Source organism: Ranitomeya variabilis, chromosome 7, assembly GCF_051348905.1.
Source record: "Ranitomeya variabilis isolate aRanVar5 chromosome 7, aRanVar5.hap1, whole genome shotgun sequence".
NCBI classification, from domain to species: domain Eukaryota; kingdom Metazoa; phylum Chordata; class Amphibia; order Anura; family Dendrobatidae; genus Ranitomeya; species Ranitomeya variabilis.
In genome coordinates, this window is record NC_135238.1 from 12,159,283 (window position 1) to 12,285,324 (window position 126,042).

Below are 126,042 nucleotides of genomic sequence, written 5' to 3' on the forward strand. Positions count from 1 at the left end.
AAAATCACAACAGTCCTCTTTACTCTGTACCAGTCTGTCATTGTTTGATTACTGTAAACTACACTCACCGGCCACTTTATTAGGTACACCTGTCCAACTTCTTGTTAACACTTAATTTCTAATCAGCCAATCACATGGCGGCAACTCAGTGCATTTAGGCATGTAGACATGGTCAAGACAATCTCCTGCAGTTCAAACCGAGCATCAGTATGGGGAAGAAAGGTGATTTGAGTGCCTTTGAACGTGGCATGGTTGTTGGTGCCAGAAGGGCTGGTCTGAGTATTTCAGAAACTGCTGATCTACTGGGATTTTCACGCACAACCATCTCTAGGGTTTACAGAGAATGGTCCGAAAAAGAAAAAAAATCCAGTGAGCGGCAGTTCTGTGGGCGGAAATGCCTTGTTGATGCCAGAGGTCAGAGGAGAATGGGCAGACTGGTTCGAGCTGATAGAAAGGCAACAGTGACTCAAATCGCCACCCGTTACAACCAAGGTAGGCCTAAGAGCATCTCTGAACGCACAGTGCGTCGAACTTTGAGGCAGATGGGCTACAGCAGCAGAAGACCACACCGGGTACCACTCCTTTCAGCTAAGAACAGGAAACTGAGGCTACAATTTGTACAAGCTCATCGAAATTGGACAGTAGAAGATTGGAAAAACGTTGCTTGGTCTGATGAGTCTCGATTTCTGCTGCGACATTCGGATGGTAGGGTCAGAATTTGGCGTAAACAACATGAAAGCATGGATCCATCCTGCCTTGTATGAAGCATCTTTGGGATGTGCAGCCGACAAATCTGCGGCAACTGTGTGATGCCATCATGTCAATATGGACCAAAATCTCTGAGGAATGCTTCCAGCACCTTGTTGAATCTATGCCACGAAGAATTGAGGCAGTTCTGAAGGCAAAAGGGGGTCCAACCCGTTACTAGCATGGTGTACCTAATAAAGTGGCCGGTGAGTGTATATCTGTATTTTGTATGTAACCCCTTCTCATGTACAGCACCATGGAATCAATGGTGCTATATAAATAATAAATAATTTAATAACAACCTGAGTGACAATCGCCCCCAGAAGTCACATAATTAGTACATTGCGTCCACCTGGGTGTGATTTCTTCTCAGTATAACTACAGCTGTTCTGTGAAGGCCTCAGAGGTTTGTGTGACAACATTAGGGATTAAACAGCATCATGAACACGAAGGAGCCCACCAGACAGGTCAGGGATAAAGTGAAGAAGAGTAAAGCAGGGTTATGTGATAAAAAAAAGCAGTCCAAGCTCTGAACATCTCACCGAGCACTGGTTAATCCATCATCCAAAAATGACAGGAGTATGGAGTGATGGGAAGATAGATGGAGCTAAATCCAGAGGGCAATCCTGGAGGAAAACCTGTTAGAGGCGGCAGAAGACTTGAGACTGGGGCGTAGGTTCACCTTCCAGCAGGACAATGACTCTAAACGTCATCACAGAAAATCCCAATAAAATACATTTAGTTTGTGGGTATAACGTGAAACAATGTGGATAAGTTCACAGGGTATGAAGACTATTTCAAAGCACTGTACATCCACCCATCGAAGGAGAGAAGGAGCTCGTTCTAAAAAATGCTTAGAGCAAAGTTTATTCATGCTCAGACACATTTCTCTTGTACACCGGAAGACTGTTTACATTATATCTGAAGTTCAGAGGCGGTTTGGCAGGAAACCAGTGATCACGTAACAGCTCGATAACCGTCCAGTAGAAAACGTCCTGCTCTGACGTGTGTCCGCAAATGTGAACTCTGTACTGTATCTGTGGAAGTTATAGGACTACTCTTCACCCTGAAGCTTCCACATCCTGCAAGAACTTTTGAAGGTGGGTGATCTGGGACACATTTGGACTTCTGTGCAGCTGGGGCTCAGCTTGTATCCCACCCTAAGCCTTATATACAGCTTGTATCCCACCCTCCGGCATATATACAGCGATGACGCAGCTTGTATCCCACCCTATGCCTTATATACAGCTTGTATCCCACACTGAGCCATATATACAGGTAGAATGCAGCTCCGCTGTGTTGTAATGGAGCTGAAAGTTAGAAATATGCAACGCAGGGAGGAGAGGAACAGATCAGGAAACCGGACTAACCAGGAATTCTGGGAACACAAGATAACACATGGAAGATAATATCTACTGGTCTGCCTTGTAACATATATATTATAGTTGTTATATTCTTGCACATAGGGGCAGTATTGTAGTAATATTCTTGTGCATAGGGGCAGTACTATAGTAGTTATATTCTTGTACATAGGAGCAGTATTATAGTAGTTATATTCTTGTACATAGGAGCAGTATTATAGTAGTTATATTCTTGTATATAGGAGCAGTATTATAGTAGTTATATTCTTGTACATAGGGAGCAGTATTATAGTAGTTATATTCTTGTACATAGGAGCAGTATTATAGTAGTTATATTCTTGTACATAGGAGCAGTATTATAGTAGTTATATTCTTGTACATAGGAGCAGTATTATAGTAGTTATATTCTTGTACATGGGAGCAGTATTATAGTAGTTATATTCTTGTACATAGGAGCAGTATTATAGTAGTTATATTCTTGCACATAGGAGGCAATATTATAGTAGTTATATTCTTGTACACGGCCAGTATTATAGTAGTTATATTCTTGTACATAGGAGCAGTATTATAGTAGTTATATTCTTGTATATGGGAGCAGTATTATAGTAGTTATATTCTTGTACATAGGGGGCAGTATTATAGTAGTTATATTCTTGTACATAGGAGCAGTATTATAGTAGTTATATTCTTGTATATAGGAGCAGTATTATAGTAGTTATATTCTTGTACATAGGGGGCCGTATTATAGTAGTTGTATTCTTGTACATAGGGGCAGTATTTTAGTAGCTATATTTTTGCACATAGGAGCAGTATTATAGTAGTTATATTCTTGTACATAGGAGCAGTATTATAGTAGTTGTATTCTTGTACATAGGAGCAGTATTATAGTAGTTATATTCTTGTACATAGGAGCAGTATTATAGTAGGTGTATTCTTGTACATAGGGGCAGTATTATAGTAGTTATATTCTTGTACATAGGGGGAAGTATTATAGTAGTTATATTCTTGTACATAGAAGCAGTATTATAGTAGTTGTATTCTTGTACATAGGGGCAGTATTATAGTAGCTATATTTTTGCACATAGGGGCAGTATTATAGTAGTTATATTCTTGTACATAGGAGCAGTATTATAGTAGTTGTATTCTTGTACATAGGGGCAGTATTATAGTAGCTATATTCTTGTATATAGGAGCAGTATTATAGTAGTTATATTCTTGTACATAGGAGCAGTATTATAGTAATAATAATAATAATTTTTATTTATATAGCGCCAACATATTCCGCAGCGCTTTACAAATTATATAGGGGACTGGTACAGACAATAGACATTACAGCATAACAGAAATCACAGTTCAAAACAGATACCAGGAGGAATGAGGGCCCTGCTGCTTGCAAGCTTACAAACTATGAGGAAAAGGGGAGACACGAGAGGTGGATGGTAACAATTGCTTTAGTTATTTGGACCAGCCATAGTGTAAGGCTCGGGTGTTCATGTAAAGCTGCATGAACCAGTTAACTGCCTAAGTATGTAGCAGTACAGACACAGAGGCTATTAACTGTATAAAGTGTATGAGAACATGATGCGAGGAACCTGATTATGTGGTTTTTTTTTTAATGGGCCACACAGGGATCGTTAGGTTAATGCGTTGAGGCGGTAGGCCAGTCTGAACAAATGAGTTTTTAGGGCACACTTAAAACTGTGGGGATTGGGGATTAATCGTATTAACCTAGGTAGTGCATTCCAAAGAATCGGCGCAGCACGTGTAAAGTCTTGGAGACGGGAGTGGGAGGTTCTGATTATTGAGGATGCTAACCTGGGGTCATTAGCGGAGCGGAGGGCACGGGTAGGGTGGTAGACTGAGACCAGGGAGGAGATGTAGGGTGGTGCTGAGCCATGGAGTGCTTTGTGGATGAGGGTAGTAGTTTTGTACTGGATTCTGGAGTGGATGGGTAACCAGTGTAATGACTGGCACAAGGTAGAGGCATCGGTGTAACGGTTGGTGAGGAATATTATCCTGGCAGCAGCATTCAGAACAGATTGGAGCGGGGAGAGTTTGGTAAGAGGGAGGCCGATTAGTAGAGAGTTACAATAGTCCAGACGAGAATGAATAAGTGAGACGGTAAGAGTTTTTGCAGAGTCGAAAGTAAGAAAAGGGCGAATTCTAGAAATGTTTTTGAGATGCAGATAAGAAGAGCGAGCCAGTGATCGGATGTGGGGGGTAAATGAAAGCTCGGAATCAAGGATGACCCCAAGGCAGTGGGCATGTTGCTTTGGAGTAATGGTGGAACCGCACACGGAGATGGCAATGTCAGGCAAAGGTAGGTTAGTAGAGGGAGAGAACACGAGGAGTTCAGTTTTTGACAGGTTCAGTTTTAGATAGAGGGAGGACATGATGTTAGAGACAGTGGAAAGACAATCACTGGTGTTTTCTAAGAAGGTCGGAGTAAAAGCAGGAGAAGAGGTGTATAATTGGGTGTCGTCCGCATAGAGATGGTACTGGAAACCAAATCTACTGATTGTTTGTCCAATAGGGGCAGTATACAAAGAGAAGAGGAGGGGGCCTAGGACTGATCCTTGAGGAACCCCAACAGTAAAGCTGGAGTCACACTAAACGACTTACCAACGATCATGACCAGCGATACGACCTGGCCGTGATCGTTGGTAAGTCGTTGTGTGGTTGCTGGGGAACTGTCACACAGACAGCTCTCTCCAGTGACCAACGATCAGGGGAACGACTTCGGCATCGTTGAAACTGTCTTCAACGATGCCGAAGTCCCCCTGCAGCACCCGAGTAACCAGGGTAAACATCGGGTTACTAAGTGCAGGGCCGTGCTTAGTAACCCGATATTTACCCTGGTTACCATTGTAAAAGTAAAAAAAAACAGTACGTACTCACATTCTGATGTCTGTCACGTCCCCGCCGGCGTCCACAGGGTTAAAACTGCTTTCGGCAAGAGCGCTGCTAATGCACGCGCTGCTGTCGAGAGCTTCCCTGCACTGAATGTGTTTTTTTATATTACATTATATAGCTTATGCATTATGTTTTAGTTAGCTAATATGCATTATTACATGGTGTATATTTAATCATAGACCTATTGTCTTTTCATTTCGTTTGCCTGTGTGGTTCAATATCCCCGTTTAAATGCGTATTACTCCTGTACATATATATTTCTTTAAGAGTGACCAATTACGTTTCTAAATTTGCCCCCTTTGCTGCCAGTAATTACCATGGTGTTTCTTGTTATGACCCCAATGGCGAGGGTCTCAGAGGAACGTGGAAGTCTGCAGAATACAAAAATCCAGCTCATAGGGCAGTGGTAACTGGGTTGACCATATATCTACTCCTAACGCCAACACTAGAAGTAGCCGGGGATCATTCCTACGTTGATTCTAGATGACACGCGCCAGCCGGAGAATCTAGCTACCCCTAGTAGAGGAAAACAAAGACCTTTCTTGCCTCCAGAGAAGGGGACCCCAAAGCTGGATAGAAGCCCCCCACAAATAATGACGGTGAGGTAAGAGGAAATGACAAACACAGAAATGAATCAGGTTTAGCACAGAGAGGCCCGCTTACTGATAGCAGAATAAAGAAAGGTAACTTATATGGTCAACAAAAACCCTATCAAAATCCACACTGGAAATTCAAGAACCCCCGAACCGTCTAACGGTCCGGGGGGAGAACACCAGCCCCCTAGAGCTTCCAGCAAAGGTCAGGATATAGATTAGGAACAAGCTGGACAAAAATGCAAAACCAAAACAAATAGCAAAAAGCAAAAGGCAGACTTAGCTGATATAACTGGAACCAGGATCAGTAGACAAGAGCACAGCAGACTAGCTCTGATAACTACGTTGCCAGGCATTGAACTGAAGGTCCAGGGAGCTTATATAGCAACACCCCTAACTAACGACCCAGGTGCGGATAAAAGGAATGACAGAAAAACCAGAGTCAAAAAACTAGTAACCACTAGAGGGAGCAAAAAGCAAATTCACAACAGTACCCCCCCCTTAGTGAGGGGTCACCGAACCCTCACCACGACCACCAGGGCGATCAGGATGAGCGGCATGAAAGGCACGAACTAAATCGGCCGCATGAACATCAGAGGCGACCACCCAGGAATTATCCTCCTGACCATAGCCCTTCCACTTGACCAGGTACTGAAGCCTCCGCCTGGAGAGGCGAGAATCCAAGATCTTCTCCACCACGTACTCCAACTCGCCCTCAACCAACACCGGAGCAGGAGGCTCAGCAGAAGGAACTACAGGCACAATGTACCGCCGCAACAAGGACCTATGAAATACATTGTGAATAGCAAACGACACAGGAAGATCCAGACGAAAAGATACAGGATTAAGGATTTCCAATATCTTGTAAGGCCCAATAAAACGAGGTTTAAATTTGGGAGAGGAGACCTTCATAGGAACAAAGCGGGAAGAAAGCCATACCAAATCCCCAACGCGTAGTCGGGGACCCACACCGCGGCGGCGGTTGGCAAAGCGCTGAGCCTTCTCCTGTGACAACTTCAAGTTGTCCACCACATGATTCCAGATCTGCTGCAACCTATCCACCACAGAATCCACCCCAGGACAGTCAGAAGGCTCCACATGACCCGAAGAAAAGCGAGGATGGAAACCAGAGTTGCAGAAAAAAGGCGAAACCAAGGTGGCGGAACTAGCCCGATTATTAAGGGCAAACTCAGCCAACGGCAAGAATGTCACCCAATCGTCCTGATCAGCAGAGACAAAACACCTCAAATAAGCCTCCAAAGTCTGATTGGTTCGCTCCGTCTGTCCATTAGTCTGAGGATGGAAAGCAGACGAAAACGACAAATCAATGCCCATCCTACTACAAAAGGATCGCCAGAACCTGGAAACGAACTGGGATCCTCTGTCTGACACAATATTCTCAGGGATGCCGTGCAAACGAACCACGTTCTGGAAAAACACAGGAACCAGATCGGAAGAGGAAGGCAGCTTAGGCAAAGGAACCAAATGGACCATCTTGGAGAAGCGATCACATATCACCCAGATAACGGACATGCCCTGAGATAGCGGAAGATCAGAAATGAAATCCATGGAGATATGTGTCCAAGGTCTCTTCGGGACAGGCAAGGGCAAGAGCAAACCGCTGGCACGAGAACAGCAAGGCTTAGCTCGAGCACAAGTCCCACAGGACTGCACAAATGACCGCACATCCCTTGACAAGGAAGGCCACCAAAAGGACCTGGCCACCAGATCTCTGGTGCCAAAAATTCCCGGGTGACCTGCCAACACCGAGGAATGAACCTCGGAAATGACTCTGCTGGTCCACTTATCCGGGACAAACAGTCTGTCAGGTGGACAAGACTCAGGCCTATCAGCCTGAAATCTCTGCAACACACGTCGCAGATCCGGAGAAATAGCTGACAAGATAACTCCATCTTTAAGAATACCAACAGGATCAGCGACTCCAGGAGCATCAGGCACAAAGCTCCTAGAAAGAGCATCGGCTTTCACATTCTTTGAACCTGGTAAATACGAGACAACAAAATCAAAGCGGGAGAAAAACAATGACCAGCGGGCCTGTCTCGGATTAAGGCGTTTAGCAGACTCGAGATACATCAGATTTTTGTGATCAGTCAAGACCACCACACGATGCTTAGCACCCTCGAGCCAATGACGCCACTCCTCAAATGCCCATTTCATGGCCAACAACTCCCGATTGCCCACATCATAATTTCGCTCGGCAGGCGAAAACTTCCTAGAGAAAAAGGCACAAGGTTTCATAACAGAGCAACCAGGGCCTCTCTGCGACAAAACGGCCCCTGCCCCAATCTCCGAAGCATCCACCTCAACCTGAAAGGGAAGTGAGACGTCAGGCTGGCACAAAACAGGCGCCGAAGTAAACCGGCGTTTCAACTCCTGGAAAGCCTCCACGGCAGCAGGAGCCCAGTTAGCTACATCGGAGCCCTTCTTGGTCATATCCGTCAAAGGTTTCACAATGCTAGAAAAATTAGCAATAAAACGACGGTAGAAGTTAGCGAAGCCCAAGAACTTCTGAAGACTCTTAACTGACGAGGGCTGAGTCCAATCAAGAATAGCTCGGACCTTGACTGGGTCCATCTCCACAGCAGAAGGGGAAAAAATGAACCCCAAAAAGGGAACCTTCTGTACACCAAAGAGACACTTTGAGCCCTTGACAAACAAAGAATTTTCACGCAAAATTTTAAAGACCAACCTGACCTGCTCCACATGCGAATCCCAATTATCAGAAAAAACCAAAATATCATCCAGATAAACAATCAAAAATTTATCCAGATACTTCCGGAAAATGTCATGCATAAAGGACTGAAAAACTGAAGGCGCATTGGAGAGCCCAAAAGGCATCACCAAGTACTCAAAATGTCCTTCGGGCGTATTGAATGCGGTTTTCCATTCATCACCTTGCTTAATGCGCACAAGGTTGTACGCACCACGAAGGTCTATCTTGGTGAACCACTTGGCACCCTTAATCCGGGCAAACAAGTCAGACAACAGCGGTAAAGGATACTGAAATTTGACAGTGATCTTATTTAAAAGCCGATAATCAATACAAGGTCTCAAAGATCCGTCCTTTTTTGCCACAAAAAAGAATCCCGCACCAAGAGGGGAAGAAGACGGACGAATATGTCCTTTCTCCAGAGACTCCTTGATATATGAACGCATAGCGGTATGTTCAGGTACCGACAGATTAAACAGTCTTCCCTTAGGAAACTTACTGCCTGGGATCAAATCTATAGCACAGTCACAGTCCCTATGAGGAGGCAGTGCACTGGACTCAGACTCACTGAAGACATCCTGATAATCAGACAAATACTCCGGAACTTCCGAAGGCGTAGAAGAAGCAATAGACACAGGCAGGGAATCCCCATGAATACCACGACAGCCCCAACTTGAGACTGACATAGCCTTCCAGTCCAGGACTGGATTATGGGTCTGTAACCATGGCAGCCCTAAAACAACCAAATCATGCATTTTATGTAAAACCAGGAAACGTATCACCTCGCGGTGTTCAGGAGTCATGCACATGGTAACCTGTGTCCAATACTGCGGTTTATTTGCTGCCAATGGTGTAGCATCAATACCCCTAAGAGGAATAGGATTTTCTAATGGTTCAAGAGTAAAACCACAGCGCTTAGCAAATGAGAGATCCATGAGACTCAGGGCAGCACCTGAATCTACAAACGCCATGACTGGATAAGATGACAGTGAGCAAATCAAAATTACAGACAGAATAAATTTAGGTTGCAAATTACCAACGGTGACAGGACTAACAACCTTAGCTATACGTTTAGAGCATCCTGAGATAACATGTGTAGAATCACCACAGTAGTAGCACAAGCCATTCCGGCGTCTATGAATTTTCCGCTCATTTCTAGTCAGGATTCTATCACATTGCATTAAATCAGGTGTCTGTTCAGACAACACCATGAGGGAATTTGCGGTTTTTCTATCACATTGCACCGAATTAGGTGTCTGTTCAGACAACACCATGAGGGAATTTGCGGTTTTGCGCTCCCGCAACCGCCGGTCAATTTGAATCGCCAGTGCCATAGTATCATTCAGACCTGTGGGAATGGGAAAACCCACCATAACATTCTTAATGGCTTCAGAAAGGCCATTTCTAAAATTAGCGGCCAGTGCACACTCGTTCCAATGTGTCAGCACGGACCATTTCCGAAATTTTTGGCAATACACTTCAGCCTCGTCCTGCCCCTGAGACATAGCCAGCAAGGCCTTTTCTGCCTGAATCTCAAGATTGGGTTCCTCATAAAGTAAACCGAGCGCCAGAAAAAACGCATCAAGATCAGCCAATGCCGGATCTCCTGGCGCCAGCGAAAAAGCCCAATCCTGAGGGTCGCCCCGTAAGAACGAAATAACAATTTTTACTTGCTGAGCAGAATCTCCAGATGAACAGGGTCTCAGGGACAAAAACAATTTACAATTATTCACGAAATTCCTAAACTTAAACCTGTCTCCGGAAAACAGTTCAGGAATCGGTATTTTAGGTTCTGACCTAGGATTTCTGATAACATAGTCTTGTATGCCCTGCACACGAGTAGCCAGCTGGTCCACACTTGTAATCAAGGTCTGGACATTCATGTCTGCAGCAAGCATAGCCACTCTGAGGTAAAGGGGAAGAAGAAAAAAAAAACTCAGAATCTTCTTTCTTATAATCCCTCTTCTGCAATGCATTAAACATTTAATACTGGCCTGGCAAACTGTTATGACCCCAATGGCGAGGGTCTCAGAGGAACGTGGAAGTCTGCAGAATACAAAAATCCAGCTCATAGGGCAGTGGTAACTGGGTTGACCATATATCTACTCCTAACGCCAACACTAGAAGTAGCCGGGGATCATTCCTACGTTGATTCTAGATGACACGCGCCAGCCGGAGAATCTAGCTACCCCTAGTAGAGGAAAACAAAGACCTTTCTTGCCTCCAGAGAAGGGGACCCCAAAGCTGGATAGAAGCCCCCCACAAATAATGACGGTGAGGTAAGAGGAAATGACAAACACAGAAATGAATCAGGTTTAGCACAGAGAGGCCCGCTTACTGATAGCAGAATAAAGAAAGGTAACTTATATGGTCAACAAAAACCCTATCAAAATCCACACTGGAAATTCAAGAACCCCCGAACCGTCTAACGGTCCGGGGGGAGAACACCAGCCCCCTAGAGCTTCCAGCAAAGGTCAGGATATAGATTAGGAACAAGCTGGACAAAAATGCAAAACCAAAACAAATAGTAAAAAGCAAAAGGCAGACTTAGCTGATATAACTGGAACCAGGATCAGTAGACAAGAGCACAGCAGACTAGCTCTGATAACTACGTTGCCAGGCATTGAACTGAAGGTCCAGGGAGCTTATATAGCAACACCCCTAACTAACGACCCAGGTGCGGATAAAAGGAATGACAGAAAAACCAGAGTCAAAAAACTAGTAACCACTAGAGGGAGCAAAAAGCAAATTCACAACAGTTTCTGTAGATTCGCGCTTCTTTACGCATGCTCGATCTCTCCCCTGCCCTCTGCTCATCGGCGCTTCCGCCTGTCACTCACCCGACTATGATGTACACGGGGCCCCGTGTTATTTTCTTAGCCTGTGGTGGAGTGCGAGGTGCACGCTTCGGTGTCCAGTCAAACAGTTTTTTGATTTTCCGAATATTGTGTTATTTGTGCGATAGTCATTTTACTTCCGGTTGGTTGTGACTTGCACTTCCGCCCAACATGTATTGCCGGTTGTTACCATGACACCCTCCTTTTGGTCTGCGCATGCTCCGTCCTATTGTATCTTTTGTGGCGCTTTTTACATCCATTATTGCATGGCAGATGGTATACATGATTGTGCCATGCTGCTTTCTCATTTGCGGTGCGGCATTGGGCATACGTATAAGTATGATTATCTTTGTTTTTTACGTATTTTCGGGAGATACTATGGTCACCATGGTAACTTACGTACTTCCGGTTTTGGGAAGACGTATTTCCGCCGCTACTCACTATTTAAACCGGTCTTTTGACACCAATTATCATGCCCCCTGAGGAAGGATAAAGATCCGAAACGTGCGTTGGGGTGTGTGCACACATTCCAGAAACCTGTACTCCGGTGCCGCTCACTGTTTAGGTATGGTTGTTACCATGTATGTTTCTTTGTCTATTGAATTGTGATGTTGCTCTGCTTTTCAGAGCGCTATTTACCCTGTGAGCTGTTTTGAATTTTCTCAGGCACCTACTCCCCTATCGCAATATTGCGAAGTGGGATTGATTTATATCTATTACCTATATTAAGCGGGTTCCTGTATGTGTGCACACCTCGCATTTTTTACCGATGTCATTTGATGGATACTTTTATTGCATGCTATTCCCTTGCCTGTTGGCTGTCTGTCTTTTTCACTATATATGAAATAAAGCATTTGCACTTTTATATATATGGACTGTTTTTGGTCGCCTTTTTTTTTTGGTTTTTCAACCACATGTTCTCATATGAAAGAGCAGCAGCGGTGGTGTCTGACTGCTGGATCCAGGTTTCAGTAAGAGCCAGGAGATTAAGAGAGTTAGAAAGGAAGAAGTCATGGATGAAGGAGAGTTTATTACACACAGAGCGAGAATTCCAAAGGGCACAATTGAAAGAGACAGAAGGCATGCATGGAATATTAATAAGGTTAGAGGGGTTTCTGGGTGTAGCAGTTGGGAGGTTTGACTGGCTATAACATGGGGGGCCGGTAGTTATATTCTTGTACATAGGGGACAGCATTATAGTACCGTAGTTATATTCTTGTACATAGGGGCAGTATTATAGTAGTTATATTCTTGTACATAGGGGCAGTATTATTGTAGTTATATTCTTGTACATAGGGGCAGTATTATAGTAGTTATATTATTGCACATAGGGGCAGCATTATAGTAGTTATATTCTTGTACATAGGGGCAGTAGTATAGTAGTTATGTTTTTATATATAGGGGCAGTATTATATTAGTTATTTTCTTGTACATAGGGGCAGTATTATAGTAGTTATATTCTTGTACATTGGAGCAGTATTATATTAGTTATATTCTTGTACATAGGGGCAGTATTATAGTAGTTATATTCTTGTACATAGGAGGCAGTATTATAGTAGTTATATTCTTGCACTTAGTAGTATTATAGTAGTTATATTCTTGTACATAGGGGCAGTATTATAGTAGTTATATTCTTGTACATTGGAGCAGTATTATATTAGTTATATTGTACATAGGGGCAGTATTATAGTAGTTATATTATTGCACATAGGGGCAGCATTATAGTAGTTAAATTCTTGTACATAGGGGCAGTAGTATAGTAGTTATGTTTTTGTATATAGGGGCAGTATTATTTTAGTTTTTTTCTTGTACATAGTGGACAGTATTATAGCAGTTATATATTTATTTGTATATAGGGGCAGTTTTATAGTAGTTATATTCTTGTACATATTAGGCAGTACATCAGGTGGAAGTACGCATCTGGAACCTGGAGTTCTAGGGTGATCGGGCCATATCGGATGTCGGCCATTCTCAGCCCAGGGACTTTCCAGCTGGAGTTACCCCCAGTAATGCAGGTACATAACATATTCCACATGTCAGTTCTCTGGAGATTTGTTGCACCTCCGGAGCCTATGTTATTGGCATCTCCATTGGGCTGTGTTTGCCGTAACCTTGAAGATCAGGTGACTACGGAGGTGAAGTGTGGTGTTGATGGTCCAGAGGCCTTTCTTTGAAAGGGGGTTACTGTCACTATTTATTTTTAGATTCGTGGCAGCTCTGGTTCCGCTATAGTTTAAATGTAGCTTTTTTCCTTTCCGGCCAGCAAAGATTAATATTAGTTTCCTTGCTGGCAGCTGCTTTGTTGCTAGTCAGCTGATGTGGGTGGTAACCAATTCCACCATCCTTTAAAAAGTCATATGACCCATCAGCTGACTGTCGGTGATAGAGTAATCTATGACAGCCAAGCCTGGAGTTAGGAGCTCTCTGGTTTCAGTGGTGAATCTACTGTGTTTATGAAGTTCATGGCCCTGGTGCTGCATCCTCAGCTGTGTGGTGCTTTACAGCAGGGACAGTGTTAAGTACTATTTCCCCTTTTTTTTGTCTGTCTTGTTGTTGTCCCTCTCCCTGTTTTGTTCACCATCTGCAGTGGTGAGGCTAGTGTCCTTGCTGGCCAGTATGCTAGCCAGGGAATAGTGAGGTGACAAGCAGGAACTAGGCATGTGATGGCGGTGGGGGGAAGGACCCACTTAACGCATTAGGAGAGTTTAGAGACAGGCCCAGGTTGGAGTTCAGGAGGTACCCCATCCCCGGTTCCCTACGGTTAGGGCCTTCAGTACCCCATTCCATCCCGTTGTTGGTATATGTTGTGTCATCCGCTGGACTTAACCGTGTCGTTCGTGACAAGTAATACATGTGTGGCTATATTATCTTACAGGATACTTGCCAAACAGCGGATCGATTGCACTCGATTATAGTAGTTTTATTCTTGTACAAAGTGAGCAGTATTATAGTAGTTTTAGTCTTGTAAATAGGGGGCATTAATACAGTAGTTATGTTCTTGTGCAAAGGGGGCAGCATTATAGCAGTTATATTCTTGTACATAGGAGGCAGCATTATAGCAGTTATATTCTTGTACATAGGAGCAGTATTATAGTAGTTATATTCTTGTACATAGGAGCAGTATTATAGTAGTTATATTCTTGTACATAGGGGGCAGTATTATATTAGTTATATTCTTGTACATAGGGGGCAGTATTATAGTAGTTATATTCTTGTACATAGGGGGAAGTATTATAGTAGTTATATTCTTGTACATAGGGGCAGTATTATAGTAGTTATATTCTTGTACATAGGAGCAGTATTATAGTAGTTATATTCTTGTACATAGGGGCAGTATTATAGTAGTTACATTCTTGTACATAGGGGCAGTATTTTGGTAGTTATATTCTTGTACATAGGGGCAGTATTATAGTAGATATATTCTTGTACATAGGAGCAGTATTATAGTAGTTATATTCTTGTACATAGGGGGCAGTATTATAGTAGTTATATTCTTGTACATAGGGGGCAGTATTATAGTAGTTATATTCTTGTACATAGGGGCAGTATTATGGTAGTTATATTCTTGTACATAGGGGCAGTATTATAGTAGATATATTCTTGTACATAGGGGCAGTATTATAGTAGTTACGTTCTTGTACATAGGGGCAGTATTATGGTAGTTATATTCTTGTACATAGGGGCAGTATTATAGTAGATATATTCTTGTACATAGGAGCAGTATTATAGTAGTTATATTCTTGTACATAGGGAGCAGTATTACAGTAGTTATATTCTTGTACATAGGAGCAGTATTATAGTAGTTATATTCTTGTACATAGGGGCAGTATTATAGTAGTTATATTCTTGTACATAGGGGGCAGTATTATATTAGTTATATTCTTGTACATAGGGGCAGTATTATAGTAGTTATATTCTTGTACATAGGGGCAGCATTATAGCAGTTATATTCTTGTACATAGGAGGCAGCATTATAGCAGTTATATTCTTGTACATAGGAGCAGTATTATAGTAGTTATATTCTTGTACATAGGAGCAGTATTATAGTAGTTATATTCTTGTACATAGGGGGCAGTATTATATTAGTTATATTCTTGTGCATAGGGGGCAGTATTATAGTAGTTATATTCTTGTACATAGGGGGAAGTATTATAGTAGTTATATTCTTGTACATAGGGGCAGTATTATAGTAGTTATATTCTTGTACATAGGAGCAGTATTATAGTAGTTATATTCTTGTACATAGGGGCAGTATTATAGTAGTTACATTCTTGTACATAGGGGCAGTATTATGGTAGTTATATTCTTGTACATAGGGGCAGTATTATAGTAGATATATTCTTGTACATAGGGGCAGTATTATAGTAGTTACGTTCTTGTACATAGGGGCAGTATTATGGTAGTTATATTCTTGTACATAGGGGCAGTATTATAGTAGATATATTCTTGTACATAGGGGCAGTATTATAGTAGTTACGTTCTTGTACATAGGGGCAGTATTATGGTAGTTATATTCTTGTACATAGGGGCAGTATTATAGTAGATATATTCTTGTACATAGGGGCAGTATTATAGTAGTTACGTTCTTGTACATAGGGGCAGTATTATGGTAGTTATATTCTTGTACATAGGGGCAGTATTATAGTAGATATATTCTTGTACATAGGAGCAGTATTATAGTAGTTATATTCTTGTACATAGGGAGCAGTATTACAGTAGTTATATTCTTGTACATAGGAGCAGTATTATAGTAGTTATATTCTTGTACATAGGGGCAGTATTATAGTAGTTATATTCTTGTACATAGGGGCAGTATTATAGTAGTTATATTCTTGTACATAGGGGGCAGTATTATATTAGTTATATTCTTGTACATAGGGGCAGTATTATATTAGTTATATTCTTGTACATAGGGGCAGTATTATAGTAGTTATATTCTTGTACATAGGGGGCAGTATTATATTAGTTATATTCTTGTACATAGGGGCAGTATTATATTAGTTATATTCTTGTACATAGGAGCAGTATTATAGTAGTTATATTCTTGTACATAGGGGGCAGTATTATAGTAGTTATATTCTTGTACATAGGGGCAGTATTATAGTAGTTATATTCTTGTACATAGGGAGCAGTATTACAGTAGTTATATTCTTGTACATAGGAGCAGTATTATAGTAGTTATATTCTTGTACATAGGGGCAGTATTATAGTAGTTATATTCTTGTACATAGGGGGCAGTATTATATTAGTTATATTCTTGTACATAGGGGCAGTATTATAGTAGTTATATTGTATATAGGAGCAGTATTATAGTAGTTATATTCTTGCACATAGGGGCAGTATTATAGTAGTTATATTCTTGTACATAGGAGCAGTATTATAGTGGTTATAATGTTGTACATAGGAGCAGTATTATAGTAGTTATATTCTTGTACATAGGGGCAGTATTATAGTAGTTATATTCTTGCACATAGGGGCAGTATTATAGTAGTTATATTCTTGCACATAGGGGCAGTATTATAGTAGTTATATTTTTTGGGCCTGGAATAGTAATAAATGTGTGGCTATATTATCTTACAGGACACTTGCCACACAATGGATCTGAATGCGTATTTCCAGAGGGTGAGTTTGACAAATTCTGGACATCCTTCTCTCTCAGCATTACGAGAATTACACCGCCACCATGTACACTCTGTACCGATAGAGGGTCTCAGCATACACATCGGAGAAAAAATTATCTTGGATGTTTCATGGATATACAACAAAATTGTAGTTAGACGGCGAGGAGGTTTCTGTTATGAGAACAATGGTCTTTTCTTGTGGGTGCTCCAACAACTGGGCTACCAAACACAGGTATTGTCGTCAAAGGTGAGAAACAGAATAATTGGCATTTTTGGTCCCCCATTTGAACACATGATAATGGTAGTTAACCTCGAGGGAAGAAGATGGCTTTGTGATGTCGGCTTTGGGGAAACATTTGTTGATCCATTTCCACTGGAGGCCGGGTGGGAAGAGGAACAGGACAGTGGTGTGTATCGTTTACAAGTACAAGGAGATGAGTGGTACATGGAGAGAAAGGAAGAGAACGGCTGGAGAAGTCTCTATAAGTTCACCCTGGAGGAGAGAACATTTGAGGATTTCCGGGAAATGTGTGAATTTCAGCAGACGTCGCCCAGCTGTATATTTGTTCAAAAATCCATATGTTCCTTACAACTCCCACGAGCAAGACTGACGTATATAGGAAGGCAACTTATCAGCACCGAGTACACCAAGGGCGGTGGAAGTGTGAAGACCACTCGAAAACTTACTGATGAGGAGATCCCAGGACTACTCAGAGATAAATTTGGGATTGTCCTGAGTGGAAGACTGATTATCAAAGATGAAGATATTGTAATACCAAAGACACATCAACCAGTAAGGTTCATGATTGCTGACCTGTTTCTAAAAATGACAGTAGTACGGTAATTTTGTAATACATGCCATGCATGGTCTTCTTCTGATCATATTCCCAGTAATGAGTAATCGGCCTAAATAAAGAAATGGTACTTCACATATATTAAAGAGATTGACACCCAATGTATAATAGTGAAAACATTTTAGAGTTCGGGTGTTTTAGTATTTTCTCTTTTTATCTTTCACACTAGAGTTAATTTAGGAAAACTGAACCAGTTGATTAATCGATTACATTTTTTTCTAGGACTCTTCTTCCAAATTGGACCTGAACACCTATCTCCAGAGAATCGGAATTGCAGATTACGCTGCAGTTTCCCAGACGCCATCACTTTCTAAATTACGGACTATACATCGCCAACATGTGCTCTCTGTTCCCTTTGAAAGCCTCAGTATCCACAGCGGGGAAAAAATCTTTCTGGACATTGGCTGGATTTATGAGAAGATTGTCTTGAGGAAACGTGGAGGCTTCTGTTTCGAGAACAATGGTCTTTTCTTGTGGGTTTTGCAACAACTGGGCTACCAGCCACGAGTATTATCAAGCAGCGTGAAGATCGAAGTGACCGGTCTTTATGAACCTCCACTCTCACATATGATGATGACAGTGGACCTTGAGGGAAGGAGATGGTTGTGTGATGTTGGTTTTGGGGACGGAATCATGGAACCATTTCCTCTGGAGGCCGGCTGGGAAGAGGAACAGGACTGTGGTATCTATCGGTTACATGTAGATGAAGATGAGTGGCACTTACAGAGGAAGGAGGAAAACGTCTGGAAGAGTCTCTACAAGTTCTCACTCAAAGAGAGGACATTTGAGGATTTCCGGGAGCTGTGTGAACATTACCAGACGTCGCCCAGTTCATTCTTTGTCCAAAAATGCTTTTGTTCCCTACGGCTCCCACATGGACAACTGACATACATGGGGCACCGACTAATAAGTACGGAGTACACAAAAGGAGGTGGAAGTGTGAAGACCACACAAGAAGTCACTGAGGAGGAGATTCCAGCTCTACTCAGAGACAAATTTGGGATTGTCCTCAGTGGGAAACTAACACCAAAAGATGAATAGCCGCTGATCAAAGTGGATCTATTGTTATACTTCTACGTGCACTATATGTACGGGGCGCAATGTCTTTATAGCTTCTTTTTAACTTTAGTTGATTGAAAAGACAACCCTAAATCAATCAAAACTTGTTAACCTGGCATCACAGACATCAAACACCTGTTTATCAAGGGATTCAACTCTCTCCCATCGATATAGACCGAAATCAATAATCCTTTGTATATCTTCACCTCATTTAAACTTTACTGAGAATTTCTGCTAGAAGAGGGGAGAAAGAGCTGCTTCATTCAATCTATAACCAGAAACTATGCAAAAAGTCAAGGAAAGCCTTCTGATTTTTGTGCAAAAAAAATAAATAAAATTAATTATTACACTAAAACCACTTACTTGTATCTCATCGATGAAATGAAGATAAAAAAAACAATTCTGACTGTTGTGGCGTTTTTATGGCGTTCACTGTTTTATAAAATTTACCTGATGATATAACTTTCCAGGTCAATGAAATAATGATGTTACTATGATAAAAATAAAGTTGTAAAAAAAAAAAATGGTTTGTGTCTCCATTTGAGACTTTTTTGCGTGGTATGTCGGCTCCAAACAAATTGTTTACGGTTGGATTAGTTTGTTAAATCTCTGAATTCAAGGTGAACAGATCAGTTTAAAGTGCAGCAGTTTTCCACTCTCCCACCCTCCCATACAGGTTTTTTTTTGTTTAATGGCTTTGTTTCAAAAGGATAATTAATGGACAAGTGACCCCAGTCTTAACAGCAATCAATAATGGTGTTGGAGGCTGCACCATCAAATCGCAATCTGTTCTGGCTAGTCTCTTTCATGAGAAACAATACGACAACCCAACTCTAAATTCTTCCATAGCAATGATGATCTTATCTTTTCTTTCCCTCATCTTGGCACCAAGTAGATTATACTCACCCAGGGGCGGTCCCGCTGCGGTCCGGTCCGATGGGCGTCGTGGTCCTGTCCGGGGCCTCCCATCTTCTTACGATGACGTCCTCTTCTTGTCTTCACGCTCCGGCGCAGGCGTATTTTGTCTGTCCTGTTGAGGGCAGAGCAAAGTACTGCAGTGCGCAAACGCCGGGAAAGGTCAGAGAGGGACAAATCCTTTCCTTACACACTGGAACCTGCCATGGTTTTATGGAGACTTTGTCCACTTTAGAAGGGAGAACCAACTGGAGCAGGTTAGGACTGACCCACGGGGGAACAGGAGAATCCCCGGTAGGCCCCTGTGAAGTAGTGCTGATGAGCCTCGTTATTGCAATTTATTCACTATTAGCAGAAAAATGTCTAAGTATAATGTAATCATTTAGTATAAAGTAAACACAGCAGTAACACCTCACGGTACTATACATTTATAAAGAAGTAAATTAATATCATATATATCTATAGTGAATATCCGCGGTGCTCTGTAAAAGAAGTGGAAACCACTCAGGGTGAAGGAACCAGCCGAAATACCCCAGAACAATGGAAAGCTATGAAACATCCAAACAAGGAATATTCCATAAAAAAAAATCTTTATTCAATAAAATGACAAATAATGGTACAATATAGAGAAATGTGCATGTATCAGGACCAAATATACATGGTTAGCATTAAAAAGAAGAAAAAATTGATTACATATATAAAAAAAAGCAATATCACAAATGGTGGACTCAAAGGAAAAGGTGACGTGATATAATCAAAGATAACATAAAAACTCAATTAAAATGTGTGGGTACCAGAAAAATCATCTAAGTTACCTCCAATAAGTAATATGAAAAAATATATATGAGACCAATATTATGAAAAAATATATATATTAGATTATTCTATATATAAATATACCCATAAAAAAAAGATGATACAAGATAAATAATAGATAATTGAATAGGAGTGAACCCCCAGGGGGTGATGAAGGAATCTTTCCGAAATGCGCGTCGGGGTGTGGGCGCTATCAAAACCTGGTGGTTCTAAAAGGTATATTACCCTTTTTATTTTTACCACATTGTCATTTTAGCACCATGCACCTTAAATGTGGTATAGAGTTGTGTTATTTACCTTGACACTTATGCACTTTATTTTTTCTCTCACTTGAGGGTTCACTCATTCAATTACCTATTATGTTTATTGTATCATCATTTTTATCACACAATCTGATTTTCTGCTTTATATTTTTAGATTCTGTCTCTCACAGGTGAAGTGTACCTACGATAAAAATTACAGACCTCTCCATTTTTGTAGGTGGGAAAAGTTGCAAAATCAGCAATGTATCAAATACTTATTTTCCCCACTGTATATACTCTGTTATCCTGCAGAGCTCATGTATATCCTCGCTATCCTCACAGCAGTCTACAGAGCTCGTATATAGTGTTTTAAAAACGTATTCATATCTGAACTTTTCCACATTTTTCATATTGCACCCACAAAGTTAACTGTATTTTATATGGATTTTGTGTGATATACCGACACAAAATAGCACTTATTTGTGAAGTGTAGAGGAAATAATACATGGTTTTCTAAATATCTTAATATATAAATCAGAAAATTGTGAGGTACATTTGTCTTCAGCCCCCTGTAATCTGATCCCCCTAAATGAAATACTGAGTGACCAATTGCCTTCAGAAGTCATGTAATTAGTACCTTTAGTCCACCTGTGTGTGATATCTTCTCAGTATAACTACAACTGTCCTGTGAAGGCCTCAAGGTTTGTTTGAGAACATTAAGGAAATTAATCAAAGAGCATCATGAAAACCAAGGAACCCACCAGACAGGTCAGGGATAAAGTTTTGTAGAAAAGTAAAGAAGTGTTAGGTTATAAAAAATGGCCCAAGCTCTGAGCATCACACCGAGCACTATTAAATCTATTATCCAGAAATGGATGGAGAATGGCACTACTGCAAACCTACCAAGCCATGGCCGTCCAACCAACCTGACATCCCAAGCAAGGAGAGTACTAACTAGAGAAGCAGCCAAGAGGCGCATGGTCACTCTGGAGGAGTTGCAGAGATCCACATTTCAGTGGTGAGAATCTGCCCACAGGACAACTATTAGTCGTATAGTACACAAATCTGGCCTTTAGGGAAGAGTGGCAAGAAGTAATTATTGAAAGCCATAAGAAGTCCCATGTAGGGGTCACAGCGAGCATGTGGAAGAAGGTATTCTGGTTAGATGACACCAAAGGAGAACTTTTTGAGCTAAATTTTAAGTGACATATTTGGCAGAAAACTAACTGCATATCGCCCTGAAAACGCCATCCCCACCGTCACACATGGTGGTAGCAGCATCCTGCTGTGGGGAGGCGTTTCTTCAGCAGGGGCAGGGAAGCTGCTGAGAGCTGATGGAAAGATGGATGGAGCTAAATACAGGGCAATCCTGGAAGAAAACCTGTTAGAGGTAGCAAAAGACTTGAGACTGGGGCGTATGGTCACCTTTCAGCAGGACTACAGCCCTAGACCTCCTGCCAGAGCTACATTGAATGGTTTAGATCAGAACATATTCACGTATGTGAATGGCCCAATCACAGTCCAGATCCATATCCCAGAGAATCTGTGACAAGATGTCAAAATTGCTGATCACAGACGTCTCCATCCAATCTCAATGAACGACAGCGAGTGTACAAAGAAGAAGGGGCAAAATGTCACCATTGGATGAGCAAAGCTGGAGAGACAGACCCCAAAGACTGCAGCAGTGATTGCAGAGAAAGGTTGTCCTACAATTTACTGAATACAAATGCACCTCACAAATTTCAGATTTTTGTTTGCAGTATAATTAGAAAACCCTGTATCCTTTCCATTACATTTCACAAATACTTAATAATTTGTGCTGGTATCACATAAAATCCCAATAAAATAAATGTAAGTTTGTGGGTGTAACTTGAAAAAAATGAGGAAAAGTTCACAGGGTGTGAAGACTTTTTGAAAGCACTGTATTTCCTCCCATTGAAGGAGAGAAGGACCTGGCTTAAAAAAATGAGGAGCGCAAAGTCTGACCCTGCGAAGACACATTTTCCTGGTATCGCAAGGATTATATCTGAAGTTCAGAGGCGGCTTGGCAGGAAAACAGCGATCACGTAAGAGCTCGATAACCGTCCAGTAGAAAACGTCCTGCTCTGAACTTGCTCAGAACTTTATCCGCAGATGTGAACTCTGTACTGTATCTGTGGAAGTTATAAGGCTACTCTTCACCCTGAAGCTTCCACATCCTGCAAGAACTTTTGAAGGTGGGTGATCTGGGACACATTTGGACTTATGTACAGCTGAGGCTCAGCTGTTATCCCACTCTGACCCTTATATACAGCTAGAATGCAGCGCCGCTCTGTAGTAATGTAGCTGAATGATAGAAATATGCAATGCAGGGAGGAGAGGAACCGATCAGGAAACCGGACTAATCGGGGATTCTGGGGACATAAGATAACACGTGGAAGGTAATATCTACTGGCTTGTAACATATACAAGGTCCGACTGGCCCACCGGAGCCAGTCCCACGTAGAGGATAGTTGTACGCAGGGCCGGACTGGCCATTTGGCAATTCTGGCAAATGCCAGAAGGGCCCGTCTGGTTGTGGGCTGCCTTGTCTGCAACGTTGTTAACAGAAGCAGTGTTCTAAAGACCCCCATACTGTTAAGAGTTGTGACGGAGTACAAAGTCGCTGACTCAGAAATATTGGTCTTGTAGTAAATCTTGCTTTCCCCCATCCAGGGTAATATTAGTAATATATCCCAGCTAGTGCTTGGGGACGGGGACAACATGGGCCTGTGTGATTTCAAATGCCAGGTCTGAGTTTCAGCCCCAGTCCCAGTCCAGTCTAGTTGGATGGCATGGAGGATGTGTGATGGGTATATGGGCACGGGACTATGGGATGGAGGATATGTATGATGGGTATATGGGCACGGGACTATGGGATGGAGGATAATCATTATAATTTGTTATAACTAACCACAGTTAGTTACTATGCCCGAGCAATGTCGTGCTCTTCAGCTAGTAGTAGATATATTCTTGTACACGGGGCAGTATTATAGTAGTTATATTCTTGTACATGGGGCAGTATTATAGTAGTTATATTCCTGTACATAGGGGGCAGTATTATAAGAGTTATATTCTTGTACATAGGAGCAGTATTATAGTAGTTATATTCTTGTACATAGGAGCAGTATTATAGTAGTTATATTCTTGTACATAGGAGCAGTATTATAGTACTTATATTCTTGTACATAGGAGCAGTATTATACTAGTTATATTCTTGTACATAGGAGCAGTATTATAGTACTTATATTCTTGTACATAGGGGCAGTATTATAGTAGTTATATTCTTGTACATAGGAGCAGTATTATAGTAGTTATATTCTTGTACATAGGAGCAGTATTATAGTACTTATATTCTTGTACATAGGAGCAGTATTATAGTAGTTATATTCTTGTACATAGGGGCAGTATCATAGTAGTTATATTCTTGTACATAGGAGCAGTAATATAATAGTTATATTCTTGTACATAGGGGCAGTATTATAGTAGTAATATTCTTGTACATAGGAGCAGTATTATAGTAGTTATATTCTTGTATATAGGGGCAGTATTATAGTAGTTATATTCTTGTACATAGGGGGCAGTATTATACTAGTTATATTCTTGTACATAGGAGCACTATTATAGTAGTAATATTCTTGTACATAGGAGCAGTATTATAGTAGTAATATTCTTGTACATAGGAGCAGTATTATAGTAGTTATATTCTTGTACATAGGAGCAGTATTATAGTACTTATATTCTTGTACATAGGAGCAGTATTATAGTAGTTATATTCTTGTACATAGGGGCAGTATCATAGTAGTTATATTCTTGTACATAGGAGCAGTATTATAATAGTTATATTCTTGTACATAGGGGCAGTATTATAGTAGTAATATTCTTGTACATAGGAGCAGTATTATAGTAGTTATATTCTTGTATATAGGGGCAGTATTATAGTAGTTATATTCTTGTACATAGGGGGCAGTATTATACTAGTTATATTCTTGTACATAGCAGCACTATTATAGTAGTAATATTCTTGTACATAGGAGCAGTATTATAGTAGTAATATTCTTGTACATAGGAGCAGTATTATAGTAGTTATATTCTTGTACATAGTGGCAGTATTATAGTAGTTATAGTCTTGTACATAGGGGCAGTATTATATTAGTTATATTCTTGTACATAGGGGCAGTATTATATTAGTTATATTCTTGTATATAGGATCAGTATTATAGTAGTTTTATTCTTGTACATAGCAGCAGTATTATAGTAGTTATATTCTTGTACATAGAGGCAGTATTATAGTAGTTATATTCTTGTACATTGGGGCAGTATTATAGTAGTTATATTTTTGTACATAGGAGCAGTATTATAGTAGATATATTCTTGTATATAGGGGCAGTATTATAGTAGTTATATTCTTGTACATAGGGGGCAGTATTATACTAGTTATATATATTCTTGTACATAGGAGCACTATTATAGTAGTAATATTCTTGTACATAGGAGCAGTATTATAGTAGTAATATTCTTGTACATAGGAGCAGTATTATAGTAGTTATATTCTTGTACATAGTGGCAGTATTATAGTAGTTATAGTCTTGTACATAGGGGCAGTATTATATTAGTTATATTCTTGTACATAGGGGGCACTATTATAGTAGTTATATTCTTGTACATAGGGGCAGTATTATAGTAGTTATATTCTTGTATATAGGAGCAGTATTATAGTAGTTATATTCTTGTATATAGGAGCAGTATTATAGTAGTTATATTCTTGTACATAGGAGCAGTATTATAGTAGTTATATTCTTGTACATAGGAGCAGTATTATAGTAGTTATATTCTTGTACATAGGAGCAGTATTATAGTAGTTATATTCTTGTACATAGGGGCAGTATTATAGTAGTTATATTCATGTATATAGGATCAGTATTATAGTAGTTTTATTCTTGTACATAGCAGCAGTATTATAGTAGTTATATTCTTGTACATAGGGGCAGTATTATAGTAGTTATATTCTTGTACATAGGAGCAGTATTATAATAGTTATATTCTTGTACATAGGAGCAGTATTATAGTAGTTATATTCTTGTACATAGGGATCAGTATTATAGTAGTTATATTCTTGTATATAGGATCAGTATTATAGTAGTTATATTCTTGTACATAGGAGCAGTATTATAGTAGTTATATTCTTGTACATAGGGGCAGTATTATAGTAGTTATATTCTTGTATATAGGGGCAGGATTATAGTAGTTATATTCTTGTACATAGGGGCAGTATTATAGTAGTTATATTCTTGTACATAGGGGCAGTATTATAGTAGTTATATTCTTGTACATAGGGATCAGTATTATAGTAGTTATATTCTTGTACATAGGGGCAGTATTATAGTAGTTACATTCTTGTACATGGGAGCAGTATTATAGTAGTTATATTCTTGCACATAGGGGCAGTATTATAGTAGTTATATTTATTGATCCTGGAATAATAATAAATGTGTGGCTATATTATCTTACAGGACACTTGCCACACAATGGATCTGAATGCGTACTTCCAGAGGGTGAATTTGGCAAATTCTGGACATCCTTCTCTCTCAGCATTACGAGAATTACACCGCCACCATGTACACTCTGTACCGATAGAGGGTCTCAGCATGCATAGTGGAGAAAAAATTATCTTGGATGTTTCATGGATATACAACAAAATTGTAGTTAGACATCGAGGAGGTTTCTGTTATGAGAACAATGGTCTTTTCTTGTGGGTGCTCCAACAACTGGGCTACCAAACACAGGTATTATCGTCAAAGGGGAGAAACAGAATAATTGACATTTTTGGTCCCCCATTTGACCACATGATAATGGTAGTTAACCTCGAGGGAAGAAGATGGCTTTGTGATGTCGGCTTTGGGGAATCATTTGTTGAGCCGTTTCCACTGGAGGCCGGGTGGGAAGAGGAACAGGACAGTGGTGTGTATCGTTTACACGTAGAAGAAGATGAGTGGTACATGGAGAGGAAGGAAGAAAACGGTTGGAGAAGTCTCTATAAGTTCACTCTGGAGGAGAGGACATTTGAGGATTTCCGGGAAATGTGCGAATATCATCAGACATCGCCCAGTTCTATATTTGTACAAAAGTCCTTATGTTCCCTACAACTCCCACGAGCAAGACTGACGTATATAGGAAGGCAACTTATCAGCACCGAGTACACCAAGGGCGGTGGAAGTGTGAAGACCACTCGAAAACTTACTGATGAGGAGATCCCAGAACTACTCAGAGAAAAATTTGGGATTGTCCTGAGTGGAAAACTGATTATCAAAGATGAAGATATTGTAATACCAAAGATACATCAATCGGTAAGGTTCATGATTGCTGACCTGTTGCTAAAAATGACAATAGATATGTAATACATGCCATGCATGTTCTTCTTCTGATCTTATTCCTGGTAATGAGGAACCAGCCATCTAAAAAAAATGGTACTTCACAAATTATAGAGATTGACACCCAATCCATAATAGTGAAAACATTTTTAGAGTTCAAGTGTTTCAACATTCTCTCTTTTTATCTTATTCACTAAGCCTAATTTAGGAAAACTGAACCAGCTGATTAATCGATTTTAATTTTTTTTTCTAGGACTCTTCGTCTAAGCTGGACCTGAACACCTATCTCCAGAGAATCGGAATTGCAGATTACGCTGCAGTTTCCCAGACGCCATCACTTTCTAAATTACGGACTATACATCGCCAACATGTGCTCTCTGTCCCCTTTGAAAGCCTCAGTATTCACAGCGGGGAGAAAATCTTTCTGGACGTTGAATGGATTTATGAGAAGATTGTCCTGAGAAAGCGTGGAGGCTTCTGTTTCGAGAACAATGGTCTTTTCTTTTGGGTCTTGCAACAATTGGGCTACCAGCCACGAGTGTTATCGAGCAGCGTGAAGAACAAATTTACTGGTCTTTATGAATCTCCACTCTCGCATATGATGATGACGGTGGACCTTGAGGGAAGGAGGTGGTTGTGTGATGTTGGTTTTGGGGACGGAATCATGGAACCATTTCCTCTGGAGGCCGGTTGGGAAGAGGAACAGGACTGTGGTGTCTATCGGTTACAAGTAGATGAAGATGAGTGGCACTTGCAGAGGAAGGAGGAAGAAGTCTGGAAGAGTCTCTACAAGTTCACACTCCAAGAGAGGACATTTGAGGATTTTCGGGAGCTGTGTGAACTTTACCAGACATCACCAAGTTCATTCTTTGTCCAAAAAAGCTTTTGTTCCCTACGGCTCCCACATGGACAACTGACATACATGGGGCACCGACTAATAAGCACCGAGTACACAAAAGGAGGTGGAAGTGTGAAGACCACACAAGAAGTCACTGAGGAGGAGATTCCAGCTCTACTCAGAGACAAATTTGGGATTGTCCTCAGTACAAAACTAACACCAAAAGATGAATAGCGCTGATCAAAATGGATCTATTGTTATACTTCTACGTGCACTATGTCTTGTAACCCTGAGATCACAGATGTCAAACACCTGTTTATCAGGGGATGCGACTCTCGCCCATCTGTGTAGACCAAAATCAATAATCATTTGTACATATTCACCTCATTTAAGGTGTGCTGAGAATTTTTGCTGGAAGAGGGGAGAAAGAGCTGCTTCATTCAATCTATAAGTCATATAGTTATAGTTATATAGTCAAGGAAAGCCCTCTGATTTTGTGTTAAAAATTAAATAAATAAAATTAATTAATTATTATTTTAAAAACAACTTAGTTGAATATTATCGATGCGATAATGACCCCAAAAAAAACAATGCTGACTGTTTTGGGGATTTTGGTTTTGTGGCGTTCATTGTGTTGTCAAATTAACCAGTCGATATGACTTTCCGAGTCAATGAAATAATGACGTTTCTATGATAAAAATAAATTCAGAAATTTCTGAAAAAAAAAGGTTTGTGTTGCCATTTCTGAGATTTTTTTTGCGTGGTATGTCGGTTCCAAAAAAATTGGTTACGGTTGGATTAGTTTCTAAATCAATGAATTCAAGGTGAACAGCTCAGTTTAAAATGCAGCAGTTTCCAAATCTCCCACCCTCCCATACAGGTTTTTTTTTGTTTAATGGCTTTGCTTCCATTGGATGATTAATGGACAAGTGACCACAGTCTAACAGCAATCAATAGTGGTCTTGTAGTCGGCACCATCAAATTGCAAACCTGTCCCACTAGCCTGGGGTCTTACTTTACAAGACAAACAATGACAGAACCCAACTCAAACTCAAATAGGCTTTATTGGCAGGACCAAAATACATTTAGTGTTGCCAATGCAAGGAAAACCAATGTGACAGGGGAGAGGATTATGGGAATGGGGTGTTGGGTGCACAGTTTGGGAAATAGTAGTCCATTTGGGGTTTTAGGCTCCTCTCAGCTTATGACATATGGTGACGTATTGGGGTGCGATCTCCACTGTTGATTCCTCTTCCCCCAGTAGGATGCAGAGTTTCCTCTCTTCGCCCATGGATGGGAAGTCTGGATTGTGAATGGAAAGTCTCTGGAAGTGGGAGGCCCTCACTGCTGAGTATTTGTTGCAATGAAGCAGGAAGTGTGCCTTGTCCCCCAGTGCCCCATGCTGGCACAGTCTGTTGTCCCGTGGCTTGAATGTCTGTCGGTGCTGCCCTGTTTCCACCTCTAGACTGTGGGCACTCAGTCTGTATAGACTCAGGATCTGCCTGTCTTGAGGTGATGTAGCCTCACCAGATATGGGGCCAGAGTATAGTCTTTCCGCAGTGACCGGTAGATAGTGAGTTTCTGGAAGTTCTCAAATTCACTCTGCCAACCCTCTATATATTGCATCTTGCATCTCTCTGAGATCTTCGTTTCAGCTTTTGTCAGGTTGTGTTGCTTACTTTGGCAGGACTGGCTGCTGAGGTTCGTGGCTTGCTCTGGACTGTGGCTCAGTAGGGCTTTGTGATGTAGGAGCTGGGGTTGCTCCTCTGTATGTGCGCCTGGTGTGATAGCGCCCTCTTGTTTATAGTTAGCCATAAGAGGAATCGTCCCAACTCTTCCTGACAGGCTATAGTTGAGGTGCTGCAATGTACTTGGAGGAGATATTTGCAGAACTCCAGGTGGAAGACTTCGGTTTGGCTGGAATCCCACTTTGTGTGGTCTGGGTAAGTCGCTGGGCCCCAAACCTTACTACCATACAGCAGTATAGGAGTGATCACGCTATTGAATATCTTAAGCCAAACTCTCACAGGTGGTTTGAGGTGATACTGTTGTCTTCTGATGGCATAGAAGGTTCTGCACGCTTTTCCTTTCAGAGCTTCTGCTGTTTGCTTGAGGCTTCCGTTTTGGCTTAGCTCCAGACCAAGGTAGGTATAGCTGTTGGTCTTCTCCAGTGTGGAACCATTTAAGGAAGTGAGTGGGGGTTTTATTCTGGTTCCTCTTCTGAAACAGCATGACTTTGGTCTTCTTCTGGTTGATGGGCAGTGCCCAGTTGGTGCTGAATGTTTCCAGCACTGCCAGGCTATCTTGGAGGCCTCTCTCAGTTGGGGAGAGTAGCAGGGGGTCATCTGGGTACAGCAGGAACTTCACCTTTTGGTCATGCAGACTGAGGCCTGGGGTGGAGGAGGATTCCAGGGCTGCTGCCAGTCCATTTATGTAGATGTTGAATAGAGTTGGGCTCAGGCTGCAGCCCTGTCTGACTCCGCGGCCCTGTCGGAAGAAGGCTATCCTCTTCCCGTTCACTTTCACGCTGCAACGGTTCTCAGTGTATGAGCTCTTGATGACATCATAGGTTCTGCCACCTATTCCGCATTCCAGGAGTTTCAGAAACAGGCCAGGGTGCCACGCTGAGTCAAAGGCCTTCTTGAATTCCACGAAACATGGAAATATTTTCCCCTGTTTTTTGCTGTGGACGTGGGTCTTGATGAGGCTGTGCAGGGTGTAGATGTGATTGGTAGTGTACTGGTTTGGCATGAACCCAGCTTTGCTTCTGCTGAGGATGTCACGCTGGGTGAGGAAGGTGATGATCCTTTTATTAATGATGCTGTTAAACAGTTTTCCCAGAATGCTGTTGACACAGATCCCTAGTTTGCTGGATTCTGTCGGTCTCCATTCTTGTAGATGGGCGTAATAAGACCTTGATTCTAGCACTGCGGGAAGTAGCCGGTGCTTAGGATGTGGGTGAAGAGTTTTGCCAGTGCTGCATGTATGTCTGGGGAACTGTATTTGATCATCTCTGGCAGGATGCCGTCACTTCCCCCAGCCTTCTTGCATTTCATAAGTCTGATTCTATCCTTTATTTCCAGCACACTGATTGGTGTGTCCAGAGGGTTTTGGAAGTCCTTGATTTGTTTCCTCCATATCCCTCAGTTTATTGGTTAGATGTTGCTGTTCTAGGGTTAGGTCTTCTTCTAGTATGTTCCTGTAGAGGTTCTTGAAGTAGTTGTGCCAGATGTTGCCATTCTGGATGTGGAGGGTGTTCTGCTTGGGCTTTGTGCCGATATGACTCCAGGTCTCCCAGAATGAGTTGTCCTGGAGGGAGTATTCAAGCTGCGGTAGATCCTGCGAGATGTGCCTCTGTTTTTTCTCCTTGAGGGTGCACTTGTATTGCCTCTGTAGGGTGTCATGGGCTGCTCTTAGATACCTGATGTTGGGGTCTCCGTGTTTTTGGTTTGAGGCCATCCTTAGGGAGTTGCGTAGTGCCTTGCATTCTTTGTCAAACCATTTTTGGCATTGTTTATTTGTAGGCCTCTTGGGGTTGGTTTTTCTGAGGCCTGCTAGTTCTGCCATGGTAAATAGGGTCTTGTTAAAATCATTCACTGTCAGGTTGGCCCTTTGCTGGTTTAATGTGTAGCTCTTTGTGTTAAAATATACAAGTAGCTCTTGGATCTTGGTTCTGTTGCTCATTTTGATGTATTCAGTGCCTAACTGTTTAGGCCACTTGAAGGATGGTGGTAGGTTGTGGAGACCGGTCAGATGGGACTTTTATGTGGGTGGTTCGTCCGTTGATCTCATATACAGAAGAATCTGGTTGTGGTCTGACAAGTGGGTTTCCGGGGTGACTATGAAGGCATTTATGTTTGCTTGGTCATTGTCTGTTATGGCATAATCCACCACACTACTGCCCACATGTGAGTTTAGTGTAAATCTCCCTAATGCGCCCATTCAGTATATACAGCCCCAGGCTCCGGCACAGGTTCAGCAGTGTTCTGCCACTTTTGTTCACCACTTTGTCATAGCTGTAGAAGGATTCATGTCCCAGCACGTATATGTTTCTGTCTGGTGACAGTCCTTTTCTGTACCCGTCCTGCCATTGAGGTCTCCACAGAGGAGAACATTGCTGTTGGAATGGAATTGGGCTGCCTCCCTCTGGTAGATGTCTGGCTTAAAGTATGGGGATTCTGATGGAGGGATGTAAACTGCACAGTGGTAGGGTATGTGCACACGTCAGGATTTCTTGCAGAAATTTACTGAAGAAAACCGGAAATTTTCTGCAAGAAAACCGCATTTTTTTTTTGCGTTTTTTTCCCGTTTTTTTAGCATTTTGCAAGCGTAATTAGCTTGCAGAATGCTAAAGTTTTCCAAGCGATCTGTAGCATCGCTTGGAAAACTGACTGACAGGTTGGTCACACTTGTCAAACATACTGTTTGACAAGTGTGACCAACTTTTTACTATAGATGCTGCTTATGCAGCATCAATAGTAAAAGATAGAATGTTAAAAATAATAATAAAAAAATTAAAAAAATGGTTATACTCACCTGCAGACAGCTGATCTCCTCAGCGGCGTCCGTTCATATAGATGGTGTGTGCAGGACCTTCCATGACATCACGGTCACGCGACGAATCACAAGACAGCGACGTCATCGCAGGTCCTTCACCACACCATCTATCGGAAAGGAAGCGGCCACATGTACCGCTGAGAGGCGGGAAGACTCCGGGGGTGAGTATATGACTGTTTTTTATTTTAATTCTTTTTTTTGGACCAATTATATGGTGCCCAGTCCGTGGAGGAGAGTCTCCTCTCCTCCACCCTGGGTACCAACCGCACATGATCTGCTTACTTCCCGCATGGTGGGCACAGCCCCGTGCGGGAAGTAAGCAGATCAATGCACTCCTAGGTGTGCGGAATCCCCGCAATTCCGCATTTTTAATGAACATGTTGCTTTTTTTTCCGCGATGCGATTTTTTCGTGGAAAAAAATGCAATATTTGCACAAGAAATGTGGAATACACTTAAAATAATGGGAGGCATATGTGAGCGGTTTTTTTCGCGTTTTTATCACGTTTTTATACAGAAAAAACGCAAAAAAAACGCGAAAAATACTGAACGTGTGCACATGGCCGTAGATGTCCTGCTGAGAGGTGAGGATGGAGCTGCTTATCTTTATCCAGATATGGCTGTCTCCTCTTTTCATTGCTTTGATGTGCTCTTTGATCTCCTCCTTGTAGCATATTAGTATGCCCCCTGAGCAGCTGCCCTGTTGTTCTTGTTTTTCCTCTCAGGGTATGTGCACACGTCCGGATTTCTTGCAGAAATTTCCTGAAGAAAACCGGAAATTTTCTGCAAGAAATCCACTTTTTTTTTTTTTTTGCGTTTTTTTCGCGTTTTTTTTAACATTCTGCAAGCATAATTAGCTTGCAGAATGCTAAAGTTTTCCAAGCGATCTGTAGCATCGCTTGGAAAACTGACTGACAGGTTGGTCACACTTGTCAAACATAGTGTTTAACAAGTGTGACCAACTTTTTATTATAGATGCTGCTTATGCAGCATCTATAGTAAAAGATAGAATGTTTAAAAGTAATAAAAAAAATAAAAAAAAAAGGTTATACTCACCTGCAGACAGCTGATCTCCTCGGCGGCGTCCGTTCCTATAGATGGTTTGTGTGTGAAGGGCCTTCAATGACGTCGCGGCTTGTGATTGGTCGCGTAAGCGGTCACGCGACCAATCACAAGACCGTGACGTCATCGCAGGTCCTTCACACAGACCATCTAAAGGAACGGAAGCGGCAGCATGCACCGGAGAGGCGGGAACACTCCGGGGCCATCAGAGGGTGAGTATATGACTATTTTTTATTTTAATTCTTTTTTTTTTACCAATTATATGGTGCCCAGTCCGTGGAGGAGAGTCTCCTCTCCTCCACCCTGGGTACCAAGCGCACATAATCTGCTTACTTCCCGCATGGTGTGCACAGCCCCGTGCGGGAAGTAAGCAGATCAATGGACTCCTAGGTGTGCGGAATCCCCGCAATTCCGCAATTTTAATGAACATGTTGCTTTTTTTTCCGCGATGCGAAAATGCAACATTTGCACAAAAAATGCGGAATACCCTGTAAATAATAGGAGGCATATGTAAGCGTTTTTTTCACGGTTTTATCACGTTTTTATAGCGAAAAAACGCGAAAAATCCTGAACATGTGCACATGGCCTCAGAGACACATAATTCCCTGTATCCCAGGGGTGCCAAGGATTCCGCCTCTGCTGGGGCCCATGTCTCCAGGAAGATCTGGATGTCAATGTTCTTTAGCCTTTGTTTGAAGTTTGGGTTGTTTATCTTGGACCCAAAAGCTGAAGCTTTCAATCCTTGAATGTACCAGCTGCTGATAACTAAGGATGTCATGTTTAATCGATATACCTTATAATGGAGAAAGATTTTCATAGGACAAAACAGTTCGAGTGGTGGATTTAGGTGGCATGTTTTACAGAATGTGTTGAACAATGTCCTTATTTCTGCCACGTTGCTGCCCTCTGTTAGGCCGGCGTCACACTGGCGAGTTTTACGGACGTAAGAGCGCAGAAAATACGTCCGTAAAACTCGCAAAATAAACGGCACAATTATTCTCAATGGGGCTGCTCCTATCAGCCGTATATTACGGTTCAGTATTATACGGCTTTCTACGGCCGTACAAAATCGCAGCATGCTGCGTTTGTCAGCGTATTGCGCAAAAAATCGCCAATGAAAGTCTATGGGGGCGAGAAAAATACGGATTCCACACGGACCAGCAGTGTGACTTGCGAGAAATACGCAGCGGTGTTAGTGAAAAGTCGGTAATTCAATTGCCGGCTTTTCATTTCTCCTTCCCAAACCCGACAGGATATGACACATGATTACATACAGTAAACCATCTCATATCCCCCTTTTTTTTACATATTCCACAATACTAATGTTAGTAGTGTGTATGTGCAAAATTTCAGCGCTGTAGCTGCTAAAATAAAGGGTTAAATGGCGGAAAAAATTGGCGTGGGCTCCCGCGCAATTTTCTCCGCCGGAGTGGTAAAGCCAGTGACTGAGGGCAGATATTAATAGCCAGGAGGGGGTCCATGGTTATTGCCCCCCCCCCCCCCGTGGCTAAAAACATCTGCCCCCAGCCACCCTAGGAAAGGCACATCTGGAAGATGCGCCTATTCTGGCACTTGGCCACTCTCTTCCCACTCCCTGTAGTGGTGGGATATGGGGTAATGAAGGGTTAATGTCACCTTGCTATTGTAAGGTGACATTAAGCCAGATTAATAATGGAGAGGAGTCAATTATGACACCTATCCATTATTAATCCAATTGTTTGAAAGGGTTAAAAAACACACACACACACATGATTAAAAAGTATTTTAATGAAATAAACACAGCGGTTGTTTTAATATTTTATTGCTCTCTCAATCCATTTGCAGACCCTCGCTTGGCAAAACAATAAACACACAATATACATACCTTCCGATGATCTGTCACGTCCAACGAGGTAATCCATCTGAAGGGGTTAAAATAATTTACAAGCAGGAGCCCTGCAAATGCAGCTGTGCTCGTGCTTGCAATTCCCCGGCGAATGAAGGAAATGTAGGTCATTGACCTACATTTCCTTCAGTCGCGGTGATGCGCCCCTGCTGGATGTTCTCATGAACTGCAGCCTGGGAACTTTTTCCCACGCTCCAGGTCATATGAGGACATCCACCAGGGGGCGCATCACCGCGACTGAAGGAAATAGCAAGGTGGCATTAACCCTTCATTACTCCATATCCCACCGCTACAGGGAGTGGGAAGAGAGTGGCCAAGTGCCAGAATAGGCGCATCTTCCAGATGTGCCTTTTCTGGGGTGGCTGGGGGCAGATGTTTGTAGCCAGGGGGGGGGCAATAACCATGGACCCTCTCCAGGCTATTAATATCTGCCCTCAGTCACTGGCTTTACCACTCCGGCGGAGAAAATTGCGCGGGAGCCCACGCCAATTTTTTCCGCCATTTAACCCTTTATTTTAGCAGTTACAGAGCCCAAATTTTGCACATACACACTACTAACATTAGTAGTGTGGAATATGCAAAAAAAAAGGGGATATGAGATGGTTTACTATATGTAAACCATGTGTCATATCATGTCGGGTTTGGGAAGGAGAAATGAAAAGCCGGCAATTGAATTACCGACTTTTCACAGATATCGCGCTGAAGTAAATATAAATACAGAATATATATATATGTGTCTCAATGACATATATATATATATATACTGTATATATGTTTTCCCGAACATTTGAGCACATAAATCCATTAGATGTTGGTTTTGCAAGCCTGCGAGAAAATATCGCAGTACGGATGCCATACAGATTACATACGGAGGATGCCATGCGCAAAATACGCTGCCACACCCTGCCTACGGATCACTATTTTGGGAACATTTCTCCGTATTACGGACAGATTACGGCCGTAAAATACGGACCGTATTGTCTTACGCCGAGTGTGACGCCGGCCTTAGTTTGTGTTGCCACTGTGGGGTTTGTGGTCTCCAGTACCTCTGCCTTCTCTGTGGGCTCTCACTGCAGATCGCTGCGGGGTGCCATCTGTTTGGTGGGTGTCTTGCTTGTGGTCTCCGAGGTCTGTTTAGAACGATGTCCTTAAGCTCTCTGGCTCTGTCGTCGTATAGGTGATGGAGAGTTATTCAGGGTGTCTTGCCAGTTGAATGTTTGGTGTTAAGGCGATACTGGCGGACAGCTCTGAGTTGATTTGCTGGGTTACCTGTTGGTCTATGTCTTTCCTTGGAAGCAGGGCCGACAGGATTATTTTGGATCTGGGAAATTTTTGCTGGGCAGCTATTGCGAGATTTGATAGGCCTTGGGTGGCTGTCTGAATATCGTTTGGGCCAGTGTGTAATATGAGATGGGTGGGATCTGTGACGTATGGGTTATTGATCACCTTCTCTGCTTGTGCGATTGTAGAACAGCGGATTTTTGTGACCCATGCCCCCAGGAACAGTCTCTTAGTGTCCAGGTATTTCTTGTTTGAGTCTATTATTAGGACGATGTCAGGGCCCAGTGTTTTATTTGGGCTGTTTGTTTTTTGTGTGTCCTTGAGTCCTTGGCTGTTGATTGCCCTGGGTTGCTGTGAAGATGAGGCTGTATGTTCATTGCTGGGATTGAGGGTAGGATTTTCCTTTGCAGTGTTGGGTTCAGGGGTGTTGGTTGCCCTGATTTGCTGTGTGGATGGGGCTGTACTTTTATTGCTGGGGTTGTGTGTAGTTTCCTTCTGGCTGGGGCTATCGCTGGTCTGTGATGTGTCAGGCACCGAGATGGTTGGTGCGGGCCTTGGTTTTGGGGGACTGCTTGTATTTTGAGGGGCCCTTTCTGGCTTTTGTTGCAGGTTTGATTATTTTAGCTGTGTTATTTCTTCTCTGAGGTATGCATTTTCTTTCTGCAGTCTTTGAAGTGACCTTTGCATTTCACACTGATTTCTTTTCAGCCTTGATAATTCCTCCTTCAGTTGGTCATTTGCATTTTTCTCACCTTGGCTTCTTTGAAATTCCTCTTTAAATTGAATAAACTCACTCTCTAGTTGGGACAGGCAGCCTCTGGGTATATTATCCATGGGGGGTTGTAATGTAGAAGGGGCTGGGGGATGGCTAGTTACTCTGTCTGCTGTGATCTGATCAGAAGTGGTTATGCTTCCTCCCTGCCTCAGGGTTTGAATTTCAACTTGATTCTTAATGTGCTGGAATTGTTGTTGAAATTCCTCCATCTTGGATTCTCTTCCTTGTACCATGATAGTTCCATTTTTGTAAATGTTTATGGAAAGATTAAAAGTCTCAGGGTCCTCCTCATCCTGTATAATTTGTGTGTGGAAGATGAGTCCTGAGGACAATATAGAGGCTTTCCTCACCGTGTTTGAGCACACAGCAGAGCGGGAGAGCTTGCCAAAGTCCCAGTGGGCTGAAGTGATGGCCTCCTTCCTGATGGGAGATGTCCAGGAAGCCTACTTGGACCTCAGTCGTGATGATGCATTAGACTATGAGAAGCTGAGATCTTTGCCCGACTGGGGCTTAATACATATTTGCGGGCTCAGCGGGTGTTCCAGTGGTCCTTTGCAGAGTCTCGTCCCTCCAGGTCTCAGGCATATGACTTGTTGCAGCTGGTTAAAAAAATGGCTTCAGCCTGAGACCTTATCCTCTTTCCAGATGGTAGAGAGGGTGGTGGTCGACTGGCTCGTGAGGGCTCTGCCTGCAGCCGTACAGCATTGGGTGGGGCAAGGGGACCCGGGCAATCTGGACCAGGTGGTTGGACTGATTGAGTGGTTTACGGCCACTCAGGACTTTATATGGGACACTGCTCCACTTCGGCTGTCACGTTGGGCCCCGCCAGCCCAGGAGCTTGGTAAAAGTCCATGACCTTCTGCTGGGACCAATCAGGACCGAGCCCGTATTGAGGGGGTACCCAAAAGTGAGAGTGACAAAAGACCCATTTCCCCTTAACTGGTCCCAGGGTCCATTCGTGCTGCAGCTATTAGGTGTTGGTGGTGCCAAGGGCCAGGACATGTGGCTGCCAACTGCCCCCTGACAGCTGAACTTATTGATTGCAAGTTTACTTGGCATGTGTTGATGTATGCCCGGGCCGTTTTTACGGCGGGTGAGCCTCATCTGTGCCAGGTTCGCATAAACGGACACCAAGCCAAGGCCCTCTTGGACTCAGGAAGCCTAGTGACACTAGTACATGGGTCATTGAACTCAGGCTTGGAACCCACTAGAAAGAATGTGGGCGTGGTTTGTATAAATGGTGAACTTCGAGAGTACCCGACCTTGGAGATTACTTTTTGTGGAGAGATAAAACATGTGGTGGGAGTGGTGAAGACCCTTCCATATGGGACTGTATTGGGAAGAAACTTGCCCCTGTTCTGGTCCCTGTGGGAGAACAGGATTAAGCCTTCCAGTGTAAAAGTTATTCCGGGCGCTGAACCCGAAGATACCAAGCCTGCCATAGGGTTCACCAACCTAGGAACAGAGTGTCACCCCGATAGGTTTCCCGTAGAGGTTTTGCCAGGAGAGGTCAAGAAGACTCCATCGATCCCTGAGCTGGAAGTGTCCACTGGTACATTCGGGACAGCTCAGCTCCAGGATACCACTCTGACCCGGACACGAGAAAGGGTGATAGAAATAAATGAGGTGGCTCAGCAACCGAGTACAGAGGCAGTTTCCCCCGCATGGCCCTCCACCAGGACTTGTTATACGGGGTGGATAAAATCTGGGATGAAGTGGTTGAATAGCTGGTAGTGCCCCAGACGTACCATCGAGTAGTGCTAGAGATGACACAGACACATGCTGGGGGGACACTTAGGGATAAAGAAAACCCAAGAATGTATTCTGCAGTGGTTCTTTGGCCTAGGATTTATTCTGAGGTGCAGAGATATTGTGAATCATGTTCCGAGTGTCAACTGACCTCAACCACTACAGGTTTCCGGAGTCCACTGGTACCTCTGCCTATTATAGAGGTACCATTTGAGCGGATAGCAGTAGATCTGGTGGGACCTAGAGTGAAATTTGCCCGTGGCCATCTACATATTCTAGTCGTAGTGGACTATGCCACACGGTACCCAGAGGCGATTCCACTTCACCACACCTTGGCAAAACTAATCGCCAGCGAGCTTTTTGTAATGTTTTGTCGCCTTGGGCTACCAAAGGAGATCCTAACCGATCAGGGGACTCCTTTTATGTCCAAGGTGACTAGGGAGCCATGTAAGATGCTCTGGGTTAAACAGCTACGCATGTCGGTGTACCATCCACAAACCGAGGTGGAGACAAAATCTAAAATAAAAAAAAAAGAAAATCACATTGTATGATTTTTAAATAATTAAATTGCTTTTTATTGCATGAAATAAGTTTTTGATCACCGACCAACCAGCAAGAATTCTGGCACTTTCAAACCTGTTAGTTTTTCTGAAGAGAGCTGGGATCACAATCTCAAACATTACCGTTAGTAACACACTATGCCGTCATGGATGAAAAATCCTGCAGGGCACGCAAGGTCCGTCTGCTCACTCCAGCACATGTCCAGGTCCATTTGAAGTTCGCCAGTGACCATCTTGGATGATCCAGAGGATGGATGGGAGAAAGTCATATGGTTTTATGAGACAAAAATAGAACTTTTTGGTATCAACTCTACTCACCGTGTTTGGAGGAGGAAGAATGATGAGTACAACCCCAAGAACACTGTCCCAACCGTGAAGAATGGTGGGAGAAACATCATACCTTGGGGGTGCTTTTCTGCAAAGGGGACAAGATGACAATATTGAAGGGAGGATGGACGGGGTCATGTATTGAGAGATTTTGGCCAACAACCTCCTTCCCTCAGTAAGAGCATTGAAGATGTGTCATTGCTGGGTCTTCCAGCATGACAATGACCGCAGCCAGGGCAACTAAGGAGTGGCTCTGTAAGAATAATTTCAAGGTCCTGGAGTGGCCTAGCCAGTCTCCAGATATGAACCCAATAAAAAATCTTTGGAGGGAGCTGAAACACAATGTTGCCCAGTGACAGCCCTGAAACCTGAAAGATCTGGAGAAGATCTGTATGGAGGAGTGGGCAAAAATCCATGCTGCAGTGTGTGAAAACTTAGTCAAGAACTACAGGTATCGTCTGAACCTCTGTAATTGCAAACAAAGGTTTCTGTACCAAATATTAAGTTCTATTTTTATACTGTATCAAATACTTATTTCATGCAATAAAATGCAAATTAATTATGTAACAATCATACAATGTGATTTTCTGGATTTTGTTTTTAGATTGTGTCTCTCACAGTTGAAGTGCACCTACGATAAAAATTACAGACCTCTCCATTTTTTGTAGCTGGGAAAACTTGCAAAATCGTCTGTGTATCAAATACTTATTTCCCCACTGTATATACTGTTATCCTGCAGAGCTCATGTATATCCTTTGCTATCCTGACAGCAGTCTACAGACCTCGTATATAGTGTTCTAAAAACGTATTCATACCCGTGAACTTCTCCACATTTTTCATATTGCACCCACAAAGTTAACTGTATTTTATATGGATTTTGTGTGATATACCGACACAAAATAGCACTTATTTGTGAAGTGTAGAGGAAATAATAAATGGTTTTGTAAATATCTTAAAATATAAATCAGAAAATTGTGAGGTACATTTGTCTTCAGCCCCCTGTAATCTGATCCCCCTAAATGAAATCGTAAGTGACCAATTGCCTTCAGACGTCATGTAATTAGTACCTTTAGTCCACCCGTGTGTGATATCTTCTCAGTATAACTACAACTGTCCTGTGAAGGCCTCAGAGGTTTAATGGAGAACATTAAGGATCAAAGAACATCATGAAAACCAAGGAACCCACCAGACAGGTCAGGGATAACGTTTTGGAGAAAAGTAAAGTGGTGTTAGGCTATAAAAATGGCCCAAGCTCTGAACATCAGACCGAGCACTGTTCAATCCATCATCCAGAAATTGATGTAGTATAGCTCAACTGCAAACCTACCAACACATGGCCGTCCACCTAACCTGACATCCAAAGCAAGGAGAGCACTAACTAAAGAAGCAGCAGAGAGGCCCATGGTCAATGGAGGAGTTGCAGAGATCCACAGCTCAGGGGTGAAAATCTGCTCACAGGACAACTATTAGTCGTATACTACACAAATCTGGCCTTTAGGGAAGAGTGGCAAGAAGAAGTCATTATTGAAAGCCATAAGAAGTCCCATGTAGAGGACACAGTGAGCATGTGGAAGAAGGTGCTCTGGTCAGATGAGAACTTTTTGAGCTAAATTTGAAACGTAACATGTTGCAGAAAACTAACTGCACATCACCCTGAAAACACCATCCCCATCGTCACACATGGTGGTAGCAGCATCCTGCTGTGGGGAGGCATTTCTTCAGCAGGGGCAGGGAAGCTGGTTAGAGATGATGGAAAGATGGATGGAGCTAAATACAGGGCAATCCTGGATGAAAACCTGTGAGAGGTTGCAAAAGACTTGAGACTGGTGCATATGGTCACCTTTCAGCAGGACTACAACCCGAAATATCCTGCCAGAGCTACATTGAATGGTTTAGATAAGAATATATTCATGTGTGTAAATGGCCCAATCACAGTCGAGACCCAAATCCCAGAGAACCTGTGACAAGACGTGAAAATTACTGATAACAGACGTCTCCATCCAATAACACTGAACGATAGCGAGTACGCAAAGAAGAAGGGACAAAATGTCACCTTTGGATGAGCAAAGCTGGAGAGACAGACCCCAATAAGACTACAAAGGTGGTCCTGCAATTTACTGATCCAGGGGGACTGGATACAAATGCACCTCACAATTTTCAAATTTCTGTTTGCAATATAATTAGATAACCCTGTATCATTTCCTTTACACTTCACAAATACTTAATAATTTGTGTTGGTATCACATAAAATCCCAATAAAATACATTTAAGTTTGTAAATGGGGAAAAGTTCACAGGGTATGAAGACTTCTTGAAAGCACTGTACATCCACCCATTGAAGGAGAGCAGGACCTGGCTCAAAAAAATGAAGAGAACAAAGTCCGACCCTGCGAAGACACATATTCCTGGTATCGTCAGGACACTGTTTAAATTTTATCTGAAGTTCAGAGGCGGCTTGGCAGGAAACCAGCGATCACGTAACAGCTCGATAACCGTCCAGTAGAAAACGTCCTGCTCTGAACTTGCTCTGACGTTTATCCACAAGTGTGAACTCTGTACTGTATCTGTGGAAGTCGTAGGACTACTCTTCACCCTGAAGCTTCCACTCCTGCAAGAACTTTTGAAGGTGGGTGATCTGGGACATGTGGACTTCTGTGCAGCTGAGGCTCAGCTTGTATCCCACCCTAAACCTTATATACAGCTTGTATCCCACACTGAGCCTTATATACAGCTTGTAACCCACTCTGAGCCTTATATACAGCTGTGACGCAGCTTGTATCCCACTCTGACCCTTATATACAGCTAGAATGCAGCTCCGCTCTGTAGTAATGGAGCTGAAAAGTAGAAATCGGTAAAGCAGGAAGGAGAGGAACAGATCAGGAAACCGGACTAACCGGGGATTCTGAGGACACAAGATAACACATGGAAGATAATATCTACTGGCCTGCCTTGTAACATATCTAAAGGAACCTAGACTCATATATATATATATGTCATACTGCTCATGTTGTAACAGGAAAAATATATTAAATGAGAGATTAATATAATCTAGACTAATAATTCTATTCTTGTACATAGGGGCAGTATTATAGTAGTTATATTCTTGTACATAGGGGCAGTATTATAGTAGTTATATTCTTGTACATAGGAGCAGTATTATAGTAGTTATATTCTTGTACATAGGGGGGAAGTATTATAGTAGTTATATTCTTGTACATAGGGGGCAGTATTATAGTAGTTATATTCTTGTACATAGGGGGCAGTATTATAGTAGTTATATTCTTGTACATAGGGGGCAGTATTATAGTAGTTATATTCTTGTACATAAGGGCAGTATTATAGTAGTTATATTCTTGTACATAGGGGGCAGTATTATAGTAGTTATATTCTTGTACATAGGGGCAGTGTTATAGTAGATATATTCTTGAACATAGGGGCAGTATTATAGTAGTTATATTCTTGTACATAGGGGGGAAGTATTATAGTAGTTATATTCTTGTACATATGGGCAGTAGTATAGTAATTATATTCTTGTACATAGGGGGCAGTATTATAGTAGTTATATTCTTGTACATAGGGGGCAGTATTATAGTAGTTATATTCTTGTACATAGGAGCAGTATTATAGTAGTTATATTCTTGTACATAGGGGGGAAGTATTATAGTAGTTATATTCTTGTACATAGGGGGCAGTATTATAGTAGTTATATTCTTGTACATAGGGGGCAGTATTATAGTAGTTATATTCTTGTACATAGGGGGCAGTATTATAGTAGTTATATTCTTGTACATAAGGGCAGTATTATAGTAGTTATATTCTTGTACATAGGGGGCAGTATTATAGTAGTTATATTCTTGTACATAGGGGGCAGTATTATAGTAGTTATATTCTTGTACATAGGAGCAGTATTATAGTAGTTATATTCTTGTACATAGGAGCAGTATTATAGTAGTTATATTCTTGTACATAGGGGCAGTATTATAGTAGTTATATTCTTGTACATAGGAGCAGTATTATAGTAGTTATATTCTTGTACATAGGGAGCAGTATTATAGTAGTTATATTCTTGTACATAGGGGCAGTATTATAGTAGTTATATTCTTGTACATAGGGGCAGTACTATAGTAGTTATATTCTTGTACATAGGGGCAGTACTATAGTAGTTATATTCCTGTACATAGGGACAGTATTATAGTAGTTATATTCTTGTACATAGGAGCAGTATTATAGCAGTTATATTCTTGTACATACGGGGCAGTATTATAGTAGTTATATTCTTGTACATAGGAGCAGTATTATAGTAGTTATATTCTTGTACATAGGAGCAGTATTATAGTAGTTATATTCTTGTACATAGGGGGCAGTATTATAGTAGTTATATTCTTGTACATAGGAGCAGTATTATAGTAGTTATATTCTTGTACATAGGAGGCAGTATTATAGTAGTTATATTCTTGTACATAGGGGGCAGTATTATAGCAGTTATATTCTTTTACATAGGAGCAGTATTATAGTAGTTATATTCTTGCACATAGGGGCAGTATTATAGCAGTTATATTCTTGTACATAGGGGGCAGTATTATAGTAGTTATATTCTTGTTCATAGGGGGCAGTATTATAGTAGTTATATTCTTGTACATAGGGGGCAGCATTATAGCAGTTATATTCTTGTACATAGGGGGCAGTATTATAGTAGTTATATTCTTGTACATAGGAGCAGTATTATAGTAGTTATATTCTTGTACATAGTGGCAGTATTATAGTAGTTATATTCTTGTACATAGGGGGCAGTATTATAGTAGTTATATTCTTGTACATAGGGGGCAGTATTATAGTAGTTATATTCTTGTACATAGGGGGCAGTATTATAGTAGTTATATTCTTGTACATAGGGGGCAGTATTATAGTAGTTATATTCTTGTACATAGGGGCAGTATTATAGTAGTTATATTCTTGTACATAGGGGCAGTATTATAGTAGTTATATTCTTGTACATAGGAGCAGTATTATAGTAGTTATATTCTTGTACATAGGAGCAGTATTATAGTAGTTATATTCTTGTACATAGGGGGCAGTATTATAGTAGTTATATTCTTGTACATAGGGGGCAGTATTATAGTAGTTATATTCTTGTACATAGGGGGCAGTATTATAGTAGTTATATTCTTGTACATAGGGGGCAGTATTATAGTAGTTATATTCTTGTACATAGGGGCAGTATTATAGTAGTTATATTCTTGTACATAGGAGCAGTATTATAGTAGTTATATTCTTGTACATAGGAGCAGTATTACAGTAGTTATATTCTTGTACATACGGGCAGGGCCGTATTTAGGGTTTCTGCTGCCCTAGGCACTTTTAGCGCTGCCTCCCCCTTTGGTGAGTATGACACTATCGGCAGTGACTTTAGCAAGACTCGCTGATGTGAAAGTCGCCTTTTGCAGCAGATCCGGCAGTTTTTCTGCATGTGCCGCGTAACGGATTACTTACAGCAACCTCGGCCTCATTCATTCCCTATGGGATTTGCGGCACTTGCCATGATCTGGCAAATGCGGTACCATACCTCCCAACTTGGGAAGGAGGTATAAAGTGTGCGGCACGTGTAGCGCGGCGGCAAATTTTAGGCCACGCCTCTGACCACACCCATTTCACAACTAGTCACACCCATATCCACGTCCCAAACACAGCCATTTAGCACTGCTTATCACACTGTTTTATATACAATAATTATAAACGAAACAATATGGCCACACAGTGCCCCATACTGTATAATGGCCACACGTGATGCTCAATACTGTATAATGGCCATACACAGTTCTCCATACTGTATAATGACCCCCCCTCCTGTATGCATGGCTCATATTCCCCCCATATGCATGGCTCATATTCCACCTCCCCCCATGTATGCATGGCTCAGCTCACCCTCCCTCCCTGTATGCATGATGGCTCTGGCTCATCTCCCATCCACCCCTGTATGTGGAGCGCCCCCACTGCCGCAGGGCCGAGGGGTACCTGGTACCGGGCCTCTTTGAGTCTCTGTTCTGGGGGTTTTCACGGTGGCTAGACCCGGTCCGTGGCCCTGTCAGTCAGTGGGAGACGTCCAGTGAAAGAGTGGTGAATGGTGGTGTAGTTATGAAGGGCCGGTCGCAGTAAATAACGAGGACACCAGGTTGCAGTCTCTTTACCTCTTTACTGAAGATCTCCGGGTCATCAGTCCAGAATACGGTTTACCAGGCTGCGCAAGTCCGGCCGGTCCGATGGCACCTCCAGAGTTCTCCTTGCAGGTGGAAATCTGTGCCTACCTTCTTGCGCTTATTTGTTGCGGTCCTTCCCTGCTGTGCTTACGGAAAGTCCCCACAACTGTTGTGTCTGTTTCTCGTGTTCCCTCACAACTGTAATGTTCTCCCTTTTTACGTCCCCCTGATCTTACGGTTAGGACGCACCCGTATGACGGGGAGACTCGGAGCTCTTCCGGGACTCTAGCGTCGCCCCACTCCTGTTGGTACCTCCCTAGGTCTTCCTGGGTCTGGGTGAGACAGCCCGCCTGTAACTGACTGTACTGCCGTAGGTTTGAAGTATGGCTTGAAGCACTGTACTTCCTCGGCGTTCCGGCCGCCGGTTGTGCGCCTCAGTAGGATGTTGCCTCGGTCTTACAGCACGACTCCTACTGGAATTCTCCTTCTTGCTTTGATCTCGTTTCTCACTCAGCACAATCTATCTCGCTTCTAGTCCTTCCTTGGGCACCGCCGCTATGCTGAGCAGGCACGGTCCCGTGACGTTCTCTCAAGTTGCCAGGCCTCTGTCAGGATCCCACCCCTGACAGAGACCCTACGGAATCTTCCCCCACAACACCCTCTGCCACAAGGTGTTGCCTGGTTCCCATCCAGTCGGCTTTCTCATCTGACTTCCTGCCTGACCCCCAGTTTTACCAGTATGTGAGGAGTGGCCTAGTGAATAGAACCCTTAGCTCCCCCCGGAGGCCCGACTGTGAAATGTATTGGTGTCTGTGATACCTGATCAAATGAACTCCTTCAGTGCCATCAGACGCACCATAGCTCCCCTTAGTGGCGGAGCCATAGTACTGCAACGACCAGGACTCTGGGGCGCTGCATATGCGTGGCTCATCTCCCCCTCCGTGTATGCAGGGGTGGCTCAGGCTCATCTCCCCCTCCCTCCCTGTATGCATGGTGGCATTGGTGGCTCTGGCTCGTCATCTCCCATCCCCCCCCATGCGTGGCTCATCGGCTGCCTGCCCCACCGCTCCCCATCTATCTTGTGGCTGCCGCCTGCCGGGCTCCACGATCCTCCTCCCCGGCTCCCCCCGTCCCTGGCTGTCATCATACTCACCTGGCTGTCACCTCACACAGAGAACGGAATCCTCCACCTCTGTGCTCTGTCCCGGCGCAGCACCCTCGTCGTCCTGTATGAGCAGTCAGGTGGTACCGCTCATTTATGGTCATGAATATGCATGCATATTCATGACCTTAATCAGCGGTACCATGTGACCGCTCACACAGCAAGGGTGCAGTCACTGAGAGCAGACCAGGTGTCGCTGGAGCAGGTGAGGTGAGTATGCATCAATCATACTGTGTATGGGCAAGGAGGCAGCGGCGGGGGGGGGGGGCGGCGCGGGGGGGGGCTTAAGCCTTAAGGTGACCCCACCCAGACCGGACTTTACAAAAAAAACCAAAAACACAAGCACCTGCTCAGGTGCCGCCCCCCACATGGCCCCGCCCTAGGCACGTGCCCTCAAGTGCCTACTGGCAAATACGGCCCTGCATACGGGGCAGTATTATAGCAGTTATATTCTTGTATATAGGAGCAGTATTATAGTAGTTATATTCTTGTACATAGGAGCAGTATTATAGTAGTTATATTCTTGTACATAGGAGCAGTATTATAGTAGTTATATTCTTGTACATAGGAGCAGTATTATAGTAGTTATATTCTTGTACATATGGGCAGTATTATAGTAGTTATATTCTTGTACATAGGGGCAGTATTAGTTATATTCTTGTACATAGGAGCAGTATTATAGCAGTTATATTCTTGTACATAGGGGGCAGTATTATAGCAGTTATATTCTTGTACATAGGGGCAGTATTAGTTATATTCTTGTACATAGGAGCAGTATTAAAGCAGTTATATTCTTGTACATAGGGGGCAGTATTATAGCAGTTATATTCTTGTACATTTGGGCAGTATTATAGTAGTTATACTCTTGTACATAGGGGGCAGTATTATAGCAGTTATATTCTTGTACATAGGGGCAGTATTATAGTAGTTATATTCTTGTACATAGGAGCAGTATTATAGTAGTTATATTCTTGTACATAGGAGCAGTATTAAAGCAGTTATATTCTTGTACATAGGGGGCAGTATTATAGCAGTTATATTCTTGTACATATGGGCAGTATTATAGTAGTTATACTCTTGTACATAGGGGGCAGTATTATAGCAGTTATATTCTTGTACATAGGGGCAGTATTATAGTAGTTATATTCTTGTACATAGGGGCAGTATTATAGTAGTTATATTCTTGTACATAGGAGCAGTATTATAGTAGTTATATTCTTGTACATAGGAGCAGTATTATAGTAGTTATATTCTTGTACATATGGGCAGTATTATAGTAGTTATATTCTTGTACATAGGGGCAGTATTAGTTATATTCTTGTACATAGGAGCAGTATTATAGCAGTTATATTCTTGTACATAGGGGGCAGTATTATAGCAGTTATATTCTTGTACATAGGGGCAGTATTAGTTATATTCTTGTACATAGGAGCAGTATTAAAGCAGTTATATTCTTGTACATAGGGGGCAGTATTATAGCAGTTATATTCTTGTACATTTGGGCAGTATTATAGTAGTTATACTCTTGTACATAGGGGGCAGTATTATAGCAGTTATATTCTTGTACATAGGGGCAGTATTATAGTAGTTATATTCTTGTACATAGGAGCAGTATTATAGTAGTCATATTCTTGTACATAGGAGCAGTATTAAAGCAGTTATATTCTTGTACATAGGGGGCAGTATTATAGCAGTTATATTCTTGTACATATGGGCAGTATTATAGTAGTTATACTCTTGTACATAGGGGGCAGTATTATAGCAGTTATATTCTTGTACATAGGGGCAGTATTATAGTAGTTATATTCTTGTACATAGGGGCAGTATTATAGTAGTTATATTCTTGTACATAGGGGGCAGTATTATAGCAGTTATATTCTTGTACATAGGGGCAGTATTATAGTAGTTATATTCTTGTACATAGGAGCAGTATTATAGTAGTTATATTCTTGTACATAGGGGCAGTATTATAGTAGTTATATTCTTGTACATAGGAGCAGTATTATAGTAGTTATATTCTTGTACATAAGGGCAGTATTATAGTAGTTATATTCCTGTATATAGGGGCAGTATTATAGTAGTTATACTCTTGTATATAGGAGCAGTATTTTAGTAGTTATATTCTTGTACATAGGAGCAGTATTATAGTAGTTATATTCTTGTACATAGGAGCAGTATTATAGTAGTTATATTCTTGTACATAGGAGCAGTATTATAGTAGTTATATTCTTGTACATAGGAGCAGTATTATAGTAGTTATATTCCTTTACATGGGGCAGTATTATAGTAGCTATATTCTTGTATATAGGAGCAGTATTATAGCGGTTATATTCTTGTACATAGGGGGCAGTATTATAGTAGTTATATTGCTGTACATAGGGGCAGTATTATAGTAGCTATATTCCTGTACATAGGGGCAGTATTATAGTAGTTATATTCTTGTACATAGGAGCAGTATTATAGTAGTTATATTCCTGTACATAGGGGCAGTATTATAGTAGTTATATTCTTGTACATAGGAGCAGTATTATAGTAGCTATATTCTTGTATATAGGAGCAGTATTATAGCAGTTATATTCTTGTACATAGGGGGCAGTATTATAGTAGTTATATTGCTGTACATAGGGGCAGTATTATAGTAGTTATATTCCTGTACATAGGGGCAGTATTATAGTAGTTATAATCTTGTACATAGGAGGCAGTATTATAGTAGTTATATTCTTGTACATAGGGGCAGTATTATAGTAGTTATATTCTTGTACATAGGGGCAGTATTATAGCATTTATATTCTTGTACATAGGAGCAGTATTATAGTAGTTATATTCTTGTACATAGGAGCAGTATTATAGTAGTTATATTCTTGTACATAGGAGGCAGTATTATAGTAGTTATATTCTTGTACATAGGGGCAGTATTATAGTAGTTATATTCTTGTACATAGGGGCAGTATTATAGCATTTATATTCTTGTACATAGGAGCAGTATTATAGTAGTTATATTCTTGTACATAGGAGCAGTATTATAGTAGTTATATTCTTGTACATAGGAGCAGTATTATAGTAGTTGTATTCTTGCACATAGGGAGCAGTATTATAGTAGTTATATTCTTGTACATAGGGGCAGTATTATAGTAGTTATATTCTTGTACATAGAGGCAGTATTATAGTAGTTATATTCTTGTACATAGGGGCAGTATTATAGTAGTTATATTCTTGTACATAGGAGGCAGTATTTTAGTAGTTATATTCTTGCACATAGGGGCAGTATTATAGTAGTTATATTTATTGATCCTGGAATAATAATAACTGTGTGGCTATATTATCTTACAGGACACTTGCCACACAATGGATTTGAATGCGTACTTCCAGAGGGTGAATTTGGCAAATTCTGGACATCCTTCTCTCTCAGCATTACGAGAATTACACCGCCACCATGTACACTCTGTACCCACAGAAAGTCTCAGCATACATAGTAGAGAAAAAATTATCTTGGACGTTTCATGGATATACAACAAAATTGTAGTTAGACGACGAGGAGGTTTCTGTTATGAGAACAATGGTCTTTTCTTGTGGGTGCTCCAACAACTGGGCTACCAAACACAGGTATTTTCGTCAAAGGTGAGAAACAGAATAATTGACATTTTTGGTCCCCCATTTGACCACATGATATTGGTAGTTAACCTCGAGGGAAGAAGATGGCTTTGTGATGTCGGCTTTGGGGAATCTTTTGTTGAGCCGTTTCCACTGGAGGCCGGGTGGGAAGAAGAACAGGACAGTGGTGTGTATCGTTTACACGTAGAAGAAGATGAGTGGTACATGGAGAGGAAGGAAGAAAACGGTTGGAGAAGTCTCTATAAGTTCACCCTGGAGGAGAGGACATTTGAGGATTTCCGGGAAATGTGCGAATATCATCAGACGTCGCCCAGTTCTATATTTGTGCAAAAGTCCTTATGTTCCTTACAACTCCCACGAGCAAGACTGACGTATATAGGAAGGCAACTTATCAGCACCGAGTACACCAAGGGCGGTGGAAGTGTGAAGACCACTCGAAAACTTACTGATGAGGAGATCCCAGGACTACTCAGAGATAAATTTGGGATTGTCCTGAGTGGAAAACTAATTCCTAAGGATGAAGATATTGTCATACCAAAGACACATCAACTGGTAAGGTTCATGATTGCTGACATGTTGCTAAAAATGACAATAGTTATGTAATACATGTAATGCATGGTCTTCTTCTGATCTTATTCCTGGTAATGAGGAACCAGCCATCTAAAAAATGGTACTTCACAAATTAGACATTGACACCCAATTTAGGAAAACTGAACCAGCTGATTGATCGATTTAATTTTTTTTTATAGGACTCTTCGTCTAAGTTGGACCTGAACACCTATCTCCAGAGAATCGGAATTGCAGATTACGCTGCAGTTTCCCAGACGCCATCACTTTCTAAATTACGGACTATACATCGCCAACATGTGCTTTCTGTTCCCTTTGAGAGCCTCAGTATCCACAGTGGGGAGAAAATCTTTCTGGACGTTGAATGGATTTATGAGAAGATTGTCCTGAGAAAGCGTGGAGGCTTCTGTTTCGAGAACAATGGTCTTTTCTTTTGGGTCTTGCAACAATTGGGCTACCAGCCACGAGTGTTATCGAGCAGCGTGAAGAACAAATTTACTGGTCTTTATGAATCTCCACTCTCTCATATGATGATGACGGTGGACCTCGAGGGAAGGAGATGGTTGTGTGATGTTGGTTTTGGGGACGGAATCATGGAACCATTTCCTCTGGAGGCCGGCTGGGAAGAGGAACAGGACTGTGGTGTCTATCGGTTACATGTAGATGAAGATGAGTGGCACTTACAGAGGAAGGAGGAAGAAGTCTGGAAGAGTCTCTACAAGTTCACACTCCAAGAGAGGACATTTGAGGATTTTCGGGAGCTGTGTGAACTTTACCAGACATCACCAAGTTCATTCTTTGTCCAAAAAAGCTTTTGTTCCCTACGGCTCCCACATGGACAACTGACATACATGGGGCACCGACTAATAAGTACGGAGTACACAAAAGGAGGTGGAAGTGTGAAGAGCAAACAAGAAGTCACTGAGGAGGAGATTCCAGCTCTACTCAGAGACAAATTTGGGATTGTCCTCAGTAGGAAACTAACACCAAAAGATTAATAGCCGCTGATCAAACTGGATCTATTGTTATACTTCTACGTGCACTATATGTACGGGGCGCAATGTCTTTATAGCTTCTTTTTAACTTTAGTTGATTGAAAACCCAACCCTAAATCAATCAAAGTAGAAACAGAAGGTGCTCCAGCTCCAATAAAAGAGATTCTTTATTAATGGTTAAAATCCAGTGACATAATAGATCCTTGCTGTAGTACAAATGTGGGGGTACAGAGCCCATGCAACGCGTTTCGATCGCTGCCGATCTTAATCAATGCATGCTTCAACAAAGAAACAGTGATTATTTTATAAAATAATGAACCAATACAATGCTGAGTTCAGATCACATGACTTATACCACAGATTTGGCAAATGAAATAGTCCTGCTCAAGCAATGCAACAATGGAACATTCATATAACTTTATAAAACATTAAATACATGAAACATTGTACGATTTAAAAGAAGAAAGAAAGAAGAAGAAAAAAAAAAAAAAAAAAAAACCTTTGAAAAAAAAAAAAAAAAAACTTTGAAAAAAAAAAAAAAAAAACACACAGAAAAAAGAAAAGAAAACAAAAAAAGGAAATGGAAAGTTAGCAATAATGGTACATAATTTCGTTTTTTCTGTTTAAACCACCAGGGTGTCTCGTTTGTAAATTATACACCCAAAACGCTTCCCTAGTTAGCAGACGTCTTTTAATGTCTCCACCTCGTTGTGGTAAACTAACTTTCTCAATTCCCTGAATAGTCATGTTGGACACATTAAAATGTTTGGCAACAGCTGAAGTATTTCTATTTATGGCGTTACTACTGGTGAGATCCCTTAAATGCTCCGTTATTCTGGTTTTTAATTTTCTTGTAGTGCATCCAATATAGGATACATTACATACAGTGCAGTCTACTTTATAGACAACATTGCTGGTATGGCAGTTAATGAAATCTTTAATTTGATAAGTTTTTGTTTTTTCTTTATTTTGAAAATTATTTTTAGTTAGCGCATGACGGCATGTGCTACATGCGGTAACGCCACATTTGTAGAAGCCTCTATATTCTAACCAGGTTTTCGAAAGCGATTTTGATGGAAGAGAGCTGGGAGACAGGGAGCTGCCAATAGTTGGCGCTCTTCTGGCTACCACATTAAGGCCATCTTTTAAAATTTCAGAAAGTGCATCATCTTCTCGCAAAATAGGCAACCTGTTGTGTATTATCTTTTTAATTTCATTAAATTCGGTACTGAATTGAAAACAAATATATGGCTTTTGTTTAGTTCTCTCTTTTTTGTTTTTATTTTCCGGATTCAATGTTAGCAAACTGTCTCTTGGTTTATCATTTACTATTTTATGTGCTCTCTTTAATGTCCAGTTTGGATATTTTCTTTCTTTTAATCTAGCTTCTAATCTTTCGAATTCGAGATCCCTGAATTCAGTCTCACTACAATTTCTTTTAAGCCTTGTATATTCGCCTACTGGAATCGATTTGATGGTGTGCCTAGGATGGCTACTTTTTGCATGTAATACTGTGTTCCCACTGAGGGGTTTTACATGCGTTTTGCTTCTTATGATTTCATTTTCCAGGCCCAAAAGAACTAGATCCAAAAAGGATATCTCATTATGATTCCATTTATAGGTGAATTTAATTCCATAAGTATTGGCATTAATGTATTCAATAAAATCCGGTACGGCAGATACATCACCCCCCCAAATTATCAGGGTGTCATCTATGTATCTGCCGTACCAGATCAAGGACTAAGGGTATGTGCACACGTTGCGGATTTCTTGCAGAAATTTCCTGAAGAAAACCGGAAATTTTCTGCAAGAAATCCGCATTTTTTTTTTTGCGTTTTTTTTCCGTTTTTTTCGTGTTTTTTTAGCATTCTGCAAGCGTAATTAGCTTGCAGAATGCTAAAGTTTTCCAAGCGATCTGTAGCATTGCTTGGAAAACTGACTGACAGGTTGGTCACACTTGTCAAACATACTCTTTGACAAGTGTGACCAACTTTTTACTATAGATGCTGCTTATGCCGCATCCATAGTAAAAGATAGAATGTTTAAAAATAATAAAAAAAATAAAAAAATGCTTATACTCACCCAGACATCTCCTCAGCGGCGTCCGGCTCCTCTTCCTATAGCTGGTCTGTGCGCACAGGACCTTCCGTGACGTCACGGTCACGTGAGCGGTCACATGACCGCTCACGACCAATCACAGGACAGTGACGTCATCGGCAGGTCCTCCACCGCACATCAGCTACAGGAACCGAAGCGACAGCATGCAGTGGAGGCGGGAAGACATCGAGGGTGAGTATAGGACTGTTTTTTATTTTAATTCTTATTTTTTTACCAATTATATGGTGCCCAGTGCGTGGAGGAGAGTCTCCTCTCCTCCACCCTGGGTACCAACCGCACATAATCTGCTTACTTCCCGCATGGTGTGCACAGCCCCGTGCGGGAAGTAAGCAGATCAATGGACCCCTAGGTGTGCGGAATCCCCTGCAATTCCGCATTTTAATGAACATGTTGCTTTTTTTTCCGCGATGCGATTTTTTCGCGGAAAAAAAGGCTACATTTGCACAAAAAATGCGGAATACACTTAAAATAATAGGAGGCATATGTAAGCGTTTTTTTCGCGTTTTTATCACGTTTTTATAGCGAAAAAACGCGAAAAAAACGCGAAAAATACTGAACGTGTGCACATGGCCTAAATCAATCAAAACTTGTTACCCTGCGATCACAGACATCAAACATGTTTATCAAGGGATTCAACTCTCACCCATCTGTATAGACAGAAAACAATAATCATTTGTATATCTACACCTCATTCAAGCTGTGCTGAGAACTTTTGCTGGAAGAGGGGAGAAAGAGCTGCTTCATTCAATCTATAACCAGAAAGCAGGGGTGGACACTGACAGCTTGGGGCCCCTGTGTCTGGGCTTCCCTCCATTTATTGCGACAAGGATTATATATATATATATATATATATATATATATATATATATATATATATATATATATATTGTAGTATATAATATATATTGTAGCCACACTCTCACACATACATGTATATACATCACATAGTCTCCTTTATTATGTATACTGCCATCCCTTATTGCACAGTGCCCTCTCTTGTTATGTACAGCTCCATCCCTTACATATTGGATTGTTTTTATTATGCACTGTCCTGTCTTGTTTGATATATAATGCATTGATGGCTGATGGAGCATGGGAAAGCTTATTTTCCAATGGAGGAGCTGATGGACTCATTGTCTGGTCACCGACTGCTCGATCAGCAGTCATTTTATATCTAACAAGAGAGGGGACTATGTGACAACAGAGGGCACTGTGCATAACAAAAAACAACAAGAATAAACTATGTAAGAGACAGCACTGTACATAACAGAAGAAGCTATATAATAAGGGACAGTACCATATATAACTAAAGAGGATGGTAAGTAAGGGACTGTTATACATAATACAAGAGGAAACTGTAACTAAGGATGGTGTTATATATAATAAGTGAGTACACTATATACTAAGGGACAGTGCTATATATAAGTGTGCACACTATATACTAAGGGACGGTGCTATACATAATAAGTGAGTACACTATATACTAAGGGACAATGCTATACATAATTGCGCACACTATATACTAAGGGACGGTGCTATACATAATAAGTGAGTACACTATATACTAAGGGACGGTGCTATATATAAGGCTACAATCCTGTATCCGTGTGTAGTGTCGGTGTGCTGCACGCTTTTACAGACGCATTGAGCATGTCCTATTCTGATCCTCAAAATTGGATCAGGAAAGAACATTCTCTGACCCTCATGAATCTCAGATTTGTGATTTTAATGTATGTGTGAATTGACCAATTAAACTCTACGAGCCCGTGTGCGAACCAATAAAAAAAACCTGGCAGCACACGGACATATCACAAAAATGTGGGAATGTAGAATAAGGGATTTTACAGATAACATTATCACTCCACGTCACACAGTACAGAATAATATCTACATCCCGGCACTGCTGACGTCTCGTCTGATTGGAGCCGCTTCCTCTTGTTTCTTCTCCATCTGGTCAGACCTTCATGTCCACATCTCCCAGCCACGACTCGTCAGGATGATCGTCACCGCCCTGAAAATAACAAGGTCACATACATTGTATATATACCTGTGTCTCCCCCCTGAATACAGACATGTACCCCACCATTAATATACTATTAGTCACACACCATTAACAACATAAAGTGATAATCAGCACTGTGCCCCCCATTACCTATAATCTCTGCCCCCCAATAATATAAATTATTCAGTCTGTGACTGCCCAGTTACCTGTTCGGCTTTGTGCACACGGAATATATGGAAGGTTTTACAGTACAGGAAACGTGACTGAGATCCCTGACGTCTCGTGCACACGCTGATTATTTTTTCCTTGCAGATTAAAAAATGCATAATGTAAATTCTTGCAGTGTATTTCACCTGTACTAATGAGGGAAAATATGTAACAAAAGCACGGCAAAAATGTGGAAAAAAAAAATTTGTTTAACGCAACTTTCTTCCTGCCAACACATTAAGATATGCAGCAGAATTTTCTCCTGCAAATCCTGGACGTGTGCACATAGCCTTAGTCCTGTCCTGTGTCCCCATCATTCATAATAAGTCCTTGATAGCATCATAATGAATTTGGGGTGGGAGAAGATGTCATCAGGTACTGAGCCTCCTCCGCCACCTCCCAATTCATTACAAGTCCCTGACAGCATCTCCTCCCACCTTTCAGGTCATTATAAAGGGCCATAAGCACCTTATCGCCTCCTCTCCACAATAAATTTTTAGTCCTCGATAGCATCACAGTGAATTGAGAGATGGGGGAGCATGCTATCAGGTGCTTAACACCCTCCTACACCACCCAATTCATTAATTTATAGCTAACGTCCTCCTCCCCTCCCCCTGTTCATACGTCCTTTATAAGTCCCCCTTCCTCCCATACCAATCTCTCCACATCCCTCATTGTCCTCCCCCTGTATCCAATAATTGTCCTCTCCCCCACCTCCATCATTGCCCTCTCCATCACCTCCATAATTGCCTTCTCCATCACCTCCATCATTGCCTTCTCCATCACCCCATTCATTACCCTCTCCTTCACCCCCATCATTGCCTTCTACCCCACCTCAATCATTGCCCTCTCCACAACCTCCATCATTGCCCTCCCCCACCACCAACATCATTACCATCTCCACCACACATCATTGCCCTGCCCACAACCTCTATCATTGCTTTCCTCCCCCCCACCTCCATCATTGCCCTTTCCACATCTCTATCACTGCCCTCTCAACCACCCCGATAATTTCCCTCTCCATCACCTCCAAGATTGCTCTCCCCCACCACCATCATGACCCTCTCCACCACCCCATCATTGCACTTTCCACCACCTCCATCATTGCCTTTTCTGCCACCACCCCCATCATTGCCCTTTTCACCACCTCTGTTATTGCCCTGTCCACCACCACCCCCATCATTACCTTCTCCATCACCTCCATCATTGCCCTCTACACCACCTACACACAAACACATCACTCACCTTTCTGCACGCTACATACACACACACACATCCACCACCCACACACACATCTCTACCCCGTACACACACAGCACCACTCTCCGCACATTCCCCGCAGCAGCATCGTCATCGCCGGCAGCTTTGTCTGACACAGAAGTGCACTGAATGATGACGTCATCCAGCCACGCTGCTGTGTCAGACAGGAAGCAGGACGGATCCCTGCAGCTCAGCTCCGCTGCCATTCTCCTCTGTAGGCAGCGGAGCTGCAGGGATCACTCTCTGCCCTCCGCACATGAGGGCAATCTGGCTAGGGGCCCCGAGGCGCCTCGGGGCCACAGAAATAGACCAGATTGCTATCAGTGTTAGCCGCCCTGCAGGAGCCCCCCTCCACCTGTGGGCCCCAATGCAATCCCACCGGCTGCACTTGTCCGCCCCTGCCAGAAACTATGCATGAAGTCAAGGAAAACCTTCTGATTTCTGTGCTAAAAATTAAATAAATAAAGAATAATTAATAACACTAAAAACCATTTACAATACGATGATGACAACAAAACAACAACAACTGACGGTTTTGGTGATTTTATTTTTATAGCGTTCATTGTGTTGTAAAATTAAACTGTCAATATGACTTTCCGGGTCAATGAAATAATGACGTTTACTATGATAAAAATAAATTCAGAAATTTGTGAAAAAAAAAATTATTTGTGTCACCATTTCTGAGACTTTTTATGGTATGTCGGATCCAAAAATATTAGATACGGTTGGATTAGTTTCTTAAATAAACGAATTCAAGGTGAACAGATCAATCAATAATGGTCTATGTTTGATAGAAAAAGTGGTTCACTCGGACCAATCGGGCTTTATGCCTAATAAATCCACTGCCATCAACTTGAGAAGGCTATTTCTCATTATGCAAATACCGGTGGAGAATGCTGGTAGGAGGGTGGTGGTTTCCCTCGATGCACAGAAGGCCTTCGATAGTATAGAATGGCATTACTTGTGGTCGGTTCTGGGTCGCTGTGGGTTTGGGCCAGTCTTTGTATCATGGGTAAGACTCCTATACTCCTCTCCAGTGGCTAAAATCAAAGTGAACAATGCGCTGTCAGACAGCTTTCAACTGTTTCGAGGTACACGGCAGGGGTGCCCGTTGTCTCCGTTGCTGTTTGCCATAGCGGTGGAACCACTGGCAGCGGCTATTAGAAGGTCACAGACAGTGAAGGGGTTTGTGTATGGGAAAATGGAAGAAAAAGTTGCTCTGTATGCTGACGACATCTTGCTTTTTCTTGAGGTCCCTGGGGAACCTTTAAGAAATGTAATATCATTAATTGAAAGATTTGGGCAAATTTCAGGGTTAATTATCAACTGGGATAAATCGAGTGTTTTACAGGTGGATAGAGAAATGGATTGTACGAGGGAGGTGGAAGAAGGCACAAAATTAAGGGTGGTTTCACAATTTAAATATCTAGGGATCCATGTAACTCTCCCCTTAACAAGATTTGAGGAGCTTAATCTTGAGCCAATAATAGGCAAAATACGAGCCAAAATCTCAGCTTGGAATAAGTTGCATTTGTCGGTGGTGGGTAGAGTGAATCTCCTCAAGATGGTTGTGAAGCCTCAGGTTTTGTATATTTTGCATAATTCTCCGGTATGGATCCCACTGAGCAGATTCCGTAGACTAAGATCATTATTCGGAGAGTTGGTGTGGGGTGGGAAGAGTCCGAGAATTAGGCAAGAGATACTGCAGAGACCTAAAGATGAAGGGGGACTTGCCCTGCCTAATCCCTGGTTATATTTTTTGTCTGCGCAGAGCCAGCATCTTAGGGGATGGGGGAAAGGGCTCGAGAAGGGACAGGGTCATAGCAGTCTGGAATACATTATTGGAATATGGCCCTTGAGCCGGGGTCCAGAAGCAGGACTCTTTAAGAAATTGGGGACTTGTTTTCACACCATAAATTTAATTCATAAGGTATGGCAGACGCTTAAACGAATCAGGGGGGTTGTGAGATTCACAGAGTTTTCACCTATTTGGGATAACCTCTCTTTTCAAGAATTCAACCATATGGAAGGAATGGGAGAGTGGAGGGAAAAAGGCATTGGGTTGATAGGTCAATTGATTCATAATGGGAGTCTTAAATCCTTTGATATGCTGCAGCAGGAATTTCAGTTCCCGGGGTTAAAGTGGTATCAATACAGACGGGTTCAGCACGCATTCCAGGCACAAAAAAGGAGAGGGCCTATAGTGATACAGACGGATCTCATGTTGGACTTTATACTAAATAACAATGGAACAAAGGGGGCAATATCGGAAGTGTACGGTGATCTGCTGCACACCTTTCTAGTAGATTACCCTATAAAGGCCAGAGGGAAGTGGGAGGCTGAATTGGGGGAAATAGACGATGATAGGTGGGAGTCTATTTTAGAATACGTACCCAAGTTGTCGATGAGTGAACCTGGGAGATTGTCGCAATTGTATGTGTCAAGATCACACCTCACCACCTGCACGCTCGACCCGCTCCCATCCCACCTCATCCCTAACCTTTCCACGGTCTTCATCCCAACCCTAACGCACCTTTTCAACCTCTCACTCACAACAGGTGTCTTCCCCTCATCCTTCAAACATGCCAAGATCACACCCATCCTCAAAAAGCCCTCCCTCGACCCATCCTCTGTGTCTAGCTATCGCCCGATATCTCTTCTTCCTTATGCCTCCAAATTGCTGGAGCAACACATCCATCTTGAACTGTCCTCTCACCTCTCCTCCTGCTCCCTCTTTGATCGATTACAATCTGGCTTCCGTTCCCATCACTCAACTGAAACTGCCCTAACTAAAGTCACCAATGACCTACTAACTGCCAGGAGCAAGCGACACTACTCTGTCCTCCTTCTCCTGGACCTGTCTTCTGCCTTTGACACTGTGGACCACTCCCTTCTGCTACAAATCCTCTCATCACTTGGCATCACAGACTTGGCCCTTTCCTGGATCTCATCATATCTGACAGATCGGACATTCAGTGTCTCCCTCCGCCACACCACCTCCTCACCTCGCCCCTTGTCAGTCGGTGTTCCTCAAGGCTCTGTTCTAGGACCCCTAATAATAATAATAATAATAATTTTATTTATATAGCGCCAACATATTCCGCAGCGCTTTACAAATTACCCCTACTTTTCTCCATCTACACCTTCGGTCTGGGACAGCTCATAGAATCCCACGGTATGCAGTACCATCTCTATGCTGATGACACGCAGATTTACCTATCCGGACCTGACCTCACCTCCTTACTTACCAAAATCCCGCACTGTCTGTCTGCTATTTCAGCCTTCTTTTCTGCTCGCTTTCTACAACTGAACATGGACAAAACAGAATTCATCGTCTTTCCCCCATCTCACTCTACCCCTCCACCAGACCTATCCATCAATGTCAATGGCTGCTCACTTTCCCCAGTCCCACACGCCCGGTGCCTCGGGGTGATCCTCGACTCTGCCCTCTCTTTCAAGCCACATATCCAAGCCCTTGACTCCTCCTGCCGCCTCAAACTCAAAAACATTTCCCGGATCCGCACATTCCTTGACCGCGACACCGCAAAAACACTGGTGCATGCCCTTATCATCTCCCGCCTCGACTACTGCAACCTCCTACTCTCTGGCCTCCCCTCTAGCACTCTGGCACCACTCCAATCCATCCTACACTCTGCTGCTCGACTAATCCACCTGTCCCCCCGCTATTCCCCAGCCTCTCCCCTATGCCAAGCCCTTCACTGGCTTCCTATCGCCCAGAGATTCCAGTTCAAAACCCTCACAATGACCTACAAAGCCATCCACAACCTGTCTCCTCCATACATCTGTGACATGATCTCCCGGTACCTACCAACACGCAACCTCCGATCCTCTCAAGACCTCCTTCTCTACTCCCCTCTCATCTCTTCTTCCCACAACCGCATCCAAGACTTCTCCCGTGCTTCCCCCATACTCTGGAACTCTCTACCCCAGCACATCAGACTCTCGCCTACCATAGAAACTTTCAAAAAGAACCTGAAGACTCACCTCTTCCGACAAGCCTACAGCCTGCAGTGATCCTGAACCTACTGAACCGCCGCACAACCAGCTCTACCCTCTCCTAGTGTATCCTCACCCATCCCCTGCAGACTGTGAGCCCTCGCGGGCAGGGTCCTCCCTCCTTATGTACCCGTGTGCCTTGATTTTGCTCATGTTTAATGTATTTGTCTATATTTGCCCCGTATTTCACATGTAAAGCGCCATGGAATAAATGGCGCTATAAAAATGAATAATAATAATAATAATAATAATAATAAATAGGGCCTATAGGACACCGGACATGTTATTTAAAGCTGGGTTCAGATCTGATTCTGAGTGCCCTAGATGTTCCCAGTCTCAGGCGGGTATACTACACATGCTATGGCTTTGTCACAGATTATTTTCTCATTGGGTTCTAGTGCTGAACCAAATTGGGGCGATTTATGGGTGTTCGATTCCCAGGGATCTGGTGGTTTGTGTACTTGGTTATGTGGAGGAAATCTTGGCCGACGGAACTGCAAAAATGGCAATTGCTAGATTATTGTTCATTGCGAGGAAAGTGATTGCAAGGTATTGGATTAGGGAGGAACCTCCAACCAGACGAGAGTTCATTGCGCAAGCGAATCATATTAAGACATAAAGTTGTAGCATGCATAGTACACATACGGGGAAAATCATGATATATTGCACCTTAGTATATACTGTACATGCAACTAATATACTACCCCATATATGTATGCTACGGACTAAATAGGGACAACTGCAATAAACAGATATCCTAATCACCACAAAACACAGCTATATCCCATAAAATATCACTTTTATTAACATCCACTAAAATCAATACAAATACATAGGCACAAAGGACAGAGGTAGGGATGGTGGAGCACTGATCAACAGTACACTGTACACACAAAGGGGCCTAGGGTGCCCCCTGAGGAAGGAGCTGCGTTGTCGCTCCAAAACGCGCGTCGGGGTGGGCCCTGGGTCCCCCATTTGCTGCACACGTCAGGTATGACATCTTTGTTTACACCTATTCAGGTGTTGGATATCGGGCCTGCTTTACTAGTATTATGGCAATCTATTTATTCATATGGGCTGTTATCCGAGTGTAATTCTATACAGTGTGTGTTTGCTATGGGTGGTACCCTAGGCCCCTTTGTGTACAGTGTACTGTTGATCAGTGCTCCACCATCCCTACCTCTGTCCTTTGTGCCTGTGTATTTGTATTGATTTTAGTGGATGTTAATAAAAGTGATATTTTATGGGATATAGCTGTGTTTTGTGGTGATTAGGATAAGCGAATCATATTGTCCAGCTCGAAAAAAGTATATATAATAAGAGGAATAGGATGGGGTTTTTTCAAAAGTTGTGGCAGCCATGGCTGGACGGGAATAATTGATGGACTGCGGTAAACGATGCTAATGGTATAACACGTATGTAATGTTTATTCTCTTCTTTCCAAGAGTATTGTATGGTTGGTGTTGGTCTTCAGACGGGAGGGGTTATTTTCTTGTTAAATCAAAACACGAATGTACTTTGTTATATGAGTGGATACCATTTATTATGCTCAATAAAAATGTATCTGATTAAAAAAAAAAATAATGGTCTATGTTATAACATCAAATCGCTAACCTGTTCCCGCTAGCCAGGGGTCTTACATTGCAGGACAAACAATGACACAACCCAACTCTAAATTCTTCCATAGCAATGATGATCTTATCTTTTCCTTCATTCATCTTGGTACCAAATGGGACTTGGCAGGTGTCCTAACTAACTACATTATTATGGGAGAATCAAAGCATAGGAGGGTTACACTAGGCCTAGTTGTTTGAAAGTATGATGAAAAAAAGGTCCATGCTGTCAGATTCTACGTCCCCTTCTCCATGCGAGTGGCGGTGGTGTATCGTCCTCCCGGCCCCTCTCGCCAGTTCCTGGATCATTTTGCCACCTGGCTTCCACACTTTCTCTCTTATGACACCCCCACCCTCATCATGGGTGATTTCAATATCCCAATTGCTTCTCCTCTCTCCCCATCTGCTTCTCACCTTTTATCTCTAACCTCCTCTTTCGGCCTCTCGCAGCATACTAACTCTCCAACACATGATGATGGAAACTCCCTTGATTTGGTCTTCTCCCGGCTTTGCTCACTGGATGATTTCACAAACTCCCCTCTCCCGCTCTCTGACCACAACCTTCTTTCATTCTCTATCAAGAACTGCCATCCCGCTCAGGTCATCCCCACTTTCCACACTTATAGAAACATACAGGCCATTAACACCCAGAAACTTATGAAGAACTTGCAGTCTTCATTGGCCCCAATCTCCTCCATCTCTTGTCCTGATTCTGCTCTGAAGCATTACAATGAAACCCTGCAAAGTGCCCTGGAAGAAGCTGCACCTCCTATACATAGAACAACTCGGCACAGACGGCGACAACCGTGGCACACGCTGCAAACACGTTTCCTGCAGCGGTGCTCCAGGTGCGCCGAACGTCTGTGGAGAAAATCTAATCTGCCCGAAGATTTCATCCATTATAAGTTCATGTTAAAAACATACAACTCTGCCCTTCACCTCTCCAAACAAACCTATTTCAACACCCTCATCACCTCGCTGTCCAATAACCCTAAACGTCTCTTTGACACTTTCCAGTCCCTACTCAACCCAAGAGAGCAGGCCCCAACCACAGATCTCCACGCTGACGATCTGGCCAATTACTTCAAAGAAAAAATTGACCACATTCGACAGGAAATCATTTCCCAATCTCTTCATACCAAGCACTGTCCTCCCTCCCCCACTGCATCTAGTTCACTCTCTGACTTTGAACCAGTTACAGAAGAAGAAGTAAGCAGGCTCCTTGCATCTTCTCGCCCGACCACTTGCACCAGCGACCCCATTCCGTCGCATCTCCTCCAGTCCCTTTCCCCGGCTGTCACCTCTCACCTAACAAAAATATTCAACCTTTCCCTCACTTCCGGTATTTTTCCCTCCTCATTTAAGCATGCCATCATACATCCACTACTTAAAAAGCCCTCCCTCGATCAAAATTGTGCCGCTAATTATAGACCTGTCTCTAATCTTCCCTTCATCTCTAAACTCCTGGAACGCCTGGTCCACTCCCGTCTTACCCGCTATCTCTCAGATAATTCTCTTCTCGACCCTCTTCAATCTGGTTTCCGCTCTTTACACTCTACTGAAACTGCCCTCACTAAAGTCTCTAATGACCTACTAACAGCTAAATCTAATGGTCACTATTCCATGCTAATTCTCTTGGATCTCTCCGCAGCATTCGACACTGTGGATCATCAGCTCCTCCTCACTATGCTCCGCTCCATCGGCCTCAAGGACACCGTTCTCTCTTGGTTCTCCTCCTATCTCTCTGGCCGATCCTTCACTGTTTGTTTTGCTGGTTCCTCCTCCTCTCACCTTCCCCTTACTGTTGGGGTTCCTCAAGGATCAGTCCTAGGCCCCCTCCTCTTCTCTTTGTATACTGCCCCTATTGGACAAACAATCAGTAGATTTGGTTTCCAGTACCATCTCTATGCTGACGACACCCAATTATATACCTCTTCTCCTGTTATCACGCCGACCTTTTTAGAAAACACCAGTGATTGTCTTACCGCTGTCTCTAACATCATGTCCTCCCTCTATCTGAAACTGAACCTGTCAAAAACTGAACTCTTCGTGTTCTCTCCCTCTACAAACCTACCTTTGCCCGACATTGCCATCTCTGTGTGCGGTTCCACCATTACTCCAAAGCAACATGCCCGCTGCCTTGGAGTCATCCTTGATTCCGAGCTTTCATTCACCCCCCACATCCGATCACTGGCTCGCTCTTCTTATCTGCATCTCAAAAACATTTCCAGAATTCGCCCTTTTCTTACTTTCGACTCTGCAAAAACTCTTACTGTCTCACTTATTCATTCTCGTCTGGACTATTGTAACTCTCTACTAATTGGCCTACCTTTTACCAGACTCTCCCCGCTCCAATCTGTCCTGAATGCTGCTGCCAGTATCATATTCCTCGCCAACCGTTACACCGATGCCTCTACCTTGTGCCAGTCATTACACTGGCTACCCATCCAATCCAGAATCCAGTACAAAACTACTACCCTCATCCACAAAGCACTCCATGGCTCAGCACCACCCTACATCTCCTCTCTGGTCTCAGTCTACCAACCTACCCGTGCCCTCCGCTCTGCTAATGACCTCAGGTTAGCATCCTCAATAATCAGAACCTCCCACTCCCGTCTCCAAGACTTTACACGTGCGGCGCCGATTCTTTGGAATGCACTACCTAGGTTAATACAATTAATCCCCAATCCCCACAGTTTTAAGCGTGCACTAAAAACTCATTTGTTCAGATTGGCCTACCGCCTCAACGCATTAACCTAATTATCCCTGTGTGGCCTATTAATAAAAAACAACAACATAATCACGTTCCTCCATCATGTTCTCATACACTTTATGCAGTTAATAGCCTCTGTGTCTGTACTGTTACATACTTAGGCAGTTAACTGGTTCATGCAGCTTTACATGAACACCCGAGCCTTACACTATGGCTGGTCCAAATAACTAAAGCAATTGTTACCATCCACCTCTTGTGTCTCCCCTTTTCCTCATAGATTGTAAGCTTGCGAGCAGCAGGGCCCTCATTCCTCCTGGTATCTGTTTTGAACTGTGATTTCTGTTATGCTGTAATGTCTGTTGTCTGTATAAGTCCCCTCTATAGTTTGTAAAGCGCTGCGGAACATGTTGGCGCTATATAAATAAAATTATTATTATTATTATTATTATTATTATTATTAAAAAAAAACCCAAAAAACTAATTATTACGGTATTTAACAGTCTTCGGCTCAATCTCGACCCATGGCACTTGATGGAGGAACAATCTGTAGGAAAAATCGATCTTCTGTAAGCTTAGATAGGTCCACCAGGGTCTTCTCCACCATTATCTTGATGGTATAAAGCCATCAGGTTGCTGGTGTTCCTCTTCGCCTTGTTCCTTCTATTCTTCTGACTATGATGTCCATCTCCAGTGATCGCTCTCTTCGTATGATGTGTTCAGAGTAGGCAAGTCGTAGCTTGGTGATCCTTGCATCCATTGTCATGTCTGGTTTGATTTGTTCTTCTTGCCATCCATGGCATCCTTCTCCAGCACATTTCTAAGGCGTTGATTCTTCTTCTGTCTTGTTTCTTTATCGTCCAGGTATCGCATCCATATGTCACTACAGAAAAGACCAAACTGTGTAGGAGCCGTGTCTTCGTAGCCAGTGAAATGCTCCTCAATTTGAAGGCCTTGTCCGGTGACATCATTGTTGATTTGCCCATAGATATTATTGACTTCTTTGGTCGTTTTTGCATCTTGAGTTATCATTGATCCGACTAGGTTGAAGTCCTTTACAACTTCCGGTCGTCGCCGTCCATCTCAGATGTATCCCAGTTGGACCTGGCCGTAGTCAATGATTGTCTCCTGATAAAAATATCCGTTAATGTTAGATGAATGCAGAAGCATTGAATGTGTAAATATTGCTTAACATTATTGGTCGAAGTAAGAATCGGTCATTTGTCTAGTTATTTGTTTGGGACAAATCCTTCCCTTACACCAGTGTTCCCCAACTTCAGTCATCAAGAGCCACCAACAGGTCATGTTTTCAGGATTTCTTAGAATGGCCCAGGTGATAGATTTATTGATGGATAGATGGATGGATCTATTTTGACTCCTTTAAACAAAACAATGTTCTCATAGAAAAGGAACCTTGAGCTCAGGGGTCATTAACATTAGTCAGACGCGAGCACATTAATAGGTATTTAATCACAATCCAATGGCCACACATGGAAGGCGACGTTCTACGAGGGGCAGGATAATTGTTGCAGTCATCCTGGTGTCCATGCTAATTGGCGCAAATTACAGCACTGAGAAAAAGTCTATGAAGAAATCCGTGGGACGTGGATCCTTCATGTCATTGGCGCCAGTGTCTTTCCTGTCTTACGTGAACTTTCCTGTACTCCATCCACTGCTTGTAGACCATACCGTGCAAGACCAGCAGGGCGGCGCCGACAACCCCCAAAGGAGAGCAGGCGATCGGTGTGTCGTACATGGCGGCTGGAAAAAAAAAAAAAGACAAACTATTGACGGCACCGTTACCCAAAGCAACCAATCAGAATGCTGGAACCCAGAAACTAACAGTTGGTATCCGCTGATTATGGAGCCCTTTATACGAGCGCCCTCAGGACGGCACTGTATATTGGGTTCTCACTGTCAGATACTTTTGAATGGACACATTTTGGTTGGCACTGTCAGTGGGGCTCTTGGGGCAGTTTAATGAGCACTTTCTGCACGGCAGCATTGATGGGGCACTCTGGCGCTGAAAAGGTGTAAACCCCGGAGGAGCCTTGTAACACCAGAGAAAGCAGAAGCAGGAACCTGCGGCGGCGAGCGACTGCTTCACTATTCACATGCGGTGCTGGTTATGGAGGACAAAGCTGCTCTAATCATAGAAGACAACAGATAATTAGATTCTTGTTTCATTAACCACTTGTGATCTTACGAATGTGCAAGAAGAGTCCAGGGGGCAGACGTTGTGTCATGTTTAGCACCCCATCATCAGCACAGGACCACCATGTGTATACATGGCAATGTCTCATCATGGAGGAGGGTTGCACAGGTTGTAATTGCAAAGGGATTCCTAAAAATGCAGCTACAAGAATAAAACTACTATAATACTGCTCCTATGTACAAGAATATAACTACTATAATACTGCTCCCTATGTACAAGAATATAACTACTATAATACTGCCCCTATGTACAAGAATATAACTACTATAATACTGCTCCTATGTACAAGAATATAACTACTATAATACTGCCCCTATGTACAAGAATATATCTACTATAATACTGCCTCCTATGTACAAGAATATAACTACTATAATACTGCCCCTATGTACAAGAATATAACTACTATAATACTGCCCCCTATGTACACGAATATAACTACTATAATACTGCCCCTATGTACAAGAATATAACTACTATAATACTGCTCCTATGTACAAGAATATAACTACTGTAATACTGCCCCTATGTACAAGAATATAACTACTATAATACTGCTCCTATATACAAGAATATAACTGCTATAATACTGCTCCTATATACAAGAATATAACTACTATAATACTGCTCCTATGTACAAGAATATAGCTACTATAATACTGCCCCTATGTACAAGAATATAACTACTATAATACTGCCCCCTATGTACAAGAATATAACTACTATAATACTGCCCCTATGTACAAGAATATAACTACTATAATACTGCTCCTATGTACAAGAATATAACTGCTATAATACTGCTCCTCTATACAAGAATATAACTACTATAATACTGCTCCTATGTACAAGAATATAGCTACTATAATACTGCCCCTATGTACAAGAATATAGCTACTATAATACTGCTCCTATGTACAAGAATATAACTACTATAATACTGCTCCTATGTACAAGAATATAACTACTATAATACTGCCCCCTATATACAAGAATATAACTACTATAATACTGCTCCCTATGTACAAGAATATAACTACTATAATACTGCTCCCTATGTACAAGAATATAGCTACTATAATACTGCCCCTATGTACAAGAATATAGCTACTATAATACTGCTCCTATGTACAAGAATATAACTACTATAATACTGCCCCTATGTACAAGAATATAACTACTATAATACTGCTCCTATGTACAAGAATATAACTACTATAATACTGCTCCTATGTACAAGAATATAACTACTATAATACTGCCCCTATGTACAAGAATATAACTACTATAATACTGCTCCTATGTACAAGAATATAACTACTATAATACTGCTCCTATGTACAAGAATATAACTACTATAATACTGCCCCTATGTACAAGAATATAACTACTATAATACTGCTCCTATGTACAAGAATATAACTACTATAATACTGCCCCTATGTACAAGAATATAACTACTATAATACTGCCTCTATGTACAAGAAGATAACTACTATAATACTGCTCCTATGTACAAGAATATAACTACTATAATACTGCTCCTATATACAAGAATATAACTACTATAATACTGCTCCTATGTACAAGAATATAACTACTATAATACTGCCCCTATGTACAAGAATATAACTACTATAATACTGCTCCTATGTACAAGAATATAACTACTATAATACTGCTCCTATGTACAAGAATATAACTACTATAATACTGCCCCTATGTACAAGAATATAACTACTATAATACTGCTCCTATGTACAAGAATATAACTACTATAATACTGCTCCTATGTACAAGAATATAACTACTATAATACTGCTCCTATGTACAAGAATATAACTACTATAATACTGCTCTTATGTACAGGAATATAACTACTATAATACTGCTCCTATGTACAAGAATATAACTACTATAATACTGCTCCTATGTACAAGAATATAACTACTATAATACTGCTCTTATGTACAGGAATATAACTACTATAATACTGCTCCTATGTACAAGAATATAACTACTATAATACTGCTCTTATGTACAGGAATATAACTACTATAATACTGCTCCTATGTACAAGAATATAACTACTATAATACTGCTCCTATGTACAAGAATATAACTACTATAATACTGCTCCTATATACAAGAATATAACTACTATAATACTGCCCCCTATGTACAAGAATATAACTACTATAATACTGCCCCTATGTACAAGAATATAACTACTATAATACTGCCCCTATGTACAAGAATATAACTACTATAATACTGCCCCTATGTACAAGAATATAATTACTATAAAACTGCTCCCTATGTACAAGAATATAAATACTATAATACTGCTCCTATGTACAAGAATATAACTACTATAATACTGCCCCCTATATACAAGAATATAACTACTATAATACTGCTCCCTATGTACAAGAATATAACTACTATAATACTGCTCCCTATGTACAAGAATATAGCTACTATAATACTGCCCCTATGTACAAGAATATAACTACTATAATACTGCCCCTATGTACAAGAATATAACTACTATAATACTGCCCCCTATGTACAAGAATATAACTACTATAATACTGCCCACTATGTACAAGAATATAACTACTATAATACTGCTCCTATGTAGAAGAATATAACTACTATAATACTGCTCCTATGTACAAGAATATAACTACTATAATACTGCTCCTATGTACAAGAATATAACTACTATAATACTGCCCCTATGTACAAGAATATAACTACTATAATACTGCTCTTATGTACAGGAATATAACTACTATAATACTGCTCCTATGTACAAGAATATAACTACTATAATACTGCTCTTATGTACAGGAATATAACTACTATAATACTGCTCCTATGTACAAGAATATAACTACTATAATACTGTTCCTATATACAAGAATATAACTACTATAATACTGCTCTTATGTACAGGAATATAACTACTATAATACTGCTCCTATGTACAAGAATATAACTACTATAACACTGCTCTTATGTACAGGAATATAACTACTATAATACTGCTCCTATGTACAAGAATATAACTACTATAATACTGCCCCTATGTACAAGAATATAACTACTATAATACTGCTCCTATATACAAGAATATAACTACTATAATACTGCTCTTATGTACAGGAATATAACTACTATAATACTGCTCCTATGTACAAGAATATAACTACTATAATACTGCCCCTATGTACAAGAATATAACTACTATAATACTGCCCCTATGTACAAGAATATAACTACTACAATACTGCTCCTGTGTACAAGAATATAACTACTATAATACTGCCCCTATGTACAAGAATATAACTACTACAATACTGCCCCTATGTACAAGAATATAACTACTATAATACTGCCCCTATGTACAAGAATATAACTACTATAATACTGCTCCTATATACAAGAATATAACTACTACAATACTGCCCCTATGTACAAGAATATAACTACTACAATACTGCCCCTATGTACAAGAATATAACTACTACAATACTGCCCCTATGTACAAGAATATAACTACTATAATACTGCTCCTATATACAAGAATATAACTACTATAATACTGCTCCTATGTACAGGAATATAACTACTATAATACTGCTCCTATGTACAAGAATATAACTACTATAATACTGCTCCTATGTACAAGAATATAACTACTATAATACTGCCCCTATGTACAAGAATATAACTACTATAATACTGCTCTTATGTACAGGAATATAACTACTATAATACTGCTCCTATGTACAAGAATATAACTACTATAATACTGCTCTTATGTACAGGAATATAACTACTATAATACTGCTCCTATGTACAAGAATATAACTACTATAATACTGCTCCTATATACAAGAATATAACTACTATAATACTGCTCTTATGTACAGGAATATAACTACTATAATACTGCCCCCTATGTACAAGAATATAACTACTACAATACTGCTCCTGTGTACAAGAATATAACTACTATAATACTGCCCCTATGTACAAGAATATAACTACTACAATACTGCCCCTATGTACAAGAATATAACTACTACAATACTGCCCCTATGTACAAGAATATAACTACTATAATACTGCCCCTATGTACAAGAATATAACTACTATAATACTGCTCCTATATACAAGAATATAACTACTATAATACTGCTCTTATGTACAGGAATATAACTACTATAATACTGCTCCTATGTACAAGAATATAACTACTATAATACTGCTCCTATGTACAAGAATATAACTACTATAATACTGCCCCTATGTACAAGAATATAACTACTATAATACTGCTCTTATGTACAGGAATATAACTACTATAATACTGCTCCTATGTACAAGAATATAACTACTATAATACTGCTCTTATGTACAGGAATATAACTACTATAATACTGCTCCTATGTACAAGAATATAACTACTATAATACTGCTCCTATATACAAGAATATAACTACTATAATACTGCTCTTATGTACAGGAATATAACTACTATAATACTGCCCCCTATGTACAAGAATATAACTACTATAATACTGCTCCTATGTACAAGAATATAACTACTATAATACTGCTCCTATGTACAAGAATATAACTACTATAATACTGCTCTTATGTACAGGAATATAACTACTATAATACTGCCCCCTATGTACAAGAATATAACTACTATAATACTGCCCCCATGTACAAGAATATAACTAGTATAATACTGCCCCCTATGTACAAGAATGTAACTACTATAATACTGCTCCCTATGTACAGGAATATAACTACTATAATACTGCTCCCTATGTACAGGAATATAACTACTATAATACTGCCCCTATGTACAAGAATATAACTACTATAATACTGCCCCTATGTACAGGAATATAACTACTATAATACTGCCCCTATGTACAAGAATATAACTACTATAATACTGCTCCTATGTACAAGAATATAACTACTATAATACTGCCCATATATACAAGAATATAACTACTACAATACTGCTCCTGTGTACAAGAATGTAACTACTATAATACTGCTCCCTATGTACAGGAATATAACTACTATAATACTGCTCCCTATGTACAGGAATATAACTACTATAATACTGCCCCTATGTACAAGAATATAACTACTATAATACTGCCCCTATGTACAGGAATATAACTACTATAATACTGCTCCTATGTACAAGAATATAACTACTATAATACTGCCCCCTATGTACAAGAATATAACTACTATAATACTGCTCCTATGTACAAGAATATAACTACTATAATACTGCTCCTATGTACAAGAATATAACTACTATAATACTGCCCCTATGTACAAGAATATAACTACTATAACACTGCCCCCTATGTACAAGAATATAACTACTATAATACTGCTCCTATATACAAGAATATAACTACTATAATACTGCTCCTATGTACAAGAATATAACTACTATAATACTGCCCCTATGTACAAGAATATAACTACTATAATACTGCCCCTATGTACAGGAATATAACTACTATAATACTGCCCCTATGTACAAGAATATAACTACTATAATACTGCTCCTATGTACAAGAATATAACTACTATAATACTGCTCCTATGTACAAGAATATAACTACTATAATACTGCCACTATGTACAAGAATATAACTACTATAATACTGCCCCTATGTACAAGAATATAACTACTATAACACTGCCCCCTATGTACAAGAATATAACTACTATAATACTGCTCCTATGTACAAGAATATAACTACTATAATACTGCTCCTATATACAAGAATATAACTACTATAATACTGCTCCTATGTACAGGAATATAACTACTATAATACTGCCCCTATGTACAAGAATATAACTACTATAATACTGCTCCTATATACAAGAATATAACTACTATAATACTGCTCCTATGTACAGGAATATAACTACTATAATACTGCTCCCTATGTACAAGAATATAACTACTATAATACTGCCCCTATGTACAGGAATATAACTACTATAATACTGCCCCTATGTACAAGAATATAACTACTATAATACTGCTCCTATGTACAGGAATATAACTACTATAATACTGCCCCTATGTACAAGAATATAACTACTATAATACTGCCCCCTATGTACAAGAATATAACTACTATAATACTGCTCCTATGTACAAGAATATAACTACTACAATACTGCCCCCTATGTACAAGAATATAACTACTATAATACTGCTCCTATATACAAGAATATAACTACTATAATACTGCTCCTATATACAAGAATATAACTACTATAATACTGCTCCTATATACAAGAATATAACTACTATAATACTGCTCCTATGTACAAGAATATAACTACTATAATACTGCTCCTATGTACAAGAATATAACTACTATAATACAGCTCCTATATACAAGAATATAACTACTATAATACTGCTCCTATGTACAAGAATATAACTACTACAATACTGCCCCCTATGTACAAGAATATAACTACTATAATACTGCCTCCTATATACAAGAATATAACTACTATAATACTGCTCCTATATACAAGAATATAACTACTATAATACTGCTCCTATATACAAGAATATAACTACTATAATACTGCTCCTATGTACAAGAATATAACTACTATAATACTGCTCCTATGTACAAGAATATAACTACTATAATACAGCTCCTATATACAAGAATATAACTACTATAATACTGCTCCTATGTACAAGAATATAACTACTATAATACTGCCCCTATGTATAAGAATATAACTACTATAATACTGCTCCTATGTACAAGAATATAATTACTATAATACTGCCCCTATGTACAAGAATATAACTACTATAATACTGCCCCTATGTACAAGAATATAACTACTATAATACTGCCCCTATGTACAAGAATATAACTACTATAATACTGCCTCCTATGTACAAGAATATAACTACTATAATACTGCTCCTATATACAAGAATATAACTACTATAATACTGCCCCTATGTACAAGAATATAACTACTATAATACTGCTCCTATGTACAAGAATATAACTACTATAATACTGCTCCTATGTACAAGAATATAACTACTATAATACTGCTCCTATGTACAAGAATATAACTACTATAATACTGCTCCTATGTACAAGAATATAACTACTATAATACTGCTCCTATGTACAAGAATATAACTACTATAATACTGCTCTTATGTACAAGAATATAACTACTATAATACTGCTCCTATATACAAGAATATAACTACTATAATACTGCCCCTATGTACAGGAATATAACTACTATAATACTGCTCCTATGTACAAGAATATAACTACTATAATACTGCCCCTATGTACAAGAATATAACTACTATAATACTGCCCCTATGTACAGGAATATAACTACTATAATACTGCTCCTATGTACAAGAATATAACTACTATAATACTGCCCCCTATGTACAAGAATATAACTACTATAATACTGCTCCTATGTACAAGAATATAACTACTATAATACTGCTCCTATGTACAAGAATATAACTACTATAATACTGCTCCTATATACAAGAATATAACTACTATAATACTGCCCCTATGTACAAGAATATAACTACTATAATACTGCCCCTATGTACAAGAATATAACTACTATAATCCTGCCCCTATATACAAGAATATAACTACTATAATACTGCCCCTATGTATAAGAATATAACTACTATAATACTGCCCCTATGTACAAGAATATAACTACTATAATACTGCCCCTATGTACAAGAATATAACTACTATAATACTGCTCCTATGTACAAGAATATAACTACTATAATACTGCTCCTATGTATAAGAATATAACTACTATAATACTGCTCCTATGTATAAGAATATAACTACTATAATACTGCTCCTATGTACAAGAATATAACTACTATAATACTGCTCCCCGTGTACAAGGATGGAACCATTTTCATCATTTGATAAATGAACTGGAAATCTATTTTAGTTGGTCAGAAGATGAGTCTGCTCTCGCGCTATGTGCAGTGGGTGGCGGGTATAATACGGAGGCGGTGTATATCGGGACTATGTGTTGCCATGTCTCCCATTTACCTCGCACGGTGAGGTGGGTGCCGTTTCCTCTACATTCTTTCTGCACTCCGCCGCTCAGGATGGTGACGCAGCAGAAGTACCGCCCGGAGTCGCGTTGTCTCAGGTCTCTCAGGTTGATTCCTGCGTCCATTGAAATCTTGAAGGCCTCGGCGTCCAGACTGGCTCTCGTTGCGTCGGTGGAGCCATCGCTGGGGTAGATCGTGGTCTCCGCATCGTTCTCGTCTTTCCTCACCCAGGTCAGCGACGGCTTCTGCAGGCGGAGACGCATCGAGAAGTGACAGCTCAGCTTCACCGACGACCCGCGATCTACAGTCACAGGGCCGGACTGCCGGACCGCCTGCGGGGGACAACCTGGGGGGCACAGAGGAGAACGCTGCAAGACCGGGGTCCAGGACAGCAGGGGGCGTACAGGGTGGGAGTACCCACCGGCCTACAGTAATGGCTGATAACAGGCAGTAATAGCTGTCAGGGGCAGCGCAGGCCGCAGCCGTTACCTTGGCACAGGCCGATGATCAGGACGAGGAGCCGTGCAGTCATCGTCCTCTTCTTGGAGGAATTCACCAGGAGGAGATGGGAACCGAAACGGTCACCTTCCTCTATCTCCTCCGCTTCCTCCTGGGTCCTAACAACAATCTGATGAGATCTCAGACCTCGGGGATCTGGTGGATCCCGTGTGACTCCCTGATCCCATCCGAGAATGGATCGCCCAGTCCGGATCTTCAGGTGAAGCTAATGCCGGAATCCAGGGACCTCCGACACCAACGCTGCGCGGTCACAGCTGCCGCCCCGAACTCACTAATGGGACACAAGTCACACTTAAAGGGATTGTCACCAATATTAATTTGGAGGGATCAGACCCCCCCACTGATCAGCTGCTGGATGTACAGAGTTAGTGCAGCTCCACACACCACGTAATGGCTGGTTTCGGTACTGCAGCTCAGTTACTATTCACTTCAATAGAAGCCGAGCTGCAGTACCGAGCATGGCCACTACACATAGAACGGCGCTGTGCAGAGGCATGAGTGATCACATGACCACAGGTGTGATCTATGAGAATATACCGCCACGTTGTGCAAAAAGGAAAACTGCATCACTAAACGGGGTTAACAACCCCAAACTAATGGCCCACTCCCCTACCACCACAGAACCCACCATACTCCTGCACAGCAGCAGCTCCTGGGCTTTATATCTCTCCAGGCGGAGCCGCTGCCCCTGGGATCGGCCAATCAGAGGCGGCGATCCTGATTAACGAGGTGATCAGGATGTTATATCAGGGTCAGTGCTGGGGGAGGGGGAAAGGAAAAATGGGCAAAAGAGGAAGGCGGAGGACGGTGAGTGTACGGCGGGGCGCTCCCACCATGGTGGTTACTTTATTTCTTGCACTATTTGCCCCCGCTCAGTGTGTTACCTTTTTTTTCTATGTCTGTGAATGTGGCGCCTGTGCTGCAGAGCGAGCTGTCAATCATCCCACTGTGGGGGGCGACACTGGGGCGGTGGGGTTAATGGTGGTCCTAGAGTCCCCCTTTATATTCCCCCAATTATTGATACAGCAACAAAGGAAAAGGGCGCCGGCGGCCATTGTGGAGGACTTGTCCGTCGCGGCCGGTGAAGATCTCCCTCCGGAAGAAGTGACTCACCCCCCGGAGGAGCAAGATGGCGGCGATCCACCCACTGAGACGCCTGCAGCCTGTGAGGACGCGCGGACGTCCCCCGCTCACAGGTACGAGGTAAATGACGATCCCCGCGTAGCACCTGAAGTGTTGTCATAGGGGCCTCAACTCGAAGGAATCCTTAAATGGGCTGGTAATCCGAAATGTGGGAAACTGCAACTTTGTACTCGCAGCTGAGGTTTTGTTACACTGGATACAATTGTATCAGTTCAGGCTGAATGTTTCCCTGCACTGATACAAAGTAACAAACTATCCAACGTCTGTGCAACTTTACGTTCCTGATGAGCCCACGCCCCGTCCTCCCCCAGAACATCGAATTATGCTCCAGTATTAATGGGAACGCCCAGCGGGCGACCTAGATCACTGCAGTGACAAGTAAAGGACTACAACCCCCAGCAGGAACCTTCACTCAACTCCCAAAACGGCTTCAATACCTCCTGTGACCAGAAGATGGTGCTATAGTAATCATTATACTGTATGTGCATAGTGAGTGCAGCTCTGGGGTATAATACAGGATGTAACTCCGGATCAGTAATGTAATGTATGTACACAGTGACTGCACCAGCAGAATAGTGAGTGCAGCTCTGGGGTATAATACAGGATGTAACTCCGGATCAGTAATGTAATGTATGTACACAGTGACTGCACCAGCAGAATAGTGAGTGCAGCTCTGGGCTATAATACAGGATGTAACTCAGGATCAGTAATGTAATGTATGTACACAGTGACTGCACCAGCAGAATAGTGAGTGCAGCTCTGGGGTATAATACAGGATGTAACTCCGGATCAGTAATGTAATGTATGTACACAGTGACTGCACCAGCAGAATAGTGAGTGCAGCTCTGGGGTATAATACAGGATGTAACTCAGGATCAGTAATGTAATGTATGTACACAGTGACTGCACCAGCAGAATAGTGAGTGCAGCTCTGGGGTATAATACAGGAGGTAACTCAGGATCAGTAATGTATGTACACAGTGACTGCACCAGCAGAATAGTGAGTGCAGCTCTGGGGTATAATACAGGAGGTAACTCAGGATCAGTAATGTAATGTATGTACACAGTGACTGCACCAGCAGAATAGTGAGTGCAGCTCTGGGGTATAATACAGGATGTAACTCCGGATCAGTAATGTAATGTATGTACACAGTGACTGCACCAGCAGAATAGTGAGTGCAGCTCTGGGCTATAATACAGGATGTACCCCAGGATCAGTAATGTAATGTATGTACACAGTGACTGCACCAGCAGAATAGTGAGTGCAGCTCTGGGGTATAATACAGGAGGTAACTCAGGATCAGTAATGTAATGTATGTACACAGTGACTGCACCAGCAGAATAGTGAGTGCAGCTCTGGAGTATAATACAGGATGTAACTCAGGATCAGTAATGTATGTACTCAGTGACTGCACCAGCAGAATAGTGAGTGCAGCTCTGGGGTATAATACAGGAGGTAACTCAGGATCAGTAATGTAATGTATGTACACAGTGACTGCACCAGCAGAATAGTGAGTGCAGCTCTGGAGTATAATACAGGATGTAACTCAGGATCAGTAATGTATGTACTCAGTGACTGCACCAGCAGAATAGTGAGTGCAGCTCTGGGGTATAATACAGGATGTAACTCAGGATCAGTAATGTAATGTATGTACACAGTGACTGCACCAGCAGAATAGTGAGTGCAGCTCTGGGGTATAATACAGGATGTAACTCCGGATCAGTAATGTAATGTATGTACACAGTGACTGCACCAGCAGAATAGTGAGTGCAGCTCTGGGCTATAATACAGGATGTAACTCAGGATCAGTAATGTAATGTATGTACACAGTGACTGCACCAGCAGAATAGTGAGTGCAGCTCTGGGGTATAATACAGGATGTAACTCAGGATCAGTAATGTAATGTATGTACACAGTGACTGCACCAGCAGAATAGTGAGTGCAGCTCTGGGGTATAATACAGGAGGTAACTCAGGATCAGTAATGTAATGTATGTACACAGTGACTGCACCAGCAGAATAGTGAGTGCAGCTCTGGGGTATAATACAGGAGGTAACTCAGGATCAGTAATGTAATGTATGTACACAGTGACTGCACCAGCAGAATAGTGAGTGCAGCTCTGGGGTATAATACAGGAGGTAACTCAGGATCAGTAATGTAATGTATGTACACAGTGACTGCACCAGCAGAATAGTGAGTGCAGCTCTGGAGTATAATACAGGATGTAACTCAGGATCAGTAATGTATGTACTCAGTGACTGCACCAGCAGAATAGTGAGTGCAGCTCTGGGGTATAATACAGGATGTAACTCAGGATCAGTAATGTATGTACACAGTGACTGCACCAGCAGAATAGTGAGTGCAGCTCTGGGGTATAATACAGGATGTAACTCAGGACCAGTAATGTATGTACACAGTGACTGCACCAGCAGAATTGTAAGTGCAGCTCTGGGGTATAATACAGGATGTAACTCAGGATCAGTAATGTAATGTATGTACATAGTGAGTGCACCAGCAGAATAGTGAGTGCAGCTCTGGGGTATAATACAGGATGTAACTCAGGATCAGTAATGTAATGTATGTACACAGTGACTGCACCAGCAGAATAGTGAGTGCAGCTCTGAGGTATAATACAGGATGTAACTCAGGACCAGTAATGTATGTACACAGTGACTGCACCAGCAGAATAGTGAGTGCAGCTCTGGGGTATAATACAGGATGTAACTCAGGACCAGTAATGTATGTACACAGTGACTGCACCAGCAGAATAGTGAGTGCAGCTCTGCAGTATAATACAGGATGTAACTCAGGATCAGTAATGTAATGTATGTACACAGTGACTGCACCAGCAGAATAGTGAGTGCAGCTCTGCAGTATAATACAGGATGTAACTCAGGATCAGTGATGTAATGTATGTACACAGTGACTGCACCAGCAGAATAGTGAGTGCAGCTCTGGGGTATAATACAGGATGTAACTCAGGAGGATCAGTAATGTAATATATGTACACAGTGACTGCACCAGCAGAATAGTGAGTGCAGCTCTGGGGTATAATACAGGAGGTAACTCAGGATCAGTAATGTATGTACACAGTGACTGCACCAGCAGAATAGCGAGTGCAGCTCTGGAGTATAATACAGGATGTAACTCAGGATCAGTAATGTAATGTATGTACACAGTGACTGCACCAGCAGAATAGTGAGTGCAGCTCTGGGGTATAATACAGGATGTAACTCAGGACCAGTAATGTATGTACACAGTGACTGCACCAGCAGAATAGTGAGTGCAGCTCTGCAGTATAATACAGGATGTAACTCAGGAGGATCAGTAATGTAATATATGTACACAGTGACTGCACCAGCAGAATAGTGAGTGCAGCTTTGGGGTTATAATACAGGAGGTAACTCAGGATCAGTAATGTAATGTATGTACACAGTGACCGCACCAGCAGAATAGTGAGTGCAGCTCTGGGGTATAATACAGGAGGTAACTCAGGATCTGTAATGTATGTACACAGTGACTGCACCAGCAGAATAGTGATTGCAGCTCTGGAGTATAATACAGGATGTAACTCAGGATCAGTAATGTAATGTATGTAAACAGTGACTGCACCAGCAGAATAGTGAGTGCAGCTCTGGGGTGTAATACAGGATGTAACTCAGGATCAGTAATGTAATGTATGTACACAGTGACTGCACCAGCAGAATAGTGAGTGCAGCTCTGGGGTATAATACAGGAGGTAACTCAGGATCTGTAATGTATGTACACAGTGACTGCACCAGCAGAATAGTGATTGCAGCTCTGGAGTATAATACAGGATGTAACTCAGGATCAGTAATGTAATGTATGTAAACAGTGACTGCACCAGCAGAATAGTGAGTGCAGCTCTGGGGTGTAATACAGGATGTAACTCAGGATCAGTAATGTAATGTTTGTACATAGTGACAGCACCAGCAGAATAGGGAGTGCAGCTCTGGGGTATAATACAGGAGGTAACAGGATCAGTAATGTAATGTATGTACACAGTGACTGCACCAGCAGAATAGTGAGTGCAGCTCTGGGGTATAATACGGGATGTAACTCAGGATCAGTAATGTAATGTATGTACACAGTGACTGCACAAGCAGAATAGTGACTGCAGCTCTGGAGGATAATACAGGATGTAACAGGATCAGTAATGTATGTACACAGTGACTGCACCGCAGAATAGTGAGTGCAGCTCTGGAGTATAATACAGGAGGTAACTCAGGATCAGTGATGTAATGTATTTAAACAGTGACTGCACCAGCAGAATAGTGAGTGCAGCTCTGGGGTATAATACAGGAGGTAACTCAGGATCAGTAATGTATGTACACAGTGACTGCACCAGCAGGATAGTGCGTGCAGCTCTGGGGTATAATACAGGAGGTAACTCAGGATCAGTAATGTATGTACACAGTGACTGCACCAGCAGAATAGTGAGTGCAGCTCTGGAGTATAATACAGGATGTAACTCAGGATCAGTAATGTAATGTATATATACAGTGACTGCACCAGCAGAATAGTGAGCGCAGCTCTGGGGTATAATACAGGATGTAACTCAGGATCAGTGATGTAATGTATGTACACAGTGACTGCACCAGCAGAATAGTGAGTGCAGCTCTGGAGTGTAATACAGGAGGTAACTCTGGATCAGTACTGTAATGTATGTACATAGTGACAGCACCAGCAGAATAGTGAGTGCAGCTCTGGGGTATAATACGGGATGTAAGTCAGGATCAGTAATGTATGTACATAGTGACTGCACCAGCAGAATAGTGAGTGCAGCTCTGGAGCATAATACAGGAGGTAACTCAGGATCAGTAATGTGATGTATGTACACAGTGACTGCACCAGCAGAATAGTGAGTACACCTCTGGAGTATAATACAGGATGTAACTCAGGATCAGTAATGTATGTACACAGTGAATGCACCAGCAGAATAGTGAGTGCAGCTCTGGAGTATAATACAGGATGTAACTCAGGATCAGTAATGTAATGTATGTACACAGTGACTGCACAAGCAGAATAGTGAGTGCAGCTCTGGGGTATAATACAGGATGTTACTCAGGATCAGTGATGTAATGTATTTAAACAGTGACTGCACCAGCAGAATAGTGAGTACAGCTCTGGAGTATAATACAGGATGTAACTCAGGATCAGTAATGTATGTACACAGTGACTGCACCAGCAGAATAGTGAGTGCAGCTCTGGAGGATAATACAGGATGTAACTCAGGGTCAGTAATGTATGTACACAGTGACTGCACCAGCAGAATAGTGAGTGCAGCTCTGGGGTATAATACAGGATGTAACTCCGGATCAGTAATGTATGTACACAGTGACTGCACCAGCAGAATAGTGAGTGCAGCTCTGGAGTATAATACAGGATGTAACTCAGGATCAGTAATGTAATGTATGTACACAGTGAATGCACCAGTAGAATAGTGAGTGCAGCTCTGGGGTAGATTACAGGAGGTAACTCAGGATCAGTAATGTAATGTATGTACACAGTGACTGCACCAGCAGAATAGTGAGTGCAGCTTTGGGGTATAATACAGGAGGTAACTCAGGATCAGTAATGTATGTACACAGTGACTGCACCAGCAGAATAGTGAGTGCAGCTCTGGAGGATAATACAGGATGTAACTCAGGATCAGTAATGTATGTACACAGTGACTGCACCAGCAGAATAGTGAGTACAGCTCTGGAGTATAATACAGGATGTAACTCAGGATCAGTAATGTATGTACACAGTGACTGCACCAGCAGAATAGTGAGTGCAGCTCTGGAGGATAATACAGGATGTAACTCGGGGTCAGTAATGTATGTACACAGTGACTGCACCAGCAGAATAGTGAGTGCAGCTCTGGGGTATAATACAGGATGTAACTCCGGATCAGTAATGTATGTACACAGTGACTGCACCAGCAGAATAGTGAGTGCAGCTCTGGAGTATAATACAGGATGTAACTCAGGATCAGTAATGTAATGTATGTACACAGTGAATGCACCAGTAGAATAGTGAGTGCAGCTCTGGGGTAGATTACAGGAGGTAACTCAGGATCAGTAATGTAATGTATGTACACAGTGACTGCACCAGCAGAATAGTGAGTGCAGCTCTGGGGTATAATACAGGATGTAACTCAGGATCAGTAATGTAATGTATGTACACAGTGACTGCACCAGCAGAATAGTGAGTGCAGCTCTGGAGGATAATACAGGATGTAACTCAGGATCAGTAATGTATGTACACAGTGACTGCACCAGCAGAATAGTGAGTGCAGCTCTGGAGTATAATACAGGAGGTAACTCAGGATCAGTAATGTAATGTATGTACACAGTGACTGCACCAGCAGAATAGTGAGTGCAGCTTTGGGGTATAATACAGGAGGTAACTCAGGATCAGTAATGTTTGTACACAGTGACTGCACCAGCAGAATAGTGAGTGCAGCTCTGGAGGATAATATAGGATGTAACTCAGGATCAGTAATGTAATGTATGTACACAGTGACTGCACCAGCAGAATAGTGAGTGCAGCTCTGGAGTATAATACAGGATGTAACTCCGGATCAGTAATGTAATGTATGTACGCAGTGACTGCACCAGCAGAATAGTGAGTGCAGCTCTGGGGTATAATACAGGAGGTAACTCAGGATCAGTAATGTAATGTATGTACACAGTGACTGCACCAGCAGAATAGTGAGTGCAGCTCTGGAGGATAATACAGGATGTAACTCAGGATCAGTAATGTAATGTATGTACACAGTGACTGCACCAGCAGAATAGTGAGTGCAGCTCTGGGGTATAATACAGGATATAACTCAGGATCAGTAATGTAATGTATGTACACAGTGACTGCACCAGCAGAATAGTGAGTGCAGCTCTGGGGTATAATACAGGAGGTAACTCAGGATCAGTAATATAATGTATGTACACAGTGACTGCACCAGCAGAATAGTGAGTGCAGCTCTGGGGTATAATACAGGATGTAACTCAGGATCAGTAATATAATGTATGTACACAGTGACTGCACCAGCAGAATAGTGAGTGCAGCTCTGGGGTATAATACAGGATGTAATTCAAGATCAGTAATGTAATGTATGTACACAGTGACTGCACCAGCAGAATAGTGAATGCAGCTCTGCAGGAAAATATAGGATGTAACTCTGGTGCTTTAGAAAAAAAATTAAAATCCATAATTGCTTGTCCAGAGTGTGGACATACTTCCCCACCCCCATTGAACAGATTGGATTAATTATAACTGGGCACGTGAGAGCTGACACTTGAACCAGTTGCGAACCGGTAATTGCAGCATAGATTTGGTCTGAGAATCCGACATTAAGTTTGTGATTTGTTTATTCAGAGGCTGAGAAGTACATGTCCAAGGCATGAGCTTCCTGTGTTCAAAGTGCTGGTTGCTGACATTTTGGAGCCAGTGATGAATATTGGGGTTTGCATGGATCTGACATTTAGAGGAGATGCATTTTTGGCGTTGTAGCAAAGGGTCGACCATAAATCAGTCAGTGACACCACTGTTCGGCCATTAGAACCTCTGTGACTCAGTATTGGTCCTATGGATGATGCTATCCATGCATATAGTCCTATGGATGATGCTATCCATGCATATAGTCCTATGGATGATGCTATCCATTCATATAGTCCTATGGATGATGCTATCTATGCTTTGTCTGATCCCTATAGAAAGCAAAATCTTGATGCGAAACATGACAATATCTCCTGCCTGGGACCTCCAGGGGTGACGATATCCTGTACCTTGGGTACTTCCTAAAATTCTGGAGGACGCTGCAGATTATACGACCATAATGAGGCCACGGAGGGGAGGAACGAGGGCGTCACCTTGATGTAATAGCGCAGAGTTTGGGTTTCTGTCACTTCTCAGTCCCCGGAGACGATTCTCTCCTAATTCCTGTGACCTCAGGTTTAGCACATTTCTTCTGGTTTCCTCCCTATTCTGTGTGATTGTATCTATTGCTCGGTCCATTTTCTATCATCGTTATTATAACCACTGCCTGCTGCCGGCACATAGTGTAACACATGGTGCAGTTCCTGCTGCCGCCGCCATTAGTACATGGCGCTGGTTTCCTCCATTAACCCTTCTCATCCCGCGCCTCTTCGGCCCCGCCTCCCCGGTGTCTGATCACGCTGCTTCCTGTGAGCCTGTACTACAAATCCCGGCATGCTCCGCAGCCGTAGGGGGCGTGTCTAGGGCGCGCAGCCAATAGTCTAAACTGCGTGATTAATTGCCTATGAGTGACAGCGGTCTCAGCCAATCAGCGCGTTGTACGCAGGATATCTCCGGAGCGGCAAACATGGCGGATGTTTGCGCTGAGAAGGTCAGTATAGAATACGCTCCGAGTGTCTGCTCAGCTGTGCGCGCACTGAGGCGTCACTGCAGTGGTGCTGGGAGTTGTAGTGCACCGAAAGGCACACAGCTGCAGGTCTCGTTCCCGTGTGTCAGCGCAGCGCCCGGGCCTCCACAAGTGTCTCCATTCACTGCGTGCTCGGGAGCTGCCATTCTCAGGCGCTCTGCTTGCTGCGGACCTGGAGCTGTCATGATTAACCCCCTCAGGTCCGGGCAGTGGTGTCTGTGAGGTGTGTGGCCCCTGTGGGGTGAAAACCACAACAAAAAAACAATTTAGGATTTTTTTTTCTTGCATGTTTGCTTTTCAGGTTAATTTTACATTTTGATAGGACCTGGGAGGGTCATACAAGTCCCACCTCTGTCACCAATTTATCAGGGGGCACAACTCTGCTTCCTCCAATCGTCAGGACTACTAGGCCGGCTATAGGGGAAATCAGTGAGCGTATGGTGTATACACCTCCGATTCCAGCACGTGGAATATATAACATCCATACATACATCCATACATACATACATACATACATACATACATACATACATACATACATCCATCCATCTTGGACACCCGGTACAGGCAGCGTTTGGCTTCAGGGGTGCGGTTTACAGAACAAGAGGAACAGAGCTATTACATGTTTAATCCATAAAGACAGGCAGTGGTTATAACGAATATACAATATGGAAACTAAATACGGTATATACGATTACATAGAATAGGGATAACAAGAGGGAATTACTAAACCTGATGTCACGGGAATGGCTCAGAGCTTGGCGGGGGGAAGCCATCCGATCGGGAAAACGGACAAAACTACAGCAAGCTGCGCCTCCCATGACAAAAGACCAAACCTAAGTTCTGTTTTTCATTGGATCAAGGTCGCACCCACACACCTCCTCCCCTTGGTGAGCTCGTATGGGGGCTTGTTGGGGGATGTGTTGGGTTTGTTTGAATTTTCTGAGATCCCCCAACCTAAAGAATGTCTTCGCCCATGGAGGTCCCAGGTGGTAGATATTGTCGTCATGTGTCTTATCGCAATTTTCCTTTTCTATAGAGATAAAACATGGAACGGATCGCTCCATATATAGGACTGCCTGGAAAAAGCATTCATAGGAAAGCCGCTAGTCTGTTGTTTTATTGACGCCATTCAGACGCTGATGTCGTGGAGCAGCCCAGACTCTGAAAGGAAGCTTCAGTTACGTGTCACTAACCCTCACCTCGCCACCCCGCCTGACGTCACTGTTGGGTCACGTGATGTTGTGCACCCCCTGGGGGCACAAGCTCAGTTTAGTACAGTTTTACACAGACACCCCCTGTCCACACGAGCACGGAGAGTGAGCGGATGTGGCCCATGCATTCAGTGACATGGCACCACACTCGCTCACAACCCTGAGAGGCTCCTTTCACTAACACCACTGAAACAGAGCACTGCCACCAGTTCCTAGTTAGATATTATCCCATTAACAGACTGGGCTTGTATCGGGCCAGAAACCAGCCCCATAGTATGGAAAGTTAAGCTGCCTCTAGCAGCTAAAAACGCCAAAACCTAAGATGGGTCATAATTCCTTAATAGACTGTCCTAGAGAGGCAGTTTTGGCGCCTTCGGATCCTGCCTGGCCCCTGCTACACGTTAAGACCAAGCACAGCTTTTCAATCAGGTTCCTACTGGTTGTTCTACGTATCGTCATACCCCTGGGTGCTAGAACAAGTCAAGACCCAGGTAGGCGTTCACCATGTTCTGGGGATCTCGGAAATATACAGCTAGGATGTATAGTATCTCCATAACTCTTAATGGAATTGTTTCTGGAATGTTCAAGAAGGCGTCTGCGGCTTCAGCGGGACTCTGTTGCAAGCAGGCCTTTTTCTTGCTCTCAGCTGGTCAAGGTGTGAGATCTGTCCCTCACAGCCTTTGAGGCTTGGCTCCCCTGCTAGCTGCACACTGAAGGGCGGGTTTATAATCCCATGCCACATAGCATACAAGTGATTGACCTGAAATTTCATCTCCCATATTCTTCACACCCTGAATGCCACCAATAGAGATATTTGGCAGTCTCCTACTAGGCCGGAGCTGGAGCCTCTGCTGCCATAGCCCCTGAGCAGTATTGTCCCCTACTAGGCCGGAGCTGGAGCCTCTGCTGCCATAGCACCTGAGCACCCCTACTAGGCCGGAGCTGGAGCGTCTGCTGCCATAGCACCTGAGCAGTATTGTCCCCTACTAGGCCGGAGCTGGAGCCTCTGCTGCCATAGCTCCTGAGCAGTATTGTCCCCTACTAGGCCGGAGCTGGAGCCTCTGCTGCCATAGCACCTGAGCAGTATTGTCCCCTACTAGGCCGGAGCTGGAGCCTCTGCTGCCATAGCTCCTGAGCAGTATTGTCCCCTACTAGGCCGGAGCTGGAGCCTCTGCTGCCATAGCACCTGAGCAGTATTGTCCCCTACTAGGCCGGAGCTGGAGCCTCTGCTGCCATAGCACCTGAGCAGTATTGTCCCCTACTAGGCCGGAGCTGGAGCCTCTGCTGCCATAGCACCTGAGCATTATTGTCCCCTACTAGGCCTGGGCTGGAGCCTCTGCTGCCATAGCACCTGAGCAGTATTGTCCCCTACTAGGCCGGAGCTGGAGCCTCTGCTGCCATAGCACCTGAGCAGTACTGTCCCCTACTAGGCCGGAGCTGGAGCCTCTGCTGCCATAGCCCCTGAGCAGTTTTGTCCCCTACTAGGCCGGAGCTGGAGCCTCTGCTGCCATAGCCCCTGAGCAGTATTGTCCCCTACTAGGCCGGAGCTGGAGCCTCTGCTGCCATAGCACCTGAGCAGTATTGTCCCCTACTAGGCCGGAGCTGGAGCCTCTGCTGCCATAGCCCCTGAGCAGTATTGTCCCCTACTAGGCCGGAGCTGGAGCCTCTGCTGCCATAGCCCCTGAGCAGTATTGTCCCCTACTAGGCCGGAGCTGGAGCCTCTGCTGCCATAGCCTCTGAGCAGTATTGTCCCCTACTAGGCCGGGGCTGGAGCCTCTGCTGCCATAGCACCTGAGCTGTATTGTCCCCTACTAGGCCTGGGCTGGAGCCTCTGCTGCCATAGCCCCTGAGCAGTATTGTCCCCTACTAGACCGCAGGGTGGATTGATTTAAATCATGATTTAAATCACGATTTAAATCAAAAGATTTTTTTCTATTTAAATCGGATCGATTTAAATCATGATTTTAATCATGATTTAAATCACTGATTTAAATCAAAAGGTTTTTTTTAATATAAATCACGATTAAAATGAGAAGTGAGAGCAGTGCGCATGTGCGCCCATAGTTACACGGACAAAACTAGGGGCAACGATCTAACGCCAGGGTGAGGGGGGGACCCCAAAGTAAGTAAAAATCTTTTTTGTTTTACTATATGGCAATAGGTAGGTGTTTAAAAGCAGCATGTCTTAATTGTATAAACTATTAATAGCCTCCACATTTTGTTCATACTGCCCCTTTAATTCCACACTTCTAGCTTGGTTTCACTTTTGGTTTAGTTTCTTTTTCCATTCAGTTGACATGCCCAAACTTGTTGGATAGTCAGCAGTACTTGGCTGTAGTAACAATCAAACTTCATAAGTGATCTGTGTGAGCCATGGCAGGTCGTAAGAGAGACCCTATTTGGGTTCATTTTGTTGAGATGCCAGCAGCAGATCTTGGAAAGAAAGGTGCAAGAGCAAAGTGCAAATACTGTCAAAAGGATATCCAAGGACTTGTTTGCCGTTTGAAATCACATTATGAAAACTGCAACCAGAAGGGAAATGAAGATGTTGATAGTGAAGTGTTTCTTTGGTCATCTTCATCACCGCACTTCTCATGATGTTGCCTCATTCACGCCACCAGGCCTTGCATCTCTTTGTTGCATCGTTTGCATTTTGCACGCATGCCTGCCTTACCGATAGGCGAAGGAGCTTCATTAAAATATTCCCAAACTGGGTCTCTTTTACGGCCTGCTGCCATTATAAGGAAAGAATGTAATAAACCTCAGATCGTACACACAAACAGATCCAGACTTGTCTGTCTGTGGCTGTGCTGCAGTATTGTGCTCAAAGTTTCACTTTCATTTTTTTGTCTGCTTGCCCTTCCTCCTCAAAACACTTAGGGTACTGTCACACAGTACCATTTTGATCGCTACGACGGTACGATTCGTGACGTTCTAGCGATATCGTTACGATATCGCAGTGTCTGACACGCAGCAGCGATCAGGGATCCTGCTGAGAATCGTACGTCGTAGCAGATCGTGTGGAACTTTCTTTCGTCGCTTGATCACCCGCTGACATCGCTGGATCGTTGTGTGTGACAGCGATCCAGCGATGTGTTCGCTTGTAACCAGGGTAAACATCGGGTAACTAAGCGCAGGGCCGCGCTTAGTAACCCGATGTTTACCGTGGTTACCAGCGTAAACGTAAAAAAACAAACAGTGCATACTTACATTCCGGTGTCTGTCCTCCAGCGTCTCAGCTTCTCTCCACTGTGTGAGCGCCGGCCAGCCGGAAAGCGAGCACAGCGGTGACGTCTGACGTCACCGCTGTGCTTGCCGGCTATGGCGCTTACACAGTGGAGAGAAGCAGAACGCCGGGGGACAGACACCGGAATGTGAGTATGTACTGTTTGTTTTTTTTACGTTTACGCTGGTAACCAGGGTAAACATCGGGTTACTAAGCGCGGCCCTGCGCTTAGTTACCCGATGTTTACCCTGGTTACCGGGGACTTCGGCATCGCTCCAGCGCCGTGATTGCAACGTGTGACCGCAGTCTACGACGCTGGAGCGATAATCATACGATCGCTGCGACGTCACGGATCGTGCCGTCGTAGCAATCAAAATGGTACTGTGTGACAGTACCCTTAGATTCACATTCTTCTTGTGTTGTGCAGATCTATTCCACTCCAAACAATCAGAAACCTATTGTCTAACTTCTTGGACTTGGCACTGAAGGGGTTGATTCTGTATTCATAGGTTTGTAGAACAATAGGATTAAGGTCTTTTTCTCAACTCTGTTCATGTTGTAACATTTTTGCCATGAAGAAGAGGCTGGGACCTCTGCGGAGTCAAATTCAGTTTTGAGAACTGTGTAAGTAAAGCGAGCGTCTGTGATAATATAGGAGAGAAACTGCCCACTAATCCTACAGAAACCTCTGGAAGAGCATGGCATTGTGAATGTTACACATATACAGCCTTTATTCTACTGAGTTAAACAACTCAGCTTTATCTCATGATGGAAGAACCTTTGGATGGTAAAATATTTTCCTCAAAAAGCAGTTTATTGAAAAAAATCCGATTTAAATCAAAAAAATCCGATTTTTTTTTTTGATTTTTTAAAAAAAAACATTGATTTTTATCCACCCTGCTAGACCGGAGCTGGAGCCTCTGCTGCCATAGCCTCTGAGCAGTATTGTCCCCTACTAGGCCTGGGCTGGAGCCTCTGCTGCCATAGCCCCTGAGCAGTATTGTCCCCTACTGGGCCGGAGCTGGAGCCTCTGCTGCCATAGCCTCTGAGCAGTATTGTCCCCTACTAGACCGGAGCTGGAGCCTCTGCTGCCATAGCACCTGAGCAGTATTGTCCCCTACTAGGCCGGAGCTGGAGCCTCTGCTGCCATAGCCTCTGAGCAGTATTGTCCCCTACTAGGCCGGAGCTGGAGCCTCTGCTGCCATAGCCTCTGAGCAGTATTGTCCCCTACTAGACCGGAGCTGGAGCCTCTGCTGCCATAGCCTCTGAGCAGTATTGTCCCCTACTAGACCGGAGCTGGAGCCTCTGCTGCCATAGCACCTGAGCAGTATTGTCCCCTACTAGGCCGGAGCTGGAGCCTCTGCTGCCATAGCCTCTGAGCAGTATTGTCCCCTACTAGACCGGAGCTGGAGCCTCTGCTGCCATAGCACCTGAGCAGTATTGTCCCCTACTAGGCCGGAGCTGGAGCCTTTGCTGCCATAGCCTCTGAGCAGTATTGTCCCCTACTAGACCGGAGCTGGAGCCTCTGCTGCCATAGCACCTGAGCAGTATTGTCCCCTACTAGGCCGGAGCTGGAGCCTCTGCTGCCATAGCACCTGAGCAGTATTGTCCCCTACTAGGCCTGGGCTGGAGCCTCTGCTGCCATAGCCCCTGAGCAGTATTGTCCCCTACTAGGCCGGGGCTGGAGCCTCTGCTGCCATAGCACCTGAGCAGTATTGTCCCCTACTAGGCCGGAGCTGGAGCCTCTGCTGCCATAGCACCTGAGCAGTATTGTCCCCTACTAGGCCGGAGCTGGAGCCTCTGCTGCCATAGCACCTGAGCAGTATTGTCCCCTACTAGGCCGGAGCTGGAGCCTCTGCTGCCATAGCTCCTGAGCAGTATTGTCCCCTACTTGGCCGGAGCTGGAGCCTCTGCTGCCATAGCTCCTGAGCAGTATTGTCCCCTACTAGGCCGGAGCTGGAGCCTCTGCTGCCATAGCCTCTGAGCAGTATTGTCCCCTACTAGGCCGGAGCTGGAGCCTCTGCTGCCATAGCCCCTGAGCAGTATTGTCCCCTACTAGGCCGGAGCTGGAGCCTCTGCTGCCATAGCCTCTGAGCAGTATTGTCCCCTACTAGGCCGGAGCTGGAGCCTCTGCTGCCATAGCCTCTGAGCAGTATTGTCCCCTACTAGACCGGAGCTGGAGCCTCTGCTGCCATAGCCCCTGAGCAGTATTGTCCCCTACTAGGCCGGAGCTGGAGCCTCTGCTGCCATAGCCTCTGAGCAGTATTGTCCCCTACTAGACCGGAGCTGGAGCCTCTGCTGCCATAGCACCTGAGCAGTATTGTCCCCTACTAGGCCGGAGCTGGAGCCTCTGCTGCCATAGCACCTGAGCAGTATTGTCCCCTACTAGGCCGGAGCTGGAGCCTTTGCTGCCATAGCCTCTGAGCAGTATTGTCCCCTACTAGACCGGAGCTGGAGCCTCTGCTGCCATAGCACCTGAGCAGTATTGTCCCCTACTAGGCCGGAGCTGGAGCCTCTGCTGCCATAGCACCTGAGCAGTATTGTCCCCTACTAGGCCTGGGCTGGAGCCTCTGCTGCCATAGCCCCTGAGCAGTATTGTCCCCTACTAGGCCGGGGCTGGAGCCTCTGCTGCCATAGCACCTGAGCAGTATTGTCCCCTACTAGGCCGGAGCTGGAGCCTCTGCTGCCATAGCACCTGAGCAGTATTGTCCCCTACTAGGCCGGAGCTGGAGCCTCTGCTGCCATAGCACCTGAGCAGTATTGTCCCCTACTAGGCCGGAGCTGGAGCCTCTGCTGCCATAGCCTCTGAGCAGTATTGTCCCCTACTAGGCCGGAGCTGGAGCCTCTGCTGCCATAGCACCTGAGCAGTATTGTCCCCTACTAGGCCGGAGCTGGAGCCTCTGCTGCCATAGCCCCTGAGCAGTATTGTCCCCTACTAGGCCGGAGCTGGAGCCTCTGCTGCCATAGCCCCTGAGCAGTATTGTCCCCTACTAGGCCGGAGCTGGAGCCTCTGCTGCCATAGCACCTGAGCAGTATTGTCCCCTACTAGTCTGGAGCTGGAGCCTCTGCTGCCATAGCCTCTGAGCAGTATTGTCCCCTACTAGGCCGGAGCTGGAGCCTCTGCTGCCATAGCCTCTGAGCAGTATTGTCCCCTACTAGACCGGAGCTGGAGCCTCTGCTGCCATAGCACCTGAGCAGTATTGTCCCCTACTAGGCCGGAGCTGGAGCCTCTGCTGCCATAGCCTCTGAGCAGTATTGTCCCCTACTAGACCGGAGCTGGAGCCTCTGCTGCCATAGCACCTGAGCAGTATTGTCCCCTACTAGGCCTGGGCTGGAGCCTCTGCTGCCATAGCCCCTGAGCAGTATTGTCCCCTACTAGGCCGGAGCTGGAGCCTCTGCTGCCATAGCACCTGAGCAGTATTGTCCCCTACTAGGCCGGAGCTGGAGCCTCTGCTGCCATAGCACCTGAGCAGTATTGTCCCCTACTAGGCCGGAGCTGGAGCCTCTGCTGCCATAGCCTCTGAGCAGTATTGTCCCCTACTAGGCCGGAGCTGGAGCCTCTGCTGCCATAGCCTCTGAGCAGTATTGTCCCCTACTAGGCCGGAGCTGGAGCCTCTGCTGCCATAGCCCCTGAGCAGTATTGTCCCCTACTAGGCCTGGGCTGGAGCCTCTGCTGCCATAGCCCCTGAGCAGTATTGTCCCCTACTAGGCCGGAGCTGGAGCCTCTGCTGCCATAGCACCTGAGCAGTATTGTCCCCTACTAGGCCTGGGCTGGAGCCTCTGCTGCCATAGCACCTGAGCAGTATTGTCCTCTACTAGGCCGGAGCTGGAGCCTCTGCTGCCATAGCCTCTGAGCAGTATTGTCCCCTACTAGGCCGGAGCTGGAGCCTCTGCTGCCATAGCACCTGAGCAGTATTGTCCCCTACTAGGCCGGAGCTGGAGCCTCTGCTGCCATAGCACCTGAGCAGTATTGTCCCCTACTAGGCCGGAGCTGGAGCCTCTGCTGCCATAGCACCTGAGCAGTATTGTCCCCTACTAGGCCTGGGCTGGAGCCTCTGCTGCCATAGCCCCTGAGCAGTATTGTCCCCTACTAGGCCGGGGCTGGAGCCTCTGCTGCCATAGCACCTGAGCAGTATTGTCCCCTACTAGGCCTGGGCTGGAGCCTCTGCTGCCATAGCACCTGAGCAGTATTGTCCCCTACTAGGCCGGAGCTGGAGCCTCTGCTGCCATAGCACCTGAGCAGTATTGTCCCCTACTAGGCCGGAGCTGGAGCCTCTGCTGCCATAGCCCCTGAGCAGTATTGTCCCCTACTAGGCCGGAGCTGGAGCCTCTGCTGCCATAGCACCTGAGCAGTATTGTCCCCTACTAGGCCGGAGCTGGAGCCTCTGCTGCCATAGCACCTGAGCTGTATTGTCCCCTACTAGGCCGGAGCTGGAGCCTCTGCTGCCATAGCACCTGAGCAGTATTGTCCCCTACTAGGCCGGGGCTGGAGCCCCTGCTTCCATAGCTCCTGAGCAGTGCGGTCCAGAGCCTGGATTATACATAATCCTGTTACAATAATGGCTGCTCCTGTCCTGTGCTCTTGGTGTCCATATATAAATGGAAGATGGTAGTTGCCCAAAGCTTTCCTGTTTTCAGAAATGTCAGCCCTGGGTGTCCTCTCCTGAGCTGCAGTGTAAGTGTTGAGCTTGGGTAAGCGGCGTATAATCTCCATTTGTGTATGTGCCGTGCACCATCAGCTCTGGCACAGAGGAGGATGCAGGGAAGGAGATAACGGGTGTAATTCTCCGCCATCTTGGCAGCCACCAGTGCTCACTGTTTACACACGACCACCATGGCATCGGTCGTTTGTGATTTTAGTCCTCCATATTGTATGTTAATATAACAGCCTGGATTACAGGAATTTGTGACTGAATTGTGGCGGTCTCTGGACGGGCGGGCTGCGATGGGTAACCAACAAATATGGCGGGTTTTATGAAGTAACCGTCTTCTCTTCATTCAGCAGAGAGATGACGACAGCCACAGCAGCGACAGTGACGTAGCGATAATAGTGCCGCGGAGAGCGAAACGGCGCCGGATCCTGCAGGGGAACGTGCCCATCACGGCTACCGTGTACTCCAACAAGGTAGGACCAATATGGACGGTCCCGTACCTTCCCCAATGTGTAATGACTGTGTAAAGACTATGAAAGCGTGAATAATGGCGCAGGTAATTCACAGGTGGGCTCTTGGTGAAGCCTCCGGGCTGACATTATGGGGGTTTTCGGTGCCCCTCATTGCAAGGTTCATGGTCCAGATGACATTGCTCATACTCGCAGATCGTATCCTGGCAGTGGTGAGGTCACAACCCCATCAGTACCACTCGCCGTGAGTGCTGGTAACAAACCCCCTTAGATATCATTAATGATCACAGCATATAAACGAATTGATAGGAAAGCACCCATCGCCCCCACCCACACCCCGAAATATGGTAAAAGCCGAAGACCATATTATTAAAGGGGCTCTTCACCAGGTAAATCGAGCTGTTCAATGTAGCGCAGTCTGACCGCAGTAGCCAAAGGCAGCACTTTCAGGAAAGCCCCTTTAAAAGGCAATGGTGGTTTTGGCGGCCATTTTTCTTCACGGATGAGATTTTGTACTCGCTTATTCCTTTTTTTTTTTTTTTCTCATTCAAGGTGAACAGTTCTCTGACGCTGATACCGGATAACCTCAACACTCTGGCCCATATGGAAAAGGAGCTTCAGAAAAAGCAGGGCTGTGAAGGTGAGACCCCGTTCTCCCAAATAGTGTGTATGTGTGGTAGGGAAGGGGGCAGTAATGGAAACTCCCCAGCTCGCCCTCCTGCCAGGTATAATGGCTGAGGATTCTTCAGTGGTAGGGTTAGTGGAGGGCTCACTTAGGAGACCACCCTTGCCACTTTTGTAATATAGGAAGAGCAATAGGGGAGTCTAAAGGGGCAGCAAGACCTCTGTTGGTGGCATCTTAATCTTTAAATGAGGTGCAGTTTGAGGATGAGGATCTTTCTGTCCAGCATTAGTTTCTTGCCCTCATAGCTTCTCAACTACAAAAGTCTGATAAACTATGTATTTGTCAGAGAAACTCAAGTCACAAGGGGTAAAAATAAAATGTACTTGGCCGTCCCCTTATCTGTTTGATAGATGGGCAAACCCGAACAGTAAAGTTTGTCGACCATACTGAACACCTACTGTTCAGGCATGGACATTGAATACGGACTTCACCATGAAGTCCTTGTTACTGTTCGGGTTTGGTCCCCTGAACACTGGGTGTTTCCCGTGCTGTCATGTGCATGACCGGTCAGACAACCGTGGGTCCCATGCTGTCAAATGACAGTGTGAGCCTGTTGGGGTCGTAACGACAAATACATCCTTCCTTCACCAGTCATTCCAAATTAAACTATAAGCATGTGGTACCGGGTAAGAATGAGTCAGACAGGTAGCTGGTTCAATCTTAGTGCATGCTCGTGGATCCACACACACATGTGTGTAACCGTCACAGCAACTGGCTTTATTCTAAAATACACAATACTAAAAGGGAATGCAATAGGCGGAGTTCAAGCAGCATACGTCCAGTGCTCAATCTCCTCCTGATTCGCTGGACGTCTTCTGGTGGTTACTTCTTCTTCACATTCCAAAGTTATCTTTTCAGGAGAAATATACTTAACCCTTCAAATTCTAAACTGAGGTGAAGAATGAACACTGGCAGCCATCTTTAGATACAGTTACATTTGCATTAGCAGATAGGAAAAACTTATTGTTTTACAGTATAAGATATAAAAGTACAAAAGTATATAAGGAAATATATTTTCACCTTGACAATCCCCCCTAAACACTAAGTTTTTCCCTTAAAGAAAGATCCTTTGAGACTGTCCATGTGATGGGAAAAGGGGAGGTGGATTTCTTCATCCAGACACCTCAGAAACTCTCCCCTAGCGAGAGGCCTCCAGGCAGCTGAACCCTTCACTAACCTCACATGGAGTTCTCCCACTGTCCCTAAACTAAATCTCTTAGCATCATCTGAGAATGGGGGGTTTTATTTACTCTCTTGAGGGGAATGTACTTGGGGATCTCCCCTGGATCAGTACCATCGTACTCTGGTGGGTCTACTTCTTGATTGAGGAAGGCGCCAGTCGGAGTTGCTTTGGCAATAACCTTTTTATACAAGGGAATAACACAACAGAAAATTATCGATCCAATTATAAGGAGGGCAATTAGTACCAAACAAACTTATTGAAGGAATCCCTTGATCCCACCTAACCAACTGGAGAAGAAAGATGTGTCTGCTCCAGCATACATGACACGTCGTCTTATTGTCCTAATTCGTTCAACTTCTTTAGAAACCTTCAGGTCTTTCGGATCTACATTTTTCCATTCTGGCTGTCTATATTTCGTCTCGTAAGTCTTTGGTCATACTGTCAATGAATGTATTTACCAATACTCTAACATCAAGTGGGTTTATGGGACTGTATTCCATGTCTTCCCATTTCAGCTGTAACCGTCCAAAGTATAGCTCTACACTCTCTCCTTTTGTCACATCTATAAAAAGTCTAAATTTGCGTCCTAGCACGTCACCTGTTTTTGTGCTCACTAACTACCTAGGCCTGCCTAGGTGCACTTAATACGTCCATCATATGGTCATTATTTGTCTGTAGAATGAGAAAGGTTGGTTCTCAGGGTCAGCCAATTGTTTTTGCGTAGCTAGCTAGTCAGAGGGCCTCCAGGGATAACACTCCTGTATCTGTCTTACCCTACCTGATGTGGTTGGTTCTCTGGTGGTGGGGGGCGACATGACATGCTGGTCTACAGCTCCTTCCCAAAAGGATTACTGTCAGCCTACTTCCAAAAGTTAATGTCCCCACTATCCACCAACCACAATCCTGTGTCAGCTTCTTATGTCACTACATGTGATCTTGTCTGGACAGGATTCAGTGTAATTCTCTTAGGTCGGGTTGCAGCACGGGTCATACAAGCGTTAGGGCCCAAATCCTCAACTATACCCTGGAAGGCATCACAGCTATAATTGACAAATCTTTGTTCACTGTAATATATATATATTTGATCCATTCAACATTTTTATTAATCTGCACCTGTGGGATAATAGAAGCAATGCCGGCATAAATCTGGTTCTGGGCTTTAAACTGGTCAGGCACCCCCCTTGGCACTCCAATGGCATCAATATATACTAGTGGATCTTCATAACTCATGTGGAGCTGATCGAGACTTCTCCTCTTTCTGGTAGGTTCATCAGGTATCTTTGGATCCCAAAAATAAAATCTTGAACTGCATAGCTAGTTTAACAAGGGTGCATTGGCCTATCCAGGCATTAGGCAACCTAGGACGGAGCTTACCATCTCCACATAACCAATAAATGTCATACATACATTGTGTATGTTTGATTAGCAAATCAGTATCTAAAGAACTGTTCTTCTTGCAAAAACCTGTCTCGAAGATCCCTACTGGTGTACCTGTGGTGTCGTGGGAATTATAGCAGGTGTAATTGTCAGCTAATACGGTTACTTCTCCTGGGACCTTTAGTCTGGGTTCCTTATGAATTAGTGGGACATAATCTGGGCAATCAGTGGGCTTCAAACCTTTCAACAAATTCATGACACAGGCAGTGGTGTTGTCATCAGGGAAAAGCAATGCATGTGTGTATAGGTGTGTATTCGCAGCCGAACAAGCAATACATCCTACAGAGATATTCTGGACTCTTACATTGTATCTCACCCATTCTAACCATAGGTTTTTCCTTGGGGCTGTTTGTGTTTCTATGGAGAAAACCTCTTGCCAACTGAGACCTGGAATGGGGATCACTTCATTAACTACATTTTGCAAACGCTCACCTGGGCTTGTTTTAGGTGTACTGGTAACAGGGGCTTTGGTTGGTCTGAAGCTAATATCCTGGAGCTGTATATGGCCTAAATACCCATGGTATCCACTACTAAATACATAATTATAATGCCTTCCCAGTACAAATGTCTGCAGATCAGCAGATTGGGGGCTTTCAAGATTTAGGAGGAGGGGGTGACAACTTTTACCCCATTTACAGCCCCTAAGTGGTTGCAGAAGGGCTGTTAGATGCATTCTCTCACGAAGACTCCTACCCGTCCCATCCTTGGGAACATGGCTTCACTAGGTTTATATCCCCAATCATCTCCTGTATTCCAGGCAGCATCTGTCCAATAATAACAGTTATTGTTGTCATTTCTGGTAACACATATAAAACTGGATGATTCCCTCTACCACCCGTTCAGTCTCGGGGCACCTGACTACATCACAGAAATCAAATCGCCAGATATTCGCCGGGGCAGTCAGGTTTACCCAGAGAATAATGGGACCAGAATTCTTATTTTTACAATAGGGGCCGAAGAGGTAGGGGCAAGGATGGCCCACAGTCCCAAAATCAAAAAACAACAGTAACATTTCCCTTCAGTCACTTCTGTGACTAAACACTGGTTCGGTCTCCTTTACAATATGAGGCGTGGATCCAAGTGCTCTTTCCTTCAAGTTTTACTGCAGTGGGGGTGACCAGGATCACCGTGTGGGGTCCTTCAAATCTTGTCTGGAGACAATCTCTGCGCACAAACTTTTTCACATACACCAGGTCTCCTGGCACAAAGGGATGGTGTCCAGGAACCTTGTCTGGGTCTGGAAGAGAACTGAAAACGGTTAAATGCACTTTGGTAAGGTGTCCATGTAAGGCCTGCACATAGCTAGTCAAGTCCTGGTACTTGGGCTACAACTGTTGTGGAAAGAAACATTCAAGATTGGGGCTCCTGCCAAACAGAATCTCATACGGTTACAGTCCTGTCTTCCTGTTTGGGGTATATCTTACTGAAAACAAAGCTAGAGGAAGGCATTCTGTCCATGGTTTACCAATCTCTGACATTGCCTTCTGGACTTTAGGCTTAAGAGTTCCATTTAGTCTTTCCACTTTTCCACTGCTCTACGGATGGAGTATGCAATGACTTACCCCCAGAGCTGCCATTACCTCTGACATGATCTCTCCAGTAAAATGGGAATCCTGATCGCTTTCGATGACTTCAGGAACTCCATACCTGCATATGATCTCAGCCATCAGTTTCTTCACCGTTGTCTTAGCCGTAGCTTTGGCAACTGGGTAGGCTTCTGGCCAACCTGAAAATAAATCAATGCAGACCAACACATTCTCATACGTCCCTACCCTAGGCAACTGAATATAATCAATCTGCAGTCTCTGGAATGGGTAAAGGGGCCGGGGAGTGTTTGGATGGGGTTTTCACTGTCCTACTCTGATTATGTGTGGCACATATCATGCAGCTCTGTACCTGCCTTTCTGCGCAGGTGGAAAACCCGGGGGCAATCCATTGTTTCTGTAGGGTGTCACACATGGCCGTCTTCGAGTGGTGCACATTCCCGTGCAGAACCTGTGCCATCATTGGGTACAGTACCTGTGGTAGGCAGACCTTTTCACCCCTCCCCCATAGTCCAGTGACGGTATCAGAGCAAGCCCCTATCTTTTGCCACCTATTTTTCTCCTCCTTACTTGCCTGTTCTTGTAACCGGGCTAAGATGTCTTTCAACACAAGTGGAGATGGTGGGGTGTCCAGGTGATGTACTCGAGAGGCCACAGGAGTGCTTGCTGCTTTCTTGGCAGCCTGGTCTGCCAGTGCGTTACCCTTTGTCCGTCCATCAGTGCCTTTGGTATGTGCCTTTACCTTTATGATGCCTGCTTGGGTGGGAAGCTGTAGTGCATTCATAAGTTGCTGAACTGCCTCAGCATGTTTAAAGGGGTGGCCATTTGCTGTCAGGAAAGCCCTGGCTCTCCAGATAGGCCCATAACCGTGTGCAATGCCAAAAGCATACCTGGAATCAGTGTAGATATTTACAGTCTTACCTTCTGCTAGTTTGCACGCTTCTATGAGCGCCTTGAGCTCTGCTTCTTGTGCAGACATATGAGCTGGCATTGACTCTGCCTTGATTACCTCATGTTCTGAGACCACAGCATATCTGGTACAGTAGCGTCCTTGGTCATCTTGGTGACGGGATCCATCTACAAAAAGCTCAAAATCCGCATTAGAATAGGCACACTAGAGACCAGCCGTTTCCTGAGACATCAATTCTAGACAATCATGGGGTTTGGAAACCTAATCTTGTTCCTCTGGATCCATTCTAGAAAGAAAAAGAGTGTCCTTGCTCATGTCACCTACTCCTCCCCCCTTTGGATCCAGGGGAACTAGGAGAAAAGTAGCGGGGTTTAGGACAGTGCACCTTTTCAAAGTCACATTAGCACACTGGAGTCGCAGCTGTCCAGCCATGGACATGTGGCTAGGTTATAACTGGTTAAGGATACTATGTACATCGTGGGGGGTGTGGACCGTCAGTGGGTGATTCAAAACAATCTCTGAAGACTTGTGTAGCAACAGCTGGACAGACAACACAGCCCAAACACATAAGGGACTTCCTCTTGCCACCGTATCCAGGCGGCCGCTGGGTTCACTATGGCTCCTATCTGGTGGGTATTTATGTCCCCATACCCTACTGAGAAAAGAACCTGGGATTCCTGAGGTGTGATGTAGTAACGTGAATGACAGGGAACCAAACTTCAGATTCCTGGAAAATCTAGCCTTGTAAGTGTGAAGGTTTCACGGGAAGAGGAGATGTAGGGGCCTTTCCGGGCTGGGGGGTCTGCCATCTACATCGATTAAAACAAGCTCTTGGTCTGAAAATTGACATAAGGAAGCTGGGAGGGAGTTAGATTCCTATACAGGGTTAAAGGCGTATTGGAGTGTGAAGCTGGACTTGCATGTACGATAGGAGGGGGCAGAAACTGGAGTCTGTTACATGGAGATAAGAAACATTGATCTCGCAGCTGCAGCGGTGGGGGCCAGTGAGCGAGCAAGAATCACTACGGCTAGTGATCCAACCCCCGTCTCTCCCGCTGGGCCAAATTCCTTTGAAAACCTTTTACCACCTTCAATGCATCATCCGGAGTGGAAATCCCAACATCGGGTCCACCACAAAAAGGTATGAATGGGCTTTTTGTTACAGTGAAAATCCCAGATCTTCAAACACTACCATAAGACGCCCATAGAACTTCTCGGCAATCCAGTATATATTACTGCCTTGGCTTTAAGGGGCACAGGGTTTACAGTCGGGAGTAGAGGCTTAATTTCCTGGGGAGGGACCATATTATCTAACAGGGAGCCCCCCTGTTGATCTTCAATTTGCTATATATCAATCACTCAACTTGATACAGGTAATTACCAATCTTTCAATTACTTACAAGTTTTCCTCAAAGACTAGACACAGATCTATTTCACTTCCAATTTCATACAGTACTTATTGCTTTAAACACAAATCTCTCAGCCTGTACTAAACCAAGGACAGAAAAAAAACTTTGGAATGCAATACATGGTTCCCCGTCCCTCTAGCCCACAGCACCGAAGGGAAAAATTACAAGCAGGTCGCGCAGGGATTCACGCACCCCCTCCCATCTAGTAACACGGAGATAAGAAAATCACTGCATTCCACAGCGCACAAGGGAGAATACAAAAGCCCAGCTGTTTGCCCCCCTCTTTCTCTGGCACGTAGCGTAGATAAGGAGAAAACAGGAGAACTGACAAATCTCGCAGCGGTCCGCTCCCCCCCTCCCCTACACAGCACTGATAAAAGTTCCGTATCTTCTACAAAGTAACAAATTGCAGCAGTTTTCAGACTTAATTTCTACAAAACTTTCCTATGATCCTCCGTGGTCTGGGCGGAGCCCCAAGGACGGTCCGTACGCACACACACGGCAGGTTTCCACCCAGGTTGGATTCTGCACAACACAAACAGAACACACCTACGCTTCTGGAAAGCTCTTTCCGCCGCCATTACAGGGCGGTGGCTGGAACTACATTTTCATCATCAGTGGCACGGCGGCCATTTTACAATCTGTAAGATCACAGTTCAAAGGCATTTTATAACCAAACACGGGCTCTACATTGTCTGATCCTTCCTCTCCATCAACCTATTTTCATCCTTTGTTCTTTAAGCCTCGCGCAACTCGCAGATAAGCTTGTGCTTGTTCTAACAATCCTTTATCTTTCAACATGCCCCTTTTATTTTCTATGAGATTGGGCCACATAGCTGGCTGTAATCTCCCTGACGAGGGCAATCCTACATGCTTATACAATCTCTCAACATTCCTGACTGCCTTCTTGCCCTCCCGTGACCATTGTCTTGACTTCCACAGCATCCTCATCTAACTTGTGAGGCACGGACTTCCTTTGCTTTAAGATACGCAGCTTGGCTCCCAGGATACTGTGATTTTCTGCAGTAAAACCACTGGCAGCGATCTTCAACACTGATATTCTAAAAAACACGGAGCCTCTCGCTCAACGTTTCCGTCCCTAACCTGAACAACAGTGATTAACAGACTATCCTGCCACGATATCCCAAACCGTTGGGAGGCGGTCTCCTAGTGAGAGCCCTCCACAAAAATTCTGGTGGTCCCGTACGGAGTGTCTTAATTACCTGTTTCTGGTGGTCCCGTTCCGGGACGTCTTAATTACCTATTTCTGGTGGCTCCGTACAGGGCGTCTTAATTACCTGTTTGTACTCAAAATTCTGGTGGTCCCCCACTCGGGACGTCTTAATTACCTGTTAGTACAATATCACAGAGGCTACGTCTCCTATCCCTTTCTCTAAGCTGCCCCACAATCTACAACTGGCTCAATTTATCACTCCACTTCACTACTAGACAATAGTCACGGGTAGGGTGGTTGAACGGAGTACAATGACCGGTGGAGGAGGTGTGGTGTACAGAGAACGCACAGAATGCAACGTCTCTCAGTTGCTGGTTCAGAGCGTGGCACAGGATCACGTTCGATCTCACCACTCGACCGGTCACTCCCCAGACCCAAAGAGACCACAGACAAACCAATAACGGCTGAGACACTAGCAAGTGTGACACATACAATGTATATGATCGCCACTTACCGTGTGCGGAGGGTGATCAGTCCTCGAGTTCAGCCACTACGGGTATCATCCACAGACATCCAGGCATGGGTCCAGGGGGTCTCGGATCGCTGGCCACGCCCCCCGTTGGGCTGCCAATTGTCGGGGTCTTAACGACAAATACATCCTTCCTTCACCAGTCATTCCAAATTAAACTATAAGCATGTGGTACCGGGTAAGAATGAGTCAGACAGGTAGCTGGTTCAATCTTAGTGCATGCTCGTGGATCCACACACATGTGTGTAACCGTCACAGCAACTGAACTTTATTTTAAAATACACAATACTAAAAGGGAATGCAATAGGCGGGGTTTCAGCAGCATACGTCTAGTGCTCAATCTCCTCCTGATTCGCTGGACGTCTTCTGGTGGTTACTTCTTTCTTCACATTCCAGAGTTATCTTTTCAGGAGAAATATACTTAACCCTTCAAATTCTAAACTGAGGTGAAGAATGAACACTGGCAGCCATCTTTAGATACAGTTACATTTGCATTAGCAGATAGGAAAAACTTATTGTTTTACAGTATAAGATATAAAAGTACAAAAAGTATATAAGGAAATATATTTTCACCTTGACAAGCCTGCAGGTAAAATGTTTACCTCCGGTCACTGGCATCAGCTGGAGGGTCTGCTCCCATCAGTCTACGCCTGCTGCCCCTAATAACAGCGAGAGCAGGCGGTGGCTGATGGCAGTATTCATCAGCCAGCGCCTGAGCTCTAAATAAGTAATTTAAAAAAAAAAAAAACTGTTGGTTCCCCTGTGTATTTGATAACCAGCCAGGCAAAACTGATAGCGGCGACTTCAACCGTCAGCTGTCAGCGTTAGAAAGGTTGATTATCAAGAATAGAGGAGTCCACATGCCGTTTTTTTTTATTATTATTATAAAAAATAATTTAAAAAACTGTTTGGATCCCCACCATTTTTGACAACCAGCCAAGCTAAAGCAGGCAGCTGGGGGATGGTATTCTCAGGCTGGTAAGGAGCCATGGATATCGCACCCACCCAGCCTAAAAATAGCAGCCCACAGCTGCCCAGAAAAGGCACATCTATTAGATGCACCAATTCTGGTGCTTTGTCCGACTCTTTCCACTTGCCCTGTAGCGATGGCAATCGGGGTTCATATTTTTGGGGTTAATGTCACCTTTGTATTGTCCGGTGACATCAAGCCCAGGAATTAGTAATGGAGAGGCGTCTATAAGAAACCTATCCATTACTAATCGTATAGTTACATGGTAAATAAAGACACAGCCAGAATAAAGTCTTTTATTTTAAATTAAACAAAACTCATTTTTACTTTTTTATTTAAAAATTAAAAACCGTTATACTCGCCCAACGCCTAATTCCGCTGCATCCCTCGTCTCCTGTACCAAAACAAAAATAAAAAACAATAATTTCCCTCACGTCTGTCGTTCTGTCCCACGCCGTAATCCATGACTGAGGATAAACAGTATTCAACCTGGACGGTGCCAAGATGCGACTGTCCAGGCTGAGAACCACTGATGGATGAGCTGTGCGCGCAGCATCAATGAGCAGCAGTGACATCCAGGTTACCACCGATCACTGAGGCTGCGTTCCCAGCCGGGCTGAACTGAGGTGACCCCCAGTGAGATCGCTGCTGCCATCATGAGATTGTTCCACGGTGCTGAGAGGAGTTTACCTGGAGAAGTTTCTCGCCTGAGAATACCAGCCTCCAGCTGTCTGCTTTGGCTTGGCTGGTTGTCAAAAATGGGGGTGACCCCCACAGCATTTTTTTTTATTTAAATAATTAAAAAAAAACAGGGTGGGGACTCCCCCTCCCCCCCCCCCCCCCCCCTATTCTTGATAGAGGGTTGCAGCCCGTAGCGGTTCAGTCCCGCGCCTCCTTTTTTTTTTTTTTAATATATATTTAGAGCACAGGTGGCGGCTGATGAATACTCCTATCAGCCATCCCCTGCTCTCGCTGTTATTAGCAGCAGCTGGTGTGGTCTGATGGGAGCAGTAGTCCCATCAGCTGATGCCAGGGAGTGGAGGTAAACTTTTTTTTATTTTACCTGATCACAGCTGCGAGCTCAGTCATTTGAAAGCGTGGGAACCACAGATGTCTGACCAGTCATGCATGTGACAGTGGGAGAAACACCTGGTGTTCGGGGACTGTTCTGGTACCTGAACCTGAACTTTTTTAGCTGTCAGACCAAATCCGCCGGACCCATCTCTACTCTTTGTTGATCGACTCGGTTTTCTCATTTTTGCTTTGAGTTTCCAGCACTGCCGCTGTCACTGCTGGTACGATACAAGACTTTGGCGTCGATGACGCATTCCGCACGGGCCAGCGGTGGAGGGAGAGGCCAGAATTGATGTAACCCATATTAGGAATAATTCCACTTCTGTGATTTTTGGTCCCAATATTCCAAATATCGTCTGTTCCTTCACAGACCTGGAGAGCGAAGTCCCTGTAGAGCCGCCGCTGGTACATCCAGCGAGTCCCACGTATGACCTGTATGACCCCGAGGATGAACAGGAGAATGACAAGACCACCCCATGTGACAGGTAAGAATTGGTGCCTCTCCCCTGACACCACCCCCATCCTCCGGACCCCCATCCTGACAAACATTGCTTTGTCTTTAGAGTACGGGACTCCTCTCCATCTCCACCCCCCACCCCAAAAACCCCAGTGAGGAAAAGGAAAAAGGGAATGCACCAGAAAATCAGGTATTGTCCTCGATGGGTTCATGTGGGACCGGACGACTCTGCAGGACTTCTCCTATAGCTTTTCTGTGGCTTCTCTTTCCAGGAAGATGGAAGAGCGTCTCCAGGATCTGGGCACCGTCCTGTCGCCTCTGCGGAGCTCGGACGATGTGATTGTGCTGGGGAGCAGTCCGCCGCCAAAATTGATCATAAAAGTGCGCCGCAGGGGGAAAATCCTCAGGATAAACATCCAACCAGTGAGTAAAGGAGACCTCCGGGGTGAATGCTACATGTCCTCTGCTGGGAGGGAGGTACTTGGGTGAATGCCATAATAGTATTAGGGAGGGGGGAGTTATCCGCCCCATATCCATCTTCCTGACCGATCACTCTGAACTGTAGTTATGGCATTGTGGTTGCCAGGCAGTAGGCATTGTGGTTGCCAGGCAGTAGGCATTGTGGTTGCCAGGCAGTAGGCATTGTGGTTGCCAGGCAGTAGGCATTGTGGTTGCCAGGCAGTAGGCATTGTGGTTGCCAGGCAGTAGGCATTGTGGTTGCCAGGCAGTAGGCATTGTGGTTGCCAGGCAGTAGGCATTGTGGTTGCCAGGCAGTAGGCATTGTGGCTTCTTAGTACTTCTTAAGAAGTTGTGCCCATCCTGGAATAGAGGGCAGGGGGATCCCTCATTGGTTGGGTACTGGGTGTCCTAACGATCTCAATATGCCTTTTTATTTTCAGACAGACACCCTAGAGAGGTTGGTGGAGTCTGTGGCCTCGCAACTGGTACGATACAAGACTTTGGCGTCGATGACGCATTCCGCACGGGCCAGCGGTGGAGGGAGAGGCCAGAATTGATGTAACCCATATTAGGAATAATTCCACTTCTGTGATTTTTGGTCCCAATATTCCAAATATCGTCTGTTCCTTCACAGACCTGGAGAGCGAAGTCCCTGTAGAGCCGCCGCTGGTACATCCAGCGAGTCCCACGTATGACCTGTATGACCCCGAGGATGAACAGGAGAATGACAAGACCACCCCATGTGACAGGTAAGAATTGGTGCCTCTCCCCTGACACCACCCCCATCCTCCGGACCCCCATCCTGACAAACATTGCTTTGTCTTTAGAGTACGGGACTCCTCTCCATCTCCACCCCCCACCCCAAAAACCCCAGTGAGGAAAAGGAAAAAGGGAATGCACCAGAAAATCAGGTATTGTCCTCGATGGGTTCATGTGGGACCGGACGACTCTGCAGGACTTCTCCTATAGCTTTTCTGTGGCTTCTCTTTCCAGGAAGATGGAAGAGCGTCTCCAGGATCTGGGCACCGTCCTGTCGCCTCTGCGGAGCTCGGACGATGTGATTGTGCTGGGGAGCAGTCCGCCGCCAAAATTGATCATAAAAGTGCGCCGCAGGGGGAAAATCCTCAGGATAAACATCCAACCAGTGAGTAAAGGAGACCTCCGGGGTGAATGCTACATGTCCTCTGCTGGGAGGGAGGTACTTGGGTGAATGCCATAATAGTATTAGGGAGGGGGGAGTTATCCGCCCCATATCCATCTTCCTGACCGATCACTCTGAACTGTAGTTATGGCATTGTGGTTGCCAGGCAGTAGGCATTGTGGTTGCCAGGCAGTAGGCATTGTGGTTGCCAGGCAGTAGGCATTGTGGTTGCCAGGCAGTAGGCATTGTGGTTGCCAGGCAGTAGGCATTGTGGTTGCCAGGCAGTAGGCATTGTGGTTGCCAGGCAGTAGGCATTGTGGTTGCCAGGCAGTAGGCATTGTGGTTGCCAGGCAGTAGGCATTGTGGCTTCTTAGTACTTCTTAAGAAGTTGTGCCCATCCTGGAATAGAGGGCAGGGGGATCCCTCATTGGTTGGGTACTGGGTGTCCTAACGATCTCAATATGCCTTTTTATTTTCAGACAGACACCCTAGAGAGGTTGGTGGAGTCTGTGGCCTCGCAACTGGAGGTTTCCGCTTCACAGATTTTACTACTCCGCGGGGATGAAGAACTTGATATTAAGGAGACGCCGCAGTCTCTGAATCTCACAGTAGCCGACATAATAGGTAAGGTCAAAGTTTGTCAGATGTAAGAAAACAAAAGATAATAGTGACTTGGCCTCACCTACGTCTGTCTGCAGCCACCACTAGGGGGAGCTCCCTGTATACAGAGATACATGATAAGATTCTGTCTGCAGTCACCACTAAGGGGAGCTCCCTGTATACAGAGATACATGATAAGATTCTGTCTGCAGCCACCACTAGGGGGAGCTCCTTGTATACAGAGATACATGATAAGATCCTGTCTGCAGCCACCACTAGGGGGAGCTCCCTGTATACAGAGATACATGATAAGATCCTGTCTGCAGCCACCACTAGGGGGAGCTCCCTGTATACAGAGATACATGATAAGATCCTGTCTGCAGCCACCACTAGGGGGAGCTCCCTGTATACAGAGATACATGATAAGATCCTGTCTGCAGTCACCACTAGGGGGAGCTCCCTGTATACAGAGATACATGATAAGATCCTGTCTGCAGCCACCACTAGGGGGAGCTCCCTGTATACAGAGATACATGATAAGATCCTGTCTGCAGCCACCACTAGGGGGAGCTCCCTGTATACAGAGATACATGATAAGATCCTGTCTGCAGCCACCACTAGGGGGAGCTCCCTGTATACAGAGATACATGATAAGATCCTGTCTGCAGTCACCACTAGGGGGAGCTCCCTGTATACAGAGATACATGATAAGATCCTGTCTGCAGCCACCACTAGGGGGAGCTCCCTATATACATAGATACATGATAAGATCTGTCTGCAGCCACCACTAGGGGGAGCTCCCTGTATACAGAGATACATGGTAAGATCCTGTCTGCAGCCACCACTAGGGGGAGCTCCCTGTATACAGAGATACATGATAAGATCTTGTCTGCAGTCACCACTAGGGGGAGCTCCCTGTATACAGAGATACATGGTAAGATCCTGTCTGCAGCCACCACTAGGGGGAGCTCCCTGTATACAGAGATACATGGTAAGATCCTGTCTGCAGCCACCACTAGGGGGAGCTCCCTGTATACAGAGATACATAAGATCCTGTCTGCAGCCACCACTAGGGGGAGTTCCCTGTATACAGAGACACATGATAAGATCCTGTCTGCAGCCACCACTAGGGGGAGCTCCCTGTATACAGAGATACATGATAAGATCCTGTCTGCAGCCACCACTAGGGGGAGCTCCCTGTATACAGAGATACATGATAAGATCCTGTCTGCAGTCACCACTAGGGGGAGCTCCCTGTATACAGAGATACATGATAAGATCCTGTCTGCAGCCACCACTAGGGGGAGCTCCCTGTATACAGAGATACATGATAAGATCCTGTCTGCAGCCACCACTAGGGGGAGCTCCCTATATACATAGATACATGATAAGATCTGTCTGCAGCCACCACTAGGGGGAGCTCCCTGTATACAGAGATACATGGTAAGATCCTGTCTGCAGCCACCACTAGGGGGAGCTCCCTGTATACAGAGATACATGATAAGATCTTGTCTGCAGTCACCACTAGGGGGAGCTCCCTGTATACAGAGATACATGGTAAGATCCTGTCTGCAGCCACCACTAGGGGGAGCTCCCTGTATACAGAGATACATGGTAAGATCCTGTCTGCAGTCACCACTAGGGGGAGCTCCCTGTATACAGAGATACATGATAAGATCCTGTCTGCAGCCACCACTAGGGGGAGCTCCCTGTATACAGAGATACATGATAAGATCCTGTCTGCAGCCACCACTAGGGGGAGCTCCCTATATACATAGATACATGATAAGATCCTGTCTGCAGCCACCACTAGGGGGAGCTCCCTGTATACAGAGATACATGATAAGATCCTGTCTGCAGTCACCACTAGGGGGAGCTCCCTGTATACAGAGATACATGGTAAGATCCTGTCTGCAGCCACCACTAGGGGGAGCTCCCTGTATACAGAGATACCTGATAAGATCCTGTCTGCAGTCACCACTAGGGGGAGCTCCCTGTATACAGAGATACATGGTAAGATTCTGTCTGCAGTCACCACTAGGGGGAGCTCCCTGTATACAGAGATACATAAGATCCTGTCTGCAGTCACCACTAGGGGGAGCTCCCTGTATACAGAGATACATGGTAAGATCCTGTCTGCAGCCACCACTAGGGGGAGCTCACTGTATGATTCCCAGTCCTTTCATTGATGGCTCTGTCTTCCATAACCCTGGTGATCTCTTATGTTTTCTGATGTTTCCTCCCTCCAGATTGTGTGGTGCATTCATCCTCCAGGGATCCAGGATCTGATGGTCAATCTGATGAGATCTGTCTGAAGGTCCAGGGGAAGGACAAGCAGTCCCACCTCAGTGTCACAATTGGGATGGTGAGAGGATTTGTTCTGGGCCATTACTATGGAGGCAGTGCTGTGCAGACTGATCGGCCATCTCGGTCCTCCTATGCAGCCAAGCTCCAGGCTTCGTAGACCGCGTTGGTTACATTACATACCGCACTATTGCATTGTGATGAGCGATCAGGTGATCAAAGGTTCAAGTTCCTTAATAGAGCTAAAAAAAAAAAATAGAATATCATTCAAAACTACAACTTGTCTCATAACAATGAAGCCCCACAACTATGGGGACTGGAGAAAAATTGTGACACTTGGAAGAGGGGAAGAAAACACAAATTACGTAAAGACTTAAGGGGTTAACTGAATGTTTACGAGATCCGGCAAAGTATGGTTTCCATTTAGGATCTGTTTATTGTTTTTGTAAATCCGATGAATTAAAAGATCTTAACTGGACCCAAAAACTACTTAAAAGTTAGTTCTGCTTTTTATAGCTTCCATGGGATTCTTACAAAGGTCAGATACCCCGACATCCAGCCTCCAGCACTGCCGTGTCGGTGGTCTCTGCCCGGTTGCAAGTGATGACCTCATGACCTCCGGTCACCTGACTGTGGATGCCACTGATTGGCTGAGCACGGTCACCGGTGGGCCAAGGCTTCCTCTACCTACAGTCACAGCCGAGAGTTTTGAAACTGAGACGTTTTGGTTTTCACATTTTGCTCCTTCAGTGTTTTTGCTCTTTTAGTCGGATGTTTCTATGGTGACTGAGATCCATTGTAAACATTCCATAATTCCTGACAAATCCATGAAGTTTCTGTGAGGCCTCGATGTTCCCAGCGCTGCCCCTTATTCTCCAGACTTCTGCCCTTCGCCCCGATGCTGGAGATCGGCTTCTGGGCAGATCCTGACTGATGGCCGCCCGTTCTTGTCTCATCAGTGATCGCAGTTATCACAATTTCCGGGCTTCTGCTTGTCACTTTTTGAGGATTGTCCACAGGTTCTTCATGGGACTGAGATCTGGGGAGTTTCCTGGTCATGGACCTAAAATGTCAATATTTTCAGCCAACTAGTTGTCACTTTTGCCCTGTGACATGGTCTCCATCATGCTGGAAACGTTGCTCCCGTAGGAGGTTTAGATCCCATGCTTTATTCATGGCAGGGTTCTGGGGCAAATTTGTGAGAGAGCCCCCTTCATGGAAGAGAAGCCCCCCCACATGAAGGGTCTCAGGAGGCTTTACTATTGTCAGATACAGGATTCATGGCAGCATCATGTTTTCTTCTCCGATCAATCATTCTTCCAGATCCCAATGTGAGGGGGCTTCATCAGAGAAAATAATGTCACTTGATCTTCTGCAGTCCAATTCCTGTACTTCCTGCAAAGTCATCTTCTCTGATGAAGCCCCTTCAGACAAGTGGAAGAATGATTGTCTGGAGAAGAGACAGGGAGCACTATCATTACTCCTGTGTCTGCCAGCAGTAAAGCCTCCTGAGACCCTTCATGTGTGGGATCTTCTCATCCATGGAGGGGCTCACTCACAATTTTGTCTAAGGTCCTTCGATGAATAAAGAACTGGATCTAAATGTCCTCCAGAAGCAACTTCTCCCATCATCCATGAACAATGTGGTAAGGAATATTTTTCCGCATGATGGAGACCATGTCACTAATCAAAGTGATAACTAAGGGGATCGGGGAACGAAACATTGACATTTTGGGCCATGGCTGTAAACTCCCCAGATCTCCTGAGAATCTGCGGTCAATCCTCAAAAACCAGCAAACAAAACCACAGAAATTGTGATAGACCTAGGTTTTAAGAGGAGAACGGGTGACCAACAGGCAGGATCTGCCCAGAGGCTGATGTCCAGCCACTGGGGCGACGGGCAGAAGTTTGAACAAATAAGGGGCAGCGCTGGGAACATTGAGGCGTCTCAGAAACTTCATGCAATAAAAGTATGAAGATATAAAAATGTCAATAATTGTCAGTAACGATAGAAACATACGAGTAAAAGAGCAAAATCTCTGAAGAGGTAAACTGAATGAAACAACTTGCCTCGCAACGTTTGGTCACCACTGTAGATGCTGCAGCTGTTGATGACCACGGCATCCTAGGGTGTAAGCGGCCAGGCTCAGGGCCATCTTTGATCCCCACGATCTCCCGACAGTGTAGATTATCCGCAACCAAGTAATTCCAGGAATCTGCCTTCAGGACTTTCCTGGCTGAGTATCTAACCTGATGGCTGATCCTCCTTCTTCCTCTACAGACGGAGCCTTTCCAGACCCTCATGGATCAGTATAAAGCCGCCATGGGCCTCTCCAAAAACGTCTGCTTCATGTTCGAAGGACAGAAACTAAACGGCAGGAACACAGCCCAGGAGCTCGGCTTGGAAAGCGAGGACATCATAGAAGCGTGGGCGTGAGCACGCAGAGATATAAATCCTCAGTACTCACATAGAGACTGGAATTGTGCCCTCAGAGGTAACGATGGAGTCAAGATGGTTGCCCATCCCCCCCCTTAGCCGGACAGTTCCTCTTATTAGTTGCCTAAATCTGAAACTACCACCTTTGGTAATATGGATGAACTGTTCCTGATCCTCCGACCCGGGATCTTCTCTTCTCCAGTGACCCCCAATAACTGGAACATTTCCTTTTGATTTTAGGACCCTCCTTGCCTCTAAGGACACTTTGTGGGTTAATGCTGCCGGCAGTAGGGGGTTGGAGGGTAAAGTCGCAATTGCAGAAATTAATTATTTTTGCTACTGCCTCTCATATATAACTTTATCACATCCTTTAAAATGTCAAATTTTGTAGAAAATAAAGAACCAGGCCTGGAGCTGGTAAATGCTGGTGCCGGGCTGCGAGTATCTGTGCAGTGCAGGTGGTAGAGGACCACTAGGGGGAGCTCCCTGTCTAGAGATACATGATAAGATCCTGTCTGCAGTCACCACTAGGGGGAGCTTCCTGTATACAGAGATACATGATAAGATCCTGTCTGCAGTCACCACTAGGGGGAGCTCCCTGTATACAGATACATTAGATTCTGTCTGCAGCCACCACTAGGGGGAGCTCCCTGTATACAGAGATACATGATAAGATCCTGTCTGCAGTCACCACTAGGGGGAGCTTCCTGTATACAGAGATACATGATAAGATCCTGTCTGCAGTCACCACTAGGGGGAGCTCCCTGTATACAGAGATACATGATAAGATCCTGTCTGCAGCCACCACTAGGGGGAGCTCCCTGTATACAGAGATACATGATAAGATCCTGTCTGCAGCCACCACTAGGGGGAGCTCCCTGTATACAGAGATACATGATAAGATCCTGTCTGCAGCCACCACTAGGGGGAGCTCCCTGTATACAGAGATACATGATAAGATCCTGTCTGCAGTCACCACTAGGGGGAGCTTCCTGTATACAGAGATACATGATAAGATCCTGTCTGCAGTCACCACTAGGGGGAGCTCCCTGTATACAGAGATACATGATAAGATCCTACCGACAAAGAATTATCACACTGGCGCTCGTGACAAACTGAAAAAAGCTGCTGATACCAGACAGGTGCCGTGCCTACCCTGTCACACCCACAGGTGAACCAAAGTAATCCAAAGAAATGAGGTATCGCGCTAAAACCACTATAGACAACTTGAGCTACAAGTTGTGTGATAAACCTATTTAACCACAGTAGATTAGACTGTCAAGATTGGTGACAGGCACATATGCAAATGAGAAATAAACATAGGCACTTACTGCGTTGTGGAGAATAGTGCCGCTAGGTGTACTGATCAGCAGATGTTGATACTGAGGGCTTCAGACCACAGGACGACAGGAGACTTGCTCTTTTGTGTGAAAAGCCCGCAGAGCCAGAAGCACCCCGGCCGGTGGTGATCCTGGATGCGCGGCTGAAAAAATGGCCGACGCTGCTGTCCTATGCAGCGTGTGACGTCACAAAGGCTACGGAGCTAGAAAGGGGCCAAAACTAACCAACGCGTTTCTAGGGACTGCGTCCCTCTTCGCCAGGTAGCCTTTGTGACGTCACATGCTGCATAGGACAGCAGCGTCGGCCATTTTTTCAGCCGCGCATCCAGGATCACCACCGGCCGGGGTGCTCATGATAAGATCCTGTCTGCAGCCACCACTAGGGGGAGCTCCCTGTATACAGAGATACATGATAAGATCCTGTCTGCAGCCACCATTAGGGGGAGCTCCCTGTATACAGAGATACATGATAAGATCCTGTCTGCAGTCACCACTAGGGGGATCTCCTTGTATACAGAGATACATGATAAGATCCTGTCTGCAGCCACCACTAGGGGGAGCTCCTTGTATACAGAGATACATGATAAGATCCTGTCTGCAGTCACCACTAGGGGGAGCTCCCTGTATACATAGATACATGATAAGATCCTGTCTGCAGTCACCACTAGGGGGAGCTCCTTGTATACAGAGATACATGATAAGATCCTGTCTGCAGTCACCACTAGGGGGAGCTCCCTGTATACACAGATACATGATAAGATCCTGTCTGCAGCCACCACTAGGGGGAGCTCCCTGTATAGAGATACATGATAAGATCCTGTCTGCAGCCACCACTAGGGGGAGCTCCTTGTATACAGAGATACATGATAAGATCCTGTCTGCAGTCACCACTAGGGGGAGCTCCTTGTATACAGAGATACATGATAAGATCCTGTCTGCAGTCACCACTAGGGGGAGCTCCCTGCATACAGAGATACATGATAAGATCCTGTCTGCAGTCACCACTAGGGGGAGCTCCTTGTATACAGAGATACATGATAAGATCCTGTCTGCAGCCACCACTAGGGGGAGCTCCTTGTATACAGAGATACATGATAAGATCCTGTCTGCAGTCACCACTAGGGGGAGCTCCCTGCATACAGAGATACATGATAAGATCCTGTCTGCAGCCACCACTAGGGGGAGCTCCTTGTATACAGAGATACATGATAAGATCCTGTCTGCAGTCACCACTAGGGGGAGCTCCCTGCATACAGAGATACATGATAAGATCCTGTCTGCAGTCACCACTAGGGGGAGCTCCTTGTATACAGAGATACATGATAAGATCCTGTCTGCAGCCACCACTAGGGGGAGCTCCCTGTATACAGAGATACATGATAAGATCCTGTCTGCAGTCACCACTAGGGGGAGCTCCCTGCATACAGAGATACATGATAAGATCCTGCCTGCAGCCACCACTAGGGGGAGCTCCCTGTATACAGAGATACATGATAAGATCCTGTCTGCAGTCACCACTAGGGGGAGCTCCTTGTATACAGAGATACATGATAAGATCCTGTCTGCAGCCACCACTAGGGGGAGCTCCCTGTATACAGAGATACATGATAAGATCCTGTCTGCAGTCACCACTAGGGGGAGCTCCCTGCATACAGAGATACATGATAAGATCCTGCCTGCAGCCACCACTAGGGGGAGCTCCCTGTATACAGAGATACATGATAAGATTCTGTCTGCAGCCACCACTAGGGGGAGCTCCCTGTAGACAGAGATACATGATAAGATCCTGTCTGCAGTCACCACTAGGGGGAGCTCCCTGTAGACAGAGATACATGATAAGATCCTGCCTGCAGCCACCAGTAGGGGGAGCTCCCTGTATACAGATATACGATAAGATCCTGTCTGCAGTCACCACTAGGGGGAGCTCCCTGTATACAGAGATACATGATAAGATCCTGCCTGCAGCCACCACTAGGGGGAGCTCCCTGTATACAGAGATACATGATAAGATCCTGTCTGCAGTCACCACTAGGGGGAGCTCCCTGTATACAGAGATACATGATAAGATCCTGTCTGCAGTCACCACTAGGGGGAGCTCCCTGTAGACAGAGATACATGATAAGATCCTGCCTGCAGCCACCACTAGGGGGAGCTCCCCCAGCATGTTAAACAATGACAACAATTAGACACTGTACGGTGAGCTCCCCCTAGTGGTAATTTCTGAGATCTAAAATGTTACTGCTGGAAACAATGTGCCTCTTCTACTTCTGCACCATAAATGTCTCTGATAATTGACAGCAGCATTTTAAGAACTTAACAGTGATCATTAATGATGGGGGAGGGTGGTGTCTGTGTAACGCGGCTGCCATCTTCCATGGGTGGAGATCAGCTGTTGCATCTGCTTCATTCACTGGTTCCTGATGGGAAGAGGTTCAGTATATGGAGGCCTCCAGTGGGGTTGTGACATACAAATAAAATCCATTTGCAGCTTTTGGCTTCCATAATCTTCTGGTTTCACTACAGCACAGTAATTCTGTAAGGAAGCAGATTCCAACATTGGTTTATTCACTTTATTTTCCTTCTGAACTTCTCTACTGTGATCTGAGACCATAAATCAGCACAGAAGAAGAAATACAAGAGATATAAACCCTAACATGTAGCAGCTCACTGACGGGATCACAGTTGGCTCAATGTGCAGCCTCCTCTGTGCACTGAAACCTGTAGAAGCTAAAGTTGTTTTTATAAACCCCAATTGCCAGGATGACGTCTGTCCCAGAATCCTAGATACATGTTAGTGATGTAAGACGACCATCTGTGGGTCTAAATGTCCCAATCGGGAGAATCTGAAATATTGGTTTGGCAAATCTAGGATCTCCTCAATGAGCAACATCCGAATTATACACAAATCACCAGAAAATCCTGAAATCATAGCATTTATATTCTTGTACATAGGGGGCAGTATTATAGTAGTTATATTCTTGTACATAAGGGCAGTATTATAGTAGTTATATTCTTGTACATAGGGGACAGTATTATAGTAGTTATATTGTACATAGGAGCAGTATTATAGTAGTTATATTCTTGTACATAGGGGCAGTATTATAGTAGTTATATTCTTGTACATAGGAGCAGTATTATAGTAGTTATATTCTTGTACAAAGGAGCAGTATTATAGTAGTTATATTCTTGTACATAGGGGCAGTATTATAGTGGTTATATTCTTGTACATAGGGGCAGTATTATAGTAGTTATATTCTTGTACATAGGAGCAGTATTATAGTAGTTATATTCTTGTACATAGGGGGCAGTATTATAGTAGTTATATTCTTGTACATAGGGGGCAGTATTATAGTAGTTATATTCTTGTACATAGGGGCAGTATTATAGTAGTTATATTCCTGTACATAGGAGCAGTATTATAGTAGTTATATTCTTGTACATAGGAGCAGTATTATAGTAGTTATATTCTTGTACATAGGGGCAGTATTATAGTAGTTATATTCTTGTACATAGGAGCAGTATTATAGTAGTTATATTCTTGTACAAAGGAGCAGTATTATAGTAGTTATATTCTTGTACATAGGGGCAGTATTATAGTGGTTATATTCTTGTACATAGGGGCAGTATTATAGTAGTTATATTCTTGTACATAGGAGCAGTATTATAGTAGTTATATTCTTGTACATAGGGGCAGTATTATAGTAGTTATATTCTTGTACATAGGAGCAGTATTATAGTAGTTATATTGTTGTACATAGGAGCAGTATTATAGTAGTTATATTGTTGTACATAGGGGCAGTATTATAGTAGTTATATTCTTGTACATAGGGGCAGTATTACAGTAGTTATATTCTTGTACATAGGGGGCAGTATTATAGTAGTTATATTCTTGTACATAGGGGCAGTATTATAGTAGTTATATTCTTGTACATAGGGGCAGTATTATAGTAGTTATATTCTTGTACATAGGAGCAGTATTATAGTAGTTATATTCTTGTATATAGGAGCAGTATTATAGTAGTTATATTCTTGTACATAGGAGCAGTATTATACTAGTTATATTCTTGTGCATAGGAGCAGTATTATAGTAGTTATATTGTTGTACATAGAAGCAGTATTATACTAGTTATATTCTTGTGCATAGGAGCAGTATTATAGTAGTTATATTGTTGTACATAGGAGCAGTATTATAGTAGTTATATTGTTGTACATAGGGGCAGTATTATAGTAGTTATATTCTTGTACATAGGGGCAGTATTACAGTAGTTATATTCTTGTACATAGGGGGCAGTATTATAGTAGTTATATTCTTGTACATAGGGGCAGTATTATAGTAGTTATATTCTTGTACATAGGGGCAGTATTATAGTAGTTATATTCTTGTACATAGGAGCAGTATTATAGTAGTTATATTCTTGTACATAGAAGCAGTATTATACTAGTTATATTCTTGTGCATAGGAGCAGTATTATAGTAGTTATATTGTTGTACATAGGAGCAGTATTATAGTAGTTATATTGTTGTACATAGGGGCAGTATTATAGTAGTTATATTCTTGTACATAGGGGCAGTATTATAGTAGTTATATTCTTGTACATAGAAGCAGTATTATACTAGTTATATTCTTGTACATAGGGGGCAGTATTATAGTAGTTATATTCTTGTACATAGGGGCAGTATTATAGTGGTTATATTCTTGTACATAGGGGCAGTATTATAGTAGTTATATTCTTGTACATAGGAGCAGTATTATAGTAGTTATATTCTTGTACATAGAAGCAGTATTATACTAGTTATATTCTTGTGCATAGGAGCAGTATTATAGTAGTTATATTCTTGTACATAGGGGCAGTATTATAGTAGTTATATTCTTGTACATAGGGGCAGTATTATAGTAGTTATATTCTTGTACATAGGAGCAGTATTATAGTAGTTATATTCTTGTACATAGAAGCAGTATTATACTAGTTATATTCTTGTGCATAGGAGCAGTATTATAGTAGTTATAGTCTTGTACATAGGGGGCAGTATTATAGTAGTTATAGTCTTGTACATAGGGGGCAGTATTATAGTAGTAATATTCTGTGACCACTAAAATACCACATCCTAGATATCACTGAATGAAATATTCCAGTTGTAGATATTTATTACATAGTGTAATGTGTTGAGAACAATAAAACCTAAAAATGATCAACGTAAATCACAACTAATATCCCACCGAGGTCTGGAATTGGAATGATGCTCAAACTCAGAGTGGAAAATGAAGTTACAGGTTGATCCAACTTCAGTAGAAATTCCTCAAGACAAGGAAATTATGCTCAGTAGTGTGTGTGGCCTCCACGTGCCTGTATCTTCTCCCTCCAACACCTGGGCATGCTCCTGACGAGGCGGTGGATGGTCTCCTGAGGGATCGCCTCCCAGACCTGGACTAAAGCATCCGCCAACTCCTGGACAGTCTGTGGTGCAACGTGACGTCGGTGGATGGAGCGAGACATGATGTCCCAGATGTGCTCAATCGGATTCAGGTCTGGGGAACTGGCGGGCCAGTCCATATCTTCAATGCTTTCATCTTGCAGGAACTGCTGACACACTCCAGCCACATGAGATCTGGCATTGTCCTGCATTAGGAGGAACCCAGGGCCAACCGCACCAGCATATGGTCTCACAAGGGGTCTGAGGATCTCATCTGTTCCTAAAGGCAGTCAGGCTACCTCTGGCGAGCACATGAAGGGCTGTGCGGCCCTCCAAAGAAATGCCACCCCACACCATTACTGACCCACTGCGAAACCGGTCATGCTGAAAGATGTTGCAGGCAGCAGATGACGCTCTCCACGGTGTCTGCAGACGTCTGTCACGTGCTCAGTGTGAACCTGCTTTCATCTGTGAAAAGCACAGGGCGCCAGTGGTGAATTTGCCAATCCTGGTGTTCTGTGGCAAAAGCCAAGCGTCCTGCACGGTGTTGGGCTGTGAGCACAACTCCCATCTGTGGACGTCGGGCACTCAGACCATCCTCATGGAGTCAGTTTCTAACCGTTTGTGCAGACACATGCACATTTGTGGCCTGCTGGAGGTCATTTTGTAGGGCTTTGGCAGTGCTCCTTCTGTTCCTCCTTGCACAAAGGCTGAGGTAGCTCAGTATCCTGTATGCTGGATTCATGCCCTCCTACGGCCCCCTCCACGTCTCCTGGTGTACTGGCCTGTCTCCTGGTAGCTCCTCCAGCCTCTGGACACTACGCTGACAGACACAGCAAACCTTGACACAGCTCGCATTGATGTGCCATCCTGGATGAGCTGCACTACCTGAGCCACTTGTGTGGGTTATAGAGTCCGTCTCATGCTACCACGAGTGTGAAAGCACAACCAACATTCAAAAGTGACCAAAACATCAGCCAGAACGCATTGGTACTGAGATGTGGTCTGTGGTCCCCACCTGCAGAACCAGTCCTTTATTGAGTGTGTCTTGATAATTGCCAAAAATTTCCATCTGTTGTCTATTCCATTTGCACAACAGCATGTGAAATTGATTGTCAATCAGTGTTGCTTCCTAAGTGGACAGTTTGATTTCACAGAAGTTTGATTTACCTGGAGTTATATTCTGTTGTTTAAGTGTTCCCTTTATTTTTTTTGAGCAGTGTACAAGAATATAACTACCGTATATACTCGAGTATAAGCCGAGATTTTCAGCCCAAATTTTTGGGCTGAAAGTGTTCCCTCGGCTTATACTCGAGTCATGATCGGTGGTGGGGTCGGCGGGTGAGGACTGTCATATACTCACCTAGTTCCGGCGCTCCCCCTGCCCGTCCCACGGTCTCTGGGTGCCGTAGCTCTTCCCCGTTCAGCGGTCACGTGGGACCGCTCATTAGAGAAATTAATAAGCTGCTCCACCTCCCATAGGGGAGGAGCCGCATAATTCATTTCTCTAATCAGCGGTGCCGGTGACCGCATTATATGTGGCACAGCTTTATGTGGAGCATCTATGGGGCCATAATGAACAGTATGGAGCATCTATTTTTAATTTTGAAATTCACCGGTAGCTGCTGCATCTTCCACCCTAGGCTTATACTCGAGTCAATAAGTTTTCCCAGTTTTTTGTGGCAAAATTAGGGGGGTCGGCTTATACTCTGGTCGGCTTATACTCGAGTATATACGGTACTATAATACTGAAAAAAAAAAGAAGCCAGCACTGCTTATGGTCAGAACGCAATACAAATGGTGCACATGCACATACTGAATTCTAACTGTAGTTCAAATATGAGACATTTAGCAAATAATTGATCAATTGTTTGAGTTAAATGTCTCATATTTGAACTACAGTTAGAATTCAGTATGTGCATGTGCACCATTTGTATTGCGTTCTGACCATAAGCAGTGCTGGCTTCTCCTTTTTTTTTTCTTTTACTATAATACTGCTCCTATGTACAATATAACTACTATAATACTGCTCCTATGTACAAGAATATAACTACTATAATACTGTCCCCTATGTACAAGAATATAACTACTATAATACTGCCCCCTATGTACAAGAATATAACTACTATAATACTGCTCCTATGTGCAGGAATATAACTACTATAAAACTGCCCCCTATGTACAAGAATATATTCTTGTACATAGGAGCAGTATTATAGTAGTTATATTCTTGTACATAGGGGCAGTATTATAGTAGATATATTCTTGTACATAGGAGCAGTATTATAGTAGTTATATTCTTGTACATACAGGGCCGTATTGTAGTAGTTATATTCTTGTACATAGGGAGCAGTATTATAGTAGTTATATTCTTGTACATAGGGGCAGTATTATAGTAGATATTCTTGTACATAGGAGCAGTATTATAGTAGTTATATTCTTGTACATAGGGGCAGTATTATAGTAGTTATATTCTTGTACATAGGAGCAGTATTATAGTAGTTATAACTACTATAATACTGCCCCTATGTACAAGAATATAACTACTATAATACTGCTCCTATGTACAAGAATATCTACTATAATACTGCCCCTATGTACAAGAATATAACTACTATAATACTGCTCCCTATGTACAAGAATATAACTACTACAATACGGCCCTGTATGTACAAGAATATAACTACTATAATACTGCTCCTATGTACAAGAATATATCTACTATAATACTGCCCCTATGTACAAGAATATAACTACTATAATACTGCTCCCTATGTACAAGAATATAACTACTACAATACGGCCCTGTATGTACAAGAATATAACTACTATAATACTGCCCCTATGTACAAGAATATAACTACTATAATACTGCCCCTATGTACAGGAATATAACTACTATAATACTGCCCCTATGTACAGGAATATAACTAATATAACACTGGTCCTATGTACAAGAATATAACTACTATAATACTGCCCCTAAGTACAAGAATATAACTACTATAATACTGCTCCTATGTACAAGAATATAACTACTATAATACTGCCCCTATATACAGGAATATACTGTAACTACTGTAATACTGCCCCTATGTATAAGAATATAACTACTATAATACCGCCCCTATGTACAAGAATATAACTACTATAATACTGCTCCTATGTACAAGAATAGAACTACTATAATACTGCTCCTATTTACAAGAGTATAACTACTATTAATTCGGCCCTGTATGTACAAGAATATAACTACTATAATACTGCTCCTATGTACAAGAATATAACTACTATAATACTGCTCCTATGTACAAGAATATAACTACTATAATACTGCCCTATGTACAAGAATATAACTACCGGTACTATAATACGGCCCTGTATGTATAAGAATATAATAATTGCCTAGAATACTACTTCCTGCAATTTGTGCCAACTTCCTGTCCGGAGCTAATGTCCGGAGATAATGTCCGGAGCTAATGTCCGGAGATAAGTGACGTCACCAGTGTCCTACACCCAGGCAGAGCACAGTGGCCCCAGGCAGCATATGGGGCCCAAGGCAGAGCACAGGGGCCCCAGGCAGCATATGGGGCCCCAGGCAGAGCACAGTGGCCCCAGGCAGAGCACGGGCCCCAGGCAGAGCACAGGGGCCCCAGGCAGCATATGGGGCCCCAGGCAGAGCACAGTGGCCCCAGGCAGAAGATGGGGCCCCAGGCAGAGCACAGGGGCCCCAGGCAGAGCACAGGGGCCCCAGGCAGCATATGGGGCCCCAGGCAGAGCACAGTGGCCCCAGGCAGAGCACAGGGGCCCCAGGCAGCATATGGGGCCCCAGGCAGAGCACAGTGGTCCCAGGCAGAGCACAGGGGCCCCAGGCAGCATATGGGGCCCCAGGCAGAGCACAGTGGCCCCAGGCAGAACATGGGGCCCCAGGCAGAGCACAGGGGCCCCAGGCAGAGCACAGTGGCCCCAGGCAGAACATGGGGCCCCAGGCAGAGCACAGTGGCCCCAGGCAGAGCACAGGGGCCCCAGGCAGCATATAGGGCCCCAGGCAGAGCACAGGAGCCCCAGGCAGAGCACAGTGGCCCCAGGCAAAACATGGGGCCCCAGGCAGCATATGGGGCCCCAGGCAGAGCACAGGGGCCCCAGGCAGCATATGGGGCCCCAGTTAGAGCACAGTGGCCCCAGGCAGAACATGGGGCCCCAGGCAGAGCACAGGGGCCCCAGGCAGCACACGGGGCCCCAGGCAGAGCACAGGGGCCCCAGGCAGCATATGGGGCCCCAGGCAGAGCACAGGGGCCCCAGGCAGCATATGGGGCCCCAGGCAGAGCACAGGGGCCCCAGGCAGAGCACAGTGGCCCCAGGCAGCATATGGGGCCCCAGGC

The 126,042-nt window shown here is 43.7% G+C and overlaps 5 protein-coding genes across 6 annotated transcripts; 4 read left to right on the forward strand and 1 right to left on the reverse strand.

Annotated features, from left to right (window-relative positions):
- The first annotated feature begins 1,714 nt into the window (after positions 1-1,714).
- LOC143785329 (uncharacterized) lies at positions 1,715-19,222 on the forward strand. Its single transcript, XM_077274080.1, has 3 exons — positions 1,715-1,847; positions 16,763-17,596; positions 17,880-19,222. Exons 2-3 carry the CDS (start codon positions 16,778-16,780, stop codon positions 18,696-18,698), a joined length of 1,638 nt encoding a protein of 545 aa, XP_077130195.1. The 5' UTR covers positions 1,715-1,847; positions 16,763-16,777; the 3' UTR covers positions 18,699-19,222.
- Positions 19,223-21,759: 2,537 nt separating this feature from the next.
- LOC143785332 (uncharacterized) lies at positions 21,760-28,643 on the forward strand. 2 transcript variants are annotated; one of them, XM_077274083.1, is made up of 3 exons: positions 21,760-22,905; positions 26,221-27,054; positions 27,332-28,643. In XM_077274083.1, the coding sequence occupies exons 2-3, from the start codon at positions 26,236-26,238 to the stop codon at positions 28,148-28,150; spliced, it is 1,638 nt and encodes a 545-aa protein (XP_077130198.1). In that variant the 5' UTR covers positions 21,760-22,905; positions 26,221-26,235; the 3' UTR covers positions 28,151-28,643. The 2 variants fall into 2 exon arrangements, with proteins under 2 accessions (XP_077130198.1, XP_077130197.1); XM_077274082.1 differs by lacking the exon at positions 21,760-22,905 and having other exon boundaries at positions 25,973-27,054.
- A 14,034-nt stretch (positions 28,644-42,677) lies between these two features.
- On the forward strand, positions 42,678-55,569 carry LOC143785333 (uncharacterized). Its single transcript, XM_077274085.1, has 4 exons — positions 42,678-42,735; positions 50,796-51,629; positions 51,827-52,751; positions 55,329-55,569. The coding sequence occupies exons 2-3, from the start codon at positions 50,811-50,813 to the stop codon at positions 52,640-52,642; spliced, it is 1,635 nt and encodes a 544-aa protein (XP_077130200.1). The 5' UTR covers positions 42,678-42,735; positions 50,796-50,810; the 3' UTR covers positions 52,643-52,751; positions 55,329-55,569.
- Positions 55,570-67,946: 12,377 nt separating this feature from the next.
- NCR3 (natural cytotoxicity triggering receptor 3) lies at positions 67,947-78,109 on the reverse strand. The gene is made up of 3 exons (XM_077274087.1): positions 77,450-78,109; positions 76,956-77,306; positions 67,947-68,327 (listed from the first exon to the last, which is right to left on the reverse strand). The coding sequence occupies exons 1-3, from the start codon at positions 77,490-77,492 to the stop codon at positions 68,185-68,187; spliced, it is 537 nt and encodes a 178-aa protein (XP_077130202.1). The 5' UTR covers positions 77,493-78,109; the 3' UTR covers positions 67,947-68,184.
- A 189-nt stretch (positions 78,110-78,298) lies between these two features.
- LOC143785336 (NFATC2-interacting protein-like) lies at positions 78,299-115,336 on the forward strand. The gene is made up of 9 exons (XM_077274088.1): positions 78,299-78,682; positions 96,476-96,598; positions 97,148-97,235; positions 107,881-107,995; positions 108,074-108,157; positions 108,240-108,390; positions 110,047-110,191; positions 112,417-112,532; positions 114,753-115,336. Exons 1-9 carry the CDS (start codon positions 78,314-78,316, stop codon positions 114,906-114,908), a joined length of 1,347 nt encoding a protein of 448 aa, XP_077130203.1. The 5' UTR covers positions 78,299-78,313; the 3' UTR covers positions 114,909-115,336.
- The last annotated feature ends 10,706 nt before the right edge of the window (positions 115,337-126,042 follow it).

Excerpts from the sequence above, each read along its gene's own strand:
- LOC143785329 (XM_077274080.1), top strand. The coding sequence starts at position 16,778 with ATGGATCTGAATGCGTATTTCCAGAGGGTGAGTTTGACAAATTCTGGA. Across the intron at positions 17,597-17,879 it reads TACCAAAGACACATCAACCA|GACTCTTCTTCCAAATTGGA; the intron begins GTAAGGTTCATG and ends ATTTTTTTCTAG.
- LOC143785332 (XM_077274082.1), top strand. The coding sequence starts at position 26,197 with ATGTGTGGCTATATTATCTTACAGGACACTTGCCACACAATGGATCTG. Across the intron at positions 27,055-27,331 it reads TACCAAAGATACATCAATCG|GACTCTTCGTCTAAGCTGGA; the intron begins GTAAGGTTCATG and ends TTTTTTTTCTAG.
- LOC143785333 (XM_077274085.1), top strand. The coding sequence starts at position 50,811 with ATGGATTTGAATGCGTACTTCCAGAGGGTGAATTTGGCAAATTCTGGA. Across the intron at positions 51,630-51,826 it reads TACCAAAGACACATCAACTG|GACTCTTCGTCTAAGTTGGA; the intron begins GTAAGGTTCATG and ends TTTTTTTTATAG.
- NCR3 (XM_077274087.1), bottom strand. The coding sequence starts at position 77,492 with ATGACTGCACGGCTCCTCGTCCTGATCATCGGCCTGTGCCAAG. Across the intron at positions 77,307-77,449 it reads GATCATCGGCCTGTGCCAAG|GTTGTCCCCCGCAGGCGGTC; the intron begins GTAACGGCTGCG and ends TGTGCCCCCCAG. Across the intron at positions 68,328-76,955 it reads CACCCACCTCACCGTGCGAG|CCGCCATGTACGACACACCG; the intron begins GTAAATGGGAGA and ends TTTTTTTTCCAG.
- LOC143785336 (XM_077274088.1), top strand. The coding sequence starts at position 78,314 with ATGGTGGTTACTTTATTTCTTGCACTATTTGCCCCCGCTCAGTGTGTT. Across the intron at positions 110,192-112,416 it reads CACAGTAGCCGACATAATAG|ATTGTGTGGTGCATTCATCC; the intron begins GTAAGGTCAAAG and ends TCCTCCCTCCAG. Across the intron at positions 112,533-114,752 it reads TCAGTGTCACAATTGGGATG|ACGGAGCCTTTCCAGACCCT; the intron begins GTGAGAGGATTT and ends CTTCCTCTACAG.